We start from the raw sequence: 102,972 nt of genomic DNA, 5'->3' as shown, positions 1-102,972 counted from the left end.
CTTTTGCACTAAGGGAGGATTCTTGTTGTATTCAGTCTGATTATGGAAGTGCTGCAAGCAAGAAGGCATAATAAAGTTGCACTGTGCCAAAGGTTCCTGATTGGCAGAGTATGGAATTACTAAATAAGCAGAGCTTCCTTCCTTTCTCCTCCTCAGTGTAAGTATCTGTGGAATATTAAATTAGCTGTTAGCATCAATGTTGCCCTGAGGATTTACTCATTCTTACAGGAACAAAATGCAAAGTAGGGCACTACAACTACAGCTTTGCTCTAGATAATGGGGTACTGGTTAATTCCAGTTCTTGAAGATTGGGGGCAGAAAAAAAGGAAGGCCCAGGGTGTCAGGACTCCATAATCATCCTGGTTAAATTGTGTAAAAGCATTAATTCAGTCGTGGCACATTAAAAAAATAATACCCTGAACCCTGGTGTGTTAAGATATCTAACTCTGAATATCTGATTTCCCTTCTGAACATGAATCTCCTAATTGAAGCTTTGAGGGGGGAAATCTAATCAGTAAAACTGCCTAAGAAGAAAAGCTTTATAAGCCAAGGTTACAGAACAGCTTGGAAATCTGCCCAGTAGTAGTGGAGAGAACTGGTGCAGTGTTGTGGCTCCTGCTGACCTGAGAAGCCCAGTGACTGCTTCATCATTGTAAGCATAAAAGGCCAAAGAGTTCTCAGGATTCTTAGGGGAACTGTCAGTGATTGCTCAAGTCTGGAGTGAAGTATCAATTACATAGCTCATTGGAGTAAGCCCTGTCTCAGAGAACACTGGATCTTTGACCTTTTTATATAGATGGATATAAGTAAAAATATTGGAAGTGTCATTCTGTTGAAGGCCTCTAAATATATTTTACCAGTGTGCCTCACAAAACAATTTACTAATACTATATGTAAAGTGTTAGCAGTGGTTCTGGCTAGGAACAAGTTGTTGCTCCCTGGTTGCTTAGTAAGATCATAGCTGAACAGATAACTGAACTCTGATCCCCCAGATTTATGCTCGACACTCTCATTTGCTGGCTCCACAAATAGCATGTGAGATTGAAAGAGAATGTAGAAAAACAGAAACCAAGCCAGGATCAATGGGAACAAGGGACAGCCTCTTACAGGTGTATATTAATTGCAGCTTAGTTATCATATTCTGTGTTGTACATTATTTCCATCAAGAACAACAAAAGGCTCCAGTTAAAAATGCTTGCATTTATTTTATTTGCCTGTGCAGCCTGGCCATAATCCTGTTTGCAAATTGGACCTTGTGCTCTGGCAGCAAGGAATGAATTCCAGCTTAAATGCACTGCCTCCTTCCCTGTATCTCCTTTTCCATAGTTGCTTGGAGATGGCTTGGTTAAAATCCAGTTGCTCTAGGCAGCATTGGTGGAAGTATCTTTGGTCCTTTAGTTACAGAGCAGTTACATCACCTTTAGTCAGAAAAAGGCTGATGGGACATTCACTGGACACCTGCATAGCCCTTTAACATTAAAGCAACATACTACATAAAGAGATCATACAAATATATAATCCCTTTTATTTAAACACAAAACTGAAGTGATGCTATCCCAACTGTGGCTTAATTGTGATTTGAGCAGCACTACTCAGAGGTAGTTTGCATGTAATGCTAAAACCATGGGTATGAGAAAAAGCTGCAGTGAGCCTTGCGATTACAAGCTCCCCTACCTCTGGTAAGGATGAGATCAGAATCATCCTCTTCTAGATTAACTACAGTTTAATGCACGGTAGCCAACCTGGTGCCCTCCAGATGTACAACTTTCAGCATCCCTGACCATTGGCCATGCTGAGTGGGGCTGATGGGAGTTGGGAGTCCAAAACATCTAAAGGGCACCACATTGGCTACCCCTGCTTTAATGTTTAATCTGAATCCTACTCTGGTTAATCTTAACTATAGTTTGTGGCTTATTTGAAATTGGTTGTTTCAACAAACCACAGTTACGATTAACCACAATTTGTTCAGATAACATAGCAACCTTTGTTTAAACTTAAAAAAAGAAAAAAGTCACACTGTGGGAGGGAAGTGTACGCATTCAAGGCTTGCTTAGGCTTGTTCTCGTAACACTAAACTATGGTTTAGTGATATGTCCAAACTAAGCTAGTGAGTCTTCTGAAGATTAAGGCTACAATGACAATCATACTTATGACAAGGCAAAATGCTTCTGAAAGTAGGCAAGTGGAACCAGCCACATTTCTCTGTCTCCTTTAATGGAAACACATCAAACATTTCACAGGCAAGATATGGTAAAGGCAGGATCCAACTCCATCCCATTTGTCAGGACAGGCTACTTCTTAATAGCAATGCCGTCACTAGTATTTCTGTACCCTGAACCCATACTTGTTCTAGAAAAATAGACTGTTAAAAGAGGCCAATTTACAGACTCAAGGATTTTGCTTGTTCATAGCAAAATGCTCCTATAGTGCCAAAATCTATTATTTCTGCAGCCTAGAGAATCTTAGATGGGCCAATGCCATCAGCTGTTAGGTGCATCCAAGAGTCAAAACCTCAGTTTTGCCATATAATTTGTTAACAGCCAATGCAACAATCCCTACCAGGAGGCCTGAAACAAGACAACTCTAGTGTATGAGCTATGAGTCAGTGATCAGAACTACATTTCACAACTGCTTGAAGAACTGGAAGGGGTGGGGGTAGCTTTAAAAACACTGCAGCACTCACCAAATGGAGGAGAGAGGTAGATGCAGGCTGGCCCACTTTGATAATAGTTCCTTGAAATCCCTTCCTTTTGCTTTCAAACATTGCTTCCTCTTGCAGCGAGTTGCAGAGTTTTCATGCACAGTATGGTTCCATAAAGGACGGCCAACCTTTATTGCTAATGTGGACCCCTGACAGCATCAGAACAGCAGCTGATGAGCTTGTTGAAGAATAAATCCAACACTAACTTGCTCTGTTTCCCTGGACCCATTTTAACTGATGGAACATCTTCCCATTTAAGACACTTACAAAACTTATTTCCGAAGGTAGATCGACCCATTCCCTGAAGGGTAGAACAGAAGAATCTCAATTTAAGACAGGTTGGGAACATGGGGCCCTCAAGATGGTGCCGGACTGCAACTCCCATCATCCCTGTTCACTGCTTACGATGGGAGCTGGAGTCCAACAACAGCTGGAGGTCACAGGCTCCCCATTCCTGATTTAAGGGATGCAAAGTACACACAGAGAGACAGATTTCAACAAGATCAAATGATAAAGCATGAAAGCAAGCTCTAATTCCAAACATGGAAACTAAAGCAAACAGTTAAAGGCAACTGAGCAAGAATAAAATGCAAATGCTTCTTTGGAAATGTGGCAAACACAAAGCATTCTCCAAAGTCCTCTGCAGGTCAGCCACCGGCACAATGAAGAGAGGGAGGGTGTTACAGCATTGAAGTATGAAACTGGCTGGCAGCAATGGAATTTTTCCTTCCCTCAAGCATATGCAGGCCAAAATGTGTCCAGTCATCAGTGTCCAGTCCACATACACCTTGCTGATTTAAGACTGCCAACAGTTACGTCCCCAACTGCAGTTAGCTCAGCCCCCTACATTTGGTCTCAATAGTACAAAGGCTTGGTCTCTCACACCTCCTCCTCTGTTACTGGCATCTGTTTAATCTGTCGACTATGAAGTATTTGCTGGGCACCTTCTGCCACCTGATTTAACCGAGTCTCCAGCGCGCTACGGAGGTCATTGACTTTCACATCTGGGAGGGGGTTAAGTCTAATTATCACACCCCCTGTCTCCCCCTCTTCTTCCTCGAGGTCTCTTCTCCTACGGCGCAGGTCTAGGTCAGCTTTCACCTTGAGGTCTCTGTTAGGTTTAGCGTTTTCATGTTCCCTGGGGGCAGGCCTAGCCTGCTCTGGCTTTATGACAGGATCGCGCTCAGACTCCTCCAACTTCTCTGGTTCTTTTAGCTTTTTCTCCAAATCCAGCCCTACCTCCTTGGCATGATTCAGCTGTGGGCTGTGGGCTCCAGCTGCCATTCTCTCTCTAGTACTGCCCCCCTGGCCCTGTAGTTTACCCATCTGGCCGAAAGGTAAGGTCTGTTCCTCTATAACTTTCTCAACCTTCACAACTCCTGGGACCTCCAGGTTCTCTTGCATGTTTACAGAAACCTTTGGCTTATGGGCAGAATCTGCTTGCTGTTCTTGATAATGGGGTTCTTCTATATTCGCCCCTTTGGCAAGTGGCTCTCTCTCAGAGACTCTTTGAGGAATCTTCCCAACAGCTGCATGAACTTTGGCTGCGTCAGGCACCTCTCTTTGGCCTACAGCTCTTTCCGCAACTTCATCAGTTTTCTGGGCATTCTTGATCTTTGCCTGGGCATTTTGTGCCACTTGAGTGTCTTGGCCTTCTTTAAACCCCTCAACCTTTGGTTGCTTTTCCTGGTGATATCCATCAGCCCTGGCTATCTGTGAATCACTTCTGACTGGCTCCATCAACTTCCTGGCTTGGTTTTTCCCAGCTTGGTGCTGTGATATTTTCTCACCATCACTTAGATGAGCAGTGGGGTTTTTAGGTGGAGTTTCAATTAATTTGCTGTTTATGTGCTTCAGTTCTTCTGACCCTGTGGCCTGCTCTCTTTCCTGCCCATTAGAATCTAGGGGGTGGTTGTCAAGCCCATGCAGAGGATGATCCAGTTTATCATTAGGTATATTCTTTCCAACTTCTTCAAATTTATCTTCAAGACCTTCCTCTCTTTCCTTACTATTGGGGAGAAGCAGACCAGGTTCCTGGTGTATTTCTGTTGCAAAGAAAAGCAGACAGCTCTTAGTTATTGCATATTTTAGCAAAGGGGAATCCCTCTACTACCAAAAACTAAGGAGTTCACACAATGGCCTCAAACAGTGTCACACCATTCCCCACCCCACTTTTTACTTCCCACTGCTCACATCTGACTGTCATGGTTACCAAATTAATTTTGAAACCACAAAGAAGGGGACCAATGTACTCAGCAAAGACTCCTAGTTTTAGGCTTCCTGCAGTTCTGAACAACTGCTGAGCTGTATGGATGGCTCCCCAAACTCCAATGTCGCCTTCCCTCCACTTCATCTATGCCCCTGTGGTTTCCAGTTACACATGAGCTAGAAACAGCCTCTGCTGTCCAGTGTCCAGAATGGCTTTTGTACTGGTAGATGGAAAGGACAGCCCTGGTGAAGGGGCAGTCCCAGGGCAGTCTTGGTACAGAAACTGAAAAAAATAGGCTCAATTAATGAGCCACTGACACCTCCCTTCTCATAGTGCCTACCTAACCGTTGCATCTTGTTTGTACCTTGCTTTGGCTTTTCCTCTCCTCCCTCCTCTTGCCTCTGCTGATGGATCTCCTTGTGCTGTTCCTCAATTACGGCCAGCAGCTTTGCCTGCTGATCTAAGAGCTGCTTCTGCTGAACCTGCTGTTCCTTAATCACTTCCAACAGGGCCGCATGGTCTAGTAGCTTCTCCTTTCCAGCTTCTAGAAAGGGAGGAAGGGAGGAAAATGGGGCTGGAATGATTGCACCCAACCTGTCTGTGTCATCACACATGAATTCAGGAACAGTGGCACGCATGCTCTGGTCTCCATGGCACTTGCATATTCTACACTCCTCGAACCTTGAGGTAATAGCTCACTTTGGTACCTGTTATTTACTGTTGGCCAAAAGAAACCCAATTCCCCAAGCACCTTCTGGAAAATTATCATTCTGGTTTTACTTGTCTTGTGTGTCTTTTTGGTCAGCACAATGAAGAGCAGCAATGCACAATGCATTTTAAAGTAGGAAGGGACAGCTCTTTCCAAGGAAAGCCAAGTTAGAATCAAAGCAAGCTGCAGATAGTGGGAAAATGGGGGTGGGGTGGGGAAGGAAAGCAGGCAGAGACTCGGAATGAACAATATGACTTTTAAAAGGGACAGGACTCCCACACTTGCTGTTACCCAAGTGAGGGAGTTTCAGGCATATGGAGATTAAAAAATCTGGGGGCTGTGAAGGAACGGATGGAATCTCAAGAAATTCCAGGATGAGATGTCTTGTCAAGAGTAAGCCATGGGCGGTATGAAGGCATGGGTACTTGCAAGAAGCTCTTACTCAGAAAACATCCATTGCTTTTTACAAACACCTTTACATACACTGTATCATTCCCCATAAATTCAGACCCTGAAGGTTTAGGGTTAAAGTTGCCATTTCTTTTGGTTCATACCTGCAACTAGCTTTTTAATCTTGGCTGTTTCAGTCCCATTGTGAAGCAGAAGGGAAAAAGACATTATGAAACCATGGCTTTAAAAAAAAACCAAAGAAAGTCATTAAATGTATAGATATGTACTGAAAGGCGATCCCATGGAAAAGACAACTTAGACAAGAAAAGATGAATGGTCTTGTCTGCCTTGTCTTTTTATTCCAAACTAATCTTAACTCAAACCATTCATTTCAATTACTGGGAAACTGAAAAAGCACCTCAAGAGGAGAGAGCATAACCAGCCATGAGCTCTATTTTAAATCCTCTGCAGGAACTGATCAGTTCAGAGGATGTGGCATCCTCCACAGGAAAACAGTTACAGTATTCATGCTTGATAGTGTAATGCTTATGCAGTCATGTTTTTGATTATATTTGTGTATTTTCTTTGACCTGAACTCAAACCAGTTTTCAAATGGAGGTGTAAGGGAAATTGCAGAGTGGGTTACATGATAACTCAGGCCACTTCCTCACCTCAGAATGTCACCAGGTAAGTTCTTCTCAGGTAGTGGGGCTGTTTCCTCTTAGCCCAAATTTTGCAACTAGACTCTTGGCTCCCTATCAGCTGCCTGCTGGCTCCTTCTTCTACCTTACAAAGACAAACACGATAGCTGCTTCTTGGGCTAAGGGAAGAAGACAAGCCACATCCCTGTTCACTGAGTCGGCTGGATAGATATTAGCGTCTGCTATCCAAAGAAAAGAGACAAGGCAGCGACAAGCACCTTGGGCACACCTCCCCCTTCTGTGTTTGAACTGCACCCTAGGCCTTACCTAGGCCTCCTTGCATTTGGGAACCCTGCTTCATGTTGCATACCTGGCAGCCATTCCCACCTGGATAGTTTTCCCAGCTGAACATTCCTAGGTTCCAGGTCATTAGTCTTTGCTTTTTAATTATGTATCTTGGGGGGGAGGAGAATATCTACTTGAACTGAGTACCAAATCCTCATTCTCATACAAAAAAAAAAAGATGCATGTACATGTTTGTCATCAAACAAGCGTAGTTGTAATTTCTCAATGGCAGCCCACAAGGCACTGACTTTGCTGCTTCCTTTGTATTGCCTGAGCCTGTTTAAGAGACACTGGCTGTGTTCAAACACTGTGCTAATCTAGGGGTAGCCAACATGGGGCCCTCCAGACGTTGTAGATTACAACTCCCATCAGCCCCAGACAAGATGGCCAAGAGCCAGGGATGATGGGAGTTGTCGTCCAAAACATAAGGGCACTATGTTGGCTGTATCTGTGCTAAACCATTGTTTCGCACAACATGAAGAAGCTGCAGTGAGCCTTGGGCTTACACAACTGGGAAAAGTCTGGAAGTTTTCACATCTGCTTTTAGTTAACCACAGCTTGTAATGTTGTCTGGACCAGGAACTGTGGTTAACTATGGTTAGTTTAAACAAGCCAGTTTCAAAATTCAGTTTGGCTGGTTTCAAACAAACCATAGTTAATATTAACCACAGTTTGTAAGTCTGGATCACATGACAAACTGTAGTTAACCAAAAGCCCAAGCGAAAAGTTCTGAACAACAACAACTGGTTGCACAGGAGAAGGGGAGGAGATGAGCCCAAGCTGCACTTCAGCTCATTCACATCATGTAAGCCATGGTTTAGAGTGTGACATTTGAAGACAGCCAGTGAATTAGTAAAATTAAAAGTGCGGTATCTCAAGCCCACTTCAATGTCATACCAACTGACCGTCTGAAACTTGGAAGATTTTCTCCCTGATCCCAGACACATAATGGCTAGTTACAGTTTTTGTGGGATGACAGGCACTCTGCATATGGCCAGAAGTTAGTATGTCACATTTGAAGGACTGAGTAACAGCTATGAAAATGGGATTCAGTGCTGAGCTCTGGTGGGTTCTCTGGTGGTGGATTTATTATCCTATTCATTTTTATCTTGCCCTTCCTTCCAAGAGCTCAGGACAGTATAGATATATCCCAGTTTTACCTGTGCAGAAAGCCTGTGTGTGAGAGAGAACAAAAACTGGTCCAAGGTAAGATTCACAACTGTGTGAGAATTTGAAGCTGGCAATCTCCAGTCAAAGTTCAGCACTTGAGCTACTGTACCACGCTAGCTTATTAAACTCTTATCTTAGTCCATCTCCTTGAAATGATTAGGATGGTCAACTTTAGAGGACAAATGTGGGTTGGTTTTTGAGAGGCTGAATGAGACTGGGAGAAGGGAATCTGCATGGAACCAGGAACATGTACCATGCATCAACATTAAAATACTTGGTGTAAGCGAACTAAAATGGACGGGAATGGAACATTTCCAATCAGGCAACTACAAAATATTTTATGCAGGAAATGAGAAATTAAGAAGAAATGGGGTTGCTTTAATAGTGAGAAGTGATGTAGCAAAAGCAATTAGGAGCTACAACGCAAGTTCTGAGCGAGTGATATCAATGAGATTAAACGGGAAACCTATTAACATAACCATCATCCAAGTCTATGCTCCGACGGCAAATGCAGAAGAAGAGGAATTGGAGAGATTTTATTCAGAAGTACAGGAAGAAATTGATCACACACCAAAACAAGATGTGCTGATAATCATGGGGGATTGGAATGCAAAAGTAGGGAACAGAGAAGAATTAGGAATTGTGGGGAAATGGGGCTTAGGAGACAGAAACGAAGCAGGAGAAAGACTTATTGAATTCTGTGAAGCCAATAATTTCTTTCTTGCGAACACAATTTTTGAAAAACCGAAAAGATGACTATACACGTGGACATCACCAAATGGTCAATATAGGAATCAAATTGATTATATAATTGGTAGCAGAAGGTGGAGAAGTTCCATACTTTCTGCGAAAACAAAACCAGGAGCAGATTGCGGTACAGATCATGAACTGGTCATATCGAAAATCAGAGTAAAGCTAAAGAAGACCAACAAAGCAATCATAATGCCAAAATACAATTTAAATAACATCCCAGAAGCATATAAAGATCAAATAAGGAACAGGTTTGAGGCTTTAAACTTAGCTGACAGACAACCAGAAGAACTATGGAATGAAGTTAGAGACGTTATCAGGGAACAATGCAAAAAGACAATACCTCTAGTTAAAAAGAGAGAAAGACACCAATGGATGACTACAGAAACTCTTCAAATGGTTAAAGAGAGAAGGAAAGCAAAAGCAAAAGGAGATAGAAACACAGTCAGAACCCTAAATGCAACAATACAGCGACTAGTACGTAGGGACAAAGAGAACTATTACAATAGTTACTGTATAGAAATAGAAGAGGACAACAAAAAGGATAGAACAAGAGCCCTATACCAAAAGATTAGAGAAATGAAAGGGAAATTTAAACCAAGAGCAGGGATGTTAAATAATCAACAGGGGAACACACTGACTGACTGAGATGAAATAAAAGGAAGATGGAAGCAATACACTGAAGAACTCTATAAAAGAGATGCCTGGATGACAGATTCATTCATGGAGGAACCGTACGATGAAGAACCAGAAATTTTAGAATGTGAGGTGACAGCTGCTCTTAAAACACTTGGAAGAAACAAATCACCAGGAATAGATAGAGTTGCTACAAGCTACTGAGACTGAATCTGTCCAAATTTTGACAAAAATCTGGAAAATATGGAAAACTAAACAATGGCCCACAGACTGGAAGTGTTCCATATACATCCCAATTCCAAAGAAAGGGGATCCCAGGGAATGCAGTAATTATCGCACTATTGCCTTAATGTCCCATGCAAGTAAAGTAATGCTCAAGATTCTACAACAAAGGCTCTTGCCACTTATGGAGAGAGAAATGCCAGATGTCCAAGCTGGATTTAGAAAGGGAAGAGGTACCAGAGATCATATCACAAACATACGCTGGATAATGGAACGGACCAAGGAATTCCAGAAGAAAATCACCCTGTGCTTTATAGATTACAGCAAAGCCTTTGACTGTGTAGATCATGAAAAACTATGGAATGCTTTAAAAGAAATGGGGGTGCCACAGTATCTGATTGTCCTGATGTGCAACCTATACTCTGCACAAGAGGCTACTGTAAGGACAGAATATGGAGAAACTGATTGGTTCTCCATCGGAAAGGGTGTGAGACAGGGATGTATTTTATCACCCTATTTATTTAATCTATACGTAGAACATATCATATGGAAAGCAGGATTGGACCAAGAAGAAGGAGGTGTGAAAATTGGAGGGAGAAATATCAATAATTTAAGATATGCAGACGATACCATACTACTAGCAGAAACCAGTAATGATTTGAAACAAATGCTGATGAAAGTTAAAGAGGAAAGCACAAAAGCAGGACTACAGCTGAACGTCAAAAAGACTAAAGTAATGACAACAGAAGATTTATGTAACTTTAAAGTTGACAATGAGGACGTTGAACTTGTCAAGGATTATCAATATCTTGGCACAATCATTAACCAAAATGGAGACAATAGTCAAGAAATCAGAAGAAGGCTAGGACTGGGGAGGGCAGCTGTGAGAGAACTAGAAAAGGTTCTCAAATGTAAAGATGTATCACTGAACGTGATGTATCACTAAAGTCAGGATCATTCAGACCATGGTATTTCCGATCTCTATGTATGGATGTGAAAGTTGGACAGTGAAAAAAGCTGGTAAGAGAAAAATCAATGCATTTGAAATGTGGTGTTGGAGAAGAGCTTTGCGGATACCATGGACTGCAAAAAAGACAAATGTTAGAGCAAATCAAACCAGAACTATCACTAGAAGCTAAAATGATGAAACTGAGGTTATCATACTTTGGGCACATAATGAGAAGACGTGATTCATTACAAAAGATAATAATGCTTGGAAAAACAGAAGGGAGTAGAAAAAGAGGAAGGCCAAACAAGAGATGGATTGATTCTATAAAGGAAGCCACAGACCTGGACTTACAAGATCTGAACAGGGTGGTTCATGACAGATGCTCTTGGAGGTCGCTGATTCATAGGGTCGCCATAAGTCGTAGTCGACTTGGAGGCACATAACAACAACAATATATTTATTCCCCTAAAAATGCATGGATTCATGAAAGTATGACATTTAAAATTCTAAAAGAATAACGCTGGGGCTCAACTTCATCTGGAAATCATGCCCAGCTCCTGGTGCCCATAGGTGTGCAGAGAATACTTGATGCCTCTCCAGGGAAAGACCATGGCACTTTACATATGTTTAAAGACATTCATTTTGTACAAGTCCTAGCCCAGGGAGAGAGTAAAGTTTAAAAAGTTCAGCTCTATCTTCTCAAAAACACATCAGCCTTGCCTAGGAATCTTTTTTATTCAGACTTAGCTATTATGAATGACACTTCTAAGTTTTTTTTGTACTGTGATCATGGTTCACATGTAGAAATTCAATGAGAACACATCTTAGTACTGTCACTCCCTATAGATTTGACCAATCTTTTCACTTACCTTCTATGCACAGATTTCCACCATTGCTAATGAGGCACCTGCCACCCTACTTTTTCTATATGGAGTTCACACAAACCATATGGCCCCTTGTATTACCTCATTCAGAATGCATAGTTGGCAACTTACTCTCAAGGCTCTTGCAACATCCTGATTAAGATTGCTGGCTACACATTGTTTCAAAAGGAACATCACCTATTCTAGAACATGAGTGTGCTCTGTACAACACCACTGATGTTCCTTACCTGAGAACAGCCCCAATGTCCACATCACAGCTCCAAAATGTACCTTGATTTTGAAAGCAAACCTAATCCTGTGCACCCAAGCTGGTAATCACTAACCTAAAGACCTCCTGCCGGCAACACATATGTTCTTAGGGGGATTAAATGTAAAAATAATTGCTGCAAAGAGTTACAAGAAATAGTACCTATGGCCCTGTTCACATGTTACATTCAACTAGTATACAGTCTGTGTACCTGGGTACACAAGTAGTTGAGCTGTACACTTATACAGTTATTCACATGTAACATTCAACAAGTGTACAGTCCCCATGATATACACATTTTCTGCCAGGAAAAGAAAACGGCTTCAATGACACTTATTAAATGAGCCACTGCAGCAATTCCCTTTTACTGGCAACAAGGCAAGGCATGCTGGGTCTGTTATACCTCCTGAAACTGTTTCCTGTCAAGGCGTACATTCAATAGAAAGAGTTTTGGCAGAAAGGGGAATGTAGTTTTACTCTCTTAATTTTTCCTGAAGATTCTTAAGTTTTTAAAATCAAAACACCAACTTTGAAAAAGAAAATACCTTCTGTAACTATCACAATTATAGCTATTAAAATATGGCATTGTTCATTGCCTGTTATTCTTAAAGTATATATGGTTTTCTTTGATGCAGGCTTTAATGGAACAACCCTATACATGTCTACTGAGATTCAATATATAGAGTTCAATAGGACTTACTCATAGATAAATCTGTGTAAGTACAGACCTAAACATATTGAATATTTATATATGAAAATTTGAGGGGGATGCAACAAAAACAAGCTACTTAAAAGAGTACGAACTGAAATTATTCTTCCAACATGGTACACCCGATTCTTTCTTGAGGATACCATGCATTTTAATACACAAATATAAATGTGGGGGAAATTATTTATCATTTGGGCTTTCCAGCCTGCTGCTCCCACTGTAACATACTCTGTCCCTTGGAAAGCCTTTCCTGGTATTTGGGAAACAGGAAAGCTCTGGGCTGTGGTTTTTATGGTTTTTCAGTAGAAATGTTTGTAGTTCAGTATCAAAAAGTGATCATAAAAAGAAATACTGATGATCTATATCATAATGTTTAGCTTTTGGATAGCACTTTAAATGCAGGTTGGGCAGAAAGTAGATCAAAATGTATTGGCGTATCTCAGGGTGACTTGTAGAAGATCAGTGAGGATTTCAGACTCCTGTTTCACAATGAAAACAAGAAGGTGACCACCCCACCATTATACTGCTGAAAAGAAGAAAGCTGGGGGTTGGTAATCAGGAGTGGATTTTTGTGTGGAAATACTGCGAGCTCAGTTCAATTCTGGAACTCAAAACAAGTTGGGCTAAGAATTATTTAATTCTAAGTGAATATATTTTGTGGCTTGCTCTGGTTGGTGGATCTTGGGTTTTTGTAATAACAATAATAATAATGGTAAAAAAATCAATACCAAAAACCTGAAGTCTAACCATCCTAATCTAGAGTATTACAACCCTACAAGACATAGTGTACTTAGACTTTCAAAAAGCGTTTGACAAGGTACCTCACCAAAGACTTCTGAGGAAGCTTAGCAGTCATGGAATAAGAGGAGAGGTCCTCTTGTGGATAAGGAATTGGTTAAGAAGCAGAAAGCAGAGAGTAGGAATAAACGGACAGTTCTCCCAATGGAGGGCTGTAGAAAGTGGAGTCCCTCAAGGATCGGTATTGGGACCTGTACTTTTCAACTTGTTCATTAATGACCTAGAATTAGGAGTGAGCAGTGAAGTGGCCAAGTTTGCTGATGACACTAAATTGTTCAGGGTTGTTAAAACAAAAAGGGACTGCGAAGAGCTCCAAAAAGATCTCTCCAAACTGAGTGAATGGGCAGAAAAATGGCAAATGCAATTCAATATAAACAAGTGTAAAATTATGCATATTGGAGCCAAAAATCTTAATTTCACATATACGCTCATGGGGTCTGAACTGGCGGTGACCGACCAGAAGAGAGACCTCGGGGTTGTAGTGGACAGCACGATGAAAATGTCGACCCAGTGTGCGGCAGCTGTGAAAAAGGCAAATTTCATGCTAGGGAGAATTAGGAAAGGTATTGAAAATAAAACAGCCGATATCATCATGCCGTTGTATAAATCTATGGTGCGGCCGCATTTGGAATACTGTGTACAGTTCTGGTCGCCTCATCTCAAAAAGGATATTATAGAGTTGGAAAAGGTTCAGAAGAGGGCAACCAGAATGATCAAGGGGATGGAGCGACTCCCTTACGAGGAAAGGTTGCAGCATTTGGGGCTTTTTAGTTTAGAGAAAAGGCGGGTCAGAGGAGACATGATAGAAGTGTATAAAATTATGCATGGCATTGAGAAAGTGGATAGAGAAAAGTTCTTCTCCCTCTCTCATAATACTAGAACTCGTGGACATTCAAAGAAGCTGAATGTTGGAAGATTCAGGACAGACAAAAGGAAGTACTTCTTTACTCAGTGCATAGTTAAACTATGGAATTTGCTCCCACAAGATGCAGTAATGGCCACCAGCTTGGACGGCTTTAAAAGAAGATTAGACAAATTCATGGAGGACAGGGCTATGAATGGCTACTAGCCGTGATGGCTGTGCTGTGCCACCCTAGTCGGAGGCAGCATGCTTCTGAAAACCAGTTGCCGGAAGCCTCAGGAGGGGAGAGTGTTCTTGCACTCAGGTCCTGCTTGCGGGCTTCCCCCAGGCACCTGGTTGGCCACTGTGAGAACAGGATGCTGGACTAGATGGGCCACTGGCCTGATCCAGCAGGCTCTTCTTATGTTCTTATGTTTATGTTCTTATTTGTGTTACAATAAAACCAAGTGATGCAGCTGCTTTTGGCTTCTAATGGAGGCAGCCATTATCATGCGTTTGACCATCAGGTGTGTCTAATTTTGATGTGTGACACTTGACACAGAAGGTGAAAGCTGGACAGAGAGGAGCAAATCTAGAAGTTTTTCTTCTCAGTTTCTGGGTACACAGTAGAAAGGTGACATTGCTTTTTTTGAGAATGCCTTCTTTGGCAATGTTTTGAAGAGTCTTACCTCTGCCATTGTAGTTTCACTCTTGCAAGCACTCCTTTGAACCATGCTACAACAACCCTGCAAGGTAGGCCTGTGCCCATACAAATGATTTAGTGCAGGGGTGGCCAGAAGGTAGTCTGTAATCTATTGGTAGATCCCTGGGAGATTTATAGTCAATTGGCTTCCAGTTGTTTAACAATAGCAACAAAAGGACACACACCCATTTGGAAATTTGACAACTGAAATTAAGAATACTTGTGGAAACTAGGAATAGATCTATGTGTGGAAAGACTGTGAGCTGATCTCAGTTCTGATAATCCTGTGCTCAGCAACTTCTCAGAGACATCACATTCTTTCATACTAGACATATGTCTTTTGCAGCTAGTTTTAGCTGGTGGCTCTTGGGGTTCTAGTAAAACACAGGGTAGATCCCAGACTCTGCAATAGCAGTGATCTCCCGGTGATGGCAGCAGTGCCACTCACTGAATGGGATAGGGCAAGGTGCCTGCCAGTTCAGGGCTGGTGGCACCACCATCCTGCAGCAGGTGGACACCCACCCACAGGCTAATGCTGCCTTCCACCAAAGTATCCCCAACCTTGCCATCGCCATTCTGCCCCCCATGTGTCACTGCTGATCTGTGTCATCAAATTATTGGAAGAGTCCTGGCTATATTTCTCTCTCTTGACCTTTAGGAGGAAATATAAAGCACACAACGGAATTTACATTACCATTCATTTCAATAGGTTTTAAACACCAAGGAAGAAAAGTATAGTGGGTAATTTATATTGTGATTTATAGAGGTGCTGTAGTGTACAGGTTCTGCAAAAGCCAGTGATATAGTGATAAGGTTACTGGGCTAGGGCCTGGGAGATCTGGGTTCAAATCTTCATTCAGCCATGAAACTCACTGGTGACTTTTAGGCTAGTCCCCTTCTGAGCCTAAACTACCTCATAGGGCTATTCTGAGAATATATTGGGGAGGTGCAGGACTATGTATGCCATATTGAGCTCTTTGCAGGAAAGTTGAGACAAAGGAAATAAGGCATTAAATAAAATTAAGGCTACAATCCTATGCACATTTACTTGAGAGTAAGCTCCACTGAACAGTGAAAGTTACTTTTGGGTAAACCTGCTTGGGATTATGTTGTTAAGACACAAGGATAACTATTACCCAAGGTTTCTATTATTTATTGATAACTACTATATATGAGCAAGATGTTACCTAGCCATTAAGTTATTTTATTATTGCAGTTGTGACTGCAAGTATTATTCATTACATGCCACAGGGGTTTGGAGCAAGTTTAAAGTAGACTTTTTGGAATCTATTTATGGACAATCCTTAAGAGTAGATGTGCTACTCTGTAGCAAGTAACAATAAAAGTCACATGATGATACACTGAACATTTAACAGACATTATATTTTATAATATTTATTGATAGATCGCCTAGTATTTAAAGGAAAGAATTTAATTTAGATGTTAAAGGCTGTAATTCTATGTCTACTTTCACTCCAAGAGCAAGCCCCATTAAACTCAGTGGAACTTACTTCTGAATAAACATTGTTAGGACTGCACTGTAACTTCAGATTCCTAAGTCTTTCTCCCCACCCCCTTTACTAATTATTGATACATCCTTCCACCTTCTCTCAAGATAGCAATTTTCACTTGTCTGAGCCCACAGGGGCCACACAAGTTCTGCTTCAGAGTCTTAGGGTCACCCCCCCCGGCCTTTTCTCTCTTCATTACCTCTCTGTTGCCCTTTCACCTTTTCCTACATTCCCCTCAAAGTGATGCTGCAATTCTATCCCAACCCTACTTAATTGGGATTTACTTCTGAGTAAATACGGCTGGACTGGACTGTGAGCAGACCCATAAACAAACTCTTTCCCCTCCCTTTCTCTTCCCCCCCTCCAGTTTCTTCTATGGGGCTGGAATCCTAAGCCTTCTTACCTGGGAGTAAGTCCCACTGAACTGAATGGGATTTACTTTAGGGTACGCATGGTTAGGATTACACTGTGAATGCAAATCAAACTTACTTTTTTAAAAAAACTAACAATTTAGATAGCCCATGTCTAACTCTAGCTTCCCTGACAGAGATCACTCTTTTTTCAGGCAATCCTACCTCCACTTACCTGTGAGTAAGCCCCATTGAAGGAAGTGGTACTTCTGAGTAGACAGAATTACAGTATGAGCCCTCAGAAGCTGCCCCCTTATCTCTCCTCACTAGGTTTCTGCTTCCCTGCCTCTTTTTGCTTTCTCTCAAGACAGCAATTTTCGCTTGACTGAAACCACAAGAGGCTTGAACTCCATTTAAGTTTGTAAAATAAGCTTCATTTTTTAGAGTTAACAATTTAGACAGTCCATTCCTCGCTCTAGCTTCTCCAACAGTCTCTCATATTTTTAGGCACTCCTAACTGTACTTACCTGGGAGTAAGCCCCACTAAATTCAATGGGACTTACTTCTGAGTAGACTTTTTTAAAATTGCAGTGTGAGTCCTCCAAAGCTCCCCGCCCATTTTTTGCCTCCTTCTTTCAAGCTCATTCATTGCCAGCATACAGAAGCTCTGCTTCAGGCTGGTCTCCTTTCCCTCTTTCTTGCCCTTGCCTCCATTTTAGCCTTATTCCTCTTTCCCACTCCATGGCTCCAGCAACTGACATTTCCTTGAGCTCATTTCTGATTGGCAGCAGCTGCTGATGCTAGAACAAAGCCTTGGGCTCTCTCTGGGGAGGAAAACTAATTGTTCACATGGACAGCATCCAGGGAGAGTCAACATGTGAACAAAAGACTTCTTTCTTCAGGGGACTGGTACACAAAGTGACTTTTCAAATCACCACTGTAGACTTTTTCTCAAGAGCAGCTGAACCCAGATACAAGGGGCTTCTACCTGCATAAAGAGTAACGTGTGAATACCCCCAAAGAATACCCAGGTATTGGCATTCACTCCAAGTGGAGACAGTCTAGGAAAGTCAGAACTGATGGACTGATGAAGGCGCAAAATCCTTTCCAAGTGGTTGCAGGGAGGTGTTCTGCACAGCATCTCATACTTCTTAGAGGCAACCATATATGAGAGAACTGGCAGACAGTACATCTATTTCTAGGAAGTCTCATTTTTGTAGTATCAGATCTATACAGCGACACTACAAAAGCACTGAGGACTTTTAGCAAGGACCTGCTCTGAAGTTATGCTTCACTCATCAGACCAGCAGAGCCTGAGGCAGTGTGTTTTGACTAAGAAAGAGCTCCTGCAGTCTGACAGCAATCTCAATGTCAGGACCTTTAAAAGCATTGCAACTAAAAGTGGAGAAAAAGGGAGGGGAGAGAGGCAGAAACGAGAGTCTGTTGTATCGAAGGAATATCCTCTCCCTCTCGGCCACAGAGAAACAAAAAAACATGTGCAAGGACTCCATGCAAAGAAAACACCAGTTTTTCAGGCAATCACAAGATGGCCAACTGCTAGCAAAGGAAGACCTGGCTCCATCATGGGCTGAATAAGGTCCAGCTGCTCAGCCCCAGTGAGATCCTCAACGGTTCTGCTGCTGGGCAACACTCGGAAAGACCAAGATTCAGAGCAAAAAAATGCTGCCTTAATAAACCTGGTGCCATGTGACTAGATGTGCAAATCTTTTTGAATGCAATGGTATTGTGCAAATACTAGATTGTGTCATTTTTTTGGTAAGGCACTTTGAGAGTCTCTTGGGGCTATAAAGCAGAATGTAAGAGCTCTAAAATAAATCATATACAGGTGCAGCCTACTTTGAGCAAGGGAAAGGACCTTTTCTGCAAGAGAGTTGCTCCTCTTCCAGAGCAATTCTGAGTACAGAGTAGTGTGCTCTCCATTACAAGCAGAGGCGGCTGTTTTCCCCAGGAAGTGTTATTGCTTTCCAAGTTGGCTTACAGCAGTGATGGAACTGTGATGCCCAGGTGGCTACAGCCTCAGATTACATGCTCCAAGATTACACTAAGGCAAGATGACCTGGCCTTGCAGCCTAGCCTTCATTCGGTTGTTCCTTCTTTCACAGAATCATGGCAATCTGGGCTGAGTAAGGGCTGCCAAGGAAGCAGATGGGACTCCAGTGTGTGCACATGCTATGCAGAGCAAGGACAATGCTTACCCTCCAGCTTGCTCTCTGCATTCTCCTCTGCATTATGAATCTCCCTCTGCTCAGCTTGAGCTGGTTCTGGCCTCTCTGGAGGAAGCAGTTCCTTTTTTTCACCTGCAAACAAGAGACAGACAGACACTCCTTGATGGAGCAGGAAAAGCGACAGATGTTCTCTGCCTCCCTCCGCTTTCCCCCCTCCCCACTCTGTATGCAGCTTTTATCCAACTTGACGACTACAGAAAAAAAGTCATAAAAATATTTAACAGCGCTAGAGCCTGCTGGCAACAAACCAGTGCTAACTGCCTGAGCCCATTAAAATGCAAACCCTAACCCCACAGAGCTTTGCAGTGGACACTTAGCAATGTGGCACCTGTCAAGCTCTTCTAACACTGGGTCCCCAGTGAGCATCACAGCATAGCACCTGATGCTTAGCAAGTGAGCAAACGACTGTGTGATAGGTATCACAGGATGTTCCAATGCCAGCTGATTCACTACACGCACCCCCCTGGAATGACTAAAAGGCCTGAACGGATCCACACCAGTCACACTTCCAATGGAAGCAAGGGTGAGTAGGGTCCTGAAAATTCTTCACCAAAAGAATCTAAATCCCCTTATATAAAAACTCAGATCTTGTTTAAAAGCACATTACAAAAGAAGCAAACCTATTGAATTCACTTGAGATGTAGAAACTGTGTCGTCATACTGTAGGACATGGATCTTTTTTCTTTTTTTGGTAAGGGCTAGGATGGGAAAGGGGAAGCATCAGCACAAAGTAGGCGCTGGGGATGAGTGGACCAAGGCCATGTGGCAGAAGATAGCTGGAGATACCCTGGCCATTGGGGAAGGCTGAGCAAGTGATTTCTTGAGACACTCCCAACTTCAAGAGTCCAGCTAAGCCTTCGGAGGCTCAGGTTGGGTGTGGCTGAAGTGCCACCGCAGCCATAGTGCTCACTTGAAGAATTCTGTGACACAAGCCAAATGCTACAGTGATTTATGGTTGAAGTACAGAAATGCACAATCTCAGGGTCCCAAGGAATAAAATGAACTCTCCACACACAGGAGGAAGAAGCAGGGAAAGGTACCTACCTGTTTCAATCTCATTCTCAACAGATTTTATCCTTTCCTTCAAGTGTTCAGCTAGCTGCAGATTGGCACCATCCTTCTCACCTACAGCCTTGTCTCTCCTCCCACCCTGCTTGTCCAGCGGAAAGTCTTTGTAAGGGGGATGTTCATCGTCACGTGCAAGAGGCTTTAAGTCTTTTACTGGCTGGTCCTCCATCTTTTTCTGGCCACCTTCCCCCCTTGCTTGTTCAGGAACAGGCTTAGACTGTACCTGCTCCTTCCCCAAGGCAGGATTCCCCTCCACCAGAACATCATGGTTGGCTGGTGGCTGCTTGCCTTCAGGCTCCTCATGGTCCTGGCCCTCATCCACCACTACCTCATCATGTGGCACTGGTGGCTCATGGCGGTGGGCTTCTCCTACAGGCTGTGCAATGCCTACAAGGAGAGAAGGAAGATGGTCAGGCAGGAAGAGCAGAGAAAGCACTACAAGAGAAGGTTCCCCAGCACATTCATAATGTGTACATTGCAATCTCATCTATCCAGCTAAAAACCAAATCAAACTAGAATGAGAAACAGGAAGAGCTGCAGCACTGGCTCAGTCTTGTTCCACAGACCATCAAGGGTTAGGTCTGCTGCTTCTCACCTTCAAACCTCCCAGCCTCTCTTACTCGCTCCAATCCTAATTCTATGCTACCTTGATCCGGCCGATCCAGTTGCACCTCTTCCTTTGGTTTCTCCTTCTCTTTTCTCTCTGGCACATCAATGGGCACATTGATCTGTGCCTGTTCCAACTCTTCTTTTTCTTTCTGCAATTTGGGTTTGTCTCGATCATCAGCCACTTCTTCAATTGCAGGTTTCTCATCTGAAAAACATGGAGACGGGTTAAGTGAGCCAGACAGACAACACGGCAGTGCAAGAATCTGAAGCCAAACTATACATTACATGGGAGACCTGCAATTGGGTCTCCTATTGTTTTCAGTTTTTAAGCAAATGCAGTTGAGAGTGGAAGGGGCTGCCAATTTGATAAGAAAAGCAATGTTTGGGGAGATAGCTGTTTAGCTCCCCCCCCCGCACCATTTTTCCAGAAATATATAAGCAGCATAAGAAAAAGGGAACAAAAGAAGGGAGAACCAGGAGTCAGTCTAAGGTCAAACCCAGTATGTTTTTAAGATTTAACTATCCATGTGTGATTGGCAGGCGATATCCGTCTTCTTTAGTCAGTGCATATTGAATAAAGTTAAACCAAGTAGTTGAAAAATTGTCATTATTTTGATTGTCCCATCATACACGTAGTTAAGTCAGTTTTCGCATGAGAGCCAAGTTCCATACCTAGGAATACCAGCCCTTCATTAAGCTGGGTCTAGGGTCCTCCAGTGCTTGGCAGTAGTCAGTTCAGCCCTGTACCCTTTTCCTAATCTAAATCCACTCTCCTGCTATTTGCCATGGAGGTGGGTGGGGGAGGACCACAAATCAAACAACCACCAGAAGGGGCTATTTTGATTGGGGAAATGGCATGGAAACACCCTCCTCCAGTGCCTTTCCAGTCATTTAACATCTCCTCCCCACCACTCCCTGAGCTGCATTTCACTGAACAAGTAAACATTGGGAGATCCAGTCATGGGTCTCCTCCATGCATATGGTTTTGCCCAGAGTGCTGTACCTATTTGGCACAAAGGAGATGCTATTGCTGAGGGCATGTAGCCAGTAGATGGCAGCGTTGCTCTTGCTCATTTACATTCCATGCATAACAAGCAGTGGGACAGGCACAGTGAAGAAGTCAGGCATGGCCAAGGGAACTTACCTGCTGGGGTTAGCAACCAGGAGGAAATCTAATAGGGAATTTGCTTACAGGACTCTACAATAAAAGGGCAGAGGAAGAAAACAGTCACAGCAGGCGAGAAAGATAAAACAAACAAAAAAGAATTCCCAGAATGGAGAGGACCAAGAAAAGCTTGAAAGGCCTCCTAATTCACATCTCCTCTTGTGGGAATTACCAGCAAATCTCTCTCTGTTTGCAAAAATCACTGCACTAAACAGACTACATAGCTGGAAAGGGAAGGAGGAGAGAGGCAGGGGAGGGAACACCACAGACTCCAGTCTTTCCCAATGATACCTCAGTTTAAAGCCTGCAATTACCCTAGATTACCTCTCTGCAGGGAGGCAGCTTGCAGCAAACAAGAGAGAGCAACTGCCTCCTGCCCTGTCTTTTTTAAAACAACTCTGCAGTCTAAATGCTAGGTTCCCTACTTGCAGAGAAGCACAGAAGGGGGCATACCCATCTTGCTTGCAGCTGCATTACTGAACAAATGGTTAAGCATACAACTAGCTCACCCCCACCTCATGAAAAGCAATATATTAGCCTTCCTTGACCTGGGGCCCTCCAGCCATGCTGGCTGAGGATGATGAGACTCCTAGTCAAAACCACTGGAGGGCACCAGGTTGGGGAAGGCTGCAATAAAACTTACCTGGGGTTAATTGTAATAAAAGAGCTAATAGACGGGGTCACAGTGCCTACACTCTCAGTTATTAGGAGGCTAAATTTTGCAAGAGCCTAAGGAAGTAGTTTTGCAAGAAAAGCAGAGCAGTTCTAACTGTTCACTCACTTCTGGCAGCAGCTGAAATCACACCAAGTATTTCTTGCACAGTAAAGTCTGAAATAGTCATTTTCACACTTACACGAACACGCTTCCTCACCCTGTCCCATTTTCACTCTCACCTCCTCCTGGGAATTAACTCTGCCTACACCTGCACTTCCTTCAAGTGGGACACAGGACCTCCAGAGGTACATGGAGGTTGTTTTGAGAGGCTAGGAGCAGAGAGCATTGGGAAGGGTGCAAAATGCCTTGGCTTCAGGCAGCCTCTTGGGTCTTGCAAGACTTGGTCAATTACAAGATGAACAATGGCCAACAAGGTTTTGCTTCCCAAGTAACCCTGGCTACTTTGTTTTGGGGCTCCCTTGGGCATGGTAAGAATCTACGAGCCCAACTGGAGCAGGGCAACGGCCCATCTAGTCCAGCATTCTGTTCTCGTAAGGGCCAACCAAGATGCCTATGGGAAGTTCCCATGCAGGACCTGAGTGCAACAGCATTCTCCCCTCCTGGGATTTCCAGCAACTGGTAATTTGGGGGCATGCTGCCTCCAACTGTGGTGGTAGAACACAGCCAATGTGGCTAATAACGATTGATAACCTCATCCTCCATGAGAGGAGGCCCTCTGTGTGTCCTCCTCTGAGTTGGCCCCCCTCCTCCTCACTCTTGTCGCTACTGCCCATTAACTCACACCATGGCCCAGAGGCAGAGCGCACAGCAAACAGAAGATGCTGCTCCATCTCCTTACTCCTGTCAGTAGGCAAACAGGCAGCCCCAACGAGGAGCAGTAGGGGCCAGGAGGCTCTAGGGAATCAGCAGTGTGGACCCCTGCAGCAGTGGGGCCTTGGCAGATGCCAGACAATGTTGGTCATCTGCAGTCTGCCAGCTCTACTTTTAAGGGGAATCCTTCCCCTCTCACCCTCATCCTATAGCAAGGAGAGGAGATGCAGGTGTGTGTGCACAATTTAGTAAGTGGGTTGTAGGGATGGCGGTCAGGGCCGATTCAAAAGCATTCTGTCAACCTAACAGGCTGGTATTGATGTGAATTCATTCTTTGCTAGCTGTTGCTTTTACCGATGCATTTTTCCCCTTGCAAAAAAATTTATATCAGTATTTTGAAAGGAAATATTGATAAAATTATCATTCTAAATATCAATATTTTGGGGGCAGATTTTTTTAAAAATCCATTTTTGAAAATAGCCACAGAAAATAGCTACATAAAATTCTGATCCATAACAATAGAAAATAAGCAAATTAATGGAAAATTAGGTACCAAATTCAAATTGGGTGGAATTCTAGCACATCCCTAGTGGGTTGATTTCTATGGTGTGTATATATGAGGAGTTAGGGCTATGTACACATTACATTAAAAGCAATAAAAACTCCTTATCAATTCAGAAAGCAAATTAAAGTGCACTGTATACATTTATTTATTTTGTATTGTTTATTCTGCTTTTGCTATCCGGGAGGGGAAATGAGGAATTAAATATGGCAGTGAAGTATCACCCAACCCTGGAAATATTGTTTAACCACTTCCCCTCAGTTTTTGGGATCTCACCCAGCTGCTACCAGCGTGTTAGCTTAACTTCACGGTCCTAAGGACTAGAAACCTGCAATATAGAAGAAATGGAAAAGCTAAAGCTAAGATTTGCACTGATGCTGAATTCTGCATCCAATATTTGCCAAGGCCTCCATTTATATGCTATAGTAGCCAAGGGGGCAAAGCAATAACGCCAGACTCTTCCCTCACCAACAAGATATCAGGTGCTGCAGGTCATACCTCTTGCATGCACTCTTTGTGGTTACAGCCAGAAACCGAGCTCACGTTTCTCATGGACTTACTCAACTCCCCTGCTTTTCTTTTTTGGGGCCCCTGAAAGCTCAAATTTAGCAATCAGAATAAGATATACAAATTTCTATCAAACCACTGTATTTCCATATTTCATCTTAATAGGATAGTTTGTTGGCTTTTGCCAACATAACGTGGATAGAGGGAAGTAAGGAAGAGGGCGATTTTTAAAAAAAGAGAAAAAAAAAACATAATATGGATTATAACAAAGATGGCCAAGAGTCCATCAAGGAGAACAAGGAGCATGCAGGATACAGAAGTCTCATTTTCTGATCTCAGAAAGCTTCCTCAAGCCAGTGTGATGTAGTGGTTAGAGTGTCAGACTGGGACCTGGGAGACCAGGGTTCATATCTCCGCCCATCCATGAAGCTCACAGGGTGTCTCTCAGCCTAACCCACCTAACAGGGCTGTTGTGAGGATAAAATTGGGAGGGGAAGAACCATATTTGTATGCTGCCTTGAGCTCCTTGAAGGGGGGATATAAATGCAATAATAAAACAAGCAATCCTCTAGTACAGAAGGCCTCTTCCCACATGAAATGCCCCTACATGTCCCATATGTTTTGAAGTAGTTTATATCTAACACATGTAGATATAGCATGTGATCTTCACAAAATAATGGTGTCTGCTCACTCTAACACAGGCCCATGTAGGTAAAAAATATCATGAGTGAAATAGCCCTGAGCCATTAAGATACACCGCCTGCAAGCTTCCTAGCATTCTCTCGCCATCATAATGTATAGAGGAATCTGCTTCAAAGAAAAATTAATGGATTTGATATTATTTAAGCTAAGCAAACCCTTTGCCATGTTTGCAGTCATGCAGAGTGCAAGAACCGTCTCTCCCCAGCCCTTAAATAAACCCTGGAGAATCTTACAGTGCAGCTGCAATGCCAGAGGTTTAGATACAAGCTTGCTAGTTACATTCCACACTAGTAAACACAACTGAAGCATTAATAAATTAATGCCACTGAGACTCCCACCTTATAAGACACAGAGAAGGTACACTATCTTTCCTGCATTTCACAGGAGTTTAGGCAAGTGACCTGTACAAATAAGTTTGTGGGTTGTCCAACATTCCAGATCAGATGAAAAGACCAAGGTTTCTGTGATAAAATTAAATTCTTTGTAGAAACTTGCACAGTTTGTAGCAATGGTTTATTCAAGGATAGTCACTGAGCTGCAAATTTAAAGGGAAGACAGACTGACTCTCTTTCTCTCTCTCTCTACACACACACAGGGCAAAACAAAAGTAGAGAAAGATAAAAATCTCCACTCTGTAATAAGACAAAGTTGCCTCTAAGCCATCATTTTCACAGCAGGAAGCAAAATTAAGTTCATCATCAGGGCGTGAATTAATGGCCTCTCACACTGCTTGGAAATCTATAAGGGGCTATATGTGGTTTGCAGAGAACCATTTTGCCCAGGATGTGTAATAATCGCTGAAACTGTAGAGTCGCCCTTGTGGTCCCTTTGGATAATGTTACAGTAATGCTGTGCCTCTTAATGTTTTATGAGGGGTGCTGGGCTTAATAGGAAAAGGTGAACAGGCTGTAAAAGCTTCTTGGCTTACAAAAACAACAGAAAAAAATATATCTCAGGGCTAAAGAGTTGGGCAGGCAAAGGGGGGGGGAGGGGAAAACCCCAAATGTTGAGAGTAAGCCCAAGTGCTGATGACTGAATGATGGTGCACACAAAGAGAACCCAAGCTAAAATCATGCTTCTCTGCCTGCATTAGAACATGGGCGAGGAAGGGGACATTTCTCACGGGTTTTTGAAGCATCCACTTTTATTTTAATGATTCTCCAGTCAGTCTCTCTGGGATGTAATAAAAACCTCATCATGAGCAACCCTAAAAGCTTTTCCTATCCTCTCTCCAAGAAATCTGACTAGGATAGCAGCAATGCTCCCAGGAAGGTGTGGCTTGCACTAACTCTTGCCCACATCACCTGATGCATTAGAGGCAATGCAGGTTTGTAAGAAGATATGTGACACAATTCTCTTAGTGGCCTCTACCACCGCAGTGTGAAGAAACTTTATTTACAAGTGCCCCATGTCAACATCTCCTTGCATAAAAATACATATCCATCCTGTACCTTGCACAAGATTGCATAACCTGAACAAACTGCAAATTCCAACCAACTTGTGCTATTGGACAACCTGGAGAGTATTAATGGGACACAGGACTAGAAAACTTTTCAATATTGTTTTTAAACCCAGCAAAACTCCTTACAGCTCAGAAATCTTTCCTCATAAAACAGAGAAGTAACAGCCACCTGGCATCTATGAAAAGTATTTTTTTTCTGCGATGGAAGAAATTTTAGGGACAAAATAAAATAGCATAAACAAAAGTGAGGGGAAACTAAGTGTGCATTTGCTCATTTCACAGTGTGTATCCCAGAGGAAGCAAATCTACAGCTTATATGTTAGAAACTGAGATATGCATCTTACAATATCATTTGGCATATATCCTTCCCGCTGTCCTTTAACTAGGCCCTGGGCTCCTGTGAAAGGGGAGGGATGTATTAAGAAGCTAAGCTTTCCTTCATATCAGAAGTGGGACCACTCACATCATGGAAAGAGGAGAAAGTGGGTGACTGGAAGAAAAATACTGCAAAATGATTGTCTCTGCTGCCAATCGAACAGAAGAACTGTGGCATTCTCTGTCTAGTAGAGGGAGATGACAGCTGTAAAGAGCTCCACTTTGAGTGTCTGCTTCCATTGATCTCTCTCCTGGGAACAGGTCAGCCTGTTCAAACCTCAGTAGGTTCCTGAAGAAGACATCAATGAAGTTTAATCTTTCTTGTATATAAAGGAAACCCAAATGTTAATAGCATTGCCTCTCTAGGACCACTGTTGACAGTGTTCAGATTTTTCAAGATGAAATAGCTGCTAGATTTTAAGCATACATTACTCAGTTCAGATTTTGGATAAGAAACGAGTTGCTAACAAACTTACATAAAAAACATAAGGAGAGCTTGCTGGATCAGGCCAATGGCCATTCTAGTCCAGTATCCTGTTCTCACGGTTGCCAACCAGATGCCTACGGGAAGCCCACAAACAGGACCCAAGTGCAAGAGCACTCTCCCCTCTTGTGGTTTCCAGTAGCTGGTATTCAGAAGCAGACTGCCTCCAACAGTGGAGGGGAGAGCATAGCCATCATGGCATAGCCACATGCTTCTTTGACTCTTAAAGATTCTCTAAGGTAAGACAGACCAGCCTCTGGCACATGAGGTTGGATCTTCTGCAATCAATATTCCCTAACAGAATAACCACAGAAGAGACAAATATATTGCTTAGGGTCTGGCCAAACTGCAATACAAGCAAGCAACTATAATGTGCTACAGGCAGAGGACTTAAGACATGGAGGGGTCCCATAACAACACATATACGTGTAGAATAAAGCTTTAGGAAACTAAACCCAAAGTACTCAAGCAAGCAAACCACACCATATATTACAAATGTCCCAAAAACTCCAATCAATGTTGGTAAAGGGGTGGGGAGGAGGAGAAGAAATGCACTTCTCAATCCTAATCGCAGAATCTCTTGGACTTGGGTTACAAGAGAAAGCTTCTATTGATGGAAACACGGACTACACAAATCCTGCCCAGGGCTTATGCTCCAAGCCACCCTGCTGGCTGTAACATTTCATTCTTGCCTCCAGTGGTTCCAAGGACTGCAAAAGGGGAGATAGATCATCTCAAGCCAAGATGTTATTTATAAATGGCAGGTACATTTAAACAAAATGCCCTGTGGCAGAGCCTTTTCTTGAGTGCAAATCTGAGACTGTCAGCCAAGAAACGATAAACACAGAAGTTCAGCAGGCTCCACAGTTCTGAATGGTACAACATGGAACACCTACAGAATAAATCACTAAATACATCTGAGACAGGGAGATGAAGACTGTGGCACAATGGTTTGGGTGGGGAGAAAAAGAAAATGACCTGCTTATTGCAGAACTTCAAATGCCCAACACAGCTGATTCATTTGAAAGTAGGGAGGAATTTCATACATTTGACAAATCAGGCCTTTGGGGCAAATGTACCTCACAGTGTTTAAGAACAGAATGGGGCTTCACACACTCACCAGGCCAAGTCTTTCATCACTGAAAGGATTTACAAGACAGGAGTAACTCAGATACATTAGAGAATACATCCATGACTACCTCTGGCTATCGTGGGATATGGATGAAGAATAGGTCTGGTGAGAAGATCACCTTGGGTTGATGCTGCTTACCAAACATCTTCCCAGTTCTGATCTCCAGCCTGCATGGTGGCAATCATGTGCCATGCATTTTAAAACAGGGACTGGGAAAAAAAACCTTCAGTAAAATGTCTTTCCAAAGTCCTTCCCCGAGCGTTGCTCAGAGAATTCATCACATCATGCTGCTTATTTGGCCCAGATCCTTGCTTTTCTGTGGTTACATAAGTGTGGGCTGCACACCAAGATCAGACTACATTTTGTGGATCTCATAAAAAAAGGGAGGGGGTAGTGTATGAATCTGCTAATGCTTGCCCAGCAAGAACAAGGAGAGGGACTTTCCCCAAGATCTCTAGACAGTAACCATTAGCACTTTCACAAGGTTACTGAACGGCATTGGGGAAACTATTGCCCTGTTTTCTCCTGACACACACTGTAAAAATGCACAAAAAGTGACAGCAGGGCAATAGCTCCTTTTCCTGTGTCACAGGAGCTATTAAAAGATTGCTCTCCCAAAGCACAAGGGAGTGCTCCAGTGAGCCAAGCTGTTCCAGCAGCTATTAGAAGCGAAGGGAGGAACGGTGCATAATCCACGTTTCACACAGAGCCTGGGCTTCTGGTCTGAAGAATAACCGCAAGCAATTTGGTGGTATGGAGGAAGACAGGGATGATAAGGCAGGTGTATCCAAAATGCCTGTCACAGGTGCACGCTTAGAAGCTCATCTTGCATCTCGCCATATCTTTCCCTACATCCCCTCTGGCCTGCATGCAATGCAGATGCCACAGCTGCAGGCTCTCACCGGTAACTGCACATGACAACCATAAATTAAACACACCAACAGGGCACACAAGACACCAAGTTACAGCCACGTCTCATCAGATGTAAAAAATGGTGAATCCAAGTGGATAGATAAATACATAACGGAACACTGGCCAGTTTGGACTGCTTAAATGACTGTCTGGAACTGCTTGGGAAAGCGCACAGAAAGAACGTGAATCGGGCCTTTGATATAGGAAATCACAGAGAGATGAGAAAAGGGAGAGGAGGGGGGAATCTAAGCAATGATGTTCAAGTAAGGAGCTGAAAAATATTACAAAATCTTAATCCACCCAGGGACACCCTCTGGGGGAGGGAAAGGTATATTTCAAAAGGAGAAAGAAATTGCCTAATTAGATTTTTTTTTTAAGTGGGTAATTGCCTTCATGTGCTTTCAAAGGCAGCTTAGCAACCTTTTAACGTGCGTATGCACTGTGTGTAATAGCAGAGCCTCACAGAAAGGGGTTTTATACCTTCCCAAAGAGCGGCTGACAGTAAACCCCCAGCAATACAGATGGGGCCGTAATGGGCACTTGGGTGTCGTTAGTGAAAACACTATTCAAAGTTTGCTGGTCAATACGTGTTCACATAAAAGGGCAGCATTCTAATATTCATAATCCCCAGACCCACGGGGCAAGGCTTTAATGAAAGTCTGTACGGTTCTGGGCTCTGCAACATCAAAGACGGTAATAAAACAATAACAAAAAGTACCTCCTAGTGTATCCCTGACAGGCAAGGGGCACACGGCAAAATGCAGGACAAGGAAAAGGCACAGTGACGCTATAGGGATTGCCTCGATAAACCAGCCCATCAATTTAAGGGGGGATGGACAGGAGGGCCCCAAAGTCAGGAACATGCCAAAAACAAACTGCATGTTGCCTGATGAGAAAAGCTATGTGCTTCCATGAGAGGCTCATGCAAGAAGAAAGAAGCAATTGTGGGCTGAAGGAGGGTATACTGGTGATAGCCCAGCAACCCTACAACCCATGCATGCTTTGAATGGCAGGATGCAGCTGCCTGAGAGAAAGAATAAGCTACAGCAGAGCAAAGCTGGTCGATTAACAGTGAGCGATCCCTTGAAAGGCAAGGAGGATGAAGGCTCTGCAAGCACGGGAGTAAGTTGCACCACTCTGGTGGAACAATGTCACTCCCAGCATGCCTTGAGAGCTGGGTTTACTGTTCTACTTGTTTTCTTCAGGGCCAATTTTCCACACGGTTTCCTCTCACGTGCAGCTGAGGGAGTTTTTAGATGTGTGGCTTAAACTGATTTGCACTTCCATCCGGGCGACCAGGGGTCCATCCCACCAATCCTGCCTGGTGAAAAAGACTGCTGATCATTCCTACCTGGAAGGAGTACCTGGTGGCCATAATTCCTGCCTCTATTACCTCAAGACTAGACTAACAAAATACAGTCAACAACATGTGGCTGCCCTTGAAAACAATGCAGAACTTTTTACTGTTGCAAAAATGTGACTGGCTGCCTGCCTCCAAAGGGGGACAAGCCACCAGGAGTACATTAAACCAGTGTTCTGTGATCTGCACTGGCTCCCTATTCTGTTCTGGATACAATTTAAGGTGCTGATTATAGGTGACAAAGCCCTAAATGTAAAGTCCCTTGCACTCCTTTGTGATGCTTGAGATTCGCCGAAGACACCCTGTTAATAATACCATCTGTGTGTTGGCTTCAGTATGCAAGGGCATGGGGGGACACATTCTCAGTGATTGCCCACTAGTTATGGAACTCCACACCCCAAAGCAGACTTACCAAAGTCCAAACCTGACAACCACTAGGAAATATTTAAGACCTACTTCCTTAGGAAGGACTTCAGGCTAAGCTGGGAGTGGGGAAATTCCATGCAATTTCTAGTCTGCATTCCCCTCCCCCCGCTCTAACGTGCCCTGAGCTTTGGGGATGGGATTACATATCTAATGAATAAATGAATACAGCATATTAGTAAACTAATGCAAAACCTACAATGGCTAAAGGATGCGATCATGTAAAAGTTTCTACCACATTCTAGTCGCATGAACAACACTTACACAAGACGTAAGTAGCATGAGAGAGGCTCAAATACATTTTTCAGTGTCATGAAGCAAAGCTGGGGACTCAAACCTGCGCCAGTAGTCAACGGTGTATAAACCCCTCCTTAGTAGTAAAATATAGAAGGAGAGCTGACAAGCTAGAGTCTAGTGCTAATATGCATCTCAGAATAGGGGTAAGGGAGAGTTACACAGCTGCTCCCCCAAAGTGAAAGGTGTGATTCGTCTTCCTTCAAGGCAGGAGGCTTGCTTAATCCAAGAGAGGACAACTTTACAGCCGTGAGGGCCCCATCATAAATATACCATGAACTGGAGGACCACAGCTAATTTGCATGTTTCAGCAGCATGCAATTAACAATTTGCACATCGGTTTTACCAGCCTGAAAGATATCAAACTGCAGTCAGCATGCAAGCTACGCTGTATATACTACTCTTATCTAAACAAGCCACCTTCAAACAGGACACATTTTATCCAGCCCTTTAAAGTTTTTGAAAGAAACCATAAGAATGCAATACAAGATATCTGAGAGTTTTAAAAACAAAAACAAACATTCGGCCTGTTTTCAAAATGTATTGCTGCAACTATGAAAGCAAGATTTTTAAAAAATTAAAACAAAATACACATATAAGCTGAGAATCTTAGGACTTTTAACAAAACCCCACAGAACACACAAGCACATATCCCTCCAAGGATGACAGTGTAATATACTGCCAAGTTTTAATGTCAGCCAATACCTAGTAAAAGCCAAAGTGTGTGGAAAGTACCAGACTGAGTCCAAGATTCACTGGGCTATAACAGGATCACTTACCAGTTTCTCACACATCTCTGGGATTAGCAGAGAAAGAGAGGCAAGAGCCAGGCTCCATGAGATATTTTGCCATTTGAAAAAGTGGTTTCGGCAGCTTCTTGAGCCACTGATACTTTGAAGCTATCCAAGATTCTGTATTTAAATTGAATTGCACCCCTCCCCTTCAAAATGGTATTGGTGTGGTAGGAGGGGGAGGGAGGAGAATTGCTGTCAAGTGAACCAAGCGGTTACATAAAAGCCTGGAACTATATGGGGTGGAGAAGCCCAAGGCTGAATTCTATTGCCAAGGGCTCTAGCATCTCAGAAATGTTCCAGACTGCATCAGAAACACAGGTAAAATCTCCAAGGGAATAGACTAAAGCCTTCCTTTGCCTGCTTCCATTCTCTATCTTCACAATATTTCATGCCACTTGAGAACAGCAAGCAAACAAAAAACAACAAAGTCAACTCAAACTAATTGGTGAAGAAGGTGAGGGGAGAAAGGACATGGCTTGCTTGAGCTAACGGGGCAGCCGACACCTGCTTGCGATGGCCTTGTGAGATGGGACTGCAGCTGTGCCAGGCCATAATTCCATCAACGACGTTAGTAAACAAATAATAAATAATGCAAGCCAGTAAACAAAGCTGAAGCATAATCGCAGCCTTTGTCAGGACAAAAACTAGCTCCAAATTTATATCCAGGCCACGTTAAAATGGGGGGGGGGAGCAAGGAAAGCAAAAAGAAAGGAGGCTCTCATAAATTTACATAACTTTTGAGCATGATGAATGGACTACTATTGAAACCTTGGAAAATACATCATCAGTAGAGAGGCTGCAAATGGCACAGCTTTGGCTGCTAGTGCCCTTCATACAGGTGGCCTGGACAGTGCTATCTCAAGGCTTCATAGAAAGTCTTTGATTCCAGGCACTTGCATAGTTCCTAACTTAATTCACCAGGGGGCATCGTAAGCTGTTGCCTCTCCACATTGCAAACCTTCCCCACAAAAGGACAATAGTATGCTCATGCTCCATCTCGTGAATTTTAAAAACAATCCCAAGGAAAATTTGAGATGATAACCATTCACCCTTTCTTGAAAATCAATCTTTTTATTGTTTATGGGGTGCAACCATTTTGCAGGAATTTAGATGATGCAATGCAAGAGTGTTTAAAGGGATCCATTTAGCCCTTTTGGAGCTGGGCACACCCAACACTAGGGCACATACCTGGGATTTTCACAGGGTCCTGATCCAATACATTATTTAGTTCTCCTGGTAGTTTGCCTGGTTCTACAGCTTCGATTTTTGCTGGAATGTCTTCAGTTACTGATAACGTGGTATAGGTGCTAATGACCAATACGCCCAAGCCGATCCACAATATGATCTGTGCAAGAAACGTTTCAGATCCTTTAATGCCAAGTACAAAGAAAGACAGAGTGCGGGGGGGGGGGGATGAAGACATCTAACAGAAATGATAGGCCTGGAACCAAAGATTAGGTTGATTATTTCAAACCAATATGTTAACTTCAGCCTTCCTGAGCTTTCCTTAAGCTTTCCTGACCTGTGCCTCTCTCCTATCTATTTGTTCTCCCTCCCAGCTTTTCTTCCCACTCTTACTTCTTCCCTTCACCTTCTTCTCTTACCCTTATTCTCTGAAATTTTCCCTCTTCCAGTCCATGGAGGATAAGGCTATCAATAGCTACTACCCACGATGACTATGTTCTACCCCCACTGTCAGAGGCAGTATGTCTCTGAATTTCAGTTGCTGGGAATCTCAAGTGGGGAGAGTGCTCTTGCACTCAAGTCCTGCTTGTGGGCTTCCCAGTGGCACCTGGGTGGCTGCTCTGAGAACAGGATGCTGGACTAGATGGGCCACTGGCCTGATTTAGCAGAGCACTTCTTGTGTCTTAATCGTCTTTCAAAGATCTCTCTCTGCGTTTCCCTTGGCGTGCTGCCTTCCCAGGTCCCATGCATTTTCCCTTTCCTAAGCCCCTGGACCTGCTTCTTTTAACCCCTCTTTCTTTAACCCCTTATGCCTGCCTTGCCTCTTTCTCAGCATCTCAGCCAATGGCTACTGGAGACCGTTTTTCCACCCGGTAGTGCCCTTTGTAACATCAGGGCAGTTCAGTCAACCACAGCTAAGGGTTTCATCAGGACCACCACAAAGTCCCTTAGTGCATTATAATACAGACGTTTCATTTAAATTATACTTTACATTAAAATCACTAACCGTGCCATCCCGTGAAAATTAAGGGTGGCATTCAATGCTAGTCCTACTCAGAGAAAACCCACTAAAGTTAATGGACATGGTTAACTTAGATTCCTTAATTTCAATGGGTCTGCTTAGAGGAGGCTTAGTTGAATACTACCCTAAGCATTATAAGTGTTTTGGTGTCAACCAGGTTTAAGTGCAGTCAAGTCACACTGATTTTGAGAGAATTCCACATGCCTAATTTTTTCTGGATTGCACCTTAACCCATTAATCATCAGAGTGTCAGATATAAAATGACAAGTACCATTTTATAGATGAGAACTAAGGCTGAGCAACTGTTATTTTGTTGTGATTTGTTTCTTGCCACTCAGATAAATAATATGGAAATCTATTGGAAATTCCTTATAAGGATCACTTAATCAGATGTAAAGGTTCTGTAAATTCTGGAGGATGTCATCTGAGAAGATATCTATGGGCACACCAAGTGTACAGACCCACAGAAACATTTTATGAGACTTTAGGCACAGAGATAGGGAAGCTGTGGCCCTCCAGATGTTGTTGGATTCCATCTTTCCTGACCACCGACCATGCTAGCTGAGTCTGATGGGAGCTAAGTGTCCAAAACTTGAAGGACCTCAGATTTCTCACCCCTGCTTCAGCAGGGCCTGCATATAATAAGCCTGTCCCCCTCTTGTGCCTGTCACAATGAAATGGAAAAATCAAAGTTGATATCTGAGATTCTGAGGGGTGTGTGTGAGGTAGAAAGAAGGAACCTGTACAGCCATCCAAAGCCAAGGCAATTGCTAAACAAGGCAAACAAGAATGATATGGAAGATCAGGACCATAGATATGCAAGATCCCATTAACTCCTACAGCAATGCGTATGAACAGGGCCCCATCTCACCTAGCCAATTTGCATAGAATCTGCTGCCAGATGCAAAGAAAATCTGAAAATCTCAGATTCCACTTTAAAACAAGTTCCCAGCCATTATGTTTTTTGGGGTGGGTGACTTGAAAACAAGGGAACAACATGAGCTCATGACTCAGAAGCCAGAAAGAGCAAGATCTCAGACACTGTGGTGCAGCTGATACCAATGGATGCTGGTTTAGCATTGTTGACTATTTTTCCTGCTACCTGTATGAAGTTGCTTCATAAAGAACTAATTATTTGCTTGTTAGCAGCAGTGAGACTAGAAATAGCATACCACTGGCGGAATGACATGCCCTTTGCCATTCACAGTTGGTAGATGAAAAATACAGACAATGGCACTGGCTGAGAAACTCAAAGCCTCCAGTAGACTACTTTGGGGCATAAAGAAAAATAACACCTTCCTGGAGTTATGGTATCCTCTGTTCGCACATGTGGAGCAACAGAATGGTGCAACAGTATCACCAACTTCACATAAGGACAGTTGGTTGAGTATTTTGCCTAAACACTTATGGTCTGTAAGGTGAAGGATGAATTCTTTATTATTGTTGTTTGGCTATCTCCATCTATTTCCTACACATCAAAATTTGGAAAGTGCACTCAAGGGGAAAGGAGGTGTGGTTGGGGGGTTGTAGGGGGAGCTAAGTGATTTTAATTGTCACCATTTTCTAAAAACAAATCTGAAAATTGAATAGAGAAATATTGTGTTGTTTTTAAAAAAAGGAACCAAAAAGTTGCTGTTTCCCAGTTGTCAGAAGGAAGACTTCTCCACTCCACACATCACCTCCTTTCTGCATTGCTTGGCCTAATCTATCTCCAACGCCCCCTTCATCTCTTCTTTGCCACTACATTAATCCCTGTCCTATGATTTTGCAAGTAGATTGTGTACATGTATGCAAAGTATTTAAAAGTTTCATAACTGATCGCAAATCGGATGGCAAAATTAGGGTGTTTTTTTTTTCAGTGCCGCAGAAATCTACACCAGCCTCATTGCTGGTACTGAAACATGCACATACACACACTGCACTTTGATTTAAGCTATCCCTTGAAGTTTTAGTAATTTATGGGATACTGGGTATGGGTGATCAGCTGAGCAGATACACAATAATAACTGATAAACAATATGGGCATCAGGAGTGTTTGCCTCGCTTGAGCAGCAGAGCTGCCAAACTCCAAATGAAAAGAGGTACTAGTGGAGGGAGGGAGAGAGAGACGAGCGGATGGATTGTTGGTTGACAGTGAAGGAGATTTAATTAAACTCTGATGTATTATTTTTACCTAGTTAATCACTGTAATTGTCACTGCAAGGGCTTTACACAGAACCTGGTCTGCATGTCAACGATGCCACTATTACAGGTGCTGGGAAAACCCAAGAAAACATGATGTTCAAAAATCATCCCAGAATGCTGGCCAGAAGGTGGCAAAGGAGTCAACAGGGAGGCAGAAACAGGGTCATTAAGGCATAATGAAGCTTTAGGTTTTGTCCCCTCCCTCCTCAAAGGGTTATTAGATCAAGCAGAGTAACTGAGTCAACAGAGTCTTCTTTGATATTTGGGAAAACAGATGTTAGCTGTAGAAGATGCTAGTGAGCAGGCACCAAACCTCACTGCAAAGAAGTTGCAGCAATCAAGACCCTTGTGTCACCATCACCTGGGACTAGGCAGGCATCCAAAAGGCATCTCTCAAGTGGATTCTCCCTCTGGATATCTGACCCCTGAAGATTGCATTCTTCTTCAAGGATTGCAAACTTTCATTCAAAGAGCAAGATGGAATGCTCATATACACCCCAGCCACCCAAACTCTTCAGAGGTAGCAAGATCTTAAAATAAGTGAGCCTGCCTCTCCGATAGGTTGTGGAGCCGATCTTGCAGATTTGAAGTCACCACCCATCAGTTGATGAGCTACACACTCAACATCGGTTTGTCTGCAGCATTAATACTGAGGTAGCAGCTCTGTTTAACCTTTGTGAAGCACCAGTCAATCTAACTCATGTAAGGTACAGTGCAGAGTGTACATATACAGTATTCTCTGTTTTATAGCCCCCAGTTTCTCAGTACAGCCTGAAGCCACGCTGTTGAGTATTCAGAGTCATGTGTTTCCCAAGTTATTTCTGCAGGAAAAGCACTATCCTTAATGAATGATATAACAAGCAGATGAAACAGACTGAAAATAGGGAAGGTTGCAGAGTATGCACAGGACAAAGGAAAACAGGGCAAGCAGCAAAGTTGTTCACAGAGGCCAGGCCAGTGCAAAGCCAGATGGCAATCAGTTATAGACATTTCACAGAATTATCTTTAAGAAGCAGTTTCTCACAGATTTGTACTGGGGAAGAGATCTGGAGGACATCAAACAGTGTTCCACAATTTTAAAATGTGTGGGAACAGGTGGCCCATGCCCAAGGAGAAAATGAAAGGCACTTTTGAGACAGGGATGGCAAGGTTTGCTTATGGGAAACATACTGAGGCCCGGACAAACAGGCTGGAGGGATCAAGTATTTTGACTGCCACAGAAGAAAGGATAAGAGGAGGTGGAGAACAGGGCAAGGAAAGAAGGATGAACTCAAAACGTGGTCAGGTATTCAGCCATTCTGAAGAATGAAACTGGGAGATCAATATCCAAACGTTAACCAAAATGAAAAAGATGGTAGCTCTTGGTAACTATCTTAGCAGTCTTGAGAGGGTGGGAACCAAATCCTTGGACAGAGTCATGGAGGAAAAGGCAGCAACATGGGCAACGGTTCCCACAAGAATGTGACTCTATGGAGCGGGTGTGCAGGAAGAGCCAATATCCTGCCAGGCTCCACACATCGGTAATTTCTGCCCTCAGCACTGACCTTGACCGTTTCCTGCTAGCCAGACAATCTGAGGCCTCCACATTGGGACATGAATGAAAATGGAATTTTGTGCTATCTATCAACAAAGAAACAGCACAGAGAAAGAACAGAATTTCTGCACAAGGTTCCCAAAGCAACAGAACAAATTTGAGAATGAAGCACTTTCAGACTATTCACTTTTTCTTTTCTTACTATGTAAACAGAACAAGCTTATCATGCTTGATGGGAATGGTAAACTAGGAAGATCAGGAGGCCAACCTTTAGCATAGGACACAGTGCTATACTTCGGAGCCCCAGAATCCTTTATGGTTGTCCTATCAAAAAAAGCCTCATGGTTCCTATCAGAATTAGCATTCATGAGACTGCCATCTTGTGCAGAACCAGACAAAATGGGTGTACGCTCTGCTGCAGAATCCCTGTTAGTAAACATCAGTCCTCCCGTATATTACACTCTGAGACAGGATTGTACCTCTGAAACTGGATTCACACAAAATAGGTTTACATGGTTATTGGCTGAGATCCATCTTTTAGATGATCACACAAAACAGCTTGCCCTGGATAGGCTGTGCTTGCTCTCCCATGAAAATCCAGAATGTGCATCATGGGTGTCTCTTGTCTTATTGTGCAAATTTAATTTGTAATAGATATGAGTCAGGCAAAGGAAGAGGAGGAAAGGAAAGGGAGACATCCACCCATTTATCCTGAAACATTGAAAAAAATGTCCCCTGATGCCAGGATACAAGAGGTCAAGCCTGAGTTTCAGTCTTCACAGACATGTTTCTCACCTTTTCTGTACATCATCAGATATGGCTACCTTGTTATAAAACAGACTAATAACCAATTCAGTTGTTCAGTTTACTTCATCTCCCTTGTCTTAAGACTATACTATAGTATCTCAATACCAGTGATACTCAAGCAGACATCTACTGGCATCTCTTGTGATCATCGAAGACAATCCCTATTGCCCAGCTTAACCTACCTTACAGTACTGTTGTGAACATTAAGTCAGAGGAAAGATTCACAATTCCCCAGACTCCTTGGAGAAAGAACAGGATAAAAGAATCAACAGAAAATAATCTACTATATATTTTAGAAAGTTGTTTGTTTACTATGCATATGGATACCTCTTAAGATATTGTAATAAAAGTTTGGATAATAGTTCTTGAGATGGAGGAGTACGCTTTCATCTATGTTTCAATAAAATTGGATGCCATTTCGAATCAGGATGGCGGACTTAACCTTTCAAATCTGCACTGATTTTAACCACTGGTTTCAAAACTGCATTGATTTTTGGGGTCCTTAGAATTCCTGAACAAAGCTGAGTACAAGGTGCTAGTAAAAATATAAAGAACATAGGAAACTGCTTTATATGAAGTAAGACCACTGGTCCATTTAACTTTTCATTGTATTCAGTGATTGGCAGTAACTTAGTTTTCAAGGTTTCCATCAGGAAGGAGTCTTTTCCAGCCTTAACTGGAGAAGTCGGGGATTTCATTTGGCATATTTGCATGCAGAGCGCATATTCTACCACTGAGCTATGGCCTTTCCCCAACACTGGAAGCTTGTCTTATGCTAGCTCAAAACATTGGTCCATCAAGCCCAGAATTGTCTACTTGGACTGGCAGGGATCTCCAAGATCTCAAGCCAGAGGTCCTTCCAGAGACACCAAAGACTGAACTCAAGGACCTTCTACATGCAAGCATGAGCGCGACTACCACTGAGCAAAGGTCATTTTGGTGGTACTGGAGGAGAATATTCTGAAAACAGGAATGAATTAGGATGCTTAACTGTTGAGTTTTCAGCTTGTAATTACATCTCAAATTGAAGCCAGGCATTTGGGGTTTGCAAGGCTGGGTACGCTAGCTTCCCAATTAATAAGATCAGAACACAGGAGAAGCCAAATAAAGCTCTCTTTCCCCTGTGTATGGGAATTTAAAATTGCAGTCTTCCACCTAGAACTACAAAGCAGCAAAAAAGCAGGGTACAAACACCACACACTTGCTAACATCCAAAGAAGGGCTAGGCACATGGGAGAAGGAAATGTAGGTGAGCAGCTGGAGCTGTACTTTCTGGTTTGGTTTTTTGCTGCTATAATCCCCACTACTGATAAGAGAAGCCACCATTCAGTTGAAAAAACAGCCTCTTTCTTCAGCAGTGGCCACAGCAAAAGAGAAAACAGAGCTCTGGCTGCATGGGCTATTCTCTCCACATGTGCCTACCCTATCCTTTGTGGAAAATTATGTTTATTTGGCTTCTCCAGTGTTTCAATCTCATTAAGTAGTGAGCCAACGCACCCAAACCAATAAAGCCCAGATGCCTCACTTCACAAAGCTGAATTCTCAATTATCCCATCATTCACTCAAGCATCCCATCATCCACATTTCAGGATCTCTTCTTCGTTAAGTCATATCTGCAGTATTTTCCTGGCCATGTTCAGCAGACCAGCTGATACAATATAGCATGACTAGAGGCCTTCAGGCAAATATCTGGTATTTAAAACCAATATATAAACTTCAGCCTTCCTTGCCTCTGCAACTTCCTGTGGAGTTGCACCTTTGCTCTCTCCTTCCTGCCCCCAAGTTCCCCTTCCCTCTCTCATGCTTCTACTCATGGCCTTGGATTCATTCTCTGAACCATTCACAACATTCCTTTGATAGGCCCCTGCTTGTTCTAACCCTCTTTCCCTAGCTTAGGAACTTTTGCCTGCCGTGTTTCTCTGCAGGTCCAGAGCAGTTCAGCCATTGGCAACCAGACTCTTAGGATCCAAAAAACCCAGGACCTTTTGACTGCCTAAATCCTCTGTGACAAGACAGGTGGCTGGGTCAACTACTACCAGAGACTTTAGCACAATCAACTTTAGCACAATACAGTACAGATCACCTTAAAAGGTTGACCATGACATTTTTTTAAAGCTATCCTGGAACCTCAGATTCCTCATCCCCTCAAGAACAGCCTGATTTACTAATTCAGGGAAGAAGAAGAAGAAAACATTTTCCAAGCACAGGCTTTCTGAAAGGGTTAATATCTTTAAAAGCCCCCTTCCAATTTGCAGGTGACAGACCATTAAATATATTGGAGATGACAAAGGCATCTGTAGGCAATGAACAGAAGTTACCTCAATGGAAGGGGGGGAATTGTCTCTTTTTCTTGAGCTTCCCGTAATGCCAGCAAAGTAATTAACAAGATGGTAGTGAGAGCACTTAAATAAAAATATATGAACTTTGCCTGCTTCTGTGTCACCCGTGGGTTATAGCGGGGAAACTGTCACAGAATGACAATGAACTTAAGTAGATACTTGGGAAGGCCAAGATGTAATGTGAGGGCATGAAACCTTTCCCAGACAGAGAGCATCAGGGCTCACAGCTGGAGAGAGTGGGAAGTCCCTGGAGCTCTTGTGGACACAACAGCAGTGGATGTAGGGTGCAAAGCACCAAAAGGCAGGAAAGGGGAAGGAATGACTTCCAGGTTAAGGGAATGAGAAACCAACAGGAGAGTTCCCAAACCGCATTCCAGTGGTGGTTCAGCCTAATATATACCTTGACAATCACAAATGAGCTCATATTCAAATACTCACCTTCCTCCCCCCCTCCATTCCAGCAATGCTTTTCTAAAAAATCAAGAGCACAGGGGAGCCTCCAAAAATTTTTAGGCCTGGAAACAGAGCACTCATCCTCTGCTGCACTCATCCTAACAGACAGCCTGACCAAACATTTTTTCAGTCTTGCCAATCTGTGCACTTCCAGACCTTATCAATCCCTGATCAAAATTCACTAAGAAAACTCACTCTTCCCATATGGAACCAAGTGTGGGTGTGCAGGCTTTGTCCCTGAAAATACAAGAGCAGCTGTTGGGAGAAAGCAACCAGCATTCTTTCAACAGCAACATGAGTGATTTAAAAAAAATGAACAAGAAGCAACCACTTCCTTCATGCAGTGAAGGTAAATCTGGCTTCAAACAGAGGGCTCCTCTGCCATCACACAAAGGTGTGATGCTGCTCTTTGGACATGAACTTTCTCTGTATGATGAGAATCACTATGCACAGTAGTGAAACTGCATCTGCTACATCTCAGATGCGCATGTGAAACACTGTCAGATGCTGAGAGAATGCTAAAAAAGCATTTCGCCTAGAACACTAACTATTTTGCATTTTCTTAACTGCTCTCCAGTTCTAGGTTAAGCTGTGAAGTACAGAGAAGGGAGAAATCTGACAGAAGTATGCTATGAAGAACTCCAGAAGGATCTCTCCGAAGTGGGTGTATGAGGAAGAAAACAGTAAATGAGATTCAATGCAAGCAAGTGCAAAGTGATATATGTGGGGGCAAACTAACAAGCCTTAACTCACATAACCCTCCAAATGTCATATATACAATGGTGGGATCTGAACTGGCTGTGAGTAACAGGAAGGAGATCTTGGGGGCCTAGTGGAAAGCTCACTGAAAAGTCAACTCAGTGTACAGTAGAGTGAAAGGGACTAAGTTGATACTGGGAATTATTATGAAAGGGAACATAAGAATGACAAGTGTCAGAAGCCCTTTCGTATAACACTATGGTGCAGCAACATTTGGAATGCTGCAAATAGTTCACATTGCCCTGCCTAATATATATACAGCGCCTTGCAAAAGTAATCAGACCATGACCAATCCTCTCATGTTACTGAATTACAAATGGTACATTGTAATTTTGTTCTGTATGATATTTTATTTTGAAACGCTGAAGCTCAAAATCAATTATTGTAAAGTGACATTGGTTTTATGTTGGGAAATGTGTGTGAGAAACATAAAAAACTGAAACATGTTGCTTCTACGAGTATTCAACCCACACACATTACTATTTGGTAGAGCCACTTTTCACCGCAATAACAGCTTTAAGTCTTTTGGGGTAGGTATGCAACAGCTTTGCACACAGTGTCGGAGGGATTTGGGGCCATTCTTCTTGGCAGATTTGCTCCAGATAGTTCAAGTTGGTTGGATGTTACTTGTTGTACCACAATTTTCAAAGAGCGCCACAGATTCTCAATAGGATTGAGATCATGACGTTGACTGGGCCACTGTAGGACATTCACCTTTTTGTTCTTGAGCCACTCCAATGTTGCTTTGGCCTTGTGCTTGGGATCACTGTCCTGATGAAAAGGGAATTTCCTCCCAAGCTTCATTTTTTTAGTGGACTGAAGCAGGTTCTCTTGCAGTATTTCCCTGTATTTTGTTCCATCCATTCTTCCTTCAATTTAACAAGATGCCCAGTCCCTGCTGATCAGAAGCATCCCCACAGCATGATGCTGCCACCACATACTTCAGTGTAGGGATGGTGTATCTTGAGGCATGGACAGTGTTAGGTTTGCACCACACATAGCGCTTGGAGTTTTGGCCAAAAAGCTCTATCTTGCTCTCATCTGACCACAAAACCTTTTTCCACATTGCAGCTGGGGTACTCTCATGCTTTCTGGCAAACCCCAGACGTGCTTTCAAATGGTACTTTTTGAGTAACGGCTTCTTTCTTGCCACCCTCCCATACAGGCCAGTGTTACGCAGAGCTCTTGATAGGGTTGACTGGTGCACCATTACTCCACTCCCAGCCACTGAACTCTGTAGCTCCTTCAAAGTGATTGTTGGCCTCTCTGTGGCTTCTCTCACAAGTCTCCTTGTTCAAGCACTGAGTTTTGAGGGATGGCCTTTTCTTGGCAGTGCCTGGGTGGCGTGATGCAGCTTCCACTTCCTGATTATTGATCCAACTGTGCTGACTGGGATATCCAAACACTTGGATATTATTTTGTGCCCTTTTCCTAATCTATGCATTTGTATTACATTGTCTCTCACTTTCGTAGGATGCTCTTTGGTATTCATTTTCCTTCAGATCCTCAGCCTGACCAAGGATCCTTCAACAGGAAGGGTGGGATATAAATCAAATAATAAATAAATAAACAGTGGGGGGTTTATCCTGACAATGTGATAGCAACTTTAATGGCTCACAGGTGGAGGCTAATGGTAAGGTAACTGTGTCCTCGATAGGGCAATTTCTTTCATCTGTGTAAAGTGGGAGCTTCCACAGCACAGGGGTTGACTACTTATGCAAGGAACATGTTTCTGTTTTTTATGTTTCTTACAAACATTTCACAACATAAAACCAATGTCACCTTACAAGAACTGATTTTGAGTTTCAGTGTTTTAAAATAAAATATCATACAGAACAAAATTACAATGCACCATTTGTAATTCAGTAATATGAGAGGATTGGTCAGGGGTCTGACTACTTTTGCAAGGCACTGTATATATCAGTCATCACACTGGGAAAGGTATAGAAAAAAACAACTGGGTTTGGAGCATCTATAGGGAAAGGGCTTGGAGATATTTAGCTTCGGGGGGGGGAGAATATGATAGAAGCATATTGCATTATGAATGGTATGGAGACAATGGATAAAGAGCTTTCCCCCCCCTCCCAAATAGCAGAACCTGGGGTCATCCACTAAAATTAGCAGCAGTAAGGTTGTATTGCCTCATGCAACACGTAGTTAACAGGGAATGTACTGACACAGGATGTGACAATGGTAATTAGCTTAGACTGCTGAAAACAGGGTAACCAAATTCATGGAGCACAGACCTATCAGCAGAGATCAGCCATGACAGCTACACAGAACCTCCCTGTTCTGAGATAATATATGTAAATTAGTATTATTAAATATATACTCAGTGCCAAAACAACATCACCCTCAAACAAGAGAGAAGTATCAGCAAGCTTGAGGGAACCCCAGTTTACAAAGGAACAAATAATAATAATTAAAAAAAATCATTCCAGTGAGGATTGAGCATGCTCAGCAGCCACAGAATGCTGCGTGTTATATCCAACACTCTGCGAATGGACTTCAGCTTGTGCAAGTGGATTTTCCCTTCCTGTCCTCCAATCAACACACTCCCAACCTATGGAGCAGATACTGAGGAGAGAAAGGGAAAGTCCCATTGGGGAGTGGAAGCCTGTTCTTCTTGTGCAATGGTGGTAGTCTTAGTGTCTGCTGGAAAGCAGCCAAGGGAAGGGGAAATGGGATGGAGGAAAAGGAGCAGGGCTGGGTTCCCGAGTTTGTACGCTCCACACTTCTAAGGTTTTCTTGCCATTCCCACTTGCCTATACTAATAGTAAACTCAGGTAGAGTTATAACAGTTTTGCTATCAAAGCGGGGCTACTGTGAAATAAGAGGGAGATAAGAGGGAATAAGAGGGAACCCCAAGGCTTGCAAGTATAGGAAAAATATGGGGGGGGGAAGTAGCCCACTAAGGACTGAGCATGCTCAGTAGCCACAGAATGCAGAATGTCTGTTGCTGAGTGGAAGGAGGTTGGGAATGGAAAACCAGGGCTCAAGGGAATGGAATGAAATATTCTGAAAGGAGGCCTGGCTGGCTGGCACACTGAACAGAAACACTCCAAGCAGCAATTATCAGTTACGATCTCACTTGTACCTCTGAATGCCAGATGCTGGGTAAAAAGAATAGGGAGGACTTTTTTTGCCTTCATGCCCTGCTTATGCGCTTCCCAGATTGGTCACTGTCAGGAGCATGATGTGGTTGGATCCAGAGTCGGATCCAGAGGGCTTATCCTTAGCTGCTGGTTATTTTGTTACACATTGTTCAAGGGCCAAATTATGTAACAGAAAGCCATGTGTAATTTTAGCACGGGAGTTCTTTCTCTACTGCAAAGTGCCCTTGGGAGACGGTGCTTTGTACTAGAGAAGAGGGGTGGACAGGTGGGAGGAAGAGAGCTCTTAACTTTTCTACCAGTTACTTTATCCCCACCAATGTTCCAGACCAATGTTTTTCTTGCAACTATAAGTCTGGAACCCTAAGAGTGCTTTGCAATGAAGGAGGAGACTGATGGGCTAACATATACACACTTGCAGTGTGGCACATAGCTTGACCCTTACACATGGTCTAAAAGAGGAGCTAGTTGTCAAGTGAGTAGTGAAACAATCAGTGGTATATGAATCTAGACGTCTAGATTAAATATATATATAAGAAATGAACTATCATGAATGGAAATTATGAACACCTCTATGGAAGAAAGGTCCAATGGGCCATGCAGGAAGGAAAGCTAAACATGCAGAGGGTCCAGTCTCCTCACTGATCAAGCCTAAAGTTAACCCCTTTTTGGACTCGGGTGAAGGTTTAGCATAAGAACATAAGAAGAGCCTGCTGGATCAGGCCAGTGGCCCATCTAGTCCAGCATCCTGTTCTCACAGTGGCCAACCAGGTGCCTGGGGAAAGCCCACAAGCAGGACCTGAGTGCAAGAACACTCTCCCCTCCTGAGGCTTCCGGCAACTGGTTTTCAGAAGCATGCTGCCTCTGACTAGGGTGGCAGAGCACAGCCATCATGGCTAGTAGCCATTCATAGCCCTGTCCTCCATGAATTTGTCTAATCTTCTTTTAAAGCCATCCAAGCTGGTGGCCATTACTGCATCTTGTGGGAGCAAATTCCATAGTTTAACTATGCGCTGAGTAAAGAAGTACTTCCTTTTGTCTGTCCTGAACCTTCCAACATTCAACTTCTTTGAATGTCCACGAGTTCTAGTATTATGAGAGAGAGAGAAGAACTTTTCTCTATCCACTTTCTCAATGCCATGCATAATTTTATACACTTCTATCATGTCTCCTCTGACCCACCTTTTCTCTAAACTAAAAAGCCCCAAATGCTGCAACCTTTCCTCGTAAGGGAGTCGCTCCATCCCCTTGATCATTCTGGTTGCCCTCTTCTGAACCTTTTCCAACTCTATAATATCCTTTTTGAGATGAGGCGACCAGAACTGTACACAGTATTCCAAATGCGGCCGCACCATAGATTTATACAACGGCATGATGATATCGGCTGTTTTATTTTCAATACCTTTCCTAATTCTCCCTAGCATGGAATTTGCCTTTTTCACAGCTGCCGCACACTGGGTCGACATTTTCATCGTGCTGTCCACTACAACCCCGAGGTCTCTCTTCTGGTCGGTCACCGCCAGTTCAGACCCCATGAGCGTATATGTGAAATTAAGATTTTTGGCTCCAATATGCATAATTTTACACTTGCTTATATTGAACTGCATTTGCCATTTTCCCGCCCATTCACTCAGTTTGGAGAGGTCTTTTTGGAGCTCTTCGCAATCCCTTTTTGTTTTAACAACCCTGAACAATTTAGTGTCGTCAGCAAACTTGGCCACTTCACTGCTCACTCCTAATTCTAGGTCATTAATGAACAAGTTGAAAAGTACAGGTCCCAATACCGATCCTTGAGGGACTCCACTTTCTACAGCCCTCCATTGGGAGAACTGTCCGTTTATTCCTACTCTCTGCTTTCTGCTTCTTAACCAATTCCTTATCCACAAGAGGACCTCTCCTCTTATTCCATGACTGCTAAGCTTCCTCAGAAGTCTTTGGTGAGGTACCTTGTCAAACGCTTTTTGAAAGTCTAAGTACACTATGTCCACTGGATCACCTCTATCTATATGCTTGTTGACACTCTCAAAGAATTCTAATAGGTTACTGAGACAGGACTTTCCCTTGCAGAAGCCATGCTGGCTCTGCTTCAGCAAGGCTTGTTCTTCTATGTGCTTAGTTAATCTAGCTTTAATCATACTTTCTACCAGTTTTCCAGGGACAGAAGTTAAGCTAACTGGCCTGTAATTTCCGGGATCCCCTCTGGATCCCTTTTTGAAGATTGGCGTTACATTTGCCACTTTCCAGTCCTCAGGCACGGAGGAGGACCCGAGGGACAAGTTACATATTTTAGTTAGCAGATCAGCAATTTCACATTTGAGTTCTTTGAGAACTCTCGGGTGGATGCCATCCGGGCCCGGTGATTTGTCAGTTTTTATATTGTCCATTAAGCCTAGAACTTCCTCTCTCGTTACCACTATTTGTCTCAGTTCCTCAGAATCCCTTCCTGCAAATGTTAGTTGAGGTACAGGGATCTGCCCTATATCTTCCACTGTGAAGACAGATGCAAAGAATTCATTTAGCTTCTCTGCAATCTCCTTATCGTTCTTTAGTACACCTTTGACTCCCTTATCATCCAAGGGTCCAATCGCCTCCCTAGATGGTCTTCTGCTTTGAATGTATTTATAGAATTTTTTGTTGTTGGTTTTTATGTTCTTAGCAATGTGCTCCTCAAATTCTTTTTTAGCATCCCTTATTGTCTTCTTGCATTTCTTTTGCCAGAGTTTGTGTTCCTTTTTATTTTCTTCATTCGGACAAGACTTCCATTTTCTGAAAGAAGACTTTTTGCCTCTAAGAGCTTCCTTGACTTTGCTCGTTAACCATGCTGGCATCTTCTTGGCCCTGGCGGTACCTTTTCTGATCTGCGGTATGCACTCCAGTTGAGCTTCTAATATAGTGTTTTTAAACAACTTCCAAGCATTTTCGAGTGATGCGACCCTCTGGACTTTGTTTTTCAGCTTTCTTTTTACCAATCCCCTCATTTTTGTGAAGTTTCCTCTTTTGAAGTCAAATGTGACTGTGTTGGATTTTCTTGGCAATTGGCCAGTTACATGTATGTTTAATTTAATAGCACTGTGGTCACTGCTCCCAATCGGTTCAACAACACTTACATCTCACACCAGGTCCCGGTCCCCACTGAGGATTAAGTCCAGGATTGCCGTCCCTCTGGTCGGTTCCATGACCAACTGGTCTAGGGAATAGTCATTTAGAATATCTAGAAACTTTGCTTCTTTGTCATGACTGGAACACATATGCGGCCAGTCTATGTCCGGGTAGTTGAAGTCACCCATTACTACCACATTTCCTAGTTTGGATGCTTCCTCAATTTCATATCTCATCTCAAGGTCTCCCTGTGCACTTTGATCAGGGGGACGATAGATCGTTCCCAGTATTAAGTCCCTCCTGGGGCATGGTATCACCACCCACAACGATTCTGTGGAGGAGTCTGCCTCTTTTGGGGTTTCGAGCTTGCTGGATTCAATGCCTTCTTTCACGTATAGAGCGACTCCGCCACCAATACGTCCTTCCCTGTCCTATAGGTTATACCCAGGGATAACCGTATCCCACTGGTTTTCTCCATTCCATCAAGCTCCGTTATGCTCACTATATCAATGCTCTCCTCTAAGACCAAGCACTCCAGTTCTTCCATCTTGGTTCGGAGGCTCCTAGCATTACCGTACAGGCACTTGTAAGCAGTGTCTCTCTTCAAGTGTCTTTGGCACTTGTGGTTTGGCCTGTGGTAATTTTGCTCTTCTGAATTTATATCCTGTGCCCCTGCTCTCACAATGCCTACTTCTAGGCCTACCCCTTTTAACATTTCATCATTTCTTTGGTTTTTATCCCAGGGGGGAGGTTTATTCCGAACCGGACCTTCCTCAGCTCCTGTCGGGTTTCCCCCCTCAGTCAGTTTAAAAGCTGCTCTGCTACCTTTTTAATTTTAAGTGCCAGCAGTCTGGTTCCATTCTGGTTCAAGTGGAGCCCGTCCCTTTTGTACAGGCCCGGCTTGTCCCAAAATGTTCCCTAGTGCCTAACAAATCCAAACCCTTCCACCCGACACCATCGTCTCATCCACGCATTGAGACTGCGAAGCTGGGCCTATCTGGCTGGTGCTGCACGTAGAACCGGAAGCATTTCAGAGAAAGCCACCTTGGAGGTCCTGGCTTTCAGCATCCTACCTAGCAACCTAAGTTTTGCTTCCAGGACCTCACGGCTGCATTTCCCCATGTCGTTGGTGCCAACGTGCACCACGACCACTGACTCCTCCCCAGCACTGTCTACCAAACTATCTAAACGACGGGCGATATCCGCAACCTTCGCACCAGGCAGGCAAAACACCTTGCGGTCTACACGCCCATCACACACCCCACTGTCTATGTTCCTAATGATCGAATCACCCACTACAAGGATCCCTCCACACCCTGGAGATATATCCTCGGCACAAGAGGATAGCTGCTCATCCCCCAAGGAATGGGTCCCTTCTAAGGGATCGTTTCCCTCTTCCTCAGCTGGATGCTCTTCTTCCCCGAGACCATCGTTCTCCATGATAGCAGGAGAGCTATCATCGTTGGAGTGGGACACAGCTATAACGTCCCTGAAGGCCTCCTCCACACACCTCTCTGCCTCTCTCAGTTTTTCAAGGTCCGCCACCTTGGCCTCAAGGAAATGAAGTCGTTCCCGGAGAGCCAGGAGCTCACTGCACCAAGAGCACACCCACGACTTCTGTCCAACAGGCAGATAGTCGTACATGCTGCAGGCGGTGCAAAACACTGGAAAGCCCCCACACCCCTGCTGGCTTCTTACCTGCATAGTTTTGTTTAAGGTTTATTACGTCAATGGGTTGGAGACTGCAGTTTAGTTGAGGTCAGGGAACAGACGGGCAGAGTGGGGGGCCCTGGCCTCCTCGCCCTGCTGCCGAACTCGCTCTGCTGCTTAACTCGCCTTGACGCTTTGTCAGCTGGGGCCTTGACGTTTTGTCAGCTGGGGCTCCCTCTAGCTCGTGGAGCATACACTGCTACAGATGCCCAGCTTTTCTGTGCACAGCTGCAACAGCTAGAAATGTGGTCATTTTTAGGGGAGGGAAGAGTCTTAAGGTTCTGCATTTGCTGCTAGATGCTCAGCAAGATAGCTACATTTCATGCCACCTGATCACCAAGGGGTTTCTAGGTGTGCTAGTTATTGCCTTTTCCTCTGCTAACCAACTTCAAAGAAGGATCACTAACCTTTTTTCCCCAGCCTGTCCTCTTCTCCCCTTGCCTCAAATATCTTTTCTCACAGATCCATTTCCTTCTTGGTTTTGCTTTTTAAAGGATGAGGTTTTTCATGGAATTGCTGCATTTTATGAATGTTGTAAGCTCCTTTGAAAACTCTGTTCAACAAGTGAGACAGAAATCTAATAAAATAAAATCACGTCTGTACCCAGTTCCCTCTTGCCTGTTCTCAGAGACTTTATTGTTGCTTGGAAAGGCCTTTCAAGAAGGGAAGCAGCTAACATTTCCCCATCAGAAAACAAGCATTTTTGCTTGCAGGCCTTCAGATGACCTTCCCCAACCCTCAGTCTGTCCCTATGCTGCCCCACCATGCCAAGTGAGGATAAAGGCCTGCAACAGGAACCACAGCAAAGGGAGAGTTTCCCAGGTCATTTGCACCTCTGCAAGTCTGGCCCAGACTTCTTATACTTCCCCTAATCGCTCAGTTACTCAATCATCTTTCCACCATCCCAAGCTTTTTAACTGAACTACCCACGACACTTAATCCAAGCTGCCGTTCTTGGTCTCTGGCTCATTGCCAGCTGTTGACTGACCAGCTGTCTGTAATAATTAACAACTCCAGTTGGCAGAATTAGACACCCTTTTGCCAGCCAACAAAAACATCTGGGGATGCGTTTCTCCCTCCCCCATAGGAATGGTTTGGAGCCGCGTGGGTGGGGGCAAGAAGTAGAGTACATTTTTTATTCACCTCCTCCAGGATCCACCTTGAACTGTGGCACATGCACCATCCCCTGGCATAAGGCATCCAGTTACTAGTATAGTCCCATGACTGGCAACTGTCCAATCTTTGTAAACAGTAGTTATCAGATGAGAGAGAAAAACTCTTGATTGGGGAGGGATTTGTTTATTCAAGCTCGTTAGTATGGATTTTAAAATTAGCTTGTTTTAAAAACTAGCTTGTTTTAAAGAACCATCTATTGCCCTTCATTTAAAAAATGTTCATGGTGGTTTACAATACTATCAATAAAACACAACAGCAACACTGCAAACAGCTGACTAGATAAATTAAAGAGAAGGCAAACTGTATATGCAGACATGGAAGCTGCAGTAACTAGGAATGAGTTACTGTCAAGGCGCACTTGAGTTTACAACTGCCCAACTGGAATTAAGGAATCTACTCTGCTGCCTCTGATCTGCTCAACTGCAACTGTTTGCAAACGTGAGGGAAGAGAATGAGGCAATGGAAGGACATCAGCCTAAAACTGGGGCAGTGGCTTGAAGCTGTTTCATTATCGCTGCCTCCAGATGCCAATCTGCTAAGCCTGATGCCTTTGGGGTAAGGCCCAGAAGGAATGTCTGGCTGGGGTAAGAGCAAGTGCCTAACCCAGCGATTTGCCTGGAAATGACACACATATTTCCTTAAAAGTTGCATGTAAGGAAAAAAGAAAAAGTATACCCTGAGCCCATATTAAAATAGGAATTTAGGGAACAATGGGCAAAGAGAGGGAAACAAAAATAGGACATGACAAAACTAAGGTGGGTCTTGGTAGATAAGCAATAGGAAGCCCCGTAGTATTCACCATTTAAGACAGTCTTGCAAAACTCTGCACACACTGTATGCAGAAACAATGCAACACCTAATGTTACTGAGAATGTTCTGGAAATGTGTAGATAGGTGCTTCCTTGGGCAAGTCTTCCACTATTTCTTAGTCACAATTTTCCTACTGCCCTCCCTCCTCAGACACCTCCTAGTTCTCTTCTATATAACCTGATTTCCCCCAAAAGCTACATATTGATGTCAAACGTACATTTCCACAAAACCATCCGGATTCATGGATCTCCTCTTTTACCCATGATGCAGGACAGATGCCCTTTCTGACACTGTGCATGGGTATGCAGCCGAAGAATCCTGGCTCTCCTGGATAACCTGTTGGCCTAGTGTTCTGTACAGAATGGTAATTTTTTGAGACAGACATCTCTGACTTCCTGGGCTTGTGATTGGCCCACCAGGGTCAAGCAGTCAGCATGCCCCAGCTTTTGACTGGGAAGCAGCTGACATTTGCCTCTGGGCAGCTAATCTAACAATGCATATGATTATTTGCTGAGGGGAAGGATTTTGCTCAAATTGCATAAATAAGCACTTTGTGATAGACATGCTCCTTCCCTTCAAAAGCCCAGGCTAGAATTCAAGCCTCTCCCTATGCAATATAGCATTGGATCAGGACCAATAACCAACCCAAATGGATTTTTCTGCTGACATGGCCTGTCTACCTTGCATACTCTTAAGTGATTTGGACAACATGGGGAACCTTTGGTGGAGTGGAAAGAGACAACCAAACAGTGAATGAATGAGTACAGCAGGATAATTTCCCAATACATCTCGTATCTCTGAAAAGTCATGTCTCAACAACAGCATCTGTACCTTCTTTATGTCTGAAATGCCTGAACTATTGGAAACTTAACACATCTCCTGGAGAAGGGGGAAGCTGAAAATTGCATCTTGGACATGATATTGCTGCGGATGAACAGGACATGCCCAGCGCTTGTGCATCCTGCTCCTGCACAGCAAGGTCATTCCAAAAGCCCTTCTGATTTGACATACATGAGTGAAAGCATGAAATATGTAGTTAGGCTCGCTTCCAGTTCCAGGATGCATCATAGCTCAGATCCCCTAATCCTGCTTTGCACCCATGGCACTGGCAAAGAAGGCACCACTTCAAAATCCTTTATACTACTTTTAAAACTCTACATATTTGTAGGCTCAAAAAAGTGTCTCCCTGCTGAGCACTAGCAGCCCATTTTCCTGACAGCAACAACAACATGCTTGAGAGTATTTAAATTATAGTCAGAGGGAATGACAAACCCACCTTAATTTCAATTCCATTTTAAACAAAGTCATGTGGTAGGGGGGAAAACCCCACAAAAGATGGAAACCTGTCCTGTAGAAATAGAAACCTGGTGTGAAAGTAACAGTCTTTGAATGAACCAGGACTTTTGATTTTTTTTTAAGTGTAAACAAAGAAAAATCTATTCTTGTAAAAACAGTGTGTGTGTCTTTTTTTTTGCTGGAACCGAAGGTCAATGGTCAACAGCAGGTCCTACAATGCTAAGGGGGAATACCTGCTTTAGTCAAGCCTGACAGACTGAAAACAGTCGGGCTGTTAAGGTCTTTAAATGTTGCCTGCATTTTTCATGCTAGGAATGCTAAAGAACAGAGCACATTGACCTGGAGACTGCAGGCAGCTATTAATGTGCTTCTCAGGCTGTTAGTGATAATAGCAGGGTATTCCAAGGTTACTCAGGCTAAAATGTGCTTTTGTGTGCGCACATGCACATACACACACACAGAGTGCAAACCATGTGTTCTTGCCAGACTGCTCTGTCTCCTACCCACGTGAAACAAGAGGGTTGATTGGGTTCCTTGGCTGCAGGGAAATTAATGAAGTTCCCAGACTCTACTGCAATCTGGATATAAAGTAGGAGTCAATTAGCATCAGCACTGACCTGTGAGCAAAGGGCATTCTTGTGGATTTTCTTGTAAATAAGAGCTGGACAGATAAAACAGATGAGGCTTCCCATTGTTGCACCTGTTAGGCCCAAGATGGTCTCCACTGGCAAAGAAAAACAACAAACAAATTGTGATCAACAGCTCTAGCTGAGACAGAGATTGCACATGAGTTAACTCTTCCCTTAATTCAGAGGTTCAAAGGGAGTCTAGAGGCAAGCGCTCAAGGTCACTTAACAGCCCTTGACCACTCTTGATCTGGGTGGCAAAGAATGTACTTTTCCTACCCTTCCACCACATGAGCAACTGAGGAATTGTAAACCACTTGACAGTGACACCACAAGCACAACCTCATGCTATTATGCTGTGCATTACTTAATGTGACAAAGTTAACACTCTTGGTTCCATACTCACACTCACTAAAGTGGATTAGAATACCTGCTTCATCCTTAAATATGTGTACAAGGGCATGAAAAGAAACCTTTTAACAATCCTGATAGTGTGATGGTGGATGACAAAAGGTGCTTAAAGGAAGATTAATTCATGGTAAGAAATTTTAAGCATGTAGTCAGAGAACGGATCTCGGGTTCCGGTTTCTCAGAATCTCTTAACGCAGCACAAGGGGTAGGACTTCATCCTTGATGCTGGGGTTCTGAATCAAGTCATAACCTTGAGGCGGCTGACTGCAAGCAAAAACACAAGGTAAGAAGGTTGTAACTGGATATCCTGTGAAATTCCTCCCCCCATTCCTTTTCTACAGCCCTGGTGCTGCTGCCCTCTAAGTGGTCCAGGTAGCGACTACAGCTGTAGCTTTGAATTTATTTATTTAATATTTTATAATTTTATTTATTATATTTATATTCTACCTTTCCCTTCAATGAGTTCAAGGCAGCATGCATGGTTCTCTTCCCCCTCCATTTTATCATGACACCCCAGTGAGGTGGACTAGGCTGAGAGAGAGTGTCACTACCCAGAGAGCTTCACGGCCAAGTAGGGATACAAGCTTAGATCACCCAGGTCCTAATCTGACACTCTAACCATTTATACCACACTGACTCTCAGACCTGTTTCAGATCTGGATCATGAAACACTATGGAATGCTTTAAAAGAAATGGGGGTGCCACAGCATCTGATTGTCCTGATGCGCAACCTATACTCTGGACAAGAGGCTACTGTAAGGAGAGAATATGGAGAAATGGATTGGTTCCCCATCGGAAAGGGTGTGAGACAGGGCTGTATTATATCACCCTATTTGTTTAATCTGTACGCAGAACATATCATATGGAAAGCGGGATTGGACCAAGATGAAGGAAGTGTGAAAATTGGAGGGAGAAATATTTATTTATTGTTTAATTTGTATCCCGCCCTTCCTCCCAGCAGGAGCCTAGGGCGGCAAACAAAGCACTAAAAACACTTTAAAACATCATAAAAACAGATTAAAATACATTAAAACAAAACAGCGTTAAAAACCTTTTAAAAAACAACTTTAAAAGAGGGTTAAAAACATTATTTAAAAACATATTAAGCAATTCTAACACAGACACAGACTGGGATAGGCCTCAACATAAAAGGTTTGTTGAAAGAGGAAAGTCTTCAAAAGGTGCCGAAAAGATAGCAGAGATGGCGCCTGCCTAATATTCAAAGGGAGGGAATTCCAAAGGGTAGGTGCCGCCACACTAAAGGTCTGTTTCCGATATTGCAGAACAAACCTCCTGATAAGATGGTATCTGCAGGAGGCCCTCACCTGCAGAGTGCAGTGATCGACTGGGTATATAAGGGGTAAGACGGTCTTTCAGGTATCCTGGTCCCGAGCTGTATAGGGCTTTGTACACCAAAACTAGAACCTTGAACTTGGCCCGGGAACAAATGGGCAGCTAGTGCAATTCTTTCAGCAGCGGGGTGACATGTTGGCGATGCCCTGCCCCAGTGAGCAGTCTCGCCGCCGCATTTTGCACCAGCTGCAGCTTCCGGATAAACCTCAAGATCAGCCCCAACATAGAGCGCATTACAGTAATCCAGTTTGGAGGTTACCAGTGCATGGACAACAGTGGTCAGGCTATCCCGGTCCACAAACGGCCACAGCTGTCTTACCAGCCGAAGCTGGTAAAAGGCACTCCTAGCCACGGAGGTCACCTGGGCCTCTAGCGACAAAGATGGATCCAGAAGTACTCCCAGGCTACGGACCTGCTCTTTCAGATGGAGTACGACCCCATCCAAAGCAGGCAACTGACCAATTATCCGAACTCGGGAACCACAAACCCATAGCACCTCTGTCTTGCTAAGATTCAGACTCAGTTTATTAGCCCTCATCTAGCCCACCACAGAGTCCGGGCAGTGGTCCAGGGCTTGCACGGCCTCTCCCGATTCGGATGTTACGGAGAAATAGAGCTGGGTATCATCAGCATACTGCTGACACCTCGCCCCAAAGCTCCTGATGACTGCTCCCAAGGGCTTCATATAGATGTTAAACAGCACGGGGGACAAGATGGTACGCTGCGGCATCCAGAGCTTGGAAAAGTTATTTTTTAAAACTACAACTCCCATCAGCCTCGGCCAGCATGGCCATGGATTGGGCTGATGGGAGCTGTAGTTCAAAAAAGTAACTTTTCCAAGCTCTGGCAGCACCACACAGCACAGCACATAATTTAAGATATGCAGATGATACCATACTACTAGCAGAAACCAGTAATGATTTGAAACGAATGCTGATGAAAGTTAAAGAGGAAAGCACAAAAGCAGGACTACAGCTCAACGTCAAAAAGACTAAAGTAATGACAACAGAAGATTTATGTAACTTGACAATGAGGACGTTGAACTTGTCAAGGATTATCAATACCTTGGCACAGTCATTAACCAAAATGGAGACAATAGTCAAGAAATCAGAAGGCGGCTAGGACTGGCGAGGGCAGCCATGAGAGAACTGGAAAAGGTCCTCAAATGCAAAGATGTATCACTGAACACCAAAGTCAGGATCATTCAGACCATGGTATTCCCGATCTCTATGTATGGATGTGAAAGTTGGACAGTAAAAATAGCGGATAAGAGAAAAATCAACTCATTTGAAATGTGGTTTTGGAGGACAGCTTTGCACATACCATGGACTGCGAAAAAGACAAATAATTGGGTGTTAGAACAAATTAAACCAGGACTGTCACTAGAAGCTAAAATGATGAAACTGAGGTTACACATCATGAGAAGACATGATTCGCTAGAAAAGACAATAATGCTGGGAAAAACAGAAGGGAGTAGAAAAAGAGGAAGGCCAAACAAGAGATGGATCGATTCCATAAAGGAAGCCACAGACCTGAACTTACAAGATTTGAACAGGGCGGTTCACAATAGATGCTCTTGGAGGTCACTGATTCATAGGGTCGCCATAAGTCGTAATCGACTTGAAGACACATAACAACAACAGCAAAGCCCTCTGTAGCTCAGTCTTCCTTCTCCCATCCAAATCTATACAAATCTATATGACCAGATTTTGAAGACTACATAGGGCAGATAAACATTTCATGTCATCAGCACTACGTATACCAGCATGTCTGCAGGCAGCTTAGAGAAGAAAATCTTAAACTAGGCTTAGTGTTATTTTGAACTGCTACCGTTTCAAAGAAAGATGTCCCAGGACATGAACATTCTGGGGAGTAAGAATGGGTAAAAACAAAATGTAGGGTACAATCACATGAAACAAATAATGAACAGACGTTCACAAGTGTGATAATTCTAGTTTTGTGCAGATACATATCTCTAAATGCAAAGGTATAAAGAACAGCACACAGATACATATTTAAACCTATTATAACTCATGCTGCTATACAACACCCACCATCACCGACTCAAAAGGTGGTAACTAGCAGAAGGTTGCTTATCGACGCCCACACACTGTAATGCATGATCTAAGACCGTTACAAATGTTTACAAAATCAGCAACTAACTCTGGTAAATGACATGGCAGGGGGGAGGAGTTGTACCATTTAAGTGACTTGAGCTCTGTGTAGAGACTCCCTCAATCCCTGTAGTGTGTCATGACCAGGAATTATTCTCTGAGTATTCCATTGAAGCATCACACAAAGGCAATGAATGCATAAAGGCGTTTTCTGTGACTGTGCCTCTGTTGTAAAACTCTTGTCCCTAGAGTCTGAACATCTTCTTCCAAGTACTACAAAGCTTTTCTAGTTCAACTGGGTATTGGTAGCTAGAATTAAACTTATTTGTTTGTTTATTAAATTTATATCTGCCCTTTCTCCCAGAAGGAGCCCAGGACATCAAACAAGTGATAAAACACTAAAATCATCTTTGACGCATCTTAAAAACATATTAAAAAAAATATTTAAAAACAATTCTAACACAGACACCCCATTTAGGATGCACACCTTAACATGGTGAGGAGGTTTGAGAGTATTGAAGAAGCTGAGAGCAATGCTGTCAGGAGTCTAGACCAAGAGGCTAGACTCCTAGCAGGGGCACCTAAGGCAGAATGGTCAAAGCTGAGACACCAGACTAAGATGCATCCAAACTCAGAGGAAGGCAGTGGTAAACCACCTCTGAATACCTCTTACCACGAAAACCCTGTGAACAGAGTATCCAAAATGCAACACAAGATAGTGCTGGAAGATGAGACCCCCAGGTCAGAAGGCACTCACCGAGCTACTGAGGAAGAACAAGGGACAAGTACGAGTAGTGCTGTGACTAATGACGCAGCTGAGTCAAAGCCGAAAGGAAGCCCAGAGGCTGATGCGTACAGATGCGAAAGGAGAGTCGGGAGTTGTACAACGTACACAATAGGAACATGGAATGTGAGAAGCATGAACCAGGGAAAGTTAGATATTGTCAAGCAAGAAATGGAACACATCAACATTACAATACTTGGCATGAGTGAATTAAAATGGACAGGAATGGGACATTTTCAATCAGGCAACTACAAAATATTTTATGCAGGAAATGAGAAATTAAGAAGAAATGGGGTTGCTTTAATAGTGAGAAGTGATGTAGCAAAAGCAATTAGGAGCTATAATGCAAGGTCTGAGTGAGTGATATCAATGTGATTTAACAGGAAACCTATTAACATAACCATTATCCAAGTCTATGCTCCAATGGCAAACGCAGAAGAAGAGGAATTGGAGACATTTTATGCAGAAGCACAGGAAGAAATTGATCACACACCAAAACAAGATGTTCTGATAACCATGGGGAACTGGAATGCAAAAGTAGGAAACAGAGAAGAACTAGGAATTGTGGGGAAATGGGGCTTAGGAGACAGAGATGAAGCAGGAGAAAGACTTATTGAATTCTGTGAAGCCAATAATTTGTTTCTCGCAAACACATTTTTTGAGCAACCAAAAAGAAGACTGTACACATGGACATTACCAAATGGTCAATATGGGAATAAAATTGATTATATAATTGGTAGCAGAAGATGGAGAAGTTCCATACTTTCTGTGAAAACAAGACCAGGAGCAGACTGTGGTACAGATCATGAACTGGTCGTATCAAAAATCAGAGTAAAGCTAAAGAAGAACAACAAAGCAATCATAACGCCAAAATACAGAAGAATATAAAGATCAGATAAGGAGCAGGTTTGAGGCTTTAAACTTAGTTGACAGAGAACCAGAAAAACTATGGAATGAAGTCAGAGACATTATCAAGGAAGAATGCAAACCGCCCAGAGAGCTTTAGCTATGGGACAGTATACAAATGCAATAAATAAATAAAAAGACAATACCTCAATGGATGACTGAAGAAACTCTTAAAATGGTTAAAGAGAGAAGGAAAGCAAAAGCAAAAGGAGATAGAAACACGGTCAGAACCCTAAATGCAACAATACAGCGACTAGTATGCAGGGACATTAGTTATTGTATAGAAACAGGACAACAAAAAGGGAAGAACAAGAGCCCTATTCCAAAACATTAGAGAAATGAAAGGGAAATTTAAACCAAGAGAAGGGATGTTGAATAATCAACAGGGGAACACACTGACTGACTGAGATGAAATAAAAGGAAGATGGAAGCAATACACTGAAGAACTCTATAAAAGAGATGCCCGGATGACAGATTCATTTATGGAGGAACCGTATGATGAAGAAGCAAAAATTTTAGAATGTGAGGTGAAAGCTGCTCTTAAAATACTTGGGAGAAACAAATCACCAGGAACAGATGGCATACCAATAGAGTTGCTACAAGCTACTGAGACTGAATCTGTCCAAAGTTTGACAAAAATCTGTCAAGAAATATGGAAAACTAAACAATGGCCCACAGACTGGAAGCATTCAATATATATCCCAATTCCAAAGAAAGGAGATCCCAGGGAATGCAGTAATTATCTATTACCTTAATATCCCATGCAAGTAAAGTAATGCTCAAGATACTACAACAAAGGCTCTTACCATATATGGAGCGAGAAATGCCAGACATCCAAGCTGGATTTAGAAAGGGAAGAGGCACCAGAGATCATATCGCAAACATACATTGGATAATGGAACAGAGCAAGGAATTTCAGAAGGAAATCACCCTGTGCTTTATAGATTACAGCAAAGCCTTTGACTGTGTAGATCATGAAAAACTATGGAATGCTTTAAAAGAAATGGGAGTGGCACAGCATCTAATTGTCCTGATGTGCAACCTGTACTCTGGACAAGAGGCTACTGTAAAGACAGAATATCCTTACCTGGTGCTTGGGGTACATTGCACGGCACTCTGGATTCTCCAGTATGGGATTCCGCAGGGGTCAGTTCTGTCTCCCATGCTGTTCAACATCTACATGGAACCGTTGCGTGAGGTCATCTGGAGCTTTGGAGTACGTTGCCATCAGTATGCTGATGACACATAGGTCTATTTCTCCTTTTTATCTTCTTCAGGTGAGGCTGTCAATGTGCTGAACCAGTGTCTGGCTGCGACAATGGACTGGATGAGGGCTAATAAACTGAGGCTCAATCCAGACAAGACTGAGATGCTGCTAGTGGGTGGTTCTTCTGACCGGATGGTGGATGTCCAACCTGTCCTGGATGGGGTTACACTCCCCCTGAAGGAGCAGGTTTGTAGCTTGGGGGTTCTCCCAGAATCATCTCTGTCACTTGAGGCTCAGGTAGCCTCGGTGGCACAAAGTGCCTTCTATCAACTTCGGTTGGTGGCCCAGCTACGCCCCTTTCTGGACAGGGATAACCTGGCTTCAGTTGTCCATGCTCTGGTAACCTCCAAGTTAGATTACTGCAATGTGCTCTACATGGGGCTGCCTTTGAAGATGGTTAGGAAGCTGCAGCTTGTGCAAAATGCAGCAGCCAGATTGGTAACAGGGACCAGACAGTTCGAATTTATAAAACCGATTCTGGCCCGCTTGCATTGGCTGCATGTATGTTTCTGAGCTCAATTCAAGGTGCTGGTTTTAACCTATAAAGCCTTACACAGATTAGGACCACAATATCTGATGGAATGTCTCTCCCGACACGAACCCACCCACACACTACGCTCAACATCCAAGGCCCTCCTCTGGGTGCCTACTCGGAGGGAAGCTGGGAGTCTGGCAACAAGGGAGAGGGCCTTCTCAGTGGTGGCCCCCAAATTATGGAATGATCTTTTTGACGAGGTGCACCTGGCGCCAACACTGTTGTCTTTTCGGCACCAGGTCAAGACTTTCTTCTTCTCCCAGGTATTATACCATGTGTTTTTAAATTGCTTTTTAAAAAATGTGTTTTTAAATTTGTATATTTGTTTTTAATGTTTCTAATTGTTGTAAACCGCCCAAACAGCTTTGGCTATGGGGCAGTATACAAATGCAATCAATCAATCAATCAATATGGAGAAACCAATTGGTTCCCCATCAGAAAGGGTGTGAGACAGGGGTGTTTTTATCACCCTATTTGTTTAATCTGTACACAGAACATATCATACGGAAAGCGGGATTGGGCCAAGATGAAGGAGGTATGAAAACTGGAGGGAGAAATATCAATTTAAGATATGCAGACGATACCATACTACTAACAGAAACCAGTAATGATTTGAAACGAATGCTGATGAAAGTTAAAGAGGAAAGCACAAAAGCAGGACTACAGCTGAACATCAAAAAGACTAAAGTAATGACAACAGAAGATTTATGTAACTTTAAAGTTGACAATGAGGACGTTGAACTTGTCAAGGATTATCAATACCTTGGCACAGTCATTAACCAAAAGGAGACAATAGTCAAGAAATGAGAAGAAGGCTAGGACTGGGGAGAGCAGCTGTGAGAGAACTAGAAAAGGTCCTCAAATGCAAAGATGTATCACTGAACACTAAAGTCAGGATCAGTCAGACCATGGTATTCCTAATATCTATTTATGGATCTGAAAGTTGGACAGTGAAAAAAGCGGGTAAGAGAAAAATCAACTCATTTGAAATGTGGTGTTGGCGAAGAGCTTTGCGGATACCATGGACTACAGAAAAGACAAATAATTGGGTGTTAGAAAAAATTAAAGCAGAACTGTCACTAGAAGCTAAAATGATGAAACTGAGGTTATCATATTTTGGACACATCATGAGAAGACATGATTCACTAGAAAAGACAATAATGCTGGGAAAAACAGAAGGAAGTAGAAATAGAGGAAGGCCAAACAAGAGATGGATTGATTCCATAAAGGAAGCCACAGACCTGAACTTACAAGATCTGAACAGGGTGGTTCATGACAGATGCTCTTGGAGGTCACCGATTCATAGGGTTGCCATATGTCGTAATTGACTTGAAGGCACATAACAACAACTAACACAGACACAGTCTGGGATAAGGTCTCTACTTAAAAGGCTTGTTGAAAGAGGAAGGTTTTCAGCAGGCGCCAAAAAGATGAGATGGTACCTGTCTAATATTTAAGGGGAGGGAATTCCAAAGGGTAAGTGCTACAACACTAAAGGTCCAATTCCTATGTTGTGTGGAGGCCCTCATCTGCAGAGTGCAAAGACTGGCTGGGTATTCAAGGGTAAGATGGTATTTCAGGTACCCTGGTCCCAAGCTGTATAGGGCTTTGTACACTAAAATCAGGACCTTGGACTTGGCCTGGCAGCTAATGGGCAGCTAGTTCAATTCTTTCAGCAGAAGGGTAACATGTTGGAGATACCCTGCACCTCTGAGCAGCCACACTGCCACATTTTGAACCAGCAGCAGCTTTTGGACCAACCTCAAGGGCAGTCCTACATAGTGCATTACAGCAATCCAGTCTGGCGGTTAGCAGTGCATGGACAATAGTGGTCAGGCTATCCCAGTCCAGAAACGGCTGCAGTTGTCTTACCAGCCAAGCTGATAAAAGGCACTCCTAGCCACTAAGGTCACCTGGGCCTCCAGAAACAAAGATGGATCCAGGAGCATCCCCTGGATGAACCATGAACCTGCTCTTTCAGAGGGAGTACAACCCCATCTAAAGCAGGCAATTGAATAATTATTCAAACTCAGGAACCACCTACCCACAGCGCCTCTGGCTCACTGTGATTCAGAATCAGTTTATTGGCCCTCATCCAGCCCATCAATGAATCCAGGTACTGGTCCAGGGCTTGCATAGCTTCTCTCAATTCAAATGTTACCAATAAACAGAGCTGGGTATCATTAGCATACTGCTGACACCTTGCCCCCAATCTCCTAATGACCTCTCCCAATGGCTTCATATAGATGTTAAATAGCATTGGAGACAAGATGGTACCCTGCAGCACCACACAGCACGACCTGCCAGGGGGCTGAAAGACAATCACCCAATGATGTTCTCTGAAAATAACTCTGGAGATAGGATCTGAACCACTGTAAAACAGTGCCTCCAATACCCATCTCACCAAGTCAGATCAGAAGGATACCATATGGTATCAAAAGCTGCTGAGAGATCAAATAACAGGGTCCGCACTCCCCGTCCTTCTCCTGAAAAAGGTCATCTATCAGGGTGACCAAGGCCAATTCAGTTCAATAACCAGGCCTGCAATCAGATTGGAATGGGTCAAGAAAATCTGTTTTATCCAAGAGTACTTGCAATTGCTGTGGCACAACCCTCTCAATCACCTTGCTTAAAAGGGGGATTATTTGTGATCGGGTGGTAGTTGTCACAAACCAATGGGTCCAGAATGGGCTTTTCCAGGAGCAGTCAGATCACCACCTCTTTCAAGATAACTGGGACCACTCCATCCCACAAAGACAAGTTGACCACACCCTGGATCCACTCGGTCATACCCCCTCAGCAAGCTTTAATAAACCATGAAGGGCAAAGGTCAGGATGACACGTTGCTGACCACACTATCACAAGCACCTTGTCTACATTATCAGGCCGTCCCAACTGAAACTGAGCCCAAGACTTTGCAGCAGATGTTGCACTGGACACCTCACTGGGGGATACGGTAGATGTGATGGGGCATCAAGATTGTTATGGAGGTGAGCAATTTTACCCTCAAAGTGCCTTGCAAACAATTCACGGTGTGCTTCTGAAGGGTCTAAAACTCAGTTTTGTGGAGTAGGAATGATCGCACTAATATGGTGCAATCATTCCTATGTGCATTTCAGAATAACTGGATATCTATTTTATACATATTTAAATCTTTATAAGTAAGTGAGAGGCTTTAGCCTAAATGCCATAAACCTATCATGAGCGCATAAGACTAGGGATGGGGAAGAACGAATATGGAACTGAATAATAAAGAACTAAATTTCACTTACCATTTGGGATCATGATGCCACCAACCATGGTTCCAAACACAACTGCTAGGGTCAGGGCTTTAAATCGGAGAGGTGGCATATAACCTCCTGCAGCAAATGTCCCATCTTTTTGCTATTTAAAAAGAAAAGATTAATAAACTAATCAATTCTTTTAATTTTTTTTAAACTAGACAAATAGAATTTTCCTCTCTAGTTTTAGAGGGCCTGTGTCTATTGACTACACCTCTGAAATCTTCTGAACTAGAGTCTGAGTCTCCTCCCAATGCACCCAATCAATTATTTCTTGTGATGCGGCAATTACCCACTGGAGTTAGCTTTATACCTCTAAGTTTCTAAATGAAGCATACCACTATGGCTTAATTATTCCAGCCTGTAATATTATGAAGGATATGAGATCACCAGTGCTGGTCAGCATAATACAGAGGTGAGGAACCTGTGGTCCTCCAGATGCTGTTGGACTCCAAGTCCCATTGGCCCCAACCAGAATGGTCAATGGTCAGGAATGATGGGAGTTGTAGTTCAGCAGCATCTGGGGGGCCACAGGTTCCACCCACCCACCCATGACATAACATTTGGATTACTAAATTACATATTTTCTGACCTTTTGAGTTTGTCTTTACATGCTTGTCCTAGCTCTCATAACCACCTGAACCTGCATTTAAGTTTTTTTTAAAAAATGGGCTGCAAGTGAGTTCTGTTCCGAAACAGCGGAGCACCGGAAGTGGCATTTATACTTCAAATGCTGACATAAAGAGTTCCTAAAGGCAAGATCCACCGAGCCTTCATCATGCCAAAATAATTCTGCTTTGCTAGTTACATCAAGTACCTTTTTAAAACTCTCCCAAAGAACATACATATATTTCACGTGGAAGAACATAAGACACCCTAAGGAGGGGAATACTCGACATAAGAGTAGCATAAGTGTCAGAGTGGTTTTCAGGAAAGGAGATAATTACCACTTCCTTTCCCTAGGACAGGCCCTGCAGATGTTGTTGACTCCATGTCCCATCGGCTCCAGACACAGATGATGGGAACTGGATCCCAACAACATCTGGAGGGCCACAAGTTCCCATCCCTGCCCTAGGATTTGGTCACATGTCGTGATAGCTGGTCTGATACCTCGTTTCTCTACCATTGAGAGATCAAGATATTTTAGATCAGGTGTGGAAAATCTTTGGCCCTCCAGATGTTGCTGAACTATAACACCCATCAGCCCCAGAAAGCATGTCCAGTGACCAACAATGATGAAAGTTGTACTTTAGCAACATCTGGAGGGCCAAAGGTTCCCGTCACCTGTTTTAGGCCAAGTACTACTTTATAGCACCCAACCACATGAAATACATGGGGTTGTATCTACTGCTAGTTCTACTCTGAGTAGACCCACTGAACCTAATAGGCATGGTAATTTAGGTCCATTCATTTCAATGGGTCTACTTTGAGTAGGCCTAGCACTGGATACAGTTTCCACAGACACTATAGTTATGCATAGGCCAAATGTAAGTGGTAAGTATAATCATTTCTCCCTGAAAGTTACTTCATGCTATTTTTCCATATAAGCATTAACAATTTGCTCCTTGTACAGGATTTGTTAGTCCCACAATGCAAAACTGGCTCCAAACTATAGAGCAGATCCTATCAGTTATCTAGCAGTTTCTTGTAACAAAGAAACCAGGAGGCATCAGACCAAAACTCCATTAGAGAGTGGGGCCACCACTCCAAGCCTTGGGAGTAATTTTGCTCGTTCCTTTTGCATGAGAGAAACTGGGGAGGGGAGTCAACAGAGAAGAGTAAGTGCAACGTGAACACACTCTCAGTTTAAGGTAGCAAATGCAGGGAAAGCCTAAACATGTAATAGTCTGGATAAGGGCAAGCAACTATACCGATCCACAAGGTCTTTACCTGCTGTTCAAAGAGAAGGGTATTCAGTGCCTGCCGGCACGGCAGAATCATCATAGGAAACCCAAATGCCACAGACATCATGAACCCCACACGTATCATCTCTGTCACCACATTGGAGGGAAAGTTCATGAGTACATTGCCCTCAATGTTTCCAGTGTAGCTCACATAGCCAAAGAACCCCACCTGTTCAAGTAGGAAAGGGGAATTACTTTCAGTGGCTACATACATTTGTTCAATAAAAAGAGTAGAAAACTGGCATCCCTTGAGTCTGTCCTCAAGACAATGGGAGAACCTATCTCCCCCCCCCAAAAAAAACACACCCCTGTTTAATCCTAAACCTTTATACTCTGGCCATGGATGCCTTAATTCAACACCATTAGTACCATATTATCTCAGGCTGCTGCCCTTGTTTCCTCCTCTGTATAATATTGATATGTTTTATTGTTTTACTGTTTTTACATTTTATAGTGCTGGTCATTGACAGTAATAAATGATGATTGATTGATCTGGCTCATAAGAACACGATCTGAGATCCCATATCACTTTTGCTGGGTTTCCCTGTACATTTCCAAATTCCAGTGTATCTTTTCCAAGATCCAATGACCAGAGCTGCATGCACTATTGAAAGAGCAGATGCAGAATGAATTTATGGCAGAGTAAAACAAATGTTCTACTGTGATACGAAGCAGTGAGATGACATTAAGTCATTCCAAGCACCTGGCTATGACAACATGTAAGGATGCTTTCCAAAAAGTGACAATACAGCAGTAACTTCAACTTTTTTCTGACATCTTAAATGTGAACTCTTACTTTGAAGCCCTGACCACATTTTGTCATCATGGGTAGAAGGGGGCTGAAAAGATAATGTCCTTGGACTGCTCCAAATTCTGCGATGGAAGACAAGATAGTAACCAAGGGAGTAGTTGCAACCCACCTTCAAAACAGCAACTCTCCTTTGTCATGATGTTCTCTACATTTAATTGGGCTTTACACATATTTTACATGACATGGCATACTTCATGTTTTCCTAGGATTGTATCCAACGCTGCATCAGCAGAGTTTTACTCGCATAATGGGACTTCCATTTTCTTTCCTTCCCCGTGTAACCCCCCAAATCTGCTCCAGAGGGTCCCTGAACCCTCTAAAGCTGGTTTTGAGGGTGTGTGGGGAGCTGGAGGGAACATGAGAGGAAAAGAGGAGTTCCATTGCATGCAGGGAAGTCTGTTGCGCAAGCAGAGTCCCAGGGCTGGATTATACAGCCTCTAGTTGCCTACAGGCTTACAAGAAAGCTCCACAAACCTCTCCTGCATAAGAGGTCTCCAAGTGTGGTTCATTGCTATCTGTCTCTTATCCCAAATACAACCAATGATGTGTATTAATAGCTTGATGGCACCAGGGGTGTAGTCATCCGGGGTTGCGGGGGGTCATAGACCCCTTACTTTTTTGGGAGCAGGGTCCCAGCCAGGTCCCTCTGTATGAGCCAATCAGAGTGAAAGGAGGTGAGTCAGCCACAGAGAAGACTTTTCCCAGTAGCTAACACACAGCCTCCCCTTTCATGATGATTGGCTCTCAGGGCTGTTTGTTGTAGTGGACACCAAGGAACATGGAGAGCAAGGGAGACGAGGAAAAGTGGGGAAAAGGCATGGCTGTGAGGGGCATTGTGTGACTATCATGAAGGGACCCTGCACTTCTGAATTTGCCACTACACTACTGCATGGCACTGAGAGGAAAGAAGTGACTACAGCTCAGCGATATAGTAACTCCAAAGCATCATGCGAACATGTTGTCAGAAAGACAACTAAGAGGAGCACTTCAACAATTCTTCCTACTGCTCCTTCAGAATCATGTACCAACGCTCTGACAGCAACAAAGGACAAATCAAAACAGGTGGGGGGTTGCAGTGCTCATTCTGATATAGATGATATATTGATGAAAAATGTCCTGCTGTGGTCAGTGCCAGCATTTTTTACTTCTTGTACAGCTATTTCTGGCGGGTGTGGCTCAAGCTGTAACTATATATTTCTAATTGTTCAGAGTATGGGGAACACTAAAAAACACATGCATACACACACATACACACACATACTCCCATGATCCAGCCCAGCTGAGTGGGATTTACTGCTCACAAATCCTGAGCTCTGGAAACATCCCCAGAGAGTATCTATTGCATGTGACACAAAATATCTTCACAATTGTTTCTCCACTGCTCCAAAACATGCACAGAATAGCATTTTTCTTTTGGGAAGCAGAAGGAGCAGGGGGGATTTTTTTTTTAAAAGGTTCTCACCATAACGTAAAAGGTAGTGACCACATGTAGCGACGAGGCAAATATGGAGCTCATGATTTTAACTGATGGTTCATCCAGACTATCGTAGGTTGGTAAGACCTGGCTGCAGAAAAATAGGCAAATGTTAAAGCATCTCAGAAAAATTTCTCAAGAAGAGAAATACTGAATCCAGTGCTCCCTTGCCAGCAGAGTGTAACTGCAGACACCTTCCCCGCATGGAATTCAGGCACTTGTCACTCTACCGCAGTTTATGCCAAGAGATTTCAGAACACTCACAAGTTTGCTCCTTGCCATTGCCACGTGGGCAATGTAAATATTTCACTTAAAAAAAAATGTTCCAACATGAATGACCACTTGTTTGCCTCAAACACCAGTGGCAGAGCTCCAGACAGCACATTGGAGATTATTGTTCTTGGAATATCCAGAGCTGATAATTAAAGCAATGCAGTGTTTACAGAATAATGAGCAGGACGAGAGCTGAAGCATCATATTGTCAAAGACAAAAGTTAAACAACCAAGACTAAACACTGCGTCTGTCATATTTCAGTACTGATGCTTGAGCCCAACTCACAAAAATCTGAAAGGGCCAATTACATGGGGCTTGGGCGCTTATGTACATGGAAAAGCTTTTTCCCCAACATCATGTGTTTGGCTTATTACAGCAGCCAGAGTCTGCATGGGCCTTACTTGACCGCCTGCTCTTGAACACAAAGGGACACCTTGAGGAGGTAAGTAGATGGGATAGTCATAAAGGAGATAATGCCTTCTTTGAACTACTGGGCAGAAACCTGGAGACAAGTCAAAACTTTGTTTATTTTTTGTTTAAGCTCTGTTTAATAGCTGATTTCCCCCCCACCCCCGGGGTTCTCTTTCATGCTCAGTGGTAGTTAAGTATTTATGAAGACCACCGCGTCTATCTACCTAGGCCATTGAAGATGTTACCTTTATTATTGCAATTGTTATACACAATGCAAACACTTGTTGTTAAAAATGATCACCTTGCACATACGCTTCTTTATTCAATAAAGAACAACACACCAAGGCAAAACCACACAGATTAGGTATGGTAATTGAGGCTGAGAATCTACCCTTAGGGAGGTTCTCGTGCTATGGAATGAGAAACCTCCTATACGTGTCTTCCGCCTCTCCGTTCCCAACAGGCTGAGATCTAAAGTACAAACAATGTGGAAGATCCATGAACTGGATTTCCTGCATTTTTTTAAAAAAAAGTCAACAGCAACCACAGGCTCACTGATTCAATTCAGGAACATGGCACTATAGAGGGGGGAGGGAACTGAACCTTTCCTCCCACAGAATCATTCTGATCAAAATAGTGCACCCCCCCCCACATCCTCCAATGCTATTTGCTCAGTGTGAAAAATAGTTCCAGGAAGCTGGGGGTTTAGTTAGGAAAAAGAGCACAGGCTGAAAGGTTTACAACCACTTATCGCCAGCAACATGGTCTCTATCCATATCCCTGCCCCCAGTGGCTGTTATTAACTTTAAAAAAAAAAAACACCAAAGGAGGTCCTGTTCATAGATCTCCCCTGTCACATGTTGTTTGGTCCCAAGGCTTAACTAGTAGGAAAGTATGCTATGAAGTACAGGGCTACTAGCTATGCAGCAATGGGTAAAAATGGCAATTCCACATTCAGAGGCAGCATATCTTCAGTTACTCAATACTAGAGAACAAGCAGCAACACTGCTATCCTCACTATGCACTGTTTGTGAACTTTCCAGAGGCATCCACAGTGATACCGTTAAGAGGAGACAAAATGCTGAACAAGAAGGACTTTTGGTCTCATCTAGTATGGCATTTCTTATATTCTTAAGTGAGTAGGACAGGCGTCAACAGGATCAGGAGTTATTTACTCCTTCTGCTTCATGTAAACAAGCCCCAAGACATTTTGGCTTTACAGACATAGCTGTAAAAAGTCCACCAAACCTCCCTGACAGTCAACTCCAGCACAGGCAACAAGCAGTTTACCTTAAATGTGCACAAAGTTTAGTTTTGAGCTGAAATGTCCACCCTGAAGGCCAGGCCAAGATCAAGGCATTCAGGACGCAGAAGCCTTTGTCTGACAAACACTTTGTATGCTACAGGCTTAGGCTTCTTCACTTCACTTGCAATCACATAAACGCCACTCCTCAGGGCAGACTGAAGAAAGATATTTAGACCAAATGCCCTTTACATTTATCTCTCTATTCCCAAGATGAGCACAAGGAGAGAAAGAGCACAAACAAGCAGGTTCAGAGCTTGATACAGAGAAACAGCAGCTTCTTCTTGATGAAGAGAGAGCTATTTCTTTTGTTAACAGATTTTCATCTCCACCACAAAAACTCATCCCTTGTGTGCAGAAAACAGAAAGGGCGTCTTTGCAGTGTTATTTTTAGATTTGTTATGGACAGCAGGAAAACTGTTCAGAGAAAAGGACCCAATCCTGCAAAATAAAGAGGCCTCGAAGGGCCAAGCAGCTGGAGTATTTGATCACAGTCAGGGATCTGAACCTCATTTCATTTTACAGAGGACGGATGGCGATCACCAGTCTGCTCAGATGGAAATGGGATGTACCCTGCATATTGGGGAATTAAAAGAAACCTGTGTACAGTCAACTTCAGGATGGGTGTTCAGAGTCTTTCAAAAATAAGCCTTTAAAAATACACAACACCCATTATGCTTACAGGAATGCTTGAAGAATTAGATCTTTGCAAATTCCAAAGTGAATTGACCAGCAGATGGGAACTTATAACCCAGATTTCACACTTCCTGAATGTTCTGTCATAGTTCTTGGCTCAACAAATGCATCAAAACACCCATTTTGGGAGAACATCCCTTTAAACTATGCATTTTAATGCACATGTTCATGCATATATATTTTTTTAGTTTACCATTTAATGTAGGAATGGGGCTTATAGATGAACACATGCAAAAATGACATGGACAAGAAATAGACTGATTCTCCTATCCTTACAGGGCTGACTTCCATTACACTAGTAATGACAATCGTGTTACACTAACAAAAATTAGTGCCAGCCAGTCAGATCAGTATGTTCACAGAAGGATCAACCATGCTTCTGTTTGAAATCTCTTTCTCAAAGGTTACATCACCATCGTTCACATTACAAATGAGCTGTTGTGATGGGGAGACTAGCCTAAGGTCACATAGGAAGGCTGTAGCAGAGCTAATATTACATTTCTATGCTTCCTGGCTCCCTGCCCCATGCACAGTCTGTTAGACCATATGGCATAATTGTGGGGGGCAAAGGCGTTTCTCTTTGAATTTGGCAATGACGACAAACTTCAATGCCAAAAGAGAGAACTCTACAAGAAAAGTATGCTTGTGCTTTCACAAGCCATAGCAACTGGCATTCCAATGCATGTTACTTTTCCACCTCTATAGGGAAAGAATTTAGGTCTTACACATGTCACTTTTTTTTCTAAGTGATTTGAGGGGTGAGTGATTGCAAGCCTGTCTACTCTGGGATTCATCTGCATGTGACATCATACAGGTCAAGAAGTGTCTGTTATTCTTGCCCTTGGAAAAAAATTATAGGTTTAAGCTTTCGGTTTGGCTTGCCATACTGGTGGTGTAGCAGTCTATATTTAGATAGATATGTGAATATACTAGTCCAGAACATATAATTTTCCTGTGTTTCCTACTCCCAACAAATGAAGGCTGGTTACTGAATGGCCACCACAAGAAAAAGGACAATTTTGGATTTTAGAAAAGCCTGCTGTGGTAACTAGGTACAGCTACAAAAGAATGAATCAACCCTTCTGTCACCAATTATAGCAGAGACACTTAAAACTGAGTGAGGCATGTTCTAGCTGAGAAACATAATAAGTGTGTGTGTGGGGGGGGGAAGCTGAAGAGCCCAACCATGCCAAGCTAATGCTAACTGCCCATCCCAGGTCTCCAGCTGAACACACCCCTATGTTTTCAGCTGGGCTGCTTTTCAAAGAAGCCACAAATCAGAGGGTGGTAAGGACAATGCTATAAGAATGGAAATGGGATTCATCTATGGATGAAAACTTCCATCTTCCACAACAACAACAAACCCCACAACTAAGGATTTGCATGCGCTACACCAAAAATCCCACAAGTTTTCCATCCAGGATAAATTGTGCTAATGTGCAGCATTTGCTTGCATTATTAATTTTTATTGACAGATCTGGGGGTTTGACATGTGTGGCACAAAGAAAAGGGTGGTGGATAGCAGGAGTGTACAGTCAGGAGGAAAGAAAATAGGGGGACTAGGGAAGGTTATGGGAGCAGGTACAGAAACCCCATCTGGACTAACTTCAAGATGTCAGTGATTCAAGTCTCCACCCTCTTCTCTCAAAAGAAGAGGTTTAAACTTGGTTTAAAAAAGAAAAAGAAGAAAGCCAAGAGCCTCCAGCCAAATTCTAGATTAGCCTTTGTTTTATGTATTGCACAAACAAAATGTGCAGAGCCCTGCCCATACCCCAAGAGGGCAAAGAGAACCCTATAATCAGCAGTGTCAACTTGGCCCAACAACCATTTCCTTTTACTTAAATATTCTAAGCTAAAATTGTTGCGATGCTTAATGAAGACGCTCCTGTAAATCATTTTAGGCAGGCTTTGGTGGCCTACTGTGGTGTAATTACGTCTGCTTAAGTTCTCGTTACCTATCAAGAACAGGGGTCAATACCATCCTTAGTAACAGACATTACAGCCAATGGAAAATTACACTGGGGATGTATTTGCCTCCTACGAACAAGAAGCTTCTTAAGTACAATGACTCCAGAGTGAAATATAACTCCTCTCTCAGCTAGGTAACAAAAGGGTCACAACCCAGTCAGATGCTGTACCTCAGTGGGCTGTAAAACAGTTTGATTAAAATAAAGATGAGGGGACCAGATGGTATCTATCCCATACAGGCCATCCTGACCCTTTGCCCTTAACAAAACCTGTTCCACCCCACAATCTCTAGGCAGCTAAAGTTGCTGGTACTTACGACTGACAGGCGAAAGACATGCCAAAGATAGGAATGCAGCGAAAAATGCCCTCCCAGCGTGCGTAACTGACCCGCTGCAGCCACTGCCCTCCAAAAAGGCCGTGTTTGAAAGCAGAGAGCACGATCTGCAGCCAAGGAAAAGAAAAGAGAGGTTACAATCCAGACAACAGAGACGCCAAACCCAAACCAATGTCTGGCAAGCCAGATTGCAGCAACTATACTAGTGCTATGAAAAGAATTAAGGGGGCAGGAATTCTGTCTGGACCCAAGTGTGACCCCCCTCCTTACAGGCAGAATTTCACTGTCTCCCATCTACCCAGGCCTTGCTCCCCTCACAAGGCAAATGGACGTACTATAGTGCTCATGAGTTCTGCACATATTACAGTAAAGCCACACACAAACAAAAAGGGGTGGTGAGAGGACTGCTACTTACTCTCCACTAGGTTTGCTGTCAAGTGGATGCTTTGCATGTTACTCAAGCTCTTTCACTGGCATCCTGTTCCTTTCCCACATACCAAACAAACTCCCGGCCTTACCTTTAAAGTTCTCCACGGCCGTGCCCCCCAAGCTATCTTTTCGGTCCCTTTCCCTTTATAGCTTCTCATAATCTTTAACTCCTCCAGCTCTATCATCTGCAGCCTCCCAAATATCTCATGCTCACAAACGGGACTCAGTCTATTCTCCCTCTGTGTGTGGAACTCCTTACCTAGACATGAGCCATCTCTGTCTTTCACCCTTTAAAATCCATCTATTCTGTGAGGATTTTTGCGTAACCCCTTAGTCCTTATTTCTAGGTCCAAAATTAAGTATGAACAACCTGTGTTTTGTCACATTAATCCCTTGGTGCCATGGTCTCTCCTTCCCCTGCCTTTGTTGACTTTCCTCTTCTCTGTTTTAGACTGTAAGCTCCATGGATGCGCGTGCGCGCGTGCGTGCGTGCGTGCATGCATGTTCATGAAACTCTGTAAAGCCCCATGTACACCAATGAAGCAGCATTGGTGTACTCATTATATATACTGTAACATATCATGAATATTTAAACATGTTTATATTAACATCACCAACTTTGTCACAAGACATCAAGTAGTCCAAGGATGGGGAACATGTGACCCTCCAGAAGTTGAGGGGGTCCAAATCCCACCAGCCCCAGCCAACATTGCCAGTACTAGGTTGTAATCTGACATCATCTGGAAGGCGACAAGCTCTCCACTTCCCCACTGAACTAGCCACTCCCATTCTGCATCTTAATAGTTCATCATGGATCACAGAACTTTAAATGCAGTGTCTAGAATGCGGCCTAAGATATGCATTTATTACATTATGGCAAATGGATGGAAAGATGGGACAAAGCAAGAAAGACCCAGGAATGCCATCAGAGGAGAGGTGGTACAGACATTTGAGGGAAAAGGCCTGTTTCAGAAGAATTTGATAAGTGGCTCACGGCATGAGGCCTGACAAACCCTTGATAAACAAATCCGGATAATAAACATGCTGTGAGAGAAAGTGAGGGAATTAATCAAGGGATTCTTTTACAATCTGTGTGGCCCAAGAGCCCATAGTATGCTGTGGTACATAAAATGTGCTGAACTGCTAGAAGCTGGGGACGTGGCATGATCCTCCAGAAGAATATGTAGTATTAAGTAGTACATGGAAGACACATTCCTGAGCCTGTGGCCACATAGGACAGCAAGCAGCCTCTCTCTTACTGGTAGTGGTCGTCTTCTACCGGCCAGTGCCAATAACATTAAATAGAGCAAGCCTTTCAAACTGAAACCCTGAGCCTATGAGTCCTTGCCAACAGGCAGACCTGGCATCTATTTAAATGTCCTCTGAGAGCCCACCCATGAGGAAAGCTTGGACACTGTGGAACTTAATTTGTATTGCGGTTTTCCTTAGATAAATTAACCACTAACCACTGAAGAAAACAAAAGCCTCCCAGTCATTAATACTGACCACAAACATAAACACCGTGTAAAAGATCAGAGCCATGGCACTGAAGGACTGTATGGACGCCATCATGTTCCTCTGGAGACTCAACGGAAGCACTATGCAGAGGGATACGATAAAAAGCAGGACTATCCGGAACCAGCCACTCACCTGAAAGTTGAGGAACAGTTACACTGAGTACACCCAAAGGATCCCGGGGGGGATGGGGAGAAGCCTAGCAAACTCACAATACAAAAATCAGACATAACAAGGCATAATGCCTCCCCCACCCCCATACACAAAACACCAAGATTAAGATTCACTCTGAAAGCAAATTAAAAGGCAGTCTATGGAGCGCTAGCAAAGCAGCTTCCCACAGACCATTCTGTGATTAGCTCACATAGTCACTTGGTGCCACTGTTGCTCTACAAAGCTCCTACCAAGCCCATTTAAAAAGTGAATGCTTGTTGGCTGTTTTAAATGGTAATCCGAATGCAACCTATTTGAATATCTTTTATGTACTTCCAGCAAATAAAATGAAAGCTAACCTTGGTGCAGAAAGGAAAATGAAGGAAGAGATGGAAGTCTTGGAAATTTTGACCCAGAAAATTAACCAGCACCTTTTTGGTGTTTATTGTAGCAGCAGGTTTGGAAATGCCTAGAAATATTTAATACCTAATTTGGCTTTGCTTATGAAGCATCTTTTTAACTTCTCAGCTCCTTAATCAGAGCTTAACTACATCAGGCCGGAGGAGATAAAAACCATGCCAACACACTACTGAACGTCCATTTAGCTTTTCTGCCTGCCCCTGCCCCCGTGGATTGTTGTCTGGACCCTATTTCCCCACTGGGAATTCAACTATTCCTCTATCAGGAAGGCAAACAGCACTGTACTCTTCTTGACCTGGTTTGCCAGGTTATTCACAGTTTAGTTTTTGTATTTTCATTTGTAGCTTTTAAGATTAACAAACAAACAAACACATCCTAAGGCTTACACTATAGCCCCAAAGTACTGTTCAGTGCCCCAAAGCGCTGAACTCCCAGTTCTGCCACAGACATCCCCTAGAGTCCTTTAGCATCTCTAGCATCCAGCTCTCTGTCGACAGCATCAGCATAATAGACCCAACTCTGCCTAGTCCTGTTTCACATCACCGTGAAGTTAAAATACTTTATAAACAAGGTAAGAATGCTGAAACACTACTATAACTGGAATGCGTGGGGGAATGGGTGCACATGCACATAAAGTTGTTGCTATATATACAGAAAGCAGAAAGTGATAGTCTCACTGCTAAGTTAAGGGAAATGTACAGGAAATAGAACATTTGCAGAAAATCCATTTGGGATTGACCCTTGGACATAAGTGTGGGAGTTAAGTTTGCCTTGGATCAGGCTATTGTGGGACAAAGTGCTCTGCGGCTTCAGTGCTTGCTACTAATTTTGAAAATGGCAGACAAGAGAGATGCTTGGATGTATCACAACAATACCATTCAAGAAAATGCATTCAAAAGCAGAACATGCCCTTTATGCAGAACAACAGGAAAGGGAAAATGTTCTGAATTGTTGTTGATAAGTTCTGAATTACAGTTGATAAGGTCAATAAAAAGCAAGCTTACCTGGAGCCCGAACAACCGGGCAAAGAAGTTTGATCCCAAGTCTCCAATAACAACATAGAAAGCAATGCAGGTTCCTAGCATCAGTCCAATCATACTGCAAAAGCACACAAATGGACAGGTCACTCTAGAGCAGAGTGTTCCCTTGGAATGCAGCCCTTACTACATGCCAGGTATGTGCTAACTGCTGCACTGAGATGCAATCAGCACTCAAATACTGTGAACAAAGACATCATCCATTGCTGATGCCCTAGACACCTTTGCTGTGAATTTCCCACCACTTCACTAACAGGACAGCTTCAGGAAAAGCATTGATTATGTATATCAGGTGCTACACTTCATGCTCCTTAATATAGGCATTCAGCAAACCAGAGAACAGAAATATGGTTGACACCACTTTCTAATCTAAACTAAAACATTCACTTCTGCTATCATCAGGGGCAAAGTCTAAGAAAGACTAGAGGAAAACAAGGTCTATAAAGTGAAACAAGCATCCACTGACACATGATAGGACTCCAGTTGGACCAAATTTATTAATGTTTGCCAGATGGTAGCAGAGACATAATGATGCTATCTTTTGGAATGCATCAAAGTTAGAGCTAGCTGTCTACATAGTAAAAATAAACCCATCTGCATATACTGTATGATACTAATGTTGAGTATTGCTCTACAGAACCCTCAAAGACCATCTATAATCATAGCAGATCTTCTGTGTCGGCCACATGGTAGAGAATTTTGTCTTGTGATGCACCTCCTTCCCTAACTTTTTAATAGCTCGAAATTAAATGTTTTCTAAATTCAGTCTCATGTGGCACATTTCAATTAGCAGCGCAGCTGAAGCCCAAACAGTGCCATTTCACATTTTCTGCAGAAAGGAACATTTTGCCCCACTTGAAGAGAATGGAGAATTTCCAGAGCAACATTTTAAACAACATTGCTGCTTCTCTTGGGTAATAACCTTATAAATTTTCTGAAACAGATTCAGCATATCATGAAACTGTTTTTTAAAATAGTTTCAGGCTAGGGAAAGGGCCACAGAGGTGTCGGACATCAGCTTTATGAGACTCTTATAAAAGAGGCAACCTGGCAACTATACAACAAGAACAGGTTAAAGCCTTCAAGTGCATGTAAATTTAACTGTTTTTTTTTGGAGCCAGAGATGGAACCTCTACTTTGGGAGTATGGTTTAAAAGGAGCTATTATTCACTTAGACACTTTGCAGAGTGTGTGTATCATCACACACAGTCGAGGGACGAGGGGAACCAAACTGGAAGCCCCACTCTCCACAGAGCTGGATAAGCTTCACTATTTCCAAGAAGGCAAACGTTTCAATTTAGTGATCATCCTGGGAACCCATGCACTGCTCCCTTTCATAGCATCATGGACCACTTCCCCTCCTATTTCCGATTGTATAATTATAGCAATTGCTTACATAAAAAAGTAATGGCAACGAAGCCCTGATAATATTTTTAGTCATCTCTCAAAGCAGTTCAGCAGCTGGGAATAAGGAAGAAAGACAGGATCACGTGACTGTCCAGCTCACCATGGATCACAGTTTGAGACCTCAGTCATAAAAAGCAACTCTATGATGCCACTAATACTCAAGTTACAGCCTGAGTTAGCTGCAGAGCCCCTCTTTTTATTGTGTTAGGGACACACGGCCACAGGTGCAGGAGAAGATCAGCCAGAAGGCTTGCCTATGATTCTCTTCCACCATTCAAGCTCCGGGCAAACCACAGTTAAAGCTATATGAGAAAAGTTATAGTTAGAAGAAGCTAAGGCCTTCAAACAATGGCAGGAGCATCATGATGTCATTACTGTTACCTAATTTGCTAATGTGGCCCAGTGTCATCCATGCCCTAAAGAGGGGATACAATCACAGACAGAATAAAAAGCTGTGCCTACTGAATTATGCCCAACTCTTTGAATGGTTCTCCCCTGTGAGAAAAGCCAAGTCGTATGTAATTTGTAATGGGGTGGGTAGCAGGTAAGGAAATAAATCCCAATCTTCCCTTACAAAGCAAATGGACTTCATCACCTCCAGCTTGAAAATGCTGGGACTGTGCATCAAGCCATTTACTCCAGCTGCCTTAACTAATAACATTTGTGACCATTGGAAGTAAAATATTACAGACGCTTCTAATTCTGTACGGTCTTGCCACAATAATGTGAGGAAACAGCTGTATACATACCATATTATTTGTGAAACGGCCAGCTGCAGATACAGATGGTTCAGGACCAAGCATTCTTGGGTTTACATGTCTTTTATCCCATTGGAGTACAGTAGGGCCCCGCTTTTCAGTGTTCCACTAATACGGTGGTTTCCAATTAGAGTAAGGCTCCACTCATATGGTGCTTGTTCCACTTTTCGCAATTTTTTGGGCGTCGGGCGCCATTTTATTGACGGAGTTCCGCTTTTAGGCGGGGGTCTGGAATGTAACCCGCCGTATGAGTGTGGCCCTACTGTATTGCAATGTTTTGTCCAAAGCTTTAAGTGTGCACAGCCCCACTTTTCTGCCTAAATAATTACTGAAGCACTAAGTGCCTACCTACTCCTGGGGAACTTGAAGTACTGGGAAGCCCTTTTAGAAGAGGAATCTGTCAGGGCGAATGTGCATGTGCATCATAGGCACAGTGGGGCATCATGCTGACCCTGCAGCAGGGTGGGGAACTTGGGGCCCTCAGAGATGTTGTTGGACTCCAACTCCTACCAGCCCCAGCCAGCATGGCTAATGGTCAGGGATGATGGGAGTTGGAGTCCAGCAACACCTGAAGGGCCACATGTCTCCCCCCCCTTCAGATCAGACTAATATGGGTAAATACTGACAGGTTCACTAAGAGAGAGATTGGGATTGGCCAGTAAAACAAAAACTGGACACAGAACTATAGACAGAACACCAGGTCTGAAGGAATCAGAACAAATGATATTTAAAGCTACAAACAGATACTTTCAAAGACTGGAATCTTGAAAGGGGGTGGGGGCAAAGAAAGAAAGTTACCTGGTTTCCACAAGCATTTTCCCAAGTTTTCCATAGGCGTGGAAGGCTAGAAAGAAAAGGGGGAGGAAAACACACATCCATCACCACAATTATTCAAACATATGTTCAAAACGTGTCATGTAAAAAGAAAAAAGAACGAACAAGAACAACAGCCACCAGAGGCAATTCAGAAGGCAGGGGTTGGCTGGCTTTGTATTTCAGGGTTAGTTTTCTTCCACCCCACCACCACCCTTGGATTCCCCCCTCCCTGCCTTGACATACCATTCACAAATCAGAAGCCACATAAAAACAAATTTGGGAGAAAGATTCAAAGCAGGTTCTTCCCTCCCCTCCCGCGCCGCAAGCCCAAGAACACTAAGTAGGAGTTACACATGGCAACCATTAGAAGAAGTAGTCAGCGCAGAAAAGAAAATATGTGAGCATGGGAGACTGTGTGGCAAAAAGTTACTGCAGTGCAAAATTTCAATCAAGTTCCCATTTTTTATTCCTTCCTTCTCCATGATGACTGAACCACTTTGTGTTGCTGATGGGAGGATTGAGACGGTGCCCAGAATCCTCAGCCACCCAGAGAATATCCATGATTCACAACCCACACCAAAGGGATTTGACCAAGAGATTTCTTTTTCGTTTCATACACTGGTCACAGTTTGCAGCACAAAGCAATCAGCATCCTTGAAATCACTGCTTTTCTGGAAAGCTCAGCTTATATTTTCAAAAGGCATTTTACTACAGGGATAAGAGGAAAATTACCACCTCCAGTTCTGAGAGAGAACCTTTTTAACTGGGTCTCTTACTAATGCCACATTCATGTGAAATGTTTACAGAGATCAACAGGCTTTCAACCCTCCGTTTGCACAATGTTCATATTCTCTTGGTGAAATTTGTGCACTTAAAAAAAGAATCAGTCACCCTAGGGCAAGAATTTAATAAGAGAAGGGATGAGGACAACAGGAAGGACAAGCCCCTCACCAAAGTAAGGCCCAGGGATAATGTCTCCTTAGAAATAGATGTGTCATTTTTTTTAAAAAATGAAAATTTTCTATTAAAATTGATCAATTAAACAACACTTAGGATCCGCCTGTCCAGTCAGGCACTGAGAAATGAGACCACCTGTCATGCTCAAGATCCCACAGAGGTGGAAGGGGAAGAAGGAAAAAAGACTTCCTCAAATTTCTTTCAGAAGCCCACTTTGATGCAAGCCCAACATAGCTACAAGGGACAAGGTGGCTGGCCAGCTTCATCTACCTGGACCTGAGAGCAGAAGGTATTTTCCTTTTTATCTTGGGCTACTCTGAAATGCTCCACTTTCACAGCCTAAATCCTCTGGCCCGGCCTGAGGAAAGTGCTTGTGAATGCTTTTTCCCCACAATAGTTTCCACCATCTTATATTCTGCCATAATTTGGGGTGTGGGGTCATTTGGAACAGAATTACTTCTCTAGCCCCACGGCAAACTATGTGTGCGGGTATTAGTCACAAGAGGCACACTAAGCTTTCACTAAGTGAAAGAAGGCCATAAAAAAACCTTAAAATTACTCATACCAAGAGATAAAGGTGTGGGCTATAGGAGTTTCTGATTCAAAATGGAGAATTTGCTTCAGGGTTAGTTCCCTATGTGGCCTTAAAAGAAGGTTCTAGGTATAAAACCCAGCTGGGATCAGTGACTTGTGGGACTGGGGCATCTTCTGATAACTTGTTCTTGTGGCACTGAAGCAAGGGAACCTTGGGCAGAAATTGTGCCGCCTACCTCTGAAAAACTGGCAGAGGCAGCCCACAAGTGCAACTCTGGCTTGATGCTCAATGTAGAGCATTGGGTGCAAATGTCAGCTTAGTCATTCATTCAGTAGATGGTTTTCAACAAGTCACATTCACTCAGAGGTGGTTCATATGTTACCTGAGCTTATCAATACATGGAAATAATTGTTTGCACCAGCGGTTAACTTGTGTGCTCAGTGTTGACTCATGGGAGAACCTTGCATAAGATCGCAGTAGCTACTTTATGAAAATAGATTTCTGGTTTCCAACATACCCTTTTTATAGAGGAAGCCACTGTGATCTTCTACAAGTACTTCCCCCAGCATTACACTCCTCACATGAAAAAAACTCTTGTGGAAGCAGTTATAATTAACTCAGTTTCCCCCGGTATATGGGAATAAATGAATTATTTTGCACTAAGAAAAAGAAAAGTTGATACCTGGCTTAAGCCTTAGCAAAAAAACAGGCCACAAATATAAGCATGCAAACAAAGCTAATTCATTTGTGCACATCCATGATCATCAGCATTTCAGATTTTAATCTGGCATCTCATCAGTGTCAGAAGACAACGGATAGACTATTTTTACATCAAGTGACGATAACAGCATGCAAAGCAACAACCCTGAAACAGCAAACCCAAACTCTTGGATGTAGGAGTGGAAAAGGATTCAGTGCAAAAGTAGCGTGATGTGTAAACAGAAGGATTCTGTCAGACATTGAATGTTTGTGTCCACATAGAAGGAAAAGTGACATTGAACAGAACAATGTCTTATGATTTGCATTAGGCCTCTTGGGTGGTTTCTAGTTAATGAGGGTTAAAATTAAGATCTGCACCTGGGAGTGAAAGGAAAGGGAACTGAAATAAAATAACCTCATGACATTATATATTATTGTTATAAAGCATTTCTACAGCCCGTTAGTACACAGACTACTTTACAGTCCTTATTACACTCCTCCTCATGATGGCCTGCTGCAAAAAGATAATTATTCTCACAAATGAGGAATAAAGACTGAGACAGTGACTTGCCCAAGGCCATTTAATAAGCCCATTGCAAATCTGGATCTGGATTTGGGTCCTCTAGATCGAAATTCAGTGTTGTATCTACTAAATCAAACCAGCTCTCTAATGAAATTTTTTAAAAAGAGATCAATATTATATTGTTTCAAGACTGATATCAGTTTCTGATATGACTGCAGTATCAGCCTAAGGTATTAACTATCAGTATCCTGAAATGTTCTAAAATGAGGCCGTAAGTAGATATTTTAGACTTCCTATGTTGACCTCCTCTAGGATGCACACCTTAACGTGGTGAGGGGGTTTGAGAGTGTTGAAGAAGCTGAGAGCAATGCCGTCAGGAGTCTAGACCAAGAGGCTGGACTCCTAGCAGGGGCACCCAAGGTGGAATGGTCAAAGCTGAGACACCAGACTAAGATGCATCCAAACTCAGAGGAAGGTAATGATAAACCACCTCTGAATACCTCTTACAAAGTAAACCCTGTGAACAGAGTATCCAAAATGCAACACGAGATATCGCTGGAAGATGAGACCCCCAGGTCAGAAGGCACTCTGCTGAGGAAGAACAAAGGACAAGTACTTTGTGACTAATGACGCAGCTGAGTCAAAGCCGAAAGGAAGCCCAGAGGCTGATGCGCACAGATGCGAAAGGAGAGTCCGGAGTTGTACGACACACACAATAGGAACATGGAATGTAAGAAGCATGAACCAGGGAAAGTTAGTAATTGTCAAGCAAGAAATGGAATGTATTAACATTACAATACTTAGTGTGAGTGAATTAAAATGGATGGGAATGGGACATTTTCAATCAGGCAACTACAAAATATTTTATGCAGGAAATGAGAAATTAAGAAGAAATTAGGTTGCTTTAATAGTGAGAAGTGATGTAGCAAAAGCAATTAGGAGCTACAACGCAAGGTCTGAGTGAGTGATATCAATGAGATTAAACAAGAAACCTATTAACATAACCATCATCCAAGTCTATGCTCCAACAGCAAACACAGAAGGAATTGGAGAGATTTTATGCAGAAGCACAGGAGGAAATTGATCACACACCAAAACAAGATGTGCTGATAATCATGGGAGACTAGAATGCAAAAGTAGGGAACAGAGAAGAACTAGGAATCATGGGGAAATGGGGCTTAGGAGACAGAAATGAAGCAGGAGAAAGACTTATTGAATTCTGTGAAGCCAATAATTTGTTTCTTGCAAACACATTTTTTGAGCAACCGAAAAGAAGACTGTACACATGGACATCATCAAATGGTCAATATAGGAATCAAATTGATTATATTGGTAGCAGAAAAAGAAGAAGTTCCATACTTTCTGCGAAAACAAAACCAGGAGCAGACTGTGGTACAGATCATGAACTGGTCGTATCGAAAATCAGAGTAAAGCTAAAGAAGAACAACAAAGCAATCATAATGCCAAAATACAATTTAAATAATATCCCAGAAGAATATAAAGATCAAATAAGGAACACGTTTGAGGCTTTAAACTTAGTTGACAGAGAACCAGAAGAACTATGGAGCGAAGCCAGAGATGTTATCCGGGAAGAATGCAAAAAGACAATACCTCTAGTTAAAAAGAGAGAAAGACCTCAATGGATGACTGAAGAAACTCTTCAAATGGTTAAAGAGAGAAGGAAAGCAAAAGCAAAAGGAGATAGAAACATGGTCAGAACCCTAAATGCAACAATACAGTGACTAGGTGGCCCCCAAATTATGGAATGATCTCCCTGATGAAGTGCACCTGGTGCCAACACTGTTATCTTTTCAGCGACAAGTCAAGACTTTCCTCTTCTCCCAGGCATTTTAGCATGTGTTTTAAATTGTGTTTTAAATTGTTTTTAAAAGATGTGTTTTTAAATATGTATATTTGTTTTTAATGTTTTTAGTTATTGCAAACCGCCCAGAGAGCTTCAGCTATGGGGCGGTATATAAATACAATAAATAAATAAATAAATAAATCATACGTAGGGATAAAGAGAACTATTACAATAGTTACTGTATAGAAATAGGACAACAAAAAGGGAAGAACAAGAGCCCTATTCCAAAAGATTAGAGAAATGAAAGGGAAATTTACACCAAGAGTAGGGATGTTGAATAATCAACAGGGGAACACACTGACTGATCGAGATGAAATAAAAGGAAGATGGAAGCAATACACTGAAGAACTCTATAAAAGAGATGGCCGGATGACAGATTCATTCATGGAGGAACCGTATGACGAAGAAGCAGAAATTTTAGAATGTGAGGTGAAAGCTGCTCTTAAAATACTTGGAAGAAACAAATCACCAGGAACAGATGGCATACCAATAGAGTTGCTACAAGCTACTGAGACTGAATCTGTCCAAATTTTGACAAAATTCTATCAAGAAATATGAAAAACTAAACAATGGCCCACAGACTGGAAGTGTTCAATATATATCCCAATTGCAAAGAAAGGGGATCCCAGGGAATGCAGTAATTGAACTATTGCCTTAGCATCTCATGCAAGTAAAGTAATGCTCAAAATTCTACAACAAAGGCTCTTACCATATATAGAGCAAGAAACGCCAGACGTCCAAGCTGGATTTAGAAAGGGAAGAGGCACCAGAGATCATATCGCAAACATACTTTGGATAATGGAATGGACCAAGGAATCTCAGAAGAAAATCATCGTGTGCTTTATAGATTACAGCAAATCCTTTGATTGTGTAGATCATGAAAAACTATGGAATGCTTTAAAAGAAATGTGGGTGCCACAGCATCTGACTGTTCTGATGCACAACCTATACTCTGGACATGAGGCTACTGTAAGGACAGAATATGGAGAAACCGATTGCTTCCCAGTTGGAAAGGGTGTGAGACAGGGGTGTATTTTATCACCCTATTTATTTAATCTATACGCAGAACATGTCATACGGAAAGCGGGATTGGGCCAAGATGAAGGAGGTGTGAAGATTGGAGGGAGAAATATAAATAATTTAAGATATGCAGACGATACCATACTACTAGCAGAAACCAGTAATGATTTAAAACGACTGCTGATGAAAATTAAAGAGGAAAGCACAAAAGCAGGACTACAGCTGAACGTCAAAAGGACTAACGTAATGACAACAGAAGATTTATGCAACTTTAAAGATGACAATGAGGACGTTGAACTTGTTAAGGATTATCAATACCTTGGCACAGTCATTAACCAAAATGGAGACAACAGTCAAGAAATCAGAAGAAGGCTAGGACTGGGAGGGCTGCTGTGAGGAACTAGAAAAGTTCCTCAAATGCAAAGATGTATCACTGAACACTAAAGTCAGGATCAGTCAGACCATGGTATTCCCAATCTCTATGTATGGATGTGAAAGTTGGACAGTGATAAAAGCGGATAAGAGAAAAATAAACTCATTTGAAATGTCGTGTTGGAAGAGAGCTTTGCGCATACTATGGACTGCAAAAAAGACAAATAATTGGGTGTTAGAACAAATTAAACCAGAACTACCGTTAGAAGCTAAAATGTTGAAACTGAGGTTATCATACTTTGGACACATCATGAGAAGACATGATTCACTAGAAAAGACAATAATGCTGGGAAAAACAGAAGGGAGTAGAAAAAGAGGAAGGCCAAACAAGAGATGGATTGATTCCATAAAGGAAGCCACAGACCTGACCTTACAAGATCTCAACAGGGTGGTTCATGTCAGATGCTCTTGGAGATCGCTGATTCATAGGGTTGGCATAAGTCGTAGTCGACTTGAAGGCACATAACAACAACAAATGTTGAGAAAATTAAAGGGATACCAGATAAATTAAACCCCTTTAAAAGTAAAGTATTCTGCTAACCTCACACACTTGGTGTGGTGAGAATCCAAATGGAAGATTCTCCATTTTCCACAACTGGTTATGGCCAGCCAGCCCCTCTTCTATGGCCTAATTAAACAGCAGATGAAAATAAATCTGGGCCTTGGACATATCTCTTCAGGTTGCAAGTGGAAGCTCACATGGTGGAATGTTTTTTCCATACAAAATATTCCCTCCACTACGACATCTAGCACATCAGGGGGAAAGGTGTTATCCTACCTTAGCCTTCTCCTTGACACATCAGTTTTCTACCTGCAGGCAATTTATTTTCTATACCGAGAAATATTCAACGATATGAGGAAGACACCCAAGTTTACCTCTGCTGCTGCTATAGTGTGCTATCATGCACAGATCACTCTCAGAAATAACCCGAGGGCCCCAGAACACCTTGGTACACACTGGGTACTGTGGACAGAATGGCTTTCAGCCAAGATCCTGACCAATGCTACAACCAGTCAGAACAACTGTCAAGAGCCCACCGAGGACCCTTCTTCAGGTGTCTGAATTTCACCTTGTTTCTTAACTTTCCAATAGTTGCTTCCAAATATCCAACTTCTTGTGCAGTGTTTTAGTGGCTCAACAACCAATACAGAATAGCAGTGGAGAAAATGTTTTAGCCTACAGTCTCATGCATTTAAATGTGTATCCCTACCTATCTCGAAGACATCAAGCAGGTAACAACATGCTTCCAGATTTCTCTATTGCTATTACATAATATTGGGGAGGGGGGGACACACGTGCACCTGAATACTACAATCATGTTTAGTATTATTTCAAATAAGTAATAAAGGTTTTATGTATTTTACAAAATGTGCTTGTAGACACAGAATCATCTCAAAGCATATCAAGTAAATTTATTCATTATCATTACAAATTCAATGTTTTTAATCAAATAGAAATATATAGCACACCCCAATAGTGGCAGGAATGGTCTGGCAGAGACGCAAGCTCTCTCCTGACACCAGCATCACTATAGCTTAACTTGATGGGGTGTGGCAGGACGGCAGTGAGGTCAGGGCTGCGCAAACACACTGATAGGAGTGACAGATCGGTTCTGCTGGTGTGTCTGCACAGCCTCAGCCTTGCTGCCACTCTGCCGCAGCCAGGTAAGTTGCAGCGATGCTGGTGTCCCACCAACTTCTACTGGCAAATCCCAGCCATCAAATGCCTGAAGCCTAAACAAAAAATATATTTCTTTCTTAAACATGGTCAAGCTCTAGCTTTGCTGAATCTCCAAGAAAGGGAACTGTACAACTATGGAACAGACACTGAACTTCCTAGATTGCTTTGTCTTTGAACTTAGCAAATACAAGGCACTGTTAAGAGACCACTCTTCTCCATCTTCAGAATTCTGATACTCAGCCAGAAATGGTCTAGGGAAGGTTCTCATGAGGTATATTGCATGGGTTCAGATTAGCAAAGGTGGACAGTGTTAGGCATGTCTGTAAGAGCTAGTAAATAATAAAGGCTTCATACTGCTCACATATATAGCAGAACAAGAAGTCACAAGGAGACAGAGTGAGACTGTGGTTAAGTCCTTTCCCTGGAATTACTTCTATGTCTGGAGAACATATAGACAATGCTGAGTTAATGCATTAATTTCTTGCTTTAAATCATCCGATCAAAGCCCAAGAAAAATTATAGCCATAAACAGAGGGCATAATTTAAAAACAATAACAATGCTATTGTGTAGTTTCTAAGAGACAAATGCCATTGATTTGCTGGACCTGACAGATATCAAGTTTTCCTCTGCCCACCAGTCCCCCTTCCCAAGCAACTCTCAGAGGTGTTTATTCTTATTGTTTCGCTGCCACTTTGGCTTTTGTAGCCAAGGCTTTGAATGTTCTTCCGGAAGACATTGCTTAGATTAAGTTAATTTGTAAAACTTCCCTGCGTCTTTCAAAGCTGCCAAAGCCTCCCACAGAATCAGCTTGGGCTCTGCCAGGATCTCTTACAGCTGGACCGGTGTAGAAGAAAGCAAGTGACAAAGGCGGCTGTGTGTAGCTGCTCAACCTTGATGCATTTGGGATGACTGTGGCAGCAGCAGTACAGCCTTCCCTGGGGCCGAGGATGCCTTTTCCCAGGCACTCTCCTTGCTCCGGCTGATGGCATCTCTCCCAGGGCAAAGGCAGGCAGAAAGGGAAGCCGTTTCTTTCCGCAGTAATATGTATGTGCCAAAAAGTTTGGAAGCATTTACTGGCCCTTCTGTGTATCTAAGCTGCTTAGTTTGTGAAAGGAAAGGGAACCTCTTCTTCCTGGGAGACACTCCAAGGTGAAGAGGACTCTATGTATTCAGGCAAAGGAGGAGGAGTGTACAAAGACTTATTGTGGCATAGAAGGGGAAATCAAGGACTGCGGGCATCTGGTGTTTAGGGAGAAAGAACTATGTTTGACTCCCCTTATTCCTCTCCCACCTCTCAAAAATGGAGGATAGTTATAATAAAGCATGTATTTTGTTGCAAGGGTTTAACCTTCGGGACCACATGAGTTTTCTAATTTTTGTTGTTGCCAATAGATATATTTTGTCGTGGCTGTGCTGAGCAGCTAAATGAGGGAGCCTCAGGCAACAGAGGAACTGAGGGTATCCATCTGTCAGCAGTCACTAAGGATACTGCACATTTCTTTAAATCCTTTGCAGGCAGAGAGACCAGCCAATTCCCCACTCTGACTCCCCAAGAGGCAACTCAGGAAACACAAAATGGGGTTATGGTTGTGGGAGGGCAGAAAACAGCATGTCCTGCCATGAGAATCTTTCACCTCTGTCACCCCAAGGGACAAATCCCACCTCTACAACAGGCAAACTCAGAATGGGTATAGCAGAGTTTCTGCTCCTGGAGCAGCAGCTTCAGAGAAACCCCAAGAGGGGCTATTCTACGCAGCTCGCAACTTGTTTTCTAGCATGACGACACATACCATTCAGAAGGGCTTAAACCCTCAGCCCTGTCCACGCATCTCCTCCCCCACCCAAATCCTTGGGAATTGGAGGAGAGGTCAAAAATAGATGGTGATCCGGGCGCCAAGGCACAGCAGACAAACGACGAAGAAGAGGGTAGGCCTTGCCAAAAACCCACACAAGAAACTTGCAGATGTTTCGGTTTTCTTGGCTGCTTGTAATGTTGTACACTGTTTCCCCTGACACCCCCCCCTTGTGCTGCCACAAGCACATAATCCAAGGAGTCCACAGTCTATGCCACGTTCTCTATTGGCAGAACCCAATGTCCTCGGCAGCACGCTGGGTGGGGAAAGTGAGTGGTTTTGGGGAAGTGACCAATAACTTATTGCAGAGACACCCACTATGCCAGCTCTCTCCCTAAGAACATATGCTTGGACTATTATCTTCTTCCTGGCCTGTGCAGTCAAAGCAGTTCAGTATCATCTTCAAAGAGTTAAATGTTTCTGCTACCAGCTGCTGTTACACACAGAAGGAAAGAAACAAGCATACAGAGAAATATATATATACTGTGAATAATTCAGCCACAATGGTATGAGAGTTGTAAATTAGGAAGCTGGGGTATAAGCAAGGCCTCACCTCCCAGTTGACCATACTCACCTAGCCCAGGATAGGTTCTCCGTTTGCTGAGATTGGCCGATTTCACTAGGAACATACAGGATTGATGAGTCATCCAGGAGCAGAAAATAAGCAGCAGAGCTCCCAGAAAGATGCCACACTAGAAAGGAAGGAGGGGGGAAAAGTCCTGGATGAATACTAAAGAATTCCCCCCTGCCCCCCGAACAACTCTTATTTCATGCATTCTTATTGCTGACCCACATCACTTAGAGGCTGCCTGGGATGTTTGCAGCCACACACTTTCCTGTTAAGGGAGATCCCCTGCCTCTGAACAGCAGTCAGCCAAAATGTGACGTATGAGTTCAATTTTATTCTCTCACACACACAGAGTTTATGGCAGAAACATAGAGCAGCCACCTGTTTACTAAATGGCTCAGTTGCAGCACCTCTTTGCCTGCCTGGAAAAGGAAACCAGAGCAATTTATGGAAGGGAACAAGACTACATGCCCTGCTGTTGTGACATTTTTTGGGCATATTCCAGAACGGTGATCTGTCTCGAGCTCCTACAAGATTCATGTTAAACAAGTTAGCATGCTGTTGATCCAGGAGTTGGAACTCCTCTGCAAAAGTGTAACTGGTTGTTCTATCCACTTACAGCACAAACATAAATTACGCTGTTAGCTACCTGTCCTGAAAGCATTGTACTGGCTCACTCTCTGAATGTATTTGCAGAGGAAGTGGAAGGAGCTCAGGGAAAGGAGAGGGAGAGGACATGAATGGCTGAACATTTATGAAAACAATGTGTGACTCTGGGCAGGAACAAGTGGTGCTAAATTTTAATTGCAGCTGTTATTTGTTCTGTTTTAGTCAAAAGAGTTGCAGCTTTGGAGCTTCTGGCAACTATGTGCATAACAAACCAATGACCTGTTCTGAGAAGCCTGAAAACCCAAATAGCGGTAAAGGCCTTTTTTCTCTCAAAGGAAGGCTTATTGCCATCAACTGGCAGCTGTGAAGTTGGACCAACCAACAAGAACCCCAGAGCTCTCCAAAGGTTTCTCAAAAATACAGCCATAGGACACTTTTTTTGGGGGGGGGGAAGGCACAAAATAAAGAGAGACATAGCCATTTCCAGGATTTGGTGCAAGCAGGGGAAACAGGATAGGCATGTCTTTGTCTCACAGGGCCTACTGATTCAAAGGCTACGTGTAACCTTGCTGGACAGAAGTTATAATGGAGTTAGTAGTATCCTACTGTGGTGATTTTCCATCAGGTCATTCATGCAACCAAGTGCCACAGTCTATTAGCAGCATCTGTTAACAAATGCTGCCATGCATTGGGAAAGCATCTGTGACCAGATGGGTTCATGTGCATAACCACATATCATTGGTGGTAAGCATTTTTACAACCACAAAGACTTAATTACTACCAGCAGTCCTAACTCCTGTTAAGTCCAGGACAGAAAAATCAACTATGCCTCTGAGTGTCCAGTGACCAACACATGCTGCTCTTTTACCAGTGAGGGCATTAGCCTATCCGGTTCAAAACAGAAGCAAGTGTGATGAAGTGCTGCTTTAAAACATCAATACTAAAAATATGACCTCTAATACACATTAGGAAGAAAGGGTATCTGCTCCAAAGGAGGTACTGACACACACGTCTCTGCTACTACCCCTCACCTCTCCCAAATGCATATTCACTCTCTTTTAAGGTCCTTAATACCTGCATGATGGCAACAGTTGCTTGCACAGAGGCGCATCTATTTCCTATGCACTGTTCAGATGCGTTATTTCAGCATAACTTTCCTTTTTAGGCTCATTATACCTTCATGCTGATTATACATATTTTTGTCTTAAGACTGCTTATGTCTATCTTGCTTATTAATTTTTATCCAAGAATGTTTTAGGTAAAAGCAGGAGATAGAATTGTAAGGCAGCTTTCTTATTTGTACATAGCAAAAAGTTCAGCACAAAACACAATTTAAAAAAAACACCCTACATAGGCCTCTTGGATGCTTACATTAGCCTAAAGGACTAGTTCATATCTTGGAGTGTTCAGATCATTATCATGCCAGTAACTCTAATGTTTCTCTTTCCTATAAGGAATGCACGAACCCAATGAAAGCTAGAAGGAAGTCATAGGCGTCCATTGCGAGTTAACATGCTCTCAAAGCTAACACTTGCCTTCAAACATTACATAACATGCCTCGTATTCACACAAACAGCAGATACTGGGAATGTGTCAAGTGTCTAATAAACAGCCTATTTCTAAGTCAGTCCAGGGTTAAAGCCAAAGATGGCAGCCATTCAATTGATGAGTCAGCTGCTATTTTCTGATCAAAGAATCATGTTTATTATTTGACTAGTCAAATATTCCAGCAAGAATACCCTGATGCAGATCTTTCTACATGAGAAAAATATAACTACATCATGGTACCATCTGTTAACAGACCTACTTAAATGACTCAAGTGTTTTGCTTTGCTACATGCTAATGCCATCTGTTGGGAAAAAGATGGAACTATCCAGGTAACATCTTGACTGATTGGAGCTTTCTGATATGAAGATTTTAAGTGTATGGAATATTTTCCAGAAGTTACATGAAAAAGTAATATCAGGTTATCAATTTAGCAGCTCAAAAATGGCATTCAGCAGGTAGAGAATGCTATATACATTTTCTGTGGTTTGCTGTCACTGCTTAGTTAGGTTATATCTCCTTCAAGAACTGTGTTGTGCTTCCTTGAAATCCCAGACAACTATTTGTATTTTGATCTAAAAAAAAAGGCATTCAGCAAGTTTAGTCTCTGACCACAAAAACCTTATGTTCTAAAACTGCAACCTTTATTTGGGAGCAAATTCCATTAAACTAAGTAGTACTTGCTTCCAGGTAAACATACTAAGGATCACGTTGGTAGTCTTCCATTTTTTCTAAACACCACTTACTCTGCTCTGTATTGTTCCAGATCAAAATATGATTTTTGTAGGAGTTATAAGCCAACAGTAGACCACTGAGGCTACTAAGGATCTTTTTTAAGCCTATGAATTCTTGTTAGAATACATGACTCCCAGTTTTCAGAAAAGAAAGGAGTAACTTTCTTGTCATTCACAGTTTCATGAGTTGGTTTGAATACCAATGTAGTTTTAGTATTAAACGAATTATTTTTCAGATTTTATTTCAGAATATTTATAGCCCAACTGACATTCAACAATCTCAGGACAGGCTACAGTATTTAAAAAGGAACAACAATAGATCAAATTTAATAAATAAGAGCAGGTAAAAAATTCAAAATTACAGTTTAAAACCTAGCATCAGACTAATATTGCATATAAGCCTGGGCAAACACATGTCTTAACCAGGCACCAGGATGTCAGGAGCATCAGTGTGTGGCATATTTCGGGGGGGGGATTCCATAATTCAAGCACCACCACATAGAAGGCCCTATCCCACATCATGACATGATGTAACACCCCTGGTGGTAGAGCAAAGAGAAGGGCCTCCCTGCCATCCCTCAGATCTAAGGACAAGCTGATATTGGGAGATGTGTTCCTTTCAGACATCTGGACTCCAAGTCATTGAGGGCTTTATATGTCAATACCAGCATCTGAAATTTAACCCAGAAACAAATAGCTAATGAAGATCTATCAGGATCAAAGTTATGCAATCCTGCTGGTTGCCCCAGTCAACATTCTCACAGTCAAGTTTCCAAACTGTCTTTAAGAGCACCCTCTGCAGTAGATTACAAAGGTGACCATTTTGTATTGCAGGTACAAAGATGAAGTGATTTTGTCATAAGAGTGAGATTGCAACTTCAGAGAACAAAATAGCTCCCAAAGTGCAACGAGAACACCACAGAAGATAATTAAATATATGGCAACTTTAAGAATTTGTGCCGGAGCTTGCTTTTTTCTACTTCTCTTCCCATCCCTTTTTTCTTGTGTGTCATGTCTTCTAAATTGGGCAGACAAGGACTGTCTTGCTGCCAATTATTGTAAACTGCTCCAAGGGCATTTTAGCTAAAGGTCAGGGTAAAAATGCTTTAAATAAATCAACTAATAATAGATAAATAAATAAACAAAAACAATGCAAACACCACCCAAGGTTAATCTAATTCAGAAATTAATATGCTGCAAGCTGGCTGGCAAAAGACACCAAGATCAACAGAGCACAGAAAGCTATGAGGAATGTAACCAACTTCTATAGAAAGGAGATGAGATTATAGGTGGATCCTGAGTATAAAACTCCATTCAAGGCTTCCCTTAAAGTTTGTAAGTCATTCACAGCAGCATGATCAAACTGGATTCAGAGAACAAAACCGAAATGGACAAATTAGAGTATTCTTTGTGCTTGTAAGGAGATATGTAGACCCATTACCATGCAAATGACAGGCATAAAACTTGAACAGCGAACACCACTTATGAATTTCCAATTCAGAAACAAAACTCCACCTTAAACAACAAAACTGCATAATTAACAGCAGTATACAATGAGTCTCAGGAATGCAGGTAAAAGCTTGAGGAGAAGGACCACTTTGATGTTACTGAGATTGGATGCTACAGTTACAGACCATTCTGAAACTTCAGATGATCTCTACTGCTAAGCCATAGATCTAGTTACACCAACAGCGATACAACTATGAGCTGTGGTGCATCTAACGTCTAGGTTCAGAGGCAATTTCCCACTGAGTGGCACTGAACACCAGTTGCTAGGGAGCCACAATGGGAGAGAGCTGCCTTCGTAACCTACTTGTGGGCTTCCCAAAGGCATCTGATTGGCCATTGTGGAAAACAAGATCTCAACGAGATGAATCCGTTGTCTGACCCAACATGGCTTTCTTATATTTTTACCTCATAGGACAAATTATGAGGTTTATTTATTTATTTATTTATTATTTAAAATATTTCTGTCCCACCCTTCTACCCTACAATAGGGCACTCAGGGCGGCTACGATAAAATCGCACGCGTATATAATAAAATACACAATAAAACACACAATAAAACATTAAAAATTACAGTAAATTAAAATGTATAAAGTACTATTAAAATACATAAAATGCATTATGCATACACATACAAACATAAAACATGTATATATGTGCATACACATATAAGAACTTAAAAGATAAAAATAAAAGATAAAAAACTTAAAACAGTGCCAGGCTGACCCGTCAGTCCCAACCAAAGGCTCTCCGGAACAAAATGTTTTTTACAAGTTTCCGGGAGACCATCAGGGAGGGAGCAAAGCGGGCTTCTTGGGGCAGGGAATTCCAAAGTCTGGGAGCCACCATTGAAAAGGGTCTCTCCCGCATGCCTGTCAATCTAATTTCTTTCATTCCAGGCACGCAGAGGAGACAGGAGGTAGATGATCTTAAATCCAGGCTAGGAACATATGGGCGTAAGCGGGCCCTTAAGTACACTGGTCCAAGGCCATTGAGGCCTTTAAAGGTCAAAACCAGCACTTTGAATTGGGCTCGGAAACAAACTGGGAGCCAGTGGAGTCGATAAAGCACAGGGGTGATATGCTCCCTGCGCCGTGCTCCAGTTAACATTCTGGCTGCTGCATTTTGGACCAGCTGTAGTTTCCGAATCGTTTTCAAAGGCAGCCCCACGTAGAGAGCATTACAGTAATCAAGCCTTGATGTCACCAATGCATGTGTCACCATGGCCAAGTCAGCTGCTTCCAGGAATGGACGCAGCTGGTAGACCATTTTGAGATGACCAAAAGCACCCCTGGCTACCGTAGCCACCTGATATTCCAATAGCAGGGCAGGATCCAGAAAAACTCCCAGACTGCGGACCTGCTCTTTCAAGGGGAGTGCAACCCCATCCAGAACAGGCTGCAACCCTATCCCTGGGGCAGTTTTTCCCTTGGCCAGCAACACTTCTGTCTTGTCTGGATTAAGTTTCAGTTTGTTCGCCCACATCCAGCCCTTCACAGCCTCCAGGAAGTGGTTTAGGATGAGCAGTCCCACCTTGCCATCAGATGGAAGGGAGAGATAGAGTTGAGTGTTCTCAGCATATTGATGACATTGCACTCCAAATCTCTGGATGACTTCTCCCAGTGGTTTCATATAAATGTTAAAGAGCATGGGAGACAGAATGGAACCCTGAGGTATCCCATAGGCCAGTGGCCAGGGGGTCGAGCAGAAGTCTCCCAGCACCACTTTCTGGGTCCTGTCCATTAGGTAGGAATGGAGGCACATCCCAGCGAGACGGCTCAGAAGGATACCATGATCAATGGTATCAAAGGCTGCAGAGAGGTCCAGCAGCACCAACAGGGATGCGCTTCCTCTGTCCGATGCCCAGCATAGGTCATCAAGCAGGGCAACCAGGGCAGTCTCTGTCCCATGACCAGGCCTGAAGCCTGATTGAAAAGGGTCTAGATAATCCGATCCATCCAGGAAAACTTGGAGTTGAGCCGCCACCACCCTCTCAATCACCTTGCCAAGAAAGGGGAGATTAGAGACTGGCCGAAAGTTATTAAGATCCGCAGAATCTAGTGAAGGCTTCTTTTTAACAAAGGTCTAATCACAGCCTCCTTCAACAAGGTTGGCATAGAGCCTTCCCTTAGGGAGGTGTTAATCAACCAACCAGCTACTCCCAATCTAGCGGATTTAACTAGCCAGGATGGGCAAGGATCAAGCGAGCAGGTAGTGGCCCTCATTTCTCCCAGAATCCTGTCCACATCCTCAGGTTTTACAAGCTGAAAAGTATCCATGGAAAAATGACCAGAGGAAGCAACAGGGACATCCAGCACAACTGTAATTAATGAGGAGTCCAGGTCAATCCGAATGCGAGCAATTTTATCTGCAAAGTGCCTTGCAAACATTTCACAGTGAGCAACTGATGGCTCAGAGTGTGCTGTCGAGCCAGATCCCAAAAGACCCCAGACCACTTGAAAACGCATCGCCGGATGGCACTGAGCAAACACAACGGTGGCAGAGAAGTAAGCTTTTTTTGCTGCCAGTACCGCTACAAGGTAGCCTCAAAAATGAGCTCTAGCCAGTGTTCGGTCAAAGACAGATTGAGTTTTTCTCTATCGTCGTTCTAGCCGTCATCCCTGCCGTTTCATCAGGCCCAAGGTCTGAGTAAACCAAGGTGTAACAGGCCTTCCCTGGAGGGAGAGGGCGCTTTGGAGCTATAGTGTCCACCGCCAGGGTCACCTCTGTATTCCAGAGGTTGTCCAGGGCTTCGGCAGTAGCACCAGCCATGCTGGGAACATCCCCTAGAGCGCTCAGGAAACCATCAGGATCCCAGGGGCGGACCATCCTGATCGGCCCATCACTCCTGCAGGGGTTATCTGGAGCACAAAGTCTAAACCTAAACCTAATCAGGTGGTGATCTGGCCATGACAACAGAGTCACTGAGAACCCCTCCACCCTCAGATCCCCGACTTCCTGCCCTGAACAGAACACAAGGTCGAGCGTGTGTCCTGCCACATGAGTTGGTCCAGAAGAAATTAAAGACAGCCCCATGGTTGTCATGGCAGCCAAGAAGTCCTGAGCTGGCCCTATGAGATTAACCTCAGCATGTATGTTGAAATCACCCAGGACTATCAGCCTGGAAAACCACAACACCAACGTCAAGGCCAGCTCCACCAGCTCAGGGAGGGAGACTGTTGGGCAGCGGGGTGGACGGTACACCAACAGAGTCCCAACTCTGTCACCCTGAGCCAATGCCAGGCACACACACTCAAAGCCAGGAGTTAGGGACAGGATACCTGACAGGGGAGATAGATTCCCTACAGACAATTGCAACACCTACTCCCCGTCCCCTGGATCTGGGCTGCTGGAATGCCACAAAACCTGGGGGGCAGAGCTGGGAAAGTCCCACTCCACCCTGGTCATTTAGCCAGGTTCACTCCTTTATACTGCATGCACACACAATGTACCCCCAAACCATGCAAAAGCATTACAGTTTTATTTACTTAAAGAGTGCAAAGAGCTGCTATTGGTTGTTGATCCCTGTATCGTGTAAATGCAGTATATATGCAATCAGGGAGGGGGGAGAGGGAAGGCTGATCATTATAGGGCACAGCATGGTATGCTAGATACTTCACATGTGAAATGGCCCTGGGTGCCAAGTTACACAAGTGTTTCCAAAACCTGCCTTATATTGAACTCTACCATGTGGTGGCCCATGGGCATCCAAGGAAGCAGTGCACAGGTAAGGAGAAGAGAGAGATCAGAAACAAGGGTTACCACACAGGGATACAATATGACTTTAAAGGGGGGGGGAAGGAGGATTTCCAGCGACTCATCAATGCAGGAACTAGTCAAGCACAATTCTTCTAGGTTCCCCAATTTTGTGACATTTGCCTGCCAAACAAGTTATACATGTATGGTAACACTTTAGTACAACGTCCAACACATCCAGATATCCAAGAAAAGAGACATATAGTTACCATAACATGAGAAACTTTCTCTCACACAGTTTCTAATAGTGTATGCCTATCTTTCACACACAAGAAGGAAAATTCTATGGAATTGGGGAAGGCCAAGGTTTTCAAAAGAGCAAAAAATATTTGTAAAAGAAAACCTAAAGGAAAAGGAATCCCAAAATTATGAGCATACTCAGTGGGTACACAGTGCTCACTGACTGGTGAGAGAATATAACGAAAACCAGGGAGGAGGGCAAATGAAATGCAGTATGCAGGAAGACAGCATGGCTGGCTGATACCCTGAACAGGAGGCCTCTACACTACAACATTTTGTTGGAGATCTCATTTGTATTCTTTCTAAAATCTTGGTTGTGAGATAAGATGTTTTGAAAATGAACAATAACTGGATTTCTTTTAAAAATACAAAATAAGGATGAATAATCAAACCACGACTCTTGTCCAAGATGTCTGCAACGCACCCTCCTTGTGTGAGTGTTCCATGACAGTTAAAAAGCAGGGTCGGATCGTAAAACTCAACCTGCATGTCACATACTGCAATATAACAACTATTAATACAGTACAGTATTAGACAAACTACTGATCTGAATTGGTCTAAAACAGACTTTCCTTAAAAATAAGCATCAGTTTTTACTTTTAAGATAAATGACAATAAGGAAAAAGATAAATGGCAAAGTAATTGGGTTCAATTAGTAGAAAGCAATCTATAAATGTTATAAATAAATTAATAAATAAACAAGTGAAATATAAAAAATTAAAGGGCAAAGTGATTAAAACAAAAAGAATTAGAACATGAAGTGACTGTGAGGACTATGTACTCTGTAAGGGGTAAAAACTAGGGAAACAGCAACTTCCCCATTAAGCAATCAACAAAACCAGCTGTCCAAATAGAATTAGTTTATTTTGCCTGGTGTGGCAGGAAGATACATGTAGGGTTCCCACCTTTCTTTCAGACAGAGCTGTTCTGCCTTTTAACAGGTTCACCACAGACAACTACTTAAAGGGTGCAGCTTCTCCAACATAAGTATGAACTGAACAGGAAAGCTGCACCTATTGAGCTTCTGCCTGTCATGCACAGATTCCTTGTCAAGTGGAGGGGATTAGGGCAATCCTAAACACGGAGGGGGGGCAGAAAGACTGTATAACTCCCATAATGCATAACAGGGTCAACTAATCACCGGGGGGGCGCTGATAGAAAGGGATGCATAAAAATGGCGCAAAAGCGGACTAACCTGTCGAAAGCAGAAGGGCATCGTTAGCACGCTGACCCCAACAATGCTGTTCACGATATTCATGATGAGGCCCCAATTGGAACCAAAAGAGGTGGTGGAAGCCATGCCCGATGGAGGGTGGGTGGGGGGTGAGAAAGGGAGACAGGGGGGGGGATTGACAGCTCTACTTAAACTCGAAGGGGCGGGGCTGCCCAGGAAAGACGTGACGTGGGCAAAACCAAGGTGTGGAAGGGGGGAAGGTGTGGAGGGGGGAGGAAGAGGAGGGGGCCTTGTCGTTCTGACGCAAACTCTCCCTCGAACCCGGCTCCAACCTCACACGTCGCACACACTTCCTAGTTCACTTGCTCTGTTGGCGCTTCCGGGATGCAAAACCACAGAGGGCTAATGGCCTAGAGCGGCAAAAATGAAAGAGAGCAAAACTCTTTGAAGAGCTCTGACCTGACCCGGATGACCCTCGGGGAGAGGCGGGGGACTGAGGTTGCCAAGGAAACTGTGCATGACGCCGGGGGTGTTGCTAGACCGTAACAGTGGTTGGTTGGTTGGTTCTGGTGCTCCTCTGGAGAAGTCCTGAGGTGTCGTGTGTCATTGCAATTTATTGTCCTGGAACTGTAATATTCCATGTCGTGGCAAACCAACGTGATGTTTCCACGTTGTTGTGTGCAGCAGCAACACAACACACTTCAGGGCTTATTCTGAGCGACGGATCATCCCTAGAATCTGGTTTGAATGCCAGGACTTTATACTGAAACGTGTGGAACAGTCACAAAAGAGAGATCCAGGAGGTGCAATATATATGCGTGTATATTCATGCCTTTGATAAAATGGACTCTAGGCCAAGAAAGCCATAATAAATTTGTTAGTTTTTAGGATGCTTTTTATTTAATTTTTTATTATTATTATTATCATAAAGGAGAGGACCTCTGCACATGTGAAGAAAGCCTTGACCTTACCACTAGCAGCTGCAGGCAACCCCCTAAATATCTGCAAAGACATATCATTGAGGGTGTAACATGCAAGGTGGCTTGACCCCGGGATGTTCTGTCTTTATAGAATAATAGCCACTGCTTTCTGTAAGAGTACCACAGTAAAGCCCTCATATCACTATGTGCCACTGTTCAAATAAGACACCATGGGAGAAAATAAGGAAACCATGGCATTTTGGACAAAAAAAAGGGTCTTGTCGTTCCTTAAAGACTGACACATTTATTATGGCATAAGTCTTCACAGTTCCCTTCAACAAAATGCTTATGTTATAATAAATTTGTTGATATTTAAGTTTTGTTGTTGTTTCTGCTGCAACAAACTAACACAGCTTCAATTCTGGAAACAGCAGTTTGGGACATCCTTGACTTTCAGTTGGACCATAATACCTAGAATCAAATAATCTGATTATTTTGAAATTCAGTGCTATAATGTCTCTTTCAGGTAGCATGGTAGTGTTTCAGCTTTCATAATACATTATCCTAACCTTCCTCCAAAGAACTCAGAGCAGCGTACAGAGTTCTACCCCCATCCATTTTATTCTCACAATCCAGTGAGGCAGGCTGAGCTAAGATATGGTGACTGGCCCGAGGCCACCCAGTGAACTTCATGGGTGAATGGGAATTTGAACCTGAGTCTCACAGGTTCTAGTCTGACATGCAAACTCAAGGGTAGCCAACATTGTGCCCTCCAGATCTTGTGGACTCGAGTTTCCATCAGCCCCAGCCAGCATGGGCAATGATCAAGGATGATGGGAGTTTTAATCCATAAAATGTGAAGGGCACCACATTGCTCTAACCACTGCAACACAGACTTTCATCTAGCTTCTCAGCAAATCTGTGTTGTCAAGCCAGATTTCAAACGAACATCAGGAAAAACCTAACTGTTAGAGCGATATGACAATGGAACAAATTACCTAGGCAGGCCTTCATGAGGCAGTTTGACAACCACCTGTCAGGTATACTTTAATTTGGATTCCTGCATTAAGCAGGGGATTGGACTTGATGGCCTTATAGGCCCCTTCCAACTCTATAATTCTATGATTTCTCAGCTGATAAAGTTTCTGACCTTTGTGTGAGCCAGGGACCTCTCAGGCATTCTGTTGCGACAGGTTTGTCCAATGATTCTGTGGAATGCGAAAGCAATGTGTAGGTGTGTTAGGGCATAGGTGACCAATCTGTGACACAGGAAAAGTGGCACAGGCAGGAAAGAGGAGGAACTGTGACCTGGCCATGGCACAGAATCTGTTCCAGATTGCTTCTCTCATATGCTGTTACCTGATCCCCAATGCAGTTGCACAAGAGGCAAAGCCACTCCAAGGCACAGAAAATGGAAGTGGGAAGGGGCGTCATAAGTATTATAGTTGCATTAGTGTGACACTGTCTCACACTTTCGTCCTGATCTGTGGTACACTTCCAAAAAAGATTTACTAGTGTTCTGACAAGATGATACC

The 102,972-nt window shown here is 43.1% G+C and overlaps 1 protein-coding gene across 2 annotated transcripts; it reads right to left on the bottom strand.

Moving 5' to 3' along the window:
• Positions 1-1,180: 1,180 nt before the first annotated feature.
• Positions 1,181-100,967, bottom strand: SLC38A10 (solute carrier family 38 member 10). Of its 2 annotated transcripts, none has more exons than XM_061615754.1 (16): positions 100,539-100,967; positions 90,959-91,076; positions 80,802-80,847; positions 77,806-77,899; positions 76,220-76,363; positions 74,267-74,391; positions 69,287-69,389; positions 67,000-67,182; positions 65,101-65,212; positions 54,450-54,556; positions 33,535-33,691; positions 20,726-20,893; positions 20,056-20,466; positions 18,982-19,083; positions 5,275-5,454; positions 1,181-4,746 (listed from the first exon to the last, which is right to left on the bottom strand). In XM_061615754.1, the coding sequence occupies exons 1-16, from the start codon at positions 100,641-100,643 to the stop codon at positions 3,581-3,583; spliced, it is 3,321 nt and encodes a 1,106-aa protein (XP_061471738.1). In that variant the 5' UTR covers positions 100,644-100,967; the 3' UTR covers positions 1,181-3,580. The 2 variants fall into 2 exon arrangements, with proteins under 2 accessions (XP_061471738.1, XP_061471739.1); XM_061615755.1 differs by lacking the exon at positions 100,539-100,967 and adding an exon at positions 79,235-79,299 and having other exon boundaries at positions 90,959-90,993.
• Between the last annotated feature and the right edge of the window lie 2,005 nt (positions 100,968-102,972).

This window comes from Rhineura floridana, chromosome 3, assembly GCF_030035675.1.
Source record: "Rhineura floridana isolate rRhiFlo1 chromosome 3, rRhiFlo1.hap2, whole genome shotgun sequence".
In the NCBI taxonomy this organism is placed as follows: Eukaryota; Metazoa; Chordata; class Lepidosauria; order Squamata; family Rhineuridae; genus Rhineura; species Rhineura floridana.
This window is presented reverse-complemented; position numbering and strand designations above follow the sequence as displayed.

Excerpts from the sequence above, each read along its gene's own strand:
- SLC38A10 (XM_061615754.1), bottom strand. The coding sequence starts at position 100,643 with ATGGCTTCCACCACCTCTTTTGGTTCCAATTGGGGCCTCATCATGAAT. Across the intron at positions 20,467-20,725 it reads ACTGGATCGGCCGGATCAAG|GCATTGCACAGCCTGTAGGA; the intron begins GTAGCATAGAAT and ends CTCTCCTTGTAG. Across the intron at positions 4,747-5,274 it reads AGAGGAAAAGCCAAAGCAAG|AAATACACCAGGAACCTGGT; the intron begins GTACAAACAAGA and ends TCTTTGCAACAG.